Genomic DNA, 141,864 nt, shown 5'->3' with positions numbered 1-141,864 from the left:
GATGCACACATTCATTCGATACTCAATTGATCATTTGTACCTTAAATATTTATTGGGATGTCTAGTTACCAGGACACGGAAGGAAACGAGCAAAAGCTTGTCCTTGTGCTCACGAAGCTTACATTTTAGTAGGCAGGAGTTGGGAGAGGAAGGCAGAAAGAGGGTAAAATGAACAAATAAATTATGAATCTAAAATGTATCTTTTAGATTAGCTTTAAAATGTAAAGATGTCGGCATGTAGGTATGAATTCTAAGGCATATTGATGCAGATAAATTAGAGAAAAATAAAGCAAAATAGGGAAGCTGTATAAAAGGTTTGCAAATGAATTAATTGCTTATTATGTGCCAGACAATAGTAATCCTACCACTCCATAACCCCATACAGTTTATAAACACTGCGGCTCGCATCATAATTGGAAGGATGTAAGTCTGGGCAGATGAGTTTGTTCAGCTGGCTTGTTGACTAAGCACCTAATTAAAGAAAATTAGGCTAAAATTTAGTATTTTCCTTTTCTTTCTTTCTTGTTTTTTTTTTTTTTTTTTTGGAGACAGGGTTTCTCTGTCGCTTTGGAGCCTGCCTGGAACTCCATCTTTAGACCAAGTTGGTCTCAAACTCACAGAGATCTACCTGTCTCTGCCTCTCAAGTTCTGGGATTAAAAGTGTGTGCCCCTACCACCAGGCTAAAATTTAGTATTTTCAAAAGCAACTGGTTGTAAACCTGGAGAGTTTGTAAAATTATGTTACATACTTTAATACTCAATTCAGCTAATATGTTGCTTCTCTTACTCACTGCTAGGCTTCTAGTTCTTGCTAAAATCAGATCATCACATCATTTTCTAATTATTCATCCTTGAGATTTAATTCCATCATTGTACGGATGCCGGTTCTGGGGGCATTTGATGACTAGAATGGTGCCACGTTGTCATTCCTTGTGTGCTCTAAAAAGCAGTTAGTTAATGCATGTTAAATAGCCCCATCTTGGAAGCCAGGCTTGGTGGTCCATGCCTTGAATCCTAGCACTCAGGGACAGGGGCAGGTGGGTAGATCTGTGAGTTTGAGACCAGCCAAGGCAACATAGTGAGACCTTGTCTCAACAAACGAATAAAACCAGAACAACAACAACCCTCCCCCTCTTTAAAAAACTCAGTCTTGTGGCTTGTATGATGGCTCGGAGGTTAAGAGCATTTGCTCTTGGAGGGCAGGAGTTGGTTCTCAGGACCCACATAGTGTCTTCTCAGCGTATGTAACCCTAGTTCCAGGAACTCTAACGTCCACTTCTAACCTCCTCAGGCCCCAAGCCTGCACATGGTGTAATACATTCATGCAGGCAAGACAGTCACAAACGTAAAATAAAAAAAAAAATCTCTAAAAAAAAAATCAATCTTAGCTTGGTTTGGTGGCGCATGCCTTTAATCCCAGCATTCCAGGGGCAAAGGCAGCCAAATCTTTCTAAGTCTGAGGCCAGCCTGGTCTACATAGAGAGTTCCAGGCTAGCAAGGGCTACATAACTGAGATCAAACAAGCAAACACAAGATTCAGTCTTATTAAATTTAATCTCTTTTGTCTTTTAGAAAATAGTGTGTCTTAGTTAGGGTTTTATCGCTGTGAAGAGACACCATGACCATGCAATTCTTTTCTTTTTCATTTTTTAAAAAATATTTATTTGGGGGGCTGGAGAGATGGCTCAGTGGTTAAGAGCATTGCCTGCTCTTCCAAAGGTCCTGAGTTCAATTCCCAGCAACCACATGGTGGCTCACAACCATCTGTAAAGAGGTCTGGTGCCCTCTTCTGGCCTTCAGGCATACACACAGACAGAATATTGGATAATAATAAATTGAACTCAGGACCTTTGGAAGAGCAGGCAATGCTCTTAACCTCTGAGCCATCTCTCCAGCCCTTTTTTTTTCATTTTTGAAGATTTATTTATTATGTATACTGAGTGCTGCCTGCATGTATATCCACACACCAGAAGAGGGCATCATATCTCATTACAGATGGTTATGAACCATCATGTAGTTGCTGGGAATTGAACTCAGGACCTCTGGAAGAGCAGCCTGGATGTCTGTAAAGTCCTACACAAACGCTTGATGCTCTGTCTGCTAAGTCCATGAACAAATATTTGTGTACAAATGAATTTATTGTTCCTTCTATCTGCTTGTTTTCATGCTATAGCCTTGCATGCCCTTCTAGCATTGTGGAGCCAGCAGTGTCCCTGGAACGATATAAAAGAAACAGTAAAACTGTCTCTGAAACTGGGAGTGGTGGCCCACACCTTTAATCCTAGCACTTGAGAGGCAGAGGCAGTCAGTTCTCTGTGAGTTCGAGGCACACTGCCTATAGTGAGCTTCAGGACAGCCAGGGCTACATAGTGAGATCTTGCCCTAAATGAAACAACACAACACAGCACAACTGTCTGTGTCCCTCAGAATATCTTGTAACTATTCCTAGTTTGTATGCAGTACAGATATACCCACGATTCTTTTTTTTTTTTTTTTTAACACAATCTAATGTCGCTTGGGCTGAGGATGACTCTTAGCTTCTGATCCCCTGCTTCCACCTCTGGAGGGCTTAGTTACAGGCACAGGCAACCAGATCCGGTTTCAGTCAGTGCTGGACACTGAGCTCAGGACTTTGTGCGTGTTAGATAAATAAACACTTTTGTAATTGAGCTATATTCCTAGCCCCAAGATTTTTTTTAAAGATTTATTTATTCATTATGTATACAGTGTTCTGCAGGTCAGAAGAGGGCACCAGATCTTACTATAGATGGTTGTGAGCCACCAGGTGGTTGCTGGAAATTGAACTCAAGACCTCTGGAACAGCAGGCAGTGTTCTTAACCTCTGAGCCATCTCTCCAGCCCTAGCCCCAAGATTTTTAAAAATATGATATTGTGATTAATTCTTCAGTAGTTTCATATGTGCATTCAGTGTAGAGACTGGGTGAAGTCCTGAGTGAATGTGTATTATTTGCCCCATGGGAGTGGCACGGCCTTTCCCAGGGAGAAAGATGACAGAGAGATGACAAAGCCTTCCATGGGTCTGAATGTGAGTGCTGACAATTTGTGCAGAAAATGTTCACTATCGCTTTCTTCTCCCGCTGTTTATGTCCTGCAGACTCCTCTCTGCTCCTACTGAGATTAGCTAAACCTGTCCCTTTGTTCAACTGTACCTAAAAACTCTACTCAACTTCATATGGAAAAGCAAAAAATCCAGGATAGCCAAAGCAATCCAGTACAATAAAAAACTTCTGGAGGTCTATTTTTATTTTTCTACATGTTCATATTCAGTTATGCCAGCACCACTTGTTAAATATGCTCTCTTTTTTTCCATTTGATATTTTTTTTCTTTTTCTTTCTTTTTTTTTTTTTATCAAAAATCAGGTGTTCGAAGATGTATGGATTGCTATCCGGGTCTTCTATTCGGTTCCATTGGTCCTCCTGTCTGTTCTTATGCCAATACCAGGCTGTTTTTAGTACTGTAGCTCTGTAGTAGAGTTTGAAGTCAGGGATTGTTTTTCTCCTTCTTCTATACCTATTATTCTAAGATTTGGCCTTTTCATGGTGTCCCATATTTTTCTGGATATTTTGGGTTAAGCTTGTGTTAGATTTAATGTTTTCTTTAACTGATGAGTCTATTTCCTCTATTATATCATCAGCACTTGAGATTCTCTCTTCCATCTCTTGCATTCTGCTGTTCATGCTTGTATTTGTGGTTCCTGATCATTTTCTCATGATTTCTATTTCTATAATTCTCTCAGTTTGTGTTTTCTTTATTGCATCGATTTCAGTTTACAAGTCCTGAATAGTTTCTTTCATATGTTGGATTTCTTTTTCTTGGTTTTCTTTTTTTTTTTTTTTTTTGTGGTTTTTCGAGACAGGGTTTCTCTGTGGTTTTGGGACCTGTCCTGGAACTAGCTCTTGTAGACCAGGCTGGTCTCGAACTCACAGAGATCCGCCTGCCTCTGCCTCCCGAGTGCTGGGATTAAAGGCGTGCGCCACCACCGCCCGGCTTCTTGGTTTTCTTTAAGTGATTTGCTGATGTCTTCCAATTTTTTTGTTTGTCTTTTCCTCCATTTCTTATTTTTTTAATAAAGATTTATTTATTTATTATGTACACAGTGTTCAGCCTCCATGTATGCCTGAAGGCCAGAAGAGGGTACCAGATCTCATTACAGATGGTTGTTAGCCACCATGTGGTTGCTGGAAATTGAACTCAGGACCTCTGGAAGTGCTCTTAACCTCTGGGCCATCTCTCCAGCCCTTTTCCTCCATTTCTTTAAAGGAATTTCTCAATTCCTCATTCAGAGTTTCAAACATTCTCTTGAAGCTATTTTTTAGGCCATTTTCTTCTTGTTCATCCATATTTGGTTGTTCAGGTCTTGCTGTTGTAGGGTCTTTAGGTTTTATTGGTGTTGTGTTGCTCTTTGCGGTGTTGCATGTGTTCTTACCTTTTCTATTCATCTTTTCCTCTAATAGGTGTGGTTGGGACTGTCTGAGATTCTGTTGAATAATCTTCTAGGTGCCAGAGAATCCAAAGCTCAGATGGTTGTTCCTCGTGATACAGTCAGTGTCACAGTTCTAGTTACCCTGTTGGTTACTCTGTGTTCCTGGAGATAGCTCAGCGCTCCTGTGCCTTGCTCTGTGCCCTTGGAGTTTGCTGTCTCAGGCTTTCTTTAGCCTAGGTTGCCAGCTTTGCCCTGTTTCTGTAATCCTGGTCTGGAACCCCTTCTGCAGAAGTCCCTGGGTTGGAGTTGGACCTGGAAAGGTTTCTGGCTCCAGTCTACTGCCTCAGAGGTCCCAGGCTCGGGTGCGCTTGGACCTACAGAGAACCTGCTTACTCCCTCAGAAGTCCCAGACTCACGCTTGGACCCGCAGAGGTTCCAGGTTCCTGTCTATTCCCTTTGATGTTCCAGACCAATGTCCAGACCCATAGAGGTCCTGGTTCAGGCCTACTCCCTCTGAGGACCCAGACTCATTCCTGGCCCCATTGAGATCTCTGGTTCCTGTCTATTCCCTCGGAGGTCCCAGGTTCAGTCACACCCAGATTGGCAGAGGTCCTGGCTCAGGTCTAGTTCCTGGGAGGTCCTAGGCTCATGCCCAGACCCACCAGGGTCCTGGCTTAAGGGTCTATTCCCTTGAAGGTCCCAGATTCACATCTGGACCCTCAGTGGTCTCTGGCTCACTTGCTCAGCGGTTATTCCCCTGTACCTGTTCCAGTGGAGATCGCTGACTCAATCCTGATCCACCAGTGTCCTGGGACTGGGTTGGCTCCCGGGACTGGATTTGCTCCTGGTTTCTGCTCCTGGTGGAGCTTGATCGCTCTCTGTCCTAGGTAGCTGGTTCTGTCCCACTCCAGTTCCGGTGGAGATCACTGACTCTGAGTGAGTCAGAAAGCTGCCTCAGTCCTGGTCCACCAGTGTCCCTTGACTGGGTTGGCTTCCGGGACTGGATTTGCTCCTGGCTTCTGCCCCCTGTAGAGCTTGTTTCCACAGTAACTGGTGGTCTTATCTAATCTTATCTAATGGTTGGAATGTCAGGCGTTTCTCTTTAGAAGTTGGCCCTCCCTGGGTAGTGTCAGCTTCTGGTGCGGCCTGGGCCCCATGTGTGGCCAGGCTGCCCTGGGCCTCCACACTGCACCTCCTAACAGTGTTACTCTCTTCGGGGGCCATTTTCTTTCAAACTGCCACAGTGAGTCACTGAAGAATATGGAATGCTGGTGCAGGATGCCGAGAAGCAACCAGAAGCCCTGAACCCAGGCCATTCTCATTAGGGTGACCAGCATTTTAATCGGTTACAGCAGTTGTTCATATCTAGTTACTAATAGATTGCCTTTGATTTTCAACAGTACATGAGTTTGGATGCTAAGTTACAGCTACTAGGTCAGGTTCCCTAAAATCAGAGCCTAAGTGATTGTGGGGGAAGGGAATCTTTTTAAGAAGAAGGGAATGATGGTAGCAAGAGACAAAAGACTTGGTGAACAAGAAGTGGTGGTACGTGCCTACAACCCTAGTATTCAGTGTGGGGGCCGGAGGGTCAGAAGCTCAAGGTCATCCTCAGCTACACAGACTGGTTGAGGTTAGCCTGAGCTAAGTAGCCTGAGCTCAGGCCAGTCTCAGCCATGGAGGGAGACACTGCTTCAAAAACCAAGATAAACTACCAAACAAACCAGACCCTGAAGGGTGTTGTAAGCTACACGTTGGGGTTCAGTCACAACGGGTTCGTATATTCCTGAGTAGGGCATGTGGATTAGAAATGTTGGACAGAATAGACAGAGACACAAAAGGAACACAGAGACATAGGATAGTACTGGGAGGGCAACTCTGTGAGTACTGAATACTGAATCCACATGCACCGATTTCCCGAATGCTTATATACCTCAAAAGACTGCTTTAACATGCCACAAAGGACAAGAACAGTTATTGTTTCAATACTTGAGACAGCAAGTCTCAATTTCCTGAGTTAAGCATTTGATGTTTTGGGTAGGATATGTAGCAAAAACACTCTCGACCAAGTATCCTGTAGGCAGTTACTGCCTGTGTTAAACCTCCCATTTTAAAATGAAGGCGCAGGAATAGGCTTACATTCTCTGACCTCTGGTCAGAGATCCACACTCCATGGGCCATCTTAATGTCCCAAACCCCAAGTACCACACCCTAGGTCAGGATATCTTGTTTGTAGCTACACCTTGGTGTAAGAGGTCCTTCTCTGTATATGTTGCTTTTATTGGTTAATGAATAAAGAAGCTGGCTTGGCATGTGATAGGACAGAGTAGAGCTATGTGGGGAGGGGAACTAAACTGAATGCTGGGAGGAAGAAGGTGGAATCAATGAGATGCCACGGAGCCGCCAGAGGGAAAAGACGCGAGCTGTCAGTTGGAACCTTGCTGGTAGACCACGAGCCTTGTGGTAAATATAAAATAATAGAAATGGGTTAATTCTAGATGTAAGGGCTAGCTAGCAATATGTTCAAGCTATTGACCAAGCAGTGATTTAAATAATATAGTTTCTGTGTGATTATTTTTGGGAGTCGGTGCAGCCGGGAAATGAACAAGCAGCCTTCCCCAACAACACCTGCTGCCAACAACTTTGAAAGAGTAAAAATAAGCTCAATCTCTTTGATCTTCAGTCAAGGTGGAACAGGACTCACATATTTGGCTCTCCCAGAAGGGCTCTCTAACAGGTCCAATCGTGGCAAAAATGGCTGGTGGGTTTGCCCTTTTCCCTTTCTTCTTCCTTGCCAAACCCTTAGATTGTATGCATAAAGCTACCATAAAGTCTATTGCCTTATTTGGCCACTGACTCATTCCTAAGACTAAGTCCCAAGGTGCAGCAATCAAAATTCATTATTTGGCTACACTGGCTAACCTGTCCAATCAGGATTTAACAACTCACCCTAGCACAGGCTTCCTCTTTTCTTCTTAAAAACGCATTCCTGTAAAACAAACAACCAAACAAATAAACACCCCACCTCCTGCCTTTGTCTGATCCAGAGGCAGCCTTTTTTCCCCCTTCCTCCCACACTTGTCCCTCTGGGGTAATTAATCTTTGTGCTGAGAACTTGGTGTCTGGTGTGTCCTGTACACCTTCCAAGGGGTCCCCTTATAAATCCAAACCAAAAATTTTCCAGAATTTGAACAGAAATAAAATATAGTGGGGGGCTTTATGGAAAATGGTGACAAGACTCCACAACTTAGAAATGAGTTGAGTGTGGTGATATGGTGAGTGTGGTGCATGCTTTGGCTTCTCTGAGTTTGAGGCTGGCCTGGTCTACATAGTAAGTTTCGGGCCAGCCAAAGCTACACAGTGAGACCCTGTCTCCAAAAGAAAAGAATCATGAACTCTTCTCTCTGCTCCTGACAATTCAGAAAAGGAAATAAAAGACATTTGAAGACTGTAAAGAGAAAGTTGTCATTTTGGAGTTCCTTTTTATATTTCCTTCCTTTCTTCCTTCTTTCCTTCCTTCCTTTCTTTTATGTTTTGACAAAATACCTGACAGGAAGCAATTTAGGGACGGGTGTGTCTGTTTCTTCTCACAGTCACAGGTAAGACATCATGCTGGGGAAGGCAGGACAGCTGGAGTGGAGACTGCTGGTCACATTTTGTCCTTAGGAGTCAAGAGAGATGCAGGCCCACTTCTTCCCTTTAGTTACCCTGGGTCTGACCATGAAGAGGCGCCACTCACATTCAGGGTGGGTCTTCCCTTCTCAGCGGAACCTCTGGAAATGACCTCACAAACTTTTCCAGAAGGGTGTGCAGTTGGATTTTTTGGAGGTCTGCCAGCTCAAAATTAACAACATGGAGATTTATTATTAATTATAAAATATCAGCCTTAGCTTAGGCTTGTCCCACTAACTCTTTTTTTTAAATATTTATTTATTTATTATGTATACAATATTCTGTCTGTGTGAATGTCTGCAGGCCAGAAGAGGGCACCAGACCTCATTACAGATGGTTGTGAGCCACCATGTGGTTGCTGGGAATTGAACTCCCAGCAGGGAGTTCTTTGGAAGAGCAGGCAATGCTCTTAACCTCTGAGCCATCTCTCCAGCCCCCACTAACTCTTATAAATTAAATTAACCCATTATTTTAATCTATGTTCTGTCGTGCGGCTTGTTACCTCATCTCTGTGTACTGCCCATGTTGCTGGTGACTCTGCCTTCTTCCTAGAGCTTGCTCTGTCAGGAAGTCTCATCTATACCTCCTGCCTAACTATTGGCTATTCAGGTTTTTATTTCATCAATCACAATATTACATTTTCACACAGTACAAATATTCCATGACAATGTTTTTCCTTTTTGTCTAAATAAAAAGGAAAAATTTTAACTCTAATATAGTAAAACTATATAAAATAAGAACAACTGTCAGGTAACAATGATATTTACAATATCCAGTCTACTTATATGTGGCATATTTGGCAAAAAAATATTCTATTATCTATCATATTGTGATGAATTTAAAGCCTTTTATTTGAGACAGGGCTTCTCTGTAACTTTGAAGCCTGTCCTGGAACTTGCTCTGTAGACCAAGCTGGCCTTGAACTCGCTGAAATTCTCCTGCCTCTGTCTCTCAAATGCTGAGATAGAAGGTGTGTGCCACCACTGCCCAGCGAAACCGTCATTTCTATACTATGTCCCCCCTTTTTCCCTTTAGAAAGAGATGCCTGAATCTGATTTCCTTTGTTTAGCTTTTTTTCTGACCATGAACAATAACAACTTGTAACCAGCCCCTGTAAATGATGACAAACATCCACAAGCCGCTGAATGACCAAAAGCCCACCTACCCCATCTCTTCAGAATTTGGTGTCATATTCTCTAGACTTCTTCCTATTGTCTGCCGGTGATGTCATCTTTAGGGGATCCCGAGAAAACTGGAATAACAGTCAAGTCCTGGGAGAACTATTGCATTATTTTTGTTTAGTCTCTGTGTGATGGGAACGTGTAGAGCTTATCTTCAGTCTTGGCTGGGTAGCCTGTGAGGCTGAACCATCGCAACCAGAAGCTTTGAAGTTGTTTTAGATGCAGAGTTTTGAGGCAATTCTGAGAGTCTGGATCACTTGTCTTTATTGGTGTCTGGTCCTTTTGTTCTGAAAACGCATAAACTTTTTAATAACATTTTTCTATATTAATACAAGAATGGAATGTGCAGTTTGTACAAGTAGTTAAATATGACGAAAGGCATCTATCAACTTTATAAGTTAATTTGAACTGCATAACCAAACTGTAACATAAATCTCTTTTCATGCCATATGAAGGGATGGTATGTAATAGTAAACCACGGGGACTCTGTAGTCAACAAGACTTATCATGTCTCATTCTGTCTCAGAGCTGTTCCCAAGTTGCGGGATCGGCATGTACGTCACCGGTCCTGTAGTCTTTCTTGGTTTCTTTCTTCATATCTGTAGCCAAGATTTTCAAGAGGTCTCCTTTAATCAAATCTGATCTTCATTAATTTTGAAGAGAACCACAAGTTTTTATTTTCTGTGGAAACAAAGGCATAAACTTTCCCCCAAAACAACATAATTTTTTACTTGTATTTTTTTAAAATATTTTATTTATTTATTAATTATACAACATTCTGTCAGTGTGTATGTCTGCAGGCCAGAAGAGGGCACCAGGCCCCATTACAGATGGTTGTGAGACACCATGTGGTCGCTGGGAATTGAACTCAGGACCTTTGGAAGAGCAGGCAATGCTCTTAACCTCTGAGCTATCTCTCCAGCCCTTTTACTTGTATTTTGAAGTTAAGACATTCTTAAAGTATATTGATTGGTTTGATTTAGCAGTTTTTATAGTCTTATGTCTCTCAGCAGTTATTGTTTTTTACATTAGCATTTAAAAATTTAAAATTAAAATTAACAAAGCACTATACAGGATCCAGATGTCCTATGCATTTCACATCTTTGTGTGCCTTATTTTTTTTCTTTAAATACTTTATTACTTTTAAACTTTTTTTTTGTTTTTTTCTAGACAGGGCTTCTCTGCGGCTTTGGAGAGCCTGGAACTAGCTCTTGTAAACCAGGCTAGCCTTGAATTCACAGAGATCGGCCTGCCTCTGCCTCCTGAGTGCTGGGATTAAAGGCGTGCACCACCACCACCACCCAGCTAATACTGTACCTTTTTAGAGGTTTTCTGTGTCTGGATTTGGCTTTACCAAGCAACTGCAGCATTCTCTGATTACGTGAGACAAGCCTTAAATTGCATGTCAGCTGCTGTACAACTCAGCCACATGGTGCTGGTGACTGGCACCAGCCTGCAGACAGCAGTAGCTGAGCATCTGTATGTCGAGTCCTGGCTTGCCTGAGAGACTTAGGACTAGGAAGCCACATCTGGCTCCTGTCCAGAACTTTTCCTGGCTTTCTCAGGCCCTACATTTAAATATTTGGATGCAATATGAAGACGAATTTTTCTTTGGGCTGCCAGGTCACAAGAAAATGACACAGAGACTTATTAATTATAAATAGCTAGGCTTGTTTTTAACCAGCTCTTACAAGTTAAATGAACCCATTTATATTAATCTACATTACATCACGTGGTGTCACCTCTCTTCTGTCTTGCACATCCTGTTTCCTCTGCCTGTCTTCTGAGGTCTCTGCCCTTCCTCTTCTCAGAGTCCTCTCTGTCCCCAGAAGTCCAGCCTAACATCTTTCTAGCTATTGGCTGTTCAGATTTTTATTTCACCAATCACAGTTGCTGTGGGATGATCTTTCTGCATGCTATGAATATGTATTTCTATCACTGGTTAATAATAAAAACTGTTTGACCAATAGCCAGGCAGGATAAGGTTAGGTTGGACAATCAAACTGAGAACTCAGATGAGGAAGAGCAGAGTGGAGAGAGATGCCAGCCAGCTGCCTAACAAAACAGGACATGTTGAAAATGAGGTAAAAAGCTTTGAGCCCCATGGCAAAACATAGATAGAAACATGGGTTGATTTAAATATAAGAGTTAGTAATAAATCTGAGCTATTGGTCTGTAGTAGGAGGCCACTTGTTTGTTCCCAACTGCCCAGACCACGAAATAATCACTTAGAAACTATATTATTTAAATCACTGCTCGGCCAATCACTTAAGTGTATTGCTAGCTAGCTCTTATATCTTTGGTTAACCCATTTCTATTATTTTATATTTTACAACAAGGGTCATGGCCTACTGGCAAGGTTCCAGCTGGAAGCTTGCTTCTTTCTCCTCTGGCGGCTCCATGGGATCTCCCTGACTCTGCCTACTCTCTGTACATATCTTTTCCAGCTTGGCTATATTCTGTTAAGCCATTGGCCAAAAGCAACTTCTTTATTTATTAACCAATAAAAGCAACACATATACAGAGGACTTCCCACACCATTGGTCAAGGGTTAATAATATTAGCCTCTGAGTGATTATTTGGAAGCAGCTACAGGACAGAGTGGGATAGAGAAACCTCCATTTACACACAACAATTCATTTTTATACCATGTACAAATATCCAACAACAGGGATATTGTCATGGTGATTTTAAATCCAATCAAATCCATAGAGAAAACTAACCAACACACCTTGTTCTCTGAGAGGCTAGGAATGGCCAGTGTGGAGCAGGGACTTTGGTTTTTCAAGGGCTAGAAGCTGAGAGTGAAACATTTTATCTGAGGAGGGTGCACATTTACACTTAAATTTGTTTGTTTTTTGGCCTTTAAAAATTTTATTATATGATTATATTTTAAATATTTCCTTATAACTTAAAAATCCAGACATCTACAAAGACATATTCTATGTGTGTTACACTTGAGTTCTCTCTGAGACTGGTAACAGAACAGGCAGCCATTTTAATAGTCACATTTGAAGAAGGGCATAAATACTAATTGTACATAACATCTGATTATGAGATAAGTTTCATAAAGAATTCTAAAATCAAAGCAAACAAAAATATCTACAAATACAAACACCAGGATTTTTAAATCCTAAAATTGTAATACCTTAATTTAAAAGTCACTGGATTGGCTCCCAAGGCCGTGGACAAAGAATAAATTTATAACAAATATCTGTTTTTGTCTGCCTATTTAACTAAACATTTTTAGGTGTTTGACAGGAAAAGATAAAGATTTCTAGTGGTTTTAGAATTAACTTTTGGAAATACTTGATTAACTTCCTAAAATTCAGATATTAAGACACCTATCTTTTTTTCAAATTGTTAGTAATGTTCTCAGCACATTCTCCAGTTTTTAGTCCTGTCCCATGAGTCACAATACAGTCCTCTTCATGGTAGCTCTGAAATGGACGGCCTGGGAGAGCTTCCAGGTGGCACTGAGACAGCTATTCACGTCCTGGTTCATCGGCTTTTGTTGTGGGCTCTTGCACCGGCTGCAGCCTTTTCCCCCAAAACCAACTAGGAGATGGAGCAGCATATGGAAAAGCAATGAGCCGTTATTCTAACTCAAGTTCAAACTTGGACTCTCCAGTGCATTGGTGTGATTGGAGAGCCCCGCGCTCAGTTGGAATGGGGTTTTTATAATAGCAAAGGTTAGGGTGAGGGATTTCTAAGGTTTAGGACCCCTGATTGGCTGACATTTGTCTAGGGGTGTGCAGGGAGCTGGACAGAATTGCCATTACAAGATGGCACTGACATCCTGTCCCGTAGGAAATAAACAACTCCATATATGGCTATGCCTTTGGGAGCTGTGTGTCCCCTGCTTCCCGCAAGCATGGTGGATAAGGGCCCTTGGGCCTATCCTGATGCAGTCTGGTGTCAGCTGATGGTGGCAACCAATCACAGGGCGACCCATGTGCCTACTCCCTATATAAGCAGCTGCTTTCGTGTTCTCGGGATCCCTCGCTTCCTGCTCTCCCTCAACCAAGAGGCACTCCATTAAAGCATGATCTGAGAAGAATCCTCATGTGGTGGTCGTTCTTCCTCGCTGGTCGAGAAGTTTGCCGCAGGGGTGTCCTGAAAAGCAATGGGTGTGTGCTGGCAAATGAGCCTATCTACAATGGTTGGAACATGAAGAATTTCCTTTGGGTGGTCTCTTCCTGGGTAGTCTCAGTTTGTGGTCTTTCTTGGACCCAAGTATTGCCCACTCAGGCCTCTATTGAGCTTGTCATGACTGGGTCCTACAGCCAGCCTTCCCAGAAAATGTTAATTGCTTGAGAACTCTTGCTTCTCGGCGTCACCAGCTTTTGGAGTGACGGACTATTTTCCTTTATTATTAGTTTTTTAAAATACCATCTTTCTATCCTGCCTCAGAATGACAGCTTGTGAGTCATAGACTGTTAGCCTCACACACAGCAGGTTGGAAACGTTCTCCTGGCACTGGTGTTTTTCCTAGGGAGGGAATTGTGTATGGGATGATTCCTTGGTAACTTGCTGTGGGGAGGGGAGACCCTGAGGGCTTTGTCTTGCAGGGCTGAAATGGCAACAGAAATTTGTAGGAAAGAGGAAACAGAGGGGCAGAAAATACCAAGGGTGCTCGAGCAGAGCAGAACCTGCCCTGAGGCAGGAACTCCACTGAGAGAGGGGCATTTCGGTGTGTGTGTGTGTGTGTGTGTGTGTGTGTGTGTGTGTGTGTGTGTGTGTAGAGGGGTGGGAAGACACCTTTTCGTGACATCCTGATTGTTATTTTCTTACAGCTTCCCCCACACCTCCAGTGCCCTGGTGGGAGGCGCCTGAACATCAGAGAGCTTCCTCTCTCCAACACTGAGTGGTGTGAGGAGCTAGCACAGAGAAGGGATTTTGGAATGAGAGGGGACCATGTGTGTTCTGCCCAGTAGGAAATGCATTGGCTGGGACCAGAGTGAATGTGAACGAATAAATGAAAGAAAGAAAGCTGTGGTGGCAGGACCAGAATAAAACAGAATGAACACAAGATACAGGCAGGAAAAAAAAAAGATGTAGGTGACATTTTCTGTTAGAATTCTACTTAGAAAGTAGGACGAGAGATGGCTCAACAGTTAAGAGCATTACTGCTTACGCAGGGTTGGTGCCGAGTACTCACATGGTGGTTCACAGCTGCCTGTAACTCTAGTTCTAGGTTTTCTGATGTCCTCTTCTGGTATCTGCAGTCACTTCACACATGAAATACACATAAACTCATGCCGGCACACATACATACATGTAAATAAAAAAATGTTGGAGCTGGAGAGATGGCTCAGCAGTAGGGTACTGGCTGCTCTTACTGGGGACCTGGGTTCAATTTCTTGCACTCACATGAAAGCTCACAACTTTCTTCAACTCCAGTTCTAGAGATCTGACTTCTTCTGGGTCTTTGGGCACTGGCCATCCATGTAGGACACATTCATACATGTAGGCAAAGTATTTATACATAAAATAAAATAAATAAATCTTTTTTAAAAGTATAAGAAAAAAATGGAATGAAAAGAGTTCCCTAAGGGGGTGTCAGGGAGAATGGAATGCGTTGGCAGTCTCCCTCCCCAGTTTCTAGGTCTTGCTATGTTAGCTCCAGCTAGCCCTGAACCCTTCATCCTTTTGCTTCAGCCTCTTGAGTGTTGGAATTGAGGTGCATGCCATCACACCTGGCTGGGCTTCGGGCTACTAAAGTGATGTATTGGACAATTAACTAGGTAAGACTGAGGTGGGGACTCCTTCTCAAGGTCTGTCTGCTGTTCTTTCTCTTGGAGGCAGTCTCCCTTTGTTTAGTGTCCTCTCCTGCCAGCAGAGGGCAGTCTAGGCCAGTTAACAGATTTGCCCCTATCCCCCCCCCCCCCCCCCAGGGGAAGCTGTTTGCAACAGAGACCCTAGGGAAGGCCACACTTGGCTATGAAGCAGCCACGGGCCAGCTCTAAGACTGAGGTTCAGCCTTTTGACTCTAGGCTGAATCTAGCCAGAGAAATCTGGACCCCATCAAGTCCAATGCTGCTGGCAAACCCAAGCCACACAATCTCTCTTAGAGTATTTCAACAGCTTCCTAATTCCTCTCCCATCGTGCCTGATATGCCGTGAGAAACCCTTTGGAGATCCTGAATCCTGTATTTGGAGATCAAGATGGCTTTCTCTGTCTCACCATCGCCTTCAGGTGTTGATTTGCTTGTCCAGCAGGACCAGGGTGCAAATGTGAACATTTAACTTCTCTTGAGCTTTTCAAAGACCTAGCAATCTGGGCTCAGCCTTTTGGGCTGTGTCTAATAGTTTGTTTTTGTTCATTTGTTTAAAAAGATTTATTTGATTTTATGTGTTTGCCTGCATGGATGTGTGTGCACCATGTTCATGCCAGGTGTCCGAGGAGATCAGAAGAGGGCATCAAATCCCCTAGATCTGTGAATGCCTGTTGTGTGGGTGCTGGGAACTGAATGTAGGTCCTCTGCAAGAGCACCCCCTGTTCTTAACCCCTGAAATATCTTTCTATCTCCAAATAATTATTAAATAAAATGATGAATGATGAATTGCCAGGAGTGTACTGTGGTCTCTGTATCCCACCTCCCACTCATGCTACATGGCTGTGTTTCAGGGTACAGAATCACACAGGCTAGAGGTGGTAAGAGTCTTTTGGTGAGTCTCTGAGGTTCACAGGACAATGTCCTCATCTTTTGGACTGGTAATTGATCCTTTTATGTAACTTCTGGTTGCTCCCTGTAGCCTGATCTCTCTTATCTCCAGACTTTAAGTTTGCAAAAACTACACACAGGTTCCCTAGTTAATTAAATTTATTTATTTATTCATTTATTTGTGTATGTGGGTCATGTATATCGTGGTGCAGGAAAACTCTGTAGAGTTGTTTTCTACGTGTGGTGATGCCTACTCTTGGCTGCCGACCTGCCTACATCTGGAATTAACTGTAACCCAAGTGGCTGGGTACATATGTGAGAGATTTTTTTTCTTAATTAAAGCATTTGGAGTGGGAAGACCCATTTTTAATCCAGACCTTTTGAGGTGGTAAGAGCCACCTTTAATCTCATCCCCACCTTCTGCCAGCCGCTCTCATTTGCAAGTTCATTCCTTCATTGGCATTAGAACTTACTTCTTCAGGATTTCTGGCACATACTGAGGACCGTGGGAGATATCTAGCTTTGTGGACTGAGTAACTACTGGACCGTTGGTTTTTATTGGTAGACAATCATTGTTGGATTCACTTGGCTGTACTGGAACTCGCTTTGTAGACCAGGCTGGCCTCAAACTCAGAGATCCACCTGCCTCTGCCTCCTGAGTGCTGGGATTAAAGGTGTGTGCCATCACCACCTGGCAAAATTTTCTTTCTATATATACATTCATTCTGTAAATGCTGGTCCTCTAGAGAACCTTGGCTAATGTACATAGGTTCTGGATTGAACATAGGTGTCTATACCTACATGGTGAGGACCTTTAGATGTTGAGCCATCTTGCCACATCATCACCCATGGTTTTTAAAGATTTACTTATTTTTTAAAATATTTAATATTATTTTAAAGATTGATTTTATTTTATGTATATGAGTGTTCTGCCTGCAAATATGTTTGTGCATCACATGTGTGCCTGGTGCCTGTGGATGTCAGAAGAGGGCATCATGTGTCCTGGGGCTGGACATAAGCCTGGAGTTACAGATAGCTGTGATCCATCATGTGGGCCCTGGGAACAGAACCTGGATCTTCTGGAAGAGCAGACAGTGCTCTTAACTGCTAAGCCACCTCTCCAGTTTTACACAGGAGCATTAATTTTTTTCCTGTTGTTTATTTTTGAGGCAGAATCTATTTATGTAGGCCTGGCTGTCCTGGAACTCGATATATAGACCAGGCTGGCCTCAAAGCCACAAAGATCCCCTTGTCTCTGCCTCAAGAGGTCTGGGATCAGATGGGTGTGCCACTATGCCTGGCAAGATTTTTTTATTAACCTGTCTATGTGTGCCCACATGTATTCTTTAGCACCATGTATATGCAGGTGCCTGTAAAAGCCAGAGGAGGGTATCGGACCTCCTGGAGCTAGCGTTACAGGTAAGCTGTGTGATGTTGGTACTAGGAAACAAACTCAGGTCCTCTGAAAGAGCAGTATGTGCTTATAATGGCTGAGTTATCTCTCCAGTCCCATTTACTTACTATTTTTAATTTTAAAGATAGGAGCTTGCTATGTAGCCCAGGCTGGCCTTAAACTCATGACCCTTCTGCATCCACAGTGCTGAGATTACCGGCATACACCAGACAGTAGGAGTAGTTTTATTATTCTAAAAGAGCCCAGGACGGCAGGTCAGCTCTTTAAACCACTCCCATTTCTTGTTTAATAGTACTGACGTGGGTGAGATTGCACCCGGTCCACTGTGGTCCTCTCCTCTAGCTTTCTGGTGGGGAGATGGAGTACCAGAGAGAAGGGACTTGGTAAAAGCCAAACAAGAGATCAGGTTCAGAGAAGGGTAGACTCTCAGCCTTTGGCCTTCCAGCACGCAGTTCTTCCCATAACCATCCAGAGGTTCTGCCAGGCACAGACTACAGTATACAGGGCCTGACCACCCCGAATAGCTTCCTGGTTCTGAGCACTTGGAAGTCTAGCACTGGAAGCTGTTCCCTTTGGAGGGCAAGGGGAATTGAAGGCCTCTTGGTCTTCAGGGAGCCCCAGCTCATGTTGAAAACTCCTGTGATGAGTCCTCTGATGAGCTCACGTCAGCCCGTTCCCAGGAGGATGAGCTGGCTGACCAGCAGCCAAGGGCGAGATGCCGAGATGCCGTGGGAAGGAGATCCTGCCTGACTGGGGGCCTGAGGAATGTGGGAAGCACCAGGCAGGCGAAGGAACGACTGGGAGGGGAGGGTGTGTTAGTCTCACAAGGTCAGGCAGCTGTGAGAGCCTGGGCTTGAGGAGGATGTAGGAAGCCTGACTTTCCCCCCAACTGACTCTAGGTCAATGCTACAGTGCTGACTTGCTTCTGGGTTTAGCTAGAGGATTTTGCACGCCAGGAAGTTGCCATCCTGGGTGGTGGTTACCATGGCAACCATCTCTGCGCTATAGCAACCAAGGAGACTGTTGCCATGACTATGGCTACCAGGTACAAGAGACAAGTGATTGGCTATCAGTTCTGCCTGGAGACAGCTCCTTCCTCCCTTCCTCCTCCTTCTGCCACCAACTGCTAAAATTCAGTGTGTGTGTTGTGCGTGTGTGTGTGTGTGTGTGCGTGTGTGTGTGTGTGTGGCAGATATGGTGATGTTCAATGGTGGCGTCAGACACCAGAGACCTAGTATACTGCCACCTGTGCATAGGCTGACGTTCCGTGTAACGGGATAAATTTCTGCTTTTGTCTGTGTTTTAGTTTTTCTCTCGGGATAATTCAAAGCTTGTACAAGGTCTCTTTGGTTTTAAATTGATGTTGCCATTAATTGGGAAACAAATTGGAAACCAAAGGGTTGTTTCAAAAGTAACAGGTGTCAACAACTGTCCTAAGGACCATTACTGATAGTCCTTACTGCTCGATGGCACTGATGTATCAGGTATTGTCCTGTTGGCGGCTGTGAGGAGGCCTGCAGGCTGCTTTCAAAGAGTCTGTGTTTCAGGGGGGAGTGGTACTAGGTACTCTATATGGAGCCATTAAAACTTATCAGGACTACATATAATTTTTCTTTTGGATAGCCTCTAAGTATAATAGACACGGCGGGCCTCTAACTCACGATCCTTCTGCTTTGGCTTCCCCGGTATAGGTGTATGTCACCACACCCCGTTTATGTGGTTCTAGGACTTGAACCAGGACTCTACCAACTAAGCCACATACGCTTGCATCTGAGCACCGGGTTAACAATAGCCCTGCTTGTGGTCTGCTGTGGTGGAGTGTACAGGCACTGCCCTTCCTGATATCAGAGAGATCAGGCTGCAGCTGACATAGCTGGTGCTTCTCAAGGCCAGCCTTGGTACAGATGCCAGTGTAAGCACATCTGTCTCTCTGGTCCCTGCCTCCCTGGGTTTGCCAGCCTGGGTTCCAAGAATGGCTGATAGTTTGAGAAACAAGCGGGAATTGCATGAAATGACAGGGCCCAGGAACTCAAGGAAGAAGCAAGGAGCATGGATCTGTAGCCTCCAGGATCTGCCCTTCCCCCTGCAAGCCCGCCAGTCCCGCCCCTTGTCTTTCATAGCAGGACTCTGCAAACAGTCTCTCCGGATGGACACTGGACACGGCTGCGCCTCCTCCCTGCACACTTTCCATTCCCAGACTGAGCCTCAGCCAGGGCTCCTCAGGAAAATTGGCTGAAAGAGACATTTTCCATGCTCTTGACTCCTCCGGTTGTGCCGGCGCTCTCCAGCCTCTTCTGCCCGTAGTGACCCACACCCAGAAAGCTGCTGTCATTCAGCCACCACTCAGTTTGAAGTCACTTTGTCTCTCTGAGCCGTAGGGCTCTAGTCTCTGAAACAAGCTCCTCAGGCTGCATGTGGTGTTGCAGGCTCTGTGAATCCAGTACGGGAGAGAAGGCAGGAGAAGAGCAAGTTGAGGCTAGCCCGGGTGTGTGGTGAGACTTTGCTTCAAAATCAAACCCAGGAGGCTGAGACGATGTCTCCATTGGGAAAGAGCTTGCTGTGCAGATATGGGGACCAGGCTTGGACCTCCATCACTGACAGGTCGCCATGACAACACACCAGGATCCCAGCGCTCAAGGATGTGGAGACAGGATCCCTGGGGCAAGCTGGTGAGCTGCACTAGGCTAATTGGTGAGTTCTGGGTTCAAGTAAGAGACCCTGTCTCAACAAATAAGGTGGAGAGAGATTTCAGAAGACAGCTGCTGTCAACCTCTGGCCTTTACAAGCTTCACGCATCTGTACCCATGTATGTGAAGACGTGTACAAGCAGGTACAACACATGAACGGACACATGAAAAAAAGAACCCATCAAATCCAACCAAACAACATAAAATACCACACACACACACATGCACACACACGTGGGCACACACACACAGGGAAAAGGGGGCTGGGAGACAGCTTAGTTGATAGAGTATCTGCCATATAGGTGAAAGGGACTGAGTTCAGATCTTCAAAATCCGCATAAAAAGCTAGGGACAAAGAAACAGGCCTTTAAGCCCTAGCCTTGGGGATAAGAGGCGGAGACAAAGAGATCCCTGAAGCTCACTGACTGACCAATTTAGCCAAACCAATAAACTGCAGGTTCAGTGAGAGACCCTGTCTCAAAGAATAAAGGTGAAACCAGGTGTGGTGGCGCAGACCTTTAATCCCAGCACTCTGGAGGCAGAGGCAGGTGGATCTCTGTGAGTTTGAAGCCAGCCTGGTCTACAAAGTGAATCCAAGATAGTCAGGTAGAGATACCCTGTCTCAAACAAACAAACAAACAAACAAACAAACAAACACTAAAGGTAGAGAGTGACTGCGGAAGGACACCTGATAGAGACTTTGGGCCAGTACATGCCTGTGCACCCATGTTCATGTACACACCCACAGACAGGTTTCTCAGTGTAACAGTTCTGATTGTCTTTAAACTCCCTTTGTGGACCAGGCTAGCCTCAAGCTCACGGTGATCTACTTGTCTCTGCTTCCTGAGTGCTAGAATTAAAGGTGTGTGCCACCGCTACCTGGCTGGCTTTTTTTCTTTTGTCTCTCGTATCGTATATTGCCTGTGACTTTGCACAAGGTTTGAATCTCTACTCTCCTCTTCGGTTGTTGCACGTTCGGGGCTCGGTGACATCTACTTCAACCTGGTGTTGTGGGACAGGGTCTTATTATATAACCAAGCCAGACTTTGAACTTGGGATCTTCCTGCCTTCTGGGTACTGGGCTACAGGGATGTCTTCCTGCACACTTCATTGACCTGAACTAGATTCCCTTTAGATCAGTCTCTCGCTCAATGTAATCAGGATTTCTTCTTGATCCCACAAAGAAGAACAACATTGCATTTTTGGTAATGTGGAAGAAATGGAGGAAAATGCCAGATATTTTCTATAGGATATATGGAGGTGGGACGAAAGGATAAGCATCACTTTTAGTGATGGACACCTCCAGGGGGATGTGGGGCCTAGGGAGGAGTTCTATGGCAGATACTGTAGTTCTGCCCAATGGCCCTCACTTCGTTACAGAAACTATCTTGTTTGGAAAAGTGAGGGAATGAAGCAGGATTGGCCCAAAGCAGGTGTGGTAACCTCGTTCTCATTCCCTTCTGCCCTATAGTGGCTTTCCAGCTTCCCTTGCAATCAGAGGGAGTAAGATTCATTGTGGCCAGTGAACTATAAAGAAAAGTCTCTTGGCAAACAATTTACCCTTTGATGGAAAGAAAGAAGAGAGAAGAGGGAAGCGAGAGAGAGAGAGTGAGAGAGAGCAAGAGAAAGAGAGAAAAGGGGAGAGGGAGGGAGGGAAAGAGAGAAAGAAGAGAGAGAAAGGAGAGAGACATTTCTTTCTGGCCTTGTTCTTTCTGACTAGTTGTTTGGGATACCAGTCTAAGGATGGAATGCTGGGAATTGTGGTAGTCATATTACAGACATGAGGAAAAACCTGACAGAATTACAAAGTTGCAGACCAGGATCCTCATCTTTTAGGGCTGATGAATCAACCTGAAATTGCCCACCTCTAGACATCTTGGTAGAAAACATTCTTAGAAGGATTCCCTTTATGCATAGCTACAGGCAGCGTCATAGATAAAGGCATCTTTGAAATTTCACACCACACATTCGCCATTGTTTTGATTTATCATTCGGATGAGAATGTATTATTGCTGTAATTCTAAGCTCTATTTGAAATATACGGCACCTGGCACTGGGCATCCTTGGTATTCCAACTGGCAGGGAGCGGCACTGTTGGAAAGAGAAAGAGAGATAGTGAGGAATGAATAAAGGAACACACAGTTCCTTGTAATCAGGTCCTAATGGCGAGGAGTGGCCTTGTAGACTGGGCGTGGGGGTGATAATCCATTTCTCATCTCTGTTCAGGCTTTCGTCAGAGGTTGTAAAATGTTAGCCTCTGGATGTACTTTAGATGAGGGATGTGTACAACTGGGGACCGGTAGACAGTCTCGCCTGGTTTTTATTCTTTTTAAATTTTATTTTATGTGTATGAGTGTTTTGCCTGAGTATATGTCTGTGCACCATGTGTGTGCCGGGTGCCCTCAGAGGCATGGTGATTGTCTTAGTTAGGGTTCCTATTTCTGTGGAGAGACACCATGACAAAGGCAGCTCTTATAAAGGAAAACATTTAATTGGGTGACTTATAGTTCAGAGGTTTAGTCCATTATCATCATGGTGGGACATGGTGGTGTGCAGGCAGACATGGTGTTGGAGAGGGAGCTGAGAGTTCTGTGTCTTGTGCAGTCAACAGGAAGTGGTCTGTCTCACTGGGTGTGGCCTGAGCATATATGAGACCTCAAAGCCTGCCTTTATAGTAACACACTTCCCCCTATAGACAACACCTATTCCAACAAGGCCACACCTTCTAATAGTCCCATTCCCTTTGGGAGCCATTTTCTTTAAAACCACCATATTCCACTCCCTGGTCCCCAAAGGCTTGTAGCCATATCATAATGCAAAAATGCATTCAGTCCAACTTCAATAGTTCCCATAGTCTATGAGTCTCAAACTTATTTAAAACCTAAAGTTCAAAGTCTCTTTTGAGACTCATGCAGTCACTTAACTGTAATACCCCAACAAATCAAAATCAAAGGGCAAATCACATACTTCCCACTTATAATGGCACAGCTGATACATTACCATCCCAAAACTTAGGGAGGGAAGCACAGTGAGGAAAAATACTGGACCAAAACAAGACAGAAAACCAGCTGGACAAACCCCAAACCCTGCATCTCCATGCTTGATATCAAAATGCTCTTCAAATCTCCCGTCTCATTTCAGTTTTGTTGACAGCAACACATTTTTCTCTTGGGATGGTTCCATCCTTGTTAGCAGCTTTCATCGGCAGGTATCCCATGGCTCTGGCACTGCCAATGTCTTGGGTTCTCTAAGACAATCCCAGGCTTCAACTTTATAGCTTCATACAATGGCCTCTTTAGGCCTCCATTCAGGGACACTCCTGACACAGGCCTGGCCTCAGTAGCTTTCCTTAGTAGCAGAGGCAAATCTCATAGGCCCTTTCTTCTATCCTTAACTCCAGAACCAAAGCAGTCAAGCTTTGCTGCTTACTGGGGCTGGAACATGTTCCCTCATTCAATTACATCTCCACTAACTCTCTGTTTTCAATGGTTTCCTTCACTGCCTAAGCTTGACTGTCTTGGAACTTGCTCTGTAGACCAGGCAGGCTTGTTGCAAGGAGAGTCAGGCTGCTTGTTCGACCTGGCCACTCGGCTGGCATAGCCCCGAAATAACCACACAGAAACTGTATTAAGTAAATCACTTGCTTGGTCCATTAGCTCTAGTTTCTTACGGGCTAATTCTTACATCTTAATTTATCCCATTTCTATTAATCTGTGTATCACCACGTGGCAGTGGCTCACTGGGTAAAATTCTAGCATTTGTCTCTGGCAGATCCATGGCATATCTCTGACTCTGCTCTTCTTTCTCCCAACATTCAGTTCTATCTTCCCTGCTTGCTTAAGTTCTGCCCTATCAACAGGCCCAACGCAGTTTCTTTATTAACCAATGAAAGCAACACAAAGAAGGACCTCCTACACCATTTCCCCTTTTCTGTTTAAACAAAAAGGAAGGCTTTAACTTTAACATAGTAAATTTTATATAACAGAGCACTCTCCTTGAAACAATTGGAGCTCCAACGTGGTCAACTATATCCATATAAAACCTGAGAGGGTTTGAAAAGGAATTCTAGACAAAAAAAAAAGTACAGAGTTTAACATAGCTTCTTGCTATTTGCTGGCTGCTTGCTGCAGCTCCTTTAAGAGAGATTTTCCTGACTCAGCTGCAGCAGAGAAAAAGGAGTGGTTTTGAAATGCTGGCTGTGCTGCCAGTGCAACCTCTGGCTCTGGAGACAGAGCATTTGGATGGAGTTTGTGAGCAGAAGCAAAGTGCTAAGGTTTGCTTGGTGGCAAAGTGGACCGGCTGAGTGCCTGGAAGTGTGGCAGTATGCTGGCAGCTCAGAGGCACAAGTGGCCCCACCATGCTTGGCTGGGTGGAGCAAGAACTGAGCAAGAACTGATTTACCATATTTGACCTAGTAATAGGGCAGCTTAAGTTTTAGACTGGGCAGGCAAACAGGGGATGCCGTATTACCCCTAACAATAGCGCAGCTTAAGTTTTAAGAAGTGCTTAGCATTGTAAGAAGTGTTCCTGAACAGTAAACAATTACAGATTCACAACAGGACAGATTCAGACATAAAAGACCTATAAATCGGTCACAGTGTTGGATAAATGTACGTAGGCTTGGAAGAGAAAAGAAAAAGAGTATAAAGAACCATAAAATAAAGTTAATGCTTTTTTTTTTTTAAAAAAAGAGGGCAAAGTTTTTAAAGAAAAAGAGTACAGATAGTCATAGATTAAAAGGAGTAAAGAAAAATAAGCCACATAAAAATGTAAAATTCACAGAGAGTCTGGATTATGTGTATTATTGTGTTTTCTTTGAATTTTTTTGACTGTGAAGGAACTAAGTACATAGAAACATTTCATTGTATGGGCTGCTAAGCTAAACCAGCATATATGTTCTGAAAGTATCTTGATTCCAAAATTTGAGTCTAAGGATATGCTGCTTTGAAAAAGAGGTTTTTCTTTTGTTTTCACAGAAGATGAGAACCTGTGGATTGCTTCTAGACCATTATGGCTTGATAGACCATGCCCCCCTGAAAGATCACCGTGAACACCTTCAAAAAATTATTTCACCCAAATGCTGACTGAGATGAACCTAGCACACAGGATATACTGTGAAAGACCTGATTAACAGCGCCCCCAAACAGCAGGAAGCAGTAGGAACAAAATTACACCCATATTCCCAAATAGTGTTTATAAATGTTCTTTTACATTTAAAGGGGGATATGATACAGATATGAATAACTCGGATTGGTACGGATCTTGGTTTATTGATACAAATTTAAGGTCAATTTTGTTATATATTTCTGTTCTTAGTTAAGGTATTGTGATTGTATAGTTCATTAAAAAAATGTAATGTTTGAGGCCAGCCTGGTCTACAAGAGCTAGTTCCAAGACAGGCTCCAAAGCTACAGAGAAATCCTGTTTTGAAAAAAAAATGTAATGTATAATTAAGAAATATGGGTTAATAAATAATTATCTATAATAGTCAAGCTTGTAGTCATGTTAGTAAGATTTTCTACATGTGCATAAATATATTTCAGATTGATAGGCATTCTTCATATCTTTCAAAGACTACAGAATATGGCATTAAATATTATATCCTTCTGGAGTCTTTGATGGAGTTGAAGAATTTATAGTTATAGTTTTCTTTAGTTATGATAAAAAATAAAGTAAATAGAAATATTGTAACTATAATTCTTGCTTGATACCTGTTTTGTTATATGTAGTTTTGCTGTGTTAAAATTAAAGCCTTCCTTTTTGTTTAAACAGAAAAGGGGAAATGAAGCCGGGCCGTGGTGGCACACGCCTTTAATCCCAGCACTCGGGAGGCAGAGGCAGGTGGATCTCTGTGAGTTCGAGACCAGCCTGGTCTACAAGAGCTAGTTCCAGGACAGGCTCCAAAACTGCAGAGAAACCCTGTCTCAAAAAAAAAAAAAAAAAACCAAAAAAAAGGGGGGGGGGAATGGTGTAGGAGGTCCTTCTGTCTTTGTGTTGCTTTCATTGGTTAATAAAGAAACTGTGTTGGGCCTGTTGATAGGGCAGAACTTAGGTAGGTGGGGAAAATTAAATGGAATGCTGGGAGGAAGAAGGCAGAGTCAGAGAGAAACGCCATGGATCTGTTGATGCTGTATTTGTTTAATGATGTATAGATGTGTTACCTTGCCTGCCTAAAGCACCTGACTGGTCTAATAAGAAGCTGAATGGCCAACAACGAAGCAGTAGAGGGAGAGGCAGGGCTGGCAGGGAGAGACAATAAAGAGAAGGAGGAATCTAGGCTCAAGGCAAGAGGAGGATGTTATCAAGGGGACAACGTTTTCCAGACATCACAGGGCGGATGCACAGATGAGCTCCCAGCCTATGACAACATGTACGAGACCCACACAGGTCAAGTCCCAGAGAAGAGGGAGTGACCCAGAGCCTCACAGCTAGTCAAGAGGCTATTTGTGATCACTTGCCTTTAGAAAAGGAAAAAAAAAATCACTTTTCCTCTTGGAGTGACACTGGGCCAACCATACTCCAGGGCATACTCCCTGCTCAGTAGTTAGCCAACACAGACCAGATTCCATCTTTTTATTTTATGTGTATGAGTGTTTTGGCTGCATGTGTGTCTGTACACCACGTGCCTGACTGGAAGAGGGCATCGGATCCCCTGGGACCGGAGTTACTGATGGTTGTGAATCATCTTGTATATGTGGGGAATTGAACTTGAGTCCTCTGTTCGAGCAACAAGTGGTCTTCGCCACTGAGCTAACTCTCCAGTCCCCCTTTTTCCTTTTCAAGAGAGGAAGAACATAAAGATGGGTGGGTAGGGAGGGGTCCTGGGAGGAGGTGGGGTAAGAGAAAGAATATAATCAAAATATATTGTATGAAATTTTAGAAAAATAAATAAAAACATAAAAACAAAGAAAATACCCCACAGACACACCCATGGGCCAATCTGATGGAGGCAATTCCCCATCTGAGGTCCCTTCTTCCCAAGTGATTATAGTTTGTGTCAAACTGACAAAAATACTAACCAGTACAATGTCCTTGTTAGTCGTAAAACTGAATAAACCTCCTCATCCACCCAAAAAAAGAGAGGAAGAAGGACGGCAGTACCCTCATTTTCAGATGAAAAAACTGAGTTCTGAGAGATGAAGGAAATTTGTGCTTCCAAATACTGAAAGCTTATTTCATTTTTTTTTAATTAAAAAAAAATTTTTTTTTTGAGACAGGCTTTCTCATTGTAGTCTCGGCTGTCCTGGAACTCACTCTGTAGACCAAGCTAGACTTATATTCACAGAGATCCTCCTACCTCTGCCTCCTGAGTGCTGGGATTAAAGGTGTGCACCACTATTACACCCAGCACCCTGAAATTCATTTCATTTTATGGATTGGAATTATCACTTCCAGAAGGTGGAGGGGCTGGGTGAGGCCTGGGGGTGCACAGAGGTCAAGACAAGACCAGCAAGATGGGACCAAATGCTGATGTCTTCCAGTTCTAAGGCCTGTGTTTTCTACCAACTGGTCTCATCCATGAAGCATGGGAACATCTCTACACACACATGCACACACACATGCACACACACATGCACACACACACACGCATGCACACATGCACACACACACTTTGGTGAACCCAAAGCTTCCAGCCCATCACTAGTGTTATTTTTAACTGAATCCTGAACTGAAGGGGGGCAGTGCTCAAATTGAGATGAAACTTGTATATTTTTTCAAACTCTTAAATCTGAATGTTCAAGTAGTTCTTGAGACAGAAACCACCATGTGACAAATTCCACCATAATCTCTCCCTTTTGTATATTTTGATTTGTCTAAGGTCACATGAGTGGCCAGAGTCTAGAGACACTTAATTGCTCTGAAGGAACCGCACAAAGTTGTTTCTTCCCACATCCCCCCTTCCCTTCTCCTCCTGAGCCAGACCCATTTCCATCTCCACCAGCGATACCCTCTGTGCTCCAGGTCTCGTTTCTCTGCACAGATGCTTGGCCATGTTTGCTGAGTGAAGGCAGGGGCCAGCTGGGCCCTGTAAGACCCTGTATTTCCCACCACCCAAGGACAGGAAGCCGTGGTTGGAACTTGATCTCTTTGGGAGGCTCCCGACAGAAGCCTCACAGTTTGGGTAGAGAAACCCAACCGTTTTTACCAACAGGGAGCCTCTGTCTTCTGAGCAGCGGCTGGGTTGGCTCAGGAGCCAGGTGGCCTTCATCTCTTCTGGCTCAGGCCAGCAGAGTGCATGACCCTCCTCCACAGCAAGATGGGGACTCAGAGGAGCCTTGGGGCCCCTGGGGAGACATTCATCTTCCCGGCCTTTATCATATTTTTCCATGACAGTGCTCTCCTTTTGAGATGCAGTGGCCCAGCTGGAGGCTGAGGGCTTTCAAGGCACTTTTGCTTGTGCCCTGTCCCCAGTCCAGGAAACTAGGCGCAGGGCAAAGACTCCTTGCTTTCCATGACAGTCTTCTCTGGGCTTGCAGTGCCAACCAACGGTGGGTGTGGTGAGCCCTGGCCACTGTGGGACTAGACGACGCTAGTTAGGATTCTGGCACTATTGGTAACTGTATAATCTTGATCGTGGATGAACTTCTCCGTGCTATAATTTCTCCGCCTTAAAACTGGCACGGTGAGCACATAGCCTGAGGATTTACTCAGTGTCCTCTGGAAAGCCCCGAGAGCAATGTCTTGCACACAGCAAGAGTGGTGTTTGCTGTTCTCACACTGCCCTCCCCTCTCTCTGTCCTCAGTGTCTTCAGCCATACAGTTGAGGCTGCTCCTCTGGGATGCCTCCTGATAGCGGCTGAGCTGAACTGGCGCAGGGCCCATTTCTTAGATTCTCTTAATCGCATCACGCTCCTCTAAAAACGTGCCTTTTGTGGAGGGGGTGGGGGCAGCGATGAAATGAGAGAACAGGTACCAAAGCACAGGGCTTGACGCTGACCTCGGAAAGGCTTCAGAGTTAGCTATCACGTTTGTTTTAGTGAGGAAGACCTTTCTAAGTCAGGGTAGGTTGTGCACTGTGGTTTTCTCGTGTGCTGCCCCAGCTTTGCCTTAGCCATGGACACCTACAGTCTGGAGCAGAAGGGCATTTTACAGTTGGTGAAGTAATCCCGTCAGCATTCACAGAGCACCCATACAGCCAGCCATTGTGAGAGCCTCTGGAGCTGGAGACAGAACAGCGCGTAACCTCTGCTTTGTGAGCTTCCATTTCCTAGGCTGGGGCAGCAGACAGCTAAACATGGGAGTACGTAAATACAATACGTGCTTGGACTCAATCCCTTCCTTTTGAAGATGGGGAAACTGAGGCCCAAGGAAGAAAGAAACTTTTCTAACTTCCTCCAGTGGCATATCCAGGCAGAAACTTGCAGGCAAAGCCTCCACAGTTTAGGCTGACTTACCCTCAAGCCTGGACTTCTCCGAGGTTTTAAATGCAATAGCATATGCGTGCAGAGGCTGCAGGTCAGCCTCAGTATCGTGTCTCATATGGCATCCATTTGCCTTTTCTTGTTTTATTTTTCAAGACAGGGTTTCTCTGTGTAGCCCTGGCTATCCTGGAACTTGCTCTGTAGACCAGGCTGGCCTCGAACTGAAATCATCCTGCCTCTGCCTCCCTAGCACTGGGACTAAAGGCATGTGCCACTTCAGGTCACCTTGTAAATTTGAGACAGGGTTCCTCAGTGGGACCTAAAGCTCATAGAAGAAGCTAGGATGGTGGTGCCATGAAGGTCAGCGGTCTGTATGTCTGTCTCCTCGGTGTTGGGGTCACAAGCCTGTGTCATGGTACCTGTTTTTTTGCATGGGTTCCGAGGATGGAACTTGGGTCCTTGAGCCCTGTACAGCACCGAGCCACCCCTAGCCCCATTTTATGCATCTTAAAACACTTACTCCTAGAGTCAAGTTTGGGACAGATAAATAATTGTCATACATCTTTTTTGTTTATTTTTATTTTTATTTTTTTTTATTTTTCGAGACAGGGTTTCTCTGTAGCATTTTTGGTTCCTGTCCTGGAACTAGCTTTTTTGAAGACAGAGTTTCTCTGTGTAACACTCCTGACTGTCCTGGAATTTGCTTTGTAGATCAGGCTGGCTTCAAACTCACAGAGATCCACCTGTCTTTGCCTCCCAAGTCTGGGATTAAAGGCCTGTGCCACCACTGCCCCATATACACAAAGGGAGAAGGAAAGGAGTTCAGATGTAGACCCCTGCCTTGCACACACCCTTCACTCATCCTGGCTTCCCTTCTCTTTCTGGCTTCATTTTCCTCACCGTCTTCCTTGATGGCCACCTTTCCCCGTGACTCCTCTATCCAGTAGGTTGTTCTCTCGCGCAGCGCGTACCTTCCCACCATGCAGGGTGAGCTCTAGCAGCCAGCAGGGTCTCCTGAGGGACTGGCTCTCTGCCTTGGCACATAGTAGACCCTCAGTAAATACCAGTGGAGCAAGAACAGAGGGAAGGAGAGCGCTTGTCCACGTCCTGAGGCCTGCTGGGAAACTCCATGAGCCTTCCCTCTGGGTTCTCAGTCCAGGCAGCTGTCTTCCCCTCCTCCCGCCCTCGCACCCGGCCCTCCATCCGGCCTGCATTTTTCCGGGTTTGATATCATTTTTTCCACTCTCCCGGCTGCTGCCGGCAGCCTCTGCCAACTTTCCACAGCTACAGCCTCCCACCCCCATTCTCGACCGCAGGCCGGAGACAACTTCGGGTGGGGAGACCCTCCTCCACTTCCTGGGCATGACTGGTGACCAGTGAGCTAGTGAGCCTGGGGGAACTGGACACCCCAGGGCACCTTTTTTTCTTTCTGCACCTCGTTCCTCTGGACTGGGCCATGAGTGACCTCCGTGCAGGGTCCAGGAGTCTGGCTAGGGGCGGCATTTGGTTGGAGGCAGAGGTGTCAGGAGTCAGAGGCAGAATGATCCAAACAGTTTGCATCTTGTTCTCTTCTCAAAGTCGTGACAGTCCCGCCTCCCCCATCCCACCGACGTGGAAACTCCTGACCTCACCCCTACACCCAGCTGGGTCCCCAGGCAAGCGGGAAGCCTCACTGTGTCCTGGGGGCCTGGAACTCACTGACTGGTGACCCTGGAGTGCTCTCTGCTCCTCTCAGGGCTCCACTTTCCACATTTGGAAAACGAATGCACTGGACTAAATTAGTGTCTATCCTGGGATTAATGGGCTGAGTTCCATGGAATTCCTGCCAGCCCCCTTAAATTATACGCAAAATTGTGTTAGAAAAAAAACTTTGCCCTTCCATTGTTTTGAGCTAGCGCCAGGCCTGGAACTTGCTTTGTAGACCAGGATGGCTTTGAAGTTTCGGGGGATCCTCCTGCCTCTGCATGCATTGAGTAGTAATGTTCCAGGTATGTACCTAATTTCCCTGTCCCTTCCCTGGAAGGCTAGATTGGCTTTGATTCTTTTGCTCAACCTCCTGAGTTCTGTGGTTATGGGTGTGTGCCGCTATTCCCACCTCCCCTATAGAATTTTAACACTCCCCCGCTTTTGTTTTTCACTGTTTGGGTGGGATCAAACCAATCACCCCACTGTTCCAAGAAGCTTGAATCTTTAATCACACCTGTATCTCCTTTCCCTCTGTGTGTGTGTGTGTGTGTGTGTGTGTGTGTGTGTGTGTGTGTGTGTAGGGCAGCGGAGATCTGCCCATCTCATTTTCAGAGACAATGCCTCTGAGGGCTCACCAAATAAGGCAGGGTGGCTGGCCTGTGAGTTCCAGGATCCACTAGTCTCTGCCTCCAAGGTGCTGGGGTTAAAGGGTTGTAACACCAGGCTTGCTCTTTGCCTGGGTTTTGGGTATGGAACTCAGGACCTCATCTGAGTTGTTGACTGAGCTATTCACCCTATCCCCTTGTCAAGAGAACTGTGGTAGGGGGCTGATAGCACCGGGGATCTCAGTGGTCTCCCTTAGAGCACCTGCATGTTTCTGGGCTCCTTCCTTCCCGCTCTGAACCTCCTTTTCCTAAGTGGCCAGAGGAGGTTAGCAGTCTTAGGCAGCATGCAAACGGAACACACGCATGCACAATAATAACAGGGTGGGTGTGCAGCTCCATGCCAGAGCTTCCTAGCATGTGTGACAGAGTGACAGCTTGGCACAAGCTGGCACCACCCTCAGTGCCAGGATGAATTCTAGGGAAAGGAGCAAATGGCAGGTCATTTGGAACTGTGGTAGTCACGTGGTCCACAGTGCGTGTATCTCCTGGGCCTGGGGAAGAAACTAAATACAGCAGGGAGGAGGAGGCCCGAGCACATAATTAATTCATTGACTTTATTGATTGTCCAAGACAACAAGGCCAGTAGGCCAGACCAGTCTTTAGTCAAGTTAGATGTTTGGAGAGGAGGAGGAGATGCCTAGAAGAGCCCAAGAAGTGAGATCCATGCATCAGACAGGACATCCTGGACTGGCTCAATGTGGAATGTTCTGAGCGTTGGTCACAGCCCAGGGACAAGAGTTTTACAAAAAGACACCCACTCTGTAAAAAACTACTTGTGTCCAGCTTGGGTTTACAGCCCCATAGTCCACCCGTCACTTCCCCAGGGAAGAAGGTTCGGTTCTCAAAGCCCTGGCTCCTGGCGATGCTCTCTGGCCATCCTGGAAACAGGCAAAGTCCACTACTCAGACTCGAGGCGACACACCTTCGGCCCTTAGTGGCACCACAGTGTCTCATCACCCCAGAGAGGTGCTCGCCTCAGAGCACAGCTAGATTGTGGCAGGACTTGGAGCGGGCCTTGAGTGCCCGGCGTTGTGCGCTGCGTGCTGTCAGGCGTGCCAGGAAGCGTCGGGCGCGCTGGCCCAGGCTGGCCCGTCGTCGCGGTGAAGGTGGCTCCGGGGCCATGCTCTCCTGGCGGCGCAGGCGCAGTTGACGCACTACGCCTTCAAAGAGCTCCATCACGTTGTGTTGCAGAGTGGCTGAAGTCTCGATGAACTTGCAATCAAACACCACTGCGCAGGCGCGGCCCTCTAAGGGGGGGGCGGAGCCAAGATAGAAGGAGTAGTTAAAGGTGGAAAGAGGTGTGTTCAGACTCTCAGGAAGCATCGCCCCACACACTCCCACCCCAGGATCGGGTTTCTATAGTGGCTTTGGCTGTCCTAGAACTAGCTCTTTAGACCAGGATGGCCTTGAACTCACAGAGAACCTCCTGCCTCGGCTCCCCACCCCCACCCCCAGGACAAGGATTAAAGGCACGTGAGCAATTTCCCTGGTGCCTACTTAATTCAGGTGTCGGGGGACCCAGAGGCAAATGATAAGGAGCTTTGAGATGTCAGCTTGGTCTGGGGGACTGGCTGATACTCAGCAGAACAAGACTGAGAAGATTCGATCTCACGACTAGGGCCGTTTTAAGATCTTACGGGCCCCACTAGAAATATGGAACTTATTAAACTATTCTTCTCCCACTATAAATACAATTTATACCTACCTTTAAAAGTTTCGGGTTGTAATTATTGGCCAATACACTGTTTCATCCAAAGCTTGAATTTATAATCTCCCTAATTTATACTGGGGCCACTAGAGGCCATTTTCAGCTGGTAGACATTTAGTCTCTGATTACCAGGGGAGTTTACAGGGGGAATTTTAAGCAAAAGTCACAAGGTAAGCTGTAGTTCTGGACATTTCTGTCAGCGTCAAGGAGGAATGATTGAATAGGGCTAGAGAAATATAGGGACTGGGACACTGGGGATAGCAAGACAGGACAGAGACTTGGAGTGTGGCGCAAGGGGACTGTAGAACTCGGGTACAGATTTGGGAGGTGAGAGGATGAGGCCTGGTAGGTAGTTGCAGGAATGCGCCAGGTGGAGGGTACAGACCTTCTCTGAGGTGAGCACCTGAGGAGGAGGAGTAAGGCTGAAGGAGAGAGGAGCAGTGGGCAGAGAACTCACCTTCTACGGAGACCTCCCTGCAGCGGGCCAGGTCTGCCTTGTTGCCCACCAGGATGATGGGCACGTGGTCTGCCTGATGCGTGCGCCTCAGCTGGATCCGGAGCTCCGAGGCGCTCTCGAAGCTGCAGCGATCTGCGACGGAGTACACGATGATGTAGGCGCTGCCCGCCTGCAGGCACGACTCCTGGCTCCAGCTTTCATCCTGCGGGGGAGGGACCCCAGGCCCAGCCTCAGAGGGTGCCTAGCCCTGGCTGACAAAGAGGCTTCCTTGGTCTAAAGGGTGGAGTAGGTACAGGTTCCATTCTGGGTAGTCTTGGGGAACAAATTCTATCATAATGCCCCGTGCCACCTTGGGAAAACTGCTGATTCTCTGAGCCTCGGTTTTTTGCTTGGGAAATCTGAAGTAGGCTACCTAGCATTCTTCCCTCTTCCCTTGACTTTGGACGGAAACTGAGTGGGAAATCCTCTCCTGCAAGAGGCATCTTGCTTTGCCCGTTGAGTCTTGTCTTCCTCCTCCTCTTCCCCCCTCCTCCTTTCCTTCTTTTGACAAGGTCTGACCCTGCAGACCAGAGTGGTTTTGATCTTGAGGCAATTCTCCTGCTTCAGCCCCTGGACCTATATGTGTGCCCCGGCAGGCCTGATTCATTTAGCTCTATCTAGTTTGTGAGGAGAGTTTGGGCTTGGGACACGGCACTTTAGTCTTTCTGCAATCCAGAATTCAAAGAACAAAGGAAGAGAGGGCCACTGAGAAGGCCCAGTGCGTAAAAGAGCTTGCAGTGAAAGCATGGATATGATTCCTGAATCCCACAGTGGGAGGAGAGAACCAGCTCCAAAAGCTGTCCTCTGACCTTCACGCCTGCACATGGAAAGTGTGTACCTGCCCTCATACACACATCACCACACACATACAACATACACACTCACTCAAATTATAATAAAATAAAGTGTGTGTGTGTGTGAGAGAGAGAGAGAGAGAGAGAGAGAGAGAGAGAGAGAAAAGAGAGAGAGAGAGAGAGAGAGAGAGAGAAGAAGAGAAGAGAGAGAGAAGAGAAGATAGAGAGAGAAAGAAGAGAAGAGAAGAGAGAGAGAGAAGAGAAGAGAGAGAGAGAGAAGAAGAGAGAGAGAAGAGAGAGAGAGAAAGAAGAGAAGAGAAGAGAGAGAGAGAGAGAAGAGAAGAGAGAGAGAGAAGAAGAGAGAGAAGAGAGAGAGAAAGAAGAGAAGAGAAGAGAAGAGAAGAGAGAGAGAGAGAGAGAGAGAGAGAGAGAGAGAGAGAAGAGAAGACTGAATTTGGGGAGGCCTTTCTCAGTACAGTTTTGGAGAGAGAGCTGAAAGGTCACCGTGGGGTGTAAGGACAGAGAGGGATGGAAGTGGAAAGGGACACGTAAGTCTCAGAGCTCTTTCTAGTCATTTGACCAAGGAAAGGAGAACCAGAATAACGGAGACAGTGCTTCGGGAGTGAAGATTTCAAAGACTCTAATGAGGAATGGTTCCTGTCCTCAAGGCTCATGTTCTGGAAGGCGAGCTATGGGAAGGGGCGGGGAGGGCCGTTAGGAGGGACCTCAAAAGTGCCGGAGGAGGGAGATGTGGTGTGAGGGGGCAGGTAAAGCCTGGCCAGTTTGGGAGGGCTCCCAGTGAGTCAGTGGGCAGGGCTTGGAAGGAGGAGCAGGCCCAATGGCAGGAGGTGGTGCAGAGGAAGGGATGAGTCTGTCAGGCTAGGATGGGAAAGGCTGACTGGGAAGGACTGTGAGTGAGAAGAAGCTGGACCGTGGGACAGGTGAACAGAGAAGTGTCAGGTCCTCGCTCGGTAGGGGTGCCTGTGCCCGCTCAACCGCTGTGTTGATCATTTCCAGGCCAAGTAGCCTTTGGGTAGAATCAGACAGATGCAGCGTCTCGGGGCCTAGAGGTAGGTCATGGGGTAAAGGCTTGCTGCACACACACGAGGATCTGAGCTTAACTGAATTTGATTCCCAGAACCCACATCACAAAAAGTACCAAAACCCAAAAGTTTGGATGTAGTGGTGAGGTCAGAGGACAGCTTTTAGGAGTGGTTCTCTCCTTCCACAGTGTGGGGTAAATCCCTAGCTGTCCAGCTTGGTGACAGGCACCTCTGTCTGGGTTTTGTCATTTTGCAGGTCCCATGCCTGGCTTTTGATTGGTCTGCCCAACTCACTGACTACCCCACAGTATTCTACTGTATCCAGAAAACAGCTCTTCCCCATACTGGCCCTCGAGTTCCATGAGACTAGCATTTTGTCTGACTCATTTACTCCATGGTCTTCAGCATCCTGGTCCACTATAGACACCTAACAAGCATTTCTTTCCTTTCCTTTTTTTCCAAGACAGGGTTTTTCTGTGTAGCTTTGGTGCCTGTTCTGGAACTAGCTCTTGTAGACCAGGCTGGCCTCAAACTCACAGAGATCCGCCTGCCTCTGTCTCCCGGGTGCTGGGATTAAAGGTGTGCGCCACCACTGCCCAGCCTCTAACAAGCATTTCTTTCTTTTTTTTTTTTTTTTTTTTTTGGTTTTTCGAGACAGGGTTTCTCTGTGGCTTTGGAGCCTGTCCTGGAACTAGCTCTGTAGACCAGGCTGGTCTCGAACTCACAGAGATCCGCCTGCCTCTGCCTCCCGAGTGCTGGGATTAAAGGCGTGCGCCACCATCGCCCGGCCCTCTAACAAGCATTTCTAATGAACGAGCGGGTGAAGAAGTGAAACTCAAGCTGAAGAAGGTTCAGAAAGTGATACTCCCAGGCAGACGGGGACACAGTACCAGTATAAGCGGTGGATTCTGTAGATCTGGGCATGAGTGTGCCTTGTAGATCTGGGCAGGAGTGTGCCTGCTCTCTGAGAACTTTGGACACATTAACCCCTCTGAACACCTGTTTCCTTGTTGACAGAAAGGGAAGTAGAAGATCAACTGTATGTACCATTTTAACTGCACATCACAGTGTATGCCAGGGCTTCCCAGTGTCGGAGGCAGGGGTGGGGGTGGGGAGGGTGCGCCATAAACCCCAGCTCCTGTTTTAGAAACACCATCACGGTCATCCCTACCCAGACTTCCTTTTATACTTGTTGAAAGTTATTGGCCATACCAGACATGGTGATGCATGCCTGTAGTTGTGGCACTGGGGAGGCCAATGCAGGAGGATCAAGAATTTGATGCCAGGGCTGGTGAGATAGCACCAGACCCACATGGTAAGAATAGAAAACTGATTTTAGCAGACTGCCTTCTGACATCTGCATGTGTCACACACAAAATAAAAAAGTACACAATAAAAAATCTTAAAAAATGGACAAACATTTACCTAATGAAAAGGAACTGCCCACACGGCCCCTTCATTCTCTCTTTTGGTTCTATCAGCGGTGCTGTCCGCCACTCAAAACTGCCCACTTGTTTGTTTGTTTGTTTATTTATGAAACAAGGTCTCTCTACACAGCACCAGATGTCCTGGAACTCACTATGTAGTCCAGGCTGGTCTCAGACTCATTGCGTGGCCCAACACTGTATGCTTAGCTTCCTTTATGGGCTTACGTTTAGGGAAAAGGTGAAACAACCAGTCACTCCATGTTCTTTTCTGGTGCTCAAAAAGCTCCCTTAGGTGTCATGTTTCCTTATCTGTGACTATAGTACTTGGCACATGGTGGGCAGGTGCAAGGTTTTGTCAGCTGAATCCCTGGAGAGAGAGGATATCCCTGCTGATGTCTTGTCTCCTTCTATTCTCCCCCTCCCCCTTTTGAGACACAATCTCATGCAAGCTCAGGCTAGCCTTGAACTCACCATGTAGTCAACAATGGCTTCAAACTTCTGCATCCTCTGCCTCTAGCTACTGGGATTACAGGCATGCACCATCATACCTAATTTGTGCAGTGCTGGGGACTGAACTCAGAGCCTTGTAATTCAGTGTGCCAACAGGCACTCTACAATTAGGCTACATCCCCAGGTCATCTTCAACTAATTTCTCAAAGCCCTACCATAAGCGTATGTTATGTAGCAAGAGGAAAGTAAACCATCGCATTTCTGTTCTGGCAGAAGGAAGGGGATGGTAACCTTTGGTTTTCCATTTTCACGACCTCCCTAGCACCACACATCCCCCAGACAATTCTTCACTCCTGCTTAGCGCTCTTTTCATGCTCCACACTGGGCTCACCACTGCGGAACTGCATCAGAATTAAAGACAAGACAAAACAAAACCAGCTGATGATGTGGCTAAGATACAACCTGCTCACTGGGAAGACACGTGCAGAGCTGCTGGTTCTAGGTCCTGGGTTTGATCCCTAGAACTTTTTGTAAGCAAATAGCAGTAGCAACAATTAAAAAAGAAAATGCTTGACCCATTTATCGGATGAGAAGATCGAAATTCAGGGAAAGTCTATTGATTGCACAAAGCTGTACAACTAGTAGGAAGAAGGAAGGTGTGTGCGTGTCACCCTTAGGCATTTTGGGGTCAAATCCAGTGGTTTTTGCTTTCGCAAATGTGGGAGTGTCATAAGGATGAGGAGGCATGCAAATGGAGAGGTGCATTCTGGGATGTCTGCTGGGAGGGCGTTTGGTGAAGTGAGGAAAGAGGGTAAGGCTACGAGGTTCTCCTGCCTTAGGAAAAGGTGTAGGTTTGGGGAAGGGGCCAGACAGGTCCCTGTCCTAAGCCCTGCTCTATATACCCCAGGAGACAGGCATCTACTATTAGGTTTAGCATCCCTCATCTTCCCAGGCTTACAGTGTCGTACCAGTTTCTCGGCCTCCCAGGTGTCCATGACCACCAGTGTGGTGTCCTCTCCGTCCACCGAGAGGGTTCTCTCGTACACATCTGCAATCAAGCGGGAGAGTACAATCTCAGGGTGGAGTGGGCCACTGCAGACACGGTGTTCCCTTACTGCCCGTTCTTGTCAGTCACTCCGTCACATTTCCTTGGGGTAGGGAGTTCTGTCTTTCCTGGTGGTCAAAAGTCCCTGTTAGGTGTCCATGTGTCCCCAGTTATGAACATAGTATATGGTACATGGCAGGCAGGCGCAAGAAGCTGGCTCTTGTCAGTTGAATGAACATGGACTGGTGGGGTTAACCTGGGAATCCTCCCCAGCCTGCTCTGGACTCTAGCTCAGGCTAGATCATATTATCTCAGGCCTCAGTCTCCCCATCTGTAACACACGTGTGAGCATATGTACATGATTCTCACGAAGGTCGAGACTGGAGAAGGGAACTGGTCAGATGGTCCCCATCCTCTCTCTGTGTTTAGCCACTCCTTCCCTTCAACCCTGTGCCCTCGAAGCCTGCCCGGCAGAGGCCTATCTTCCTGTCATCTGACCGACTCTGATTGCCCTGCAGCTCCTGACCTGTGTGTTCAATGCACTTCAGGGGAGTAGAACAATCTATAGCTCAGAACTGGAGATCTGGAAGCCTCTATTTGGGAAGAACATTAGTTTTGTTGGGGGCTGAGGGATGGGAGGGGAGAGAGGTTGAGGACTTGGGGCTGGGAGTTTCTGAGCTGGGTGGAAGCCTGTCATTTCTTGACACACATAGTTTCAGAGTTTCTCCCCTTATGACATGGAGACAAATCATGTACTTTTCACCCAGTTTCCCTCCTCTAGGCCCTGTCCAGGTCGTGTCCTGCCCAGCCCTAGATGAGCATCATATACTTCTTAGCATGCTTGACTGCTCCTAAACTCTCTCTTCTCTGTAATCCAGGGCCCCTAGTGACAGGCTTTTCTGTCCTGTTCCCTGCCTGACTCACCCCACAGGGCTCTTACCTCCCAGCTGTTCATGAAGGTCCCGCTCTTGCTTCCCTGCGAAGAGACTGGCCAGACTGGTCTTCCCGACGCCGGGGTCTCCAAGCAGCACTACCCGGTAGAGGGCTTCCCAAGAGCCTTCAGAGTCGCTGGATTCAGAGGACCACCCATCCTGGGCTGGGGAAGGTTTTCGAATGGGAGGGTTGAGAGAGGCCGACTGACCCAGTCGGGGATGCTGGGATTGAGTAGGGGGTGCCGTGCACAGGCGGCCAGGCTGGTGGCCCCGGGATGACAGGGGTAGCGGAGTGCTGGCTCGGCGGCGCAGGGTGGTCTTTGCTTCCTGTTGGGTGTTAAGTGTCATCCTCAGTCTTTTCCCTGGCTCCTTCCCACCTTCTAAAAGAAGGTGGCTGGGCAGTAAGTGCCTTCTTCTCCGGGTCTTGATAAACTGTGCAAACGACTTCCTCCAGAGTCCTCTCTGGTTCAACGGGGGAGGGGGGAGAGCTCTTCAGCTCCTTGGGGTTGGGGGCTGCTGGTTTCAGGCCTAGAGTCCACTGGGGTTCGCCTAGAAGGGGTGAGGGCAAGGCTGTAAACACACGAGGCTGACACACCCCGAAGCAGATCTCCAAATTCCGAGGATGACCCTTTCCCCGTGACACAGACCGGAGAGTGGCTGCAGCGAGCTGAGACACCTAAAACATCCATAGCACATGCTGCCTACCCGGACCGGTCCTTCCCCTTCAGGATCTGAGACCCTCCCTACAGGAAACATCGGACCGCCCCATTCCCCCTTCCCCACCAGTCTCCTTCACTTGTTCAGGGTTGGGGGATGCTGAGGAGGATTGAGGCCTCTGGGAAGTTTATTCCCGCTGCCTGATACCCCCAGGCAGAGTTTGAAGAGGAAGGGAGGGGCGCGTTGGTGCCCCACAAGGGCGAGGGGCTCCAGGGATCTCTCTGGCTGTAACCTGAGTGCCCTGGTGCCATGGGAACGGCGTGCCCGGTCCGCCCCTGCGTGAAAAATTCAGGAGCCGCTGGCGCCATGGCCTCCAGCTTTTGTTGGGGGACAGAAGCCGCGAGGGACCCAGCAACTGGTTTGGTGACAGAACAGGGTGCAGGAAGGGAGCCTACCGGGCTCAGGACTCAAGTGTTTTTTCGGGGAGTCTGAGCTGGAACTTTCCCAACTCCCGGTCCTGGATGTGAGTCCCAAGTCCTGGGGCGGTCGGGCGTGATGGATGGTGGCGTTCCTTGTGCCAGGCTCCCCTAGCTCTGCCATCCCGCACCCTCCGGGACGCGGGTTCGAGGCTCCCAGTCCTCGGACCACACTGTAAGCAGGCGACCGGAGAACTCCGCCCGGACAGGCAAGTTTACCTTGATGCGTGGAGGCTCCGAGTTCCCGCTGCTGCAGCTCCTGAGTACTCCGTTATTCCCCGGCCTCGGTACGCAGCCCCTCGGGCCTGTCCCGTCCCGCCCGGTCCAGAGCCACCCCGCCCCGTGCGGCCCCGCCCTGTCAAGGCAGCCCGGGTCCCCGCCCTGCAGACCTCCGCCTCCAGTCCTCCCCTTAGGGGTGGCAGTGTAGGAATGGAGTGCCAGGAGAGGGAGTTTATTCCTGGGTCTGTAAGTCCCTCTGTGTCCATCTACCGAGTACACCAACTTCAGCCCTGGACGGAAGCCTCTGATGGAGCTTGGTCGATGTTCAGAGCCCCAGGTTCCACCTTTCAAGGGAGGCCATGCGGGAGAACTGGGCTCGGAGTTCAGAAGTCTGCATTTTAAACAAACGTCCAAGTGATAACAGATGCAGATAATTCCCAGAGCACCCTTTGAGAAGCGCTGGGTGGAGGGTTAGTTTTGAAAAGCGGTCTTGGAGGAAGAGCCCATGTACTCTGTTGGGGAGACTTCGGAATGTCTGATTCAGATACCATTAATTCACTCATCGTTCACTTGCTGCTGATTCACAGGGACAAAAGAATCTGTCTTTTAGTTTACTGTCCCCTTTTAAAAAATACTTTAAAAAACCTTTATTTTTGCGGGGTGGGTGGGCAGGGAGAGGTTGCCAAGGCACCTGTGCAGATGGCAGAGGACAGCTTGGAGGAGTTGGTTCTCTCCGTCTATGGATATTGGGGATTGAACTCAGGTTGCCCGGCTTGGCAGCAGTGCCTTCGCCTACTGAGCATTGCACTGGCCCTATCTATCCATCAGTTTTAACCTTTGTAGGCACAGGGAACAGGAGAGATTCTGATCTTGGCAAAGGAGAAAAAAAGCTGACTACAAGGCCAGGACTCGAGCTCTTTGGGGTAGGAGCCCCTTTAGCTCTTGAGAGGGTTTAGAGGTGTGTGTGTGTGTTGTGTGTGGTGTGTGTGTGCTGTGGAGGCCACACTGTACCTGTGGGTGGGGCTCCTGGTCATGGTTGAGGGACTCCAGGTGCCTGGTTTGGAACAGATCCACACGGCAGGGTATGTTGGCTCAGCCCCCTCAGAAACAAACTCCCTCAGGTCTGACTCCCTTCCGCAGCCTGGAGGTCAGGCTCTGCTCTGTTCCAAGTTTCAGTAGAACAGTGGCTTTCAGGTTGTGCCTCGCCCTGGCTGACCCCATTTTACGAAGTGGCCGTTGGCTTTATTTTGACTGCACCTGCAGAGCGGCCTGTAGACACTACCACCCGTCTGGCACCACCAACGAGGTGGAGACCAATAGACAATTCTATTAGCGTATCCGTTCACACTGGTCCCATCCAGGCTCGTTGGTGTATGGAGCCTGCAGCATACATACAGAGCACCAGACTAGGAAAGGGCACAGCGCCCTCTCTGGACCTCACAGAAAGGACAAGTGATGCAGCCATGGTACCATCCTGACAGACCTGTCATGTGACCACCTGCTCTGTGTGTGTGTGTGTGTGTGTGTGAAAAGGGACCAACAGATCTCCCAATTATCCAAAGCTTCAGCTCAGCAGAGTCTCCACCAATTAACATGCCCTTATTGTTACCATTCTTCCATCCATTGTCCATCTACTTATGTGGCCAGACTGGTCCTGGCTGCCTCTCTGGCTGCAGCTCAACCCTGTGTCCGGGCTCTGTGAACCTCCGGAAGCTCTCCACTTGTATTGTTAGTATGTTGTCTAACCACTGGCAGTGACTTCTCTGGTCCTACATGCCCTCTGCTTCCACTAACACCCCTTGACCTCTGTGGCTGCTCTATAACACAAACACACAATACATACACACACATACACACACAGCTATAGACCTGTGTAGACATGTACATACTTGGAACTGTGTGAAGTATAATGTTAATAATTGAGATCAGAATAAAGACCCTGAGAATGCCATGGGCCAGTTATCAAATTGGGACTGCCTGGTAACTTGCATCCAATGAAAAGGACTTAGCCTGTAGATTTGTTGTTATTAATAAATTCTGCCACTGGGGAAAGACATAAATGTGATTGTGCTTCTAACAGGTAGCCTTGCTGCCTCAGCCTACCTGCAGGCTGTGCTGGACTAGCACCTTTCACAGTCTGAGAGTGCAGTGATCTGGTTTCCAGTCCTCGTTCTGTTAGCTCTGTCACTGTGGGAGCTTATGAGCGTCAACTCCCCTCTTTGGGTTTCGGTCTCTTCATTTAAAATTGTAATCTGCCGGCCTCAGTGGTGCACATCTGAATTCCAGCACTTGAGAGCTGAGGCAGGAGGATTGTGAGTTCCAGTCAGCCTGGGATACATAGTAAGTTCTAGGCCAGCCTGGCTGCATCGCATGGCCCTGAGTGTCCCCCCACCCCCCGCCAATTTAAGCAAGCTTTTATTAAAATTTTAAATACTGACCAAGAAAAAATTTGTCAGGACCACCACCTGGAAACTTTCTGGCTGTGTGGCCTCGAGGCATGTGTTGGTGGGGCTTCTATGGAGAAAACCCAAAGGGCCTGGCCCTGTTTTAACTCCCAAGGAAAAAGTAACCGGAGGTAACCTTGCTAAGACAGACAAACAAATGAACATGTTTTTGTCTATGACATGGAAGTCTGAACTCAGCATTTAAGCCATCGTGGTGTGTAGTCATCCCGGCCTCTTTTAAGTAGGTCTCGCTGCTGTGACCTGCACTTTCAGGCCTGTTCTGCTCCCTATGCCGGGGATGCCCTTCCCCTTCTCATCTTTCCTTGCTGTAACCTAGACGATAAGGAACCAGACTCAGTACCATTAAGTACTGTGCATGTATTATCCCGATGGCTCGGTCTGGAGTGGTGTCTTAGAATAGCCTGGAAGACTTGCATGGCTCTTTGATTCAGAAATTTGGGGTACAGCTAGGGAGCTCTCATTTCTCTCAGGTGGGGTTTGCTGCTCCGGGCACTATGGCTTTGAGAACCTCGTTTCATTCAAGGCTTCAAAGGTAGTTATTGCTCTCTGTGAGTGATAACTTCCATTTTCAGAGTAGATCAGAGGCTGGAGAGATGGCTCAGTTGTTAAAAGCACTGGCTGCTCTTGCAGAGAACCCAGGTTCGGTTCTAAGCACCCATATGGTGGCTCACAACCATCCCTAACTCCAGTTCCAGGGAATCTATTCCCACTTCTGACCTCTGCGGGCGCCATGCATGCACATGGTGCACATGCATACACGCAGACAAAACACATAAAATAAAAGGAATAAATCTAATAGAAAATTAAAAATAAGGTAATCAATTTGAAAAGAAAGAAAAGGACTCTTATTATGTTGTAGGTGGCAGCCTGGGTCTCTTCCAGGTTGGGTGATTTGTTTAAGGTCTCCCAGTGGTTAGGGAGTGGATTAATTACTTCTGTCCTTGTTGAGAAGCAATGCCTTTCTCAAGTGTTTTCTTACTCTCTCAGCTGGGAAGATTCATCTCTTCTTCCTCCCCTCAATGGACCCAAGGGCCTTGCAGCCTCTGGAGGATGTGGCTGACTAGTCCATGCAGAGCTAGCCATGAGATAGCTAAACAGCCTTGGGACCACGTGGCTGCACCCTCCCACCTGGGCTTGCTGCCCATGACTCTGCAGCCCATAAAAGCTGGAAATGCAGCAAGACTTTATGCTGGATTCTTCTCTGACCTGGTCCCAGCGGCCTCCCCAGGAGTTTGGTGGCCATGGCACAGTGGATTCTGCTCATTGTAGCTTTCCTGGTCCTGGGTCATGTGCCACCAGGTAATCATATGTGTGTGTGTGTGTGTGTGTGTGTGTGTGTGTGTGTGTGTGTGTAAATGAATACTAGGCTCCCAGGTCCAGAAGGCCAGACTAGTGTTTAAGTTCTGGTTCCACTAATTTGTGGGACAGCGTATAGCCAGTTGTTAAATCAGCCTGCACCTCAGTTCCCTAATCTGTAAAATGGGATTCACTCCACAGAAACTCATTTGAAAACTGTGCACTATTATGATTGCTGGAGGCTTGCAGGAAGAGAAAGTAGGCAGACAGATAACCTGTCCGGTGGCTACAGATATAAGAACAATAGAGGCAAATTGTTAGTAGCATGTGGGGTTGGATGGATGGTGCTGGAAGGCTCTGATCAGCTCTTTGAAACGTTTGAAGATTTATTTTATTTCCCTGTGTAAAATGGTGTGTGTATGTGTGTGTATGTGTGTTTGTGCAAGTGAGTGTTGAGGTCCAAAGAGGCCAGGAGTGAGCATCACACTCCGTGGGGCTGGTGTTATTTGCCCTTGTGTGAACTCTCCGATGTGGGTGCTGGGATCCGAACTCTGGTCCTATGATAGAGCAGTAAGTGTGCCTAACCACTGAGCAATCCTCCCAGCTTCTAGAACCCCTTTTATTTTGATCGGAGCATGATAGTTCACACCTGTAATTCCAGGTCTTGGGAGAGAGGATTGAGAGTTCAAGGCCGGCTTGGACCTCCTTAGTGAGTTTGAGACTCTGGCTTGAAAAATAACAAAATATAAACTAAAAAATGAGAGAAAAATTTTCAAAACTTCTGTTTTGAAAAAAGGGTAAAATATGCATAGACAGAGAATGGTGTAGCGAGCAGGTAAGGTTGTCTTTTCCTTCCTCTGTTTTGCTTGATGGTACTGGAGATGGGACCCAGGACTTCATTCCGCTTAAATACGTGTTTAAGCACTGACCTATGCCCCTGCCCACAAGGCGAGTTTATTACAGACACATTTAACATGTGAAAAAAAAATAGAGAGTAACATAGTGAGATGAGACTTGAAAACATTCATTGTAAGACATTTTAAGCAGAGGTAGGAAACGGTCTGAAGAGCCCGGATGAGCCCATCATACAGCCATAGTGCTGTTTCGTTTCTCCTTGCCCTACCTCACACTATATATAATTTTGTAGAAGGCAGGTTTGAGCAGAACTCTGTGTGAACAGAGGATCCAAGGAAGGCTGTCTCAGACCATGGGAATGGCAAGCAGCAAACAGCAGAGGAGGCCAATGTTGCGGGAGTGGGGCACATACAGGAGGGAGACAGCCCTAAGCCGCAGATACAGAACTGGGTAGTGGAAACCCCAACTCTGAGCCCTCGGGAAGGTCAAACGTAGGTGAGAGTTCTGTTTCTAAACCCATCCTAGCTCAGTGGGTTAGGGGCAAGACCCTTTCTCTATCTGGAAAGTGAGGGAAATTCCCTAGACTGGATGCTGGTAGCCTTGACCATCTGAATTTCACCCTGATAACCTCGGTTCCTGCTTACTGACCGTTTGCAATGTGCCTGGTTCCCATGACTACCCTCTGAAGGAGAGTGCTATAGATGAAGAATCCAAGGCCAAGGTCACTCGCCTGGGAAATGACAGCCAGGGTCACACGGCCTTGTTCACCATTAGTCACACACATCTAGGCTGTGACGCCTAGAGATTGTGAGACCGTTTCTGGGTCTGTCTGAGAGGCTCTGCTGGGCTGGAAGGCAGGGTTATAGGGCTAGTAAACCTGTACACAGGTCTGGCAGCATCCTCTGAGGTCTTGGAGGGATCTCTCAGTCTAGGAAGACGGAGGGAAGCCTTCCCTTCCTGCCTCCCACTCCTGGTTCTCTTCTTGCTTGAGGTCACATGTCTGGAATGCACTGTCCCAGGCAAACCTGAGTGCTCTTGTTCTCCCCTCTTACCCAGTTCTGCTCCAACTGGCCACCGCAGTATGCTGGTTCCACGGGGCGCTAATACTGGTTCTATGGGGCATTTACCACAAGCTCTAAGTATTTGTTTCATTTTTGATTGCCCTGTCTGCACTTTCTTTCATTTTAAACTGTGGTATCCCTGCTGCTCCATAGTTGCTGAGTGAATAAATGAGAGGCTCCATCCATGCCAAGGCCCCCAAATATAAGAAAGACCAAGTTCCCCAAAGCCTTCGCCTTTCTGTGAATGGAAACTCTCACACGAAAGCCTGGGACGAAAGAGGTCCCTTTGTGCCAGGGAAAGTTTGTATAATGGAGGCTTTTTTGGCTTTCACTCTGATTTTGCCATGTGGCTATGATGGTTTCATTAAGGTTATTGACCTCTGTGAGTCTTCATCTCTCCACCGTTATAAAAGGGATTGGAATGAGACCAGCTGCACAATGGTATAGTGCTGTTAAGAGAAGAACAAGGGTGTACATGGTAGGAGCTTTTACCTGGACAAGAAGCTATTCTTTTAACCTGTGGTCTAACCTGTGACTTACGGGCTTAACCTAGAATGAGATCTGTAACCTCCATGGTAACCCAGTGCTCTCATTTATGACTTGTGGTCTAACATCTGACCAGAGAGCTAACCTATCACCAGCATAGCCCAATCTGTAGTCCAACTTGTGACCAGCGGTCTAACCTGTGACCCACAGGCTGCTCTATGATCTGTGGTCTTCCTCCACACAGGAAGCAGTGAATTCAAACGGTGCTGGAATGGCCAAGGGGCCTGCCGAACTTACTGCACGAGGCAGGAAACCTACATGCACCTGTGTCCCGACGCGTCCCTGTGTTGCCTTTCCTACACGTACCGGCCTCCACCGGCCTCCAAGACGGGAGAGGACTAACCTTCTCTAGCGCTGGCACCCTTGCTCCACAATAAAGCTGCTGGCTCGCTCTGTATTCTGCATGCATGACTGTGTCCCTTTCTCCATGGGAAGGGGATGAAGTCGAAGGTGTGGGAGGGATGGCTGGAGGAAACGGTGCTGGGGAGAGTGGGCGCTCATGATCAATCTAACTGTTCCTGTTTTGACTAACTCCGAAAAAATGATTTGTCCCTCTTGGCCTCCTTGGGATCGTCATCCGCACAGCAGGGAGAAGGATGCTGGCTGGCGGTTAGGACTGTGGAAGGAATGCCAAAGCAAGGCAGAATGGTGAATAAGGGTTAATGATAACTTGTCAACAACAGGCTTCTGCCATCCAAGATGGTGAGTTTGGCTTGAAAGGCAGGCAGCCTGGCTGGGAGGGGAAACATCTTCCTCTTTCTTCATCTACTCATTACTCAGACTTCAGGGGTCTGCCTAGGTAGGTAGGGCCCTAAGGACTGGAGTAAGCAGTTTTCCTATGAGTAGGAAGAGAACACAGAGGAAAGTCCATCCTTTCTGGGATGAGGACCGATGACGCAGGAAGGTGGGAAAAACACTCCCTGCCCCCCGCAGAATCAGACAGGTACATAGAGAGGCACAGGGTTCAGTTCCCATCTACCCATCAAGGCTGTGTTTGGGTGGAAAAACAGGAAGCTCACCTTTTGGCAGCGGATCCCTCCTCTTGATGAAGGATTCTGGAGGCGTGGGGATGTGGTTTTGTGGTGTAGTGCTTGTCTAGTGTATGTGCAGATCTGTGTGCAATCCCCAGTACCCCAGTAATACACACACACACACACACACACACACACACACACACACACACCTGTAGCACGATTAATAAAAATCCAGAGACAGATATTGGGGTTCAACTTGAAGGTCAGAAAAGCAAAACAGCCAGCCACTGGCTCTTACCTCTACCTCAGTCTGAAATGGTGATCCTGCCTCCACAAATCCTCAGAATGGGACTGCCCTTGAAACCTGTCTCCTCCTGTCTTATATTCCTCTCTAGTGCTAGGTTTGAAGGCATGCACCACTAATGCCCAGTTTCTATGGCAAACTAGTAGGGCTACTGGGATTAAAGGTGTGTGTCACCATGGCCTTGTCTGTAAGGCTGACCAGGGCAGCTATTTTATTCTCTGATCTTCAGGCAAGCTTTATTTACTAAGATACAAATGAAATATCACTACACTACACACACCACAGCCACTGTCACCACCGCTACCACCACCAACACCGTTCTATAATCCCATTTTCTTGGGCCACTATACAATCACCAAGACTTCAGGGCTCATGTCCTGTTTAGAGCAGGCATGGGGGACTGGTTGGTGGGGAGAAAGTTGGTAATAAGAACTAATAATAGCCACAGCTCTTACCAATAACATAGCACCAGGATCTATCAGTAAGAGCAACATTGGCGATGTAAAAGTAAAATCCAGAAAGCAAAAACTTTTTCTGGAACCTTCTTGGTTGACTTCTGCTTGCATTTGCTGAGCCATTGTGCTGTCTTGTGGACACTTCTGTCTTGAGAAAGCCTGGAAAAGAAGAAGTCTGCTGGGACTGATCCCATGGAGAGACGGGGTGTATGATGACCTAAAGGAATGTCAAGGGAAGAGGTCCCCGAGATTTCAGAGAAGGGGGATGCTCTGGGTGGTGGCGGTCCAGGAAGTGGGTGAACGCCACAAATGGATTTGTGATGGTCAGGTTAAGAGAGGTTTGTGGGGGTTACAGGTGCTGTTGTGACAGGGGCAGTCTTGGAGGACACCTGGCTGGCTGGGTGTTAACCCTTTAGCTCCTGATCCCTGCAGTGCCAATGCAGATGGAGAGGAAGACAGACACACTCGCGGAGCTCAGGAACAACCCTCCAATGCTGGGTCATTCCTGCCACAAAGTGAATTGTGTGGAGGCCTGGGCCCCGGCTTCTGCTCTGTTCCTGTGTGGTCCCCGTGAGGAACTGAGCAGCAAGCTGTTGAAGGGTAGAGTCAAGGGAGATGAACTCAGAAACAGGAGTGATAAGAACTCCAGGAGGCCATCTGAGCCTCAGCGTGGGATAGCCATGAGGAGTCAGAGGGAGACCACACCGCACTGTCCTGAGCGGCGGGCACACACCACCCGTTCCTTGGCGGCCTCTTCTCTGCCCTTGACGGCGGATATGATGTGACCAGCCGCTTGAGTTCCTGCCTCAGCTTCTTCATGATGGGCTGTAGCCTGGAACTGTAAGCCAAACCAATGCTGAATTCTCTGAATTGCTTCCCTATGTTGGAGCTTCCCATACTGGAGCCACAGAAATGATGCTAGAACAGACGCTGGATTAAGGACTTAAGCCAGTGGCTTTAGGCGAGGCCGGACCTGACTAAGTTTGGTCCTGCACCCCGACCTCATTCCCCCAGTGTTCCAGAAAGCACAGAGCAGCCCCTGCTTCACGCGCAGCCTCAGATGAAGCATGTGTGGCTTTGGGACACCCGTGAAGGGTCACTGAGAGTGGAGGTCGCAGAGGCTCACGTTCTTCTCCCAGCCACGCCACAGATCTCAGACTGTGCGACCCAGGGTAATTCACTTCCTCAGCCTGTTCATCAGTCTCTTTGCTGCCAAGAGGAAATCACCACAGCCTGGACTGGGGAGGCCGGCAGAGGGTGTCGGGGTCAGAGAAGGTGGCCCAATGCTTTGAAAGCGCCCAGTAACATAAGCCACTGCAATCTGTTACTGCGACCGAGCCCTGGCCAACTTGTCTGCAGAGTTTTCTCACAGAAAAGCCTCCGGGATAGTGCAGTCTCCATGGTTTCCCAGATGCTGGCCGTGCTACATAGTTTTATGTCAGCTCGACACATCTGAGAGAAAGGAGCCTCAAATGAGAAAACGCTTCCTTGAGACTGGTCTGTAGGCAAGCCTGTAGAGCGTTTTCTTAATTAGTGCTTGCCTGGGAGGGCTCAGCCCATTGTGGGTGGGGTCATCCCTAGACTGGTAGTCTTGGGCAGGCCGAGCAAGCCGTGGAGAGCAAGCAGTAAGTAGCGCTCCTCCATGGCCTCTGCATCAGCTCCTGCCTCCAGGTTCCTGCCCTGTTTGAGTTCCTGTCCTGACTTCCTTCAGTGATGGGCAGTGATGTGAAAGTGTAAGCCAAATAAACCCTTTCTTCCCCAACTTGCTTCTGGTCATGGCGTGTCATTGCAGCAACAGAAATCCCATCTAAGACAAGTTGTTCCCAGGACTGGGGTATTTCTGTGACAGTCCTGACTGTGTTGTCAGGTGGGGAGCGTGAATGGACTTTGGATGTTTGGGTTAGAAAAGCCACTGAGTGCTGAGAGCTCAGTGAACCGTTCTGTAGGAGCTTGGAAGACACGGGTGTCGCGAGTAGTGACCGTTATCGCCCCAGTGTGCTGAGGGATATAGCATCTCCTGGAAACGTTGAAAAGCCAAACCCTTGCACGGAACTTGAGTAATCACTTAACTTTAGTTCCCTGAAAAACTAATGAGCAGACTTCTAAGTGCCACAGACCCCAAAGTGGTTATCATGAGATGTGCTCGTGTGACCGGGCACTGAAGTTTTAGATTCAGCTATTCCTATCAGAAGATGTATGTGACACTGTTCACTTATATGAAGCACTAGGCAAGAGGAAAATGAAAGGCTCAGTGGTCATAACATATCTTAAATGGAGAAGAACAGGGAACAAAGAAGGGAAACCACTCAAGACCGCAGATGACAAAGGTGCATTCATATTTTAAAAGTATGACCTTTCAGGCGGTTCTTACTTATTATTTATTCATTCATTTAAAATAAATAAATTTACTTATTTAAATCCTGGCTGAAGTTTTCCCTCCATCCTCTCCTCCCATCCCTCTTCCCTACCTCTCTCTGTTTCCACCCCTCAATCCATTCCTCCTGTTTCTGTTTAGGAAAGGGCAGGTCTCCCATGAGTATCAGCAAATCATAGAGCATAAAACAAAAGTATACAGGCAATTTTTTTGGATGTACTAATGTCTGTTTGTTTCTTCTGGGCCTGATATAAAAAATTACTTGTGGGGAAATAGGTTTTTATAAGCTAAATTAAAAGCAGGGGGAAAGCCCAGGGATTAATAACAAAGCAATATTGACGATGAAGGCAAGAGCAGTTTGAGTGATTATGACGGACTAAACACAGCTGTGCTAAGTGGAGAAAAAAAAGACTGTTGAGAGCAGGTGCAGACGACGGAGGCCTGGCTTGCGGAGTCTCAGAGGGAGGCTAAGACTCTACCAGACCTTTCATGTAAAGACAGCTCTGTGACTGGTCAGCTGGAGGCGAAGAATCGGCTGTGATTAACCAGAGACCAAAACATTTACTTTGCTGGGACAATGGATGCTGATTAGTTGGGGCTGAGGAAGCACCTGTGATTTGGGAGAGCCGCGTCTCTGAGGTGAAATCTTTTGGGAAGTGTTTCCCGAGAGAGTAAGCACACAGTCGAGGACGGATGCTGTGGGCCAGAGGCTGCCACCGTCGGACCCCGTGCTGTCACCTGAACAAGTAAGAGTCACTCATGTGGTCCTGGTTGTGAAGGCATGAAGGGTCATGGAGCTCAGCTGAGGCTTGGCACTGTGTGGTAGGGCTGGATGGAGTCCCGCAGAGAGCCCAGGGGGAGCTATGGGTGAAGGACAGCCAGGTGCACAGAGACCCCAGCAGTTTGCAGATGCCGGTGCCATAGGGTCACCACCAAGAGCAGCAGCAGCAGCGGTGGAGTGGAGCTGGCTGGGAGCCTGGGAGACAGTTGTGTGTGTGCTGCAGAGGGTGGGGACAGAGACGTCACCCAGAGCCCTTTGGAGGGGCCCAGAAGACAGCGAGTTAATGCCAGACGCTGGATTTTGACTTATTTACACATTAGAGTTTGGTTTTGCTTTGTTCAGACTGCAATTGTGCCCTGGCTCTTCCCTTTTGAAGAAAGAAATTATTTAACTAATTATTTTTATTTTATGGGAGCCCACAGCTGAGAGACTTTGTATTTTAAAGGTACTTTGGAGCTTTTAGTGTTTGAATTTTAAAAGTGTTTAAATTTGTTAGACGATGGGACTTTTCAGTTTGAAGATAGTTTCTATTGTGATGCCAATATTAATGTGTAATCTTGGGGCTGGAGAAGAAGGAAATGCTGCGGCTGAGCAGTGATTTGGGTGTCAAGTTGTAACACCCAAATTTTTTTGTGTCGGCTTGTAACAAGTTAAAGTCATCTGAGAGGAGGGAACTTCAATTAAGACAATTCTCCCATTTTCTACCTTTGCCTCTTGTGAGCTGTTGGCAGGTAAATTTCAGGTGTGGCGTCTTTTATTTCACCCTTTTGTTTGACTTAAACAAAGGTCTTTTCTTATGTAACCACAGAGAATGTGATTATAACCAACTTCTGGGCATGCTTACATATTCTCTCCCTTTTGATTTTTTAGAGACAGTCTCTCTATGTAGCCCTGCCTGTCCTGGAACTCACTGTGAAGACTAAACTGGCCTTGAACTCATAGAAATCCACCTGCCTCTGCCTGCTGAGTGCTGGGATTGAAGGCGTGCACCACCACACCCAGCAAAATTCTTTCAAAAATAGATGTTTACTGCTAAAATACCTCCCAAAGTTACTTTAAGGTATTTGCCTTTAGTATTTGGAAACATTTGTATTTAGTATTTGCCTATAGTATTTGGAAACATTTCAAGGGCAATGCAGCCTGCACCTGTGAGCTCAGCCCCTCGAAGGCTGGTGCAGAAAGATTGTGAGTTCAAGGCCAGCGTGGGCAGGTTCGTCTGGGAGGCTATTTTAGACTTCATGCAATGGCCAGATTGAGTCTCATGGGAAGATACTGCCCTCTTGTGGTTGTTTGAGGAATCTACTAGGCTCATTTTGAATGCAAGGAGGCATGCAATGTGTGTCCAGGAGAATGAAATAATGGTTTATTTCCCAGACTTGTAGGTGAGGAATTCAAACGCAAGTATTTCTTGACAACTGAACTTTCCTGGAACAAAACTACTGTTCAAATCACAGGATTATTATCCTTTGTTCTGGGAGATTCTTTTTTAAATGTTTATTAATTTTTGTTATTTATATGTTTGAGTGTTTGCTTGCATGAATGTCTATGCACTGCATGAATATCGGCACCCACAGAGGCTATAAGAGTGGCACTGGATTTCCTGAACTGGCATTACAGGCCATTGTAGGCTGTAAGGAAACCAACTCGGGCCCTTTGTAAGAGCAGCCAGTGTTCTTCATCACTGGGCCGTTCCTCCAGTCCCTGGGAGATTCTTCGTCACTACTACTCACTGCTTAAAACCTTTTTATTTATTTTATTTGATGAACATGAGTGTTTCCCCCATGTGTGTCTGGTTCCTGCAGAGATTGGAAGAGAGTGTCATACCTCTGGAGTTGGAGTTACAGACGGATATGAGCTGCCATGTGGGGGCTGGAAACTGAACCTGGGTCCTCTAGCACGTGGCCTTAACCACTGAGCCATCTCTCTAGCTCTCGCTGCTGCTGCTTCCTCTTCCTCCTCCTCTTCCTCCTTTCCTTTCCTGTGCCCCTGGAGATATGATATCCAGAGCTGTGTACGTTAGGCAAGCTCTCACCATTGAGACATCACCTCGGCCCTCATTGCTTCTTCTAAATAGTTTAGGTTGTTTGTATCATCTTGACTTATTTATTTATTTATTTATTTCTGTAGCTTTGAAGCCTGTCCTGGAACTAGCTCTTGTAGACCAGGGTGGCTTCGAACTCACAGAGATTCTCCTGCCTCAGCCTCCTGAATGTTGGGATTAAAGGCAGGTGCCATCACCACCTGACTTTGACTTAATTTTTTACAGATAATATGTGTCTAGAAATTTATTTTGTCCCAGCTTTAAAATTTATTGGTATATAAAATTTCTAATTGTTGAAACATTTCACCCCCTCCGTGTGTGTGTGTGTGTGTGTGTGCTTGTGCCCATGCATGCCTATGGCATGATTGTCAGGATGTGGAGTCAGAGGACAACTTTAGGAAGTTGGTTCTCTTTCCAGAACCATGTAGGGTCTGAGGATTGAACTCAGATCATCAAACTTGGCAACAAGTGTCCTTAGCTTCTAAACCATCTTCCTGGCACCTAACACTATCTCTTAAAGACCCTCCAGATTTCACTGGTATCTGCTATAATGTCTCTGTTTTAATCTTCAATTATATTTTTAATAAAATAACTTACTTATTATTGTGTTCAGGATGAGCCATGGCATGCTTGTGGAGGTCGCAGGACAATGTCTCCTTTAACCTTCACGTGGGTTCCTGGATTAAACTCAGGTCACCCTGTTTCTACGGCAAGTGTCTCCACCTGCCGAGGCATCTCAATGGCCCTCTAATCAGAGCCTCCTCTTTCTCTCTCTTGGCTAACTTGGCAGTCTGTCAACCTTGTTTATCTTTTCTTTTTATGTGTGTGCACATTTGTGTCTGTAAACACCGTGGTGTGTGTGTGTCGAGGTCAGAGGGCAACTTTGTGAGTTTCACCTTTCACCTCGTTTGAGACAGGATGTCTGTTGTTTTTCTACTGCGTACACTAGAGGAGGTGGCCCCCAGTTTCTGGGGTTCCCGTCTGCCTCCCATCTCTGTAGGACTACTGCGTACACTAGAGAAGGTGGCCCCCAGTTTCTGGGGTTCCCGTCTGCCTCCCATCTCTGTAGGACTACTGCATACACTAGAGAAGGTGGCCCCCAGTTTCTGGGGTTCCCGTCTGCCTCCCATCTCTCTGCAGGAGTGCTGGGGGTATGGAGGCCAAAGCTATGCATTCAGCATTTACATGGGTTCTCGGGATTTGAACTCAGGTCCTCACACTTGTGTGGCAAGTGAACCCCTCCCCAGCCCTCTTGTTTATCTTTTCAAAGAACCAACTCTGTGTCTGAATTAATTTTTTGTCTTGTTCTTTAAGTTTCTTTATAATTTTTTCCGTCAATTTGAGTTTGGCTGATTCTCATGTTTCTTAGACCCTGCCACACATCATTAGGTTATTCCTTCGGAACCACTCTGATTTGTGAATGTAGGCTCTCTAAATGATGACCATCTCTCTTAGAACTACCTTAACTGTCTTACAAAGGCTCTGCTAAGGTACATTTTCATTTGATTCTAGGGTTAAAACTTGTTCTTCCTTGATTTCTCCAATGACCAGCTGACCATCGAAGAGTGCACTGTTCCCTTCTCATGTGTAGGATGATGTCTCTTGCTGTTGACTGTAGGGATCCTGGGAAGCCCTGAGTGGGTGAAGTCCTGAGTGAACGCACATTGTCGGCATGGACACAGCTATACCAAGGACCGAGGCTTCAGACCCATGGGAAACTGGCAAAGCCTTTCCCCATATTGGCAAGGCTCAGAATTGGCAAAGCCTACTTCCTCTGGTCCAAGTGCAAGTGTTTAAATTGATCAATGTGTGCAAAAACTAGCAAATGCAGCTCCTTTCTGCTGGATGTTTACAGCCTGAGCCTGCAGGCTCTCAGAGAAGAGCTCTCTAGCAAGCCCCTGCCTGGTGCGTACCCCAAACACAATGGTAGTTGTGGTTCCATTAGAGCACACACCTCACTTGACCCCAGCTTTTCTGTCTGTGTGTCTGCTCCTTCTTCGTTCCCTTCACATCGTAGTCAGGGTCCAGGACAAAGCTGCACGGGACATGGGAATTGATTGCTACTTTTATTTTCATTTTCTGTGTTTGTGTGTGTGTGTGAGCACAGGTGTTTACAGGGGCATGAGTGTGTACATGCCTGTGGAGGTCAGAGGTCACCCTCTGGTGTCTCAGGGGTTGGCTCTAGATGGTCTGAGACAGTCTGAAGCTTGTGTTGGGTTTTCACAGTCTTGCTGCTTTGTAGTTCACTGAACTTCCAGATCAGTCCGTAGGTTGACAGCTTCCTTTCAGTTATCATCTTTTCAAAACATCTTTCTTTCCCTGTCATATCTCCTGGGACTGCGCTCAAGTGTGTGCTTGCTCGGTTATGTTTACTTCCACTCCCTTTCTCCCTGTGCCTGTTGATCTGTCACTGACCCTCCTGTTGCATATCCCGTGTGCTCCTGAGCATGTCTACGGCAGCCCTTTATTGCAGACACTGTGATCTGGTCTAGAATGTCTCGTTTATCTTTAGGAGTTCCATTTGAGGGGGATACATGTATTGATGATACATGGCAATTCTCAGGGAATCATAGTTCCCGCTATTCATGTCCTGTGGTCCTTTCCCACAACGATCTTGGATCATCTGCCTTGCTGGGGCCAACAGGACTTTAGCAAATGCAGCAGATCTGATAAATGCAATCTATTGGGGCATAGTCTCTTGGACCCAGCCACTGTGGGAAGAGGCAAAGGAAGAGGATGCAGTCACGTGGGAGACTCACGTGGGAATACCAGAAGAACTGTTCCACCATGAGTAAGTGCACGCAGTGGCTATTTTATTATACTAAATGAGTGGCCCCTTTAAAACGTGTTAGATTATTATGATTATTAAGGAAAGGTCTTACTCTGTAGCCCAGGCTTGTCTCAGACTGGCCTCCAATTCTTGGTGATCCTCCACCCTTTCTATCTCCCAAGTGCTGGAATTGCAGTCATGAGCCTCTACTCTCAACTATTTGGATTTTGAAATAGGTTGCTGTATAGTCTAGGCTGGCCTGGACCTCCCGACTCTCTTGCGAACACTCCCCAGCTGCTGACTGCAGATGTGCACCCTGTGCCTGGTTTGGTGCATTAGCTTAGACTCTCTCCTTTCACCCATCCTATCAATATTATTCTCATTTCCTAAATACACTTACAGCAGCGCCTTTGACGTTGTCTGCTACTTCCAGAAAGTGTGCCTGAAATCCACGTCTGTTTAGTTATTTATATTATTATTATGGATCACTTTTCCTTCCTTTGTGCCTGTCTTCTAAATGTCTGTATTCACACAATATAATTTTTATGCTGTGCCGGGGGGCTTATGCTAGGCAATTGCTCTTACACTAAACTGTATCCCCACATCTTATAATTTTTAGGTTGTGCGTGTGTTATAAACGGCACCCGTGCTGGTTCGTTTTATGTCAGTTTGACACAGCTTGAGTCCTCTGGGACCTCAACTGAGAAAATGCTTTCATAAGATCTGTCTGTAGGGCATTTTCTCAATTAGTGATCAATGGGGGAGAGCCCAGCCCATCATGGGTGGCGCCATCCCTGGCCTGGTGGCCTTGGGATGTATAAGAAACAGGGTGAACAAGCCAGTAAGCAGTACCCCTCTATGGCCTCTGCATCAGCTCCTACTTCTAGGTCCCTTCCCTGCCTGAGTTCTTGTCCCGACTTCCTTTGGGGATGAACTGTGATGTGGAAGTATAATGGAATAAACCCTTTCTTCCCCAACTTGCTTTTTGGTCAAGGTGTCTCATCACAGCAATAGACAGCATTTAGAATGCTGTACAGACAGACACATCTTCCCTCCGTTGATGGTTGTACAGACACATCTTCCCTTCGCTGATGGCTGTTAGTTTCTCCTATTAGGCAGCTGAAATGCTTGTTAATACACCTCTGCATATCAAGGTGATGGAGTACTCTTGTGTCTTATGCAAGGAAGGTCTCAGAATTTCAAATTAATGATTTTGAGGTCACAGAGGTTAACAATATCAAAGGTCATTTGTATGAGGGCAGTGGGATTACTGAGAACGGATGGAGTCAACCTCTGAAAATGATCGCACCTTCTGCCTTCTGCCTAAATAGTTCTAGAAATAACAAATGCACACAAGCACATCTCTGTTAGCTGCCTAGTGGCTGTGTGATCCTATGCCTCATGGATTTGAAAACATTCCACCATTCACCCATGAGAGACAGAGATGCCACATTTTTATTATGATGGCGGTTATTATAGTTTTGACTTCCCAAACCTGAAAATCGCTAGTCTAGGCGAGCAGGCTACACAGGGGTGGCCGGATGCATTTATTGACTGAGCACAAGAACCCATGAGCTCAACCTGGGACAACTTTGCGAACTGCATTCTCCAGTCTTCAGGGTACTTAAAACATCCACGGCTTTGGCTTCGGCTGGTACTTGGGCTTCACACAGCACATCCTCCCGTTTGTGCAGTAGACGTAGACACTCTCCTTCCTGGAGCACCGATGGCGACACTTGCCACGGAGGTTCCAGCATCTCTGAGCATCACCTGGTAGAAAGAGGAGTGAAAGGAGGTCATGGAAGGCTCTGGACTGGAGGAGCTGACACAGGTGGGAAAAGACCCTCCGCTTTCCCTTTGACCCCTCCTACCTACTGTTGTTTTTCTGACCCCATTTCCCCCCTACCTTCTTTGACTGTGAATCTGGACTAAATGACAAAGGATGGAACTTTGAAAATCTGCTTTTAAAGTACTGTTGTAGTCAGCCTGGGTTACACAAAACTCTGTCTGAAAAAAAAAACACAAACCAAGAAAGAAACAGAGTTCTGATAGTCACAAGAGGAGACAGCTACACCGGTTGGCCCAAAGAAGGGGAACAGATAGAAATGATGTCCAACCGCAGGCTGTGTGGGGTGACATTGCTTGCTGCCTGACACAACAAAGGCCCACACCCATTTCTCCATGAAGCGCCAGTTCCTCTTTGACCTACAGATGCCTTGGTGTCCCTGAGAGGAATGACATCTTTAAGGTCCATTTGAATCACGGGTTTCCTTCCGACAAGTCTGACTGAGGCCCAGACATGGAGAAGGGAAAGGGAAGCCTTTGGAGGGGAGGCTCGGAGTTCCAGCTCCTACATCCTCAGCAACAGCCTTGCCCTCTCTGGGTGTTTCCTTAGAGCACAGAAGGAGAGCAACATTTCCAGCTGTCACCAAGGGAAGAAGCAACAACAAATGCCTGCAGGAACGTGAGAGAAGAGGAACTCCTGCTCACGGCTGGTAGGAGGGAGAACCAGCGCAGCCACTATGGATATCAGTATAGAGGTTCCTCAGCAGGCTGAAACTAGCATGGCCATAGAACCCACATGTAACGTTCCTGAATATGCTCAGGGCCTTTACAGTAGTCTGTGCTATCAGAGATACTAGCACATCTGTGTCTATGGCTGCACCATTCACTATAGCCAAGATATGGAATCAGTCTAGATGTCCGCCCAAAGATGAATAAAGCAAATGAGGTCCATGTGCACAGGGGATTGGACTCAGCTATAAGTGGAATGAAATCATGATTATTTTTTAGGAAAATAGATGGAGCTGGAGATTATGATGTTATATAGCTTAGAAACATTGCCTCTTTCATGTATAGAATCCAGACTTAAATGTATATATGCACATATGCACACATGCACACTATAAAAGTATTAAAAGTAAACATGTACATATGCATGCTGTGGAAGTATTAAATGTGCACATGCATGTATGCACAAATGTATACATGCACACATGCATGCCATGAAGGTAGAAAGGGGACTGTGAAAGGAGAAGATGTCTAGAGATGGGAACGTGGAGCAGAGAGGGTAATATAGACACGAAAACAGAAGGAAGGACTGTGTGGGGAGGAAGGGGAGCAGCCAGAGGGCAGAGGGGAAAGTGGGGCATAAAGTGGAAGGAGAGACTCAAAATATGATATAGATGCATGGAAGTGCCGCAGTGAGACCCATGCATGGAAGTGCCGCAGTGAGACCCATGCATGGAAGTGCCGCAGTGAGACCCATGCATGGAAGTGCCACAGTGAGACCCATGCATGGAAGTGCCGCAGTGAGACCCATGCATGGAAGTGCCACAGTGAGACCCATGCACGGAAGTGCCGCAGTCAGACCCATTCACGGAAGTGCCGCAGTGAGACCCATTCACGGAAGTGCCACAGTGAGACCCATGCACAGAAGTGCCGCAGTGAGAGAGACCCATGCAGACCCATGCATGGAAGTGCCGCAGTGAAACCCATGCACGTGCCGCAGTGAGACCCATGCATGGAAGTGCCGCAGTGAGAAGGTTAATAAAAAATTTAAAAAGAGTAACAGCAGCTATTTTAATCAGCATTAAAAACTTCAGATGGGGACAAGAGGAGCGAGAAAAGAGGAGAGAAACAAAACAAACAAATCCACATGCCCACACTGCGCAGGTCTCCAGCAGGAACCCTCCTGTCTTTGAACGCTCATCTGAATACACACGTGAGGAAACTATCAAAGTCTGGGGAAGAATCCTCGAAGAGAGGCAGGAGGAACTGTCCTCAGGACAGTGAATGCCCTTTGTGTTCACCCACCAAAGCCAAAAGACTTTATAAACCCTGTAGCGTTTAAAGGACCAGAGGTTAAGAGCACTTGCTGCTCTGTCAGAGGACCCAGGTTCGGTTCCCAGCACCCACGTGACAGCTCACAGCAAGCTGTAACTTCAATTCCAGGGGATCCAACAGCCTCCTCAGGTCTCTGCAGACACAAAGGATGCATATGGTGCACAAACATATGTGAGAGTAAAATACACATAAGAGAAAAACAAATACAGAAACTTGGCCAGTCGGTGCAGTACACAGGTATAATTCCAGCACCCAGGAGGTGGAGACGGGAAGACTAGGAGGCAAGTCTCACTCTATCATGAGTTCTAAGGCAGCCTGGGCTATACAAGACTAAATAACTAAATATTAACTAACTAAATAAATCAGAAAAGTCTTTTTTTAAAAAAAAAGATAAGTGAACTTGAAGACACAAAACAAACTTTTCAAAATGAAATAGAGAAAGACTAAAGCCTTGCTGACCGTGGACTGCTAACAGCAGGTCAACTTGCCCGTGGTTGAACCACCAAAGGAATAAGAGGGGAGAGACAAGAAGAGTGTGTGAGGAAGAAATAGTGTCTGGAAAATCTCAAGCGTGATACAATCACAAGTAGCCAGAACCCTGCTTCCTGATCTGACTCCCAAAAGTTGTCCTTTGGTGTGCATACCTGCCGTGGTACATGCCTGCAGCTATGGAAGCCGATGGGGATTATCTGGGGAGTAGGAAGGAGACCAGGAGGGGTGGGGTCAGGGAGAGTAGCGGTGTGTGTGTGTGTGTGTATGTGTGTATGTGTGCACACACATGCATGTGTGGGAATATGGGGTGAGTGTGCTGTGGAATGCCGCTCTCTGAAAATACAGCTATTACTCTACTTTCTTCCTTAAGGAAAACAGATTTATTTACAATTTGGCTGAACTGGGCCAGCAAAGACGCCTCCTCTCTCCCTTTCCTGTCTTGATGTTACAATTTCATAGAAAAGGCGAAACAAGAATCTCGGCATCCCCAGTGCTCTGAGACAAGCAGTCAGAGCAGCGTGGGATTCTCCAGGGAGGCAACCAATAAGGATGAAGAAAACAATGAAAAGATGTGGGTGTGGGGTCATGTGATCTCTTCCGGGGGAGTTGTCCACTGGTGGCCCCAGGGCTTCAGCCCAGAGGTTTCTGAGGAAATTAGAATCTTTGGAGTTCGCTGTTGCAGTAGGATCACAGCTGAGGAGAGCCGCATCCTGACCCCCTCCACTCTCCTCTTACGAAAAGGGTGCTTGGCTTTTTATCTTCCCAGGAAATGTCCCTGATCTCTTCTTCAGGTCACGGACCCATGCCCCACAGCAAGAGCCAGCATGTGACAGGCCTGCCAATCATAGCATTCCATCTATCAGGCGGCATAAACAGACTGAGTCCCGGGAGGTCCAGGAACTGACCGTTGGCAAATCAGGTGTGTGTAAGTGACGTCACTGTGAACCTATGCCACCACCATACATACGATGCATTTATTTTATTCTACGTGTATGAGAGTTTTACCTGCACGTACATATGTGAACTACATGTGTTTAGTACTCAAGGAGGCCAGAAGAGGATGTAGGATTCCCTGAAACTGGAGTAACAAAAGATTGAGAGCTACCATGTGGGTGCTTGGAACCCAACCCAGGCCCTTTGGAAGAGTAGCAAGTGCTCTTAACCACAGAGTCTTTCTCCAGCCCTACCATGGCCAGCTTAGTCAGAGCAGCCATGACTTCCTGCAAGAGACCCTCCAGGCTGGGCCTACTGAAAGTCCCTCATAGAGGGAGGGAATGGGAAGGAAACCGGACTCTCACTTCTGCCTTGCATATTCTCCCAGCTATGTATAATTCTGCCCCATCTGCGTGTTGGCTCAGGAGCCACTGAGATTGAGCAGGAAGGCTAGCTGAGGCAGGGACTCCATCTATCCAGGTACAGGAATTTTGGGGTCACCTGTGTTCTTGTATGTAACCCTCACTCATGCTCCTATAACGGAAGTCCAGTAAACTGCTTAGCCCCCTAAGCTGGGCTCGGATGGAATCTAACTTTGGTGTGTCGCTGGTACCATGTGGAGCGAGTAGCCCCTTGTTTGCACCTCCTCGGGAAGTGTTCACACGGTGGGTGAATACAGGCCAAGTTCACCGATATACACGTGTGACGATGTCAGAACAAACCCTTTATTTTGTGCTCTAATTGAACAATTTAATTTAAAGAAAAAAATAGTTAGTAAGGGCTGGAGCTGCTGTCCTGAGGGACAGCACTGTTGAGGACCTAGGAGGCCCTGGATATGACCGCCCAGGCAGCAAAGGCAGCTGCCGTAAGACAGACAGTTAAAGGGACCTGAGAGCAATGCATTGTGGGTCGATAGCCTGTGTAGCTGTAAGGGCTGGGAGGGAATACCCACTGTTTTAAGATTCCTGTATCCTCTGTGGATTGGCCGCTTAGCATCAGAAGGCAGGCCAAGAAGGCATAACCTTAATGTCAACCTTGGAGCCTACTCAGGATAGATGCAGGGACTGGACAAGGGCAGTCTACAACTTCCTGTCACACGGGTATAAACTCACCAGACCCTTTTGTTGAACAAAGGGTCAGAATGCTGAGAAACCTGGTTTTCTGAAACAAAGACCCCACTGACACTTTGTATCTGAAATCCTGTTCCCGAGGAAGGAACATCCCATAGTTCCCCCAAGGAATCAGGTTTCCCAGCCCAGACAAACAGCTTTGATATCCATCAGGTGCCAAGGAGGTGCCGAGGGGCAGATGAGACAAATTCTCCCCCTTGCTCTCCCTTTCTCCTTTTCTCACGCTCTATTTTATTTTGGGGGAGGGGGAGGACAGGGATGCTGACCTGTACTGTCTCGCCTCCCAAGTGCTGGAATAGTGAGGCATGGGTCAGCCTGGGTCTGAATGTCAGCCCTTTACAAACCGCTTGTGGTCCAGCCTCGATTGGGAGCCTCCCCAGCATTGTTTATGCTACGCTTAAGCCCCACCCTTCTTCTCTTCCTGCATGCCCAGTGGTTTTCAACCTCCCTAATGCTGCCACGCCCTTTATACAGTTCCTCACGTTGTACATGAAATGCTTGTTCCACACGATTATTTCATTGCTACTTCATAACTGTGATTTTGCTCCTGCCGTAACAAATAATGTACGTGCCTGTGTGCGGCCCGAAGGAGTCAAGAACCTACAGGTTAAGAACGTTTGCCAACCCCACTGACACTGGGGATGCAGTGTCCTTCGCAGCAGGGTAGTGTGGTGAGATTGCAGGGCTGTGGGGGAGGGTCTTCTTAAAGACAGACTGACATCACACAAGTTACTAGGATATTTAGAATAAAGCTAACATATAAAAGAGCCCACCCCCAATGAGGATGGGACAATTTGAGGTCACTAAGAACAGTGTGGTGGCAGCCCTCAGGAGGCAGAGGCAGGCGGCTCTCTGTGAACCTGAGGGCAGCCTGGGGCTACTGAGTGAATCCCAGGGCTACACATCAGAGGGATACTGTGAATTCTACCCTGAGTGCATTGGCAAATCCTCACTGTGGGAGGAAACCGGCCAGTGACCGGCTATTTCAGGAGAACTTGTAAAGACAGAGCCATGAAGGTCAGGGAACTATTAAAAGGCATATTTTAAAAATAGATGCCTGCGAGCCGGGGCTACACAGCGAGATCCAGTCTCAACAATCAAAAACAAAAAAAAGGTGTCTCGGGATGTCACCTTGGCAATGAGTGTTTCATGAAGAAATGAAAAAAAATTGGTCGCTGTACAAGTCAGGACCCTTAGGGGAGGAAGGGAGCTATGGTAGGGTGTGCGGGAAGGGCTTGGGGGGCTCGGCTGACTGAGCTGTGCGGTGCCACAAGGACCTGTCCTTGGCGGCATTTGCTGGGCAGCGTGTTTGCTTTCTGTACCCGTGATTCTGCCTTGTTTCACAACAAAGATAAGGAAAACCCAGCATTTGAGCTCTCATTTTTAAAAAAGATTTGTTTTTATTTTATGTGTGTAAATGTTTTTGTCTGCATGTGTGTGTACCACATCTGTACAACAGCTGCGACGGCCAGAAGAGGTGTCGAACCTCGGGACCTGGAGCTGCAAATGGCTGTGAGCTGCCTCGAGACCTCAGTTTTTAATTCAAGCATGTCAAGATGAACCACCGTGTGTGTGTGTGTGTGTGTGTGTGTGTTTGTGTCTGCGTGCGCGCACATGCATGCGTGTGTTTCATGAACGCAGAGGCTGGAGGAGTACGTGGGGTGTTCTCTATCACTTCCCGCCTTGTGACATTGATGTGAGGTCTCTCTGAGTCGGAAATTCCCTCTTTGACTAGCCTGGCTGGCTAGTTAGTCCCTGGATCTGTCTGTCTCTACCTCCTAGCACTGGGGCTATGTGCAGCCCCGTCTGGCTCTTTATGTGGGAGCTGTGGATTCAAACTCAGGTCCCTTTGCTTGCACAGGAAGTGTTCTTCCTCACGGAAGCATCCCTTTAGCCCTTAAGCATTTAAAAATTACACTTATTTATTTATTTATTGCTCTCGCGCGCACACACAGAGGACAACTTGCGGGAGCCAGTTCTTTCCTACCACGAGGGGCTTGGCGCTGAAGCTCTCGTTGTCAATCTTGGCAGCAAGTGCCTTGACCCGATGAGTCATCTCACTGACTCTGTCTTATACACTTTTGAGTTATGTACATTTCAGCCCCCTTTCATCCCGAGACCCTTTGACTGTTACGAAGTGGAACTGAGTACAATCTCTGTCCTGTGGGGCACTGGGGAACAATGGTTAGGATGCCAGTTGTCAGCTTAAATGAGTTGTTTCAGGTCATAGCAAGGCCATACTTTCAAGAAGCAAAATTTACCAAGGAAATTCCAGGACTAGGTAAAGCCTGGTGGGTTTGCACAAAGTCACCTGACTGTGAGCTACCGGAGACGAAGGCCGAGGGCTACCAAAGTATGAGGCTTCCACGCAAGGCCTCTCACCCGCTGTGACTACACACACAATGTCATCATGGTCATTAGAGAAACACACAAACGGCCCTCTGAACACTGGTGAGGGTCACAGGCAAACAGTGGTGAGCCACTTGCCAACTTGGGCGCTTAGCTTTTCTTTCTCCCTTAGATGAAGGGTGTTTCAGGGTCACAGGAGGAAACTGAGGTCAGCTTGTTTAGAAAAATAGTATGCTCTGATTCTGGAAAGTTCGACAGTCCTGGGGTGAACAGAAGCTCTGGCAAGTGAATGGAGGGGGCAGGTAGCTGGTGCATGTGTATGTGTGTGTGTGTGTGTGGGGGGGGTTGGAAGGATAGGGGTGACCTTCTCCAGCTAAACTCTCCCATGATGCTCACCTGGCCTTCTAGGCAACTTCAGGCTGCTTTCTCTCCTGCTCCCATCACTCACCCCTGCCTTAGCACTGGGTCCCCACAGGCCGCATGCTCCCCCCACCCAGGGATGCTACTTATGCTTATCCCACACCTTTCCCTCTCCACCTCTTCCCCTCCCTCACCTAATTTCAAGTCACTTCCCAGGACTCTGCTGACCTCGGGCCCTACTCACGTGTACCCAGTTCCCTGGCTTCCCTTTGTCATAGCTTCGGGAACAATACTGTTTAACTGTGTCTGAGAGCCATGCCCTTTTCCTCCATAATCCTGGCTCCGGCATAAAGTATGGCACAGAGAGCGGGGAGCTGCACACACAAGCTTCTGGCCATGGCAGCGGCTTTTACTAAGCCTAGAACATTCGGGGACTGTTTTACAAGAGATCAGTTGTTGCCTTCTCTTTGGCTGCTTCTGCCCCCACACTAGCCCTTTGCCCCGCCTGGTAGAACCGAGTGAGCATCGCGTGGGTGATGAATGAGATACTCAGGATGTTGTTGCTGGTACCTAAGATCTGGCGCCTGGCAAGGGGGCTGGGAATGGTGATGGCTCCGAGACTCTAGGCAGCTGGTCCTCCTTGCCCCTGGGTGTTCGCTGACAAGGCCAGGCTCTCCCTGCCCGGCCCCTTCCCTGAGGAGATCTGCATTACCTGGAATGAGCTGGGACAGGAGCAGCAGGGTTGCCAAGGTCAGCAGCAGGAGCTTCATGGTGGTGAAGCTTCGAGTTCAAAGTGGTGGCAAAGTCAGTGGCCAGCTGGGAAGGTCGAGACTCTCTGGCGGAAGTCCCTCGGATCGCCAGAAGCAGCCCACAGGAACAGCCCTGTATCCCGGGTCTACAGTGTGGAGCCACACCCACAGAGTCCACAGCATCCCTTTGTCTTTTGGACCAGGAGGGTGGTGAGGGCAGCCAAGGTCCAAGGCCACACAGCACAAGCCTTCCCCGACCAGCTTTGCACCACCTTATCCAAGGCACCACAAGGGGGCGCCACGCACACGAATGCCATCAGTGGCTACCAAAGACACTGGCAGAGAACAGGAAATGGGGTTCCAGGCAGGGCAAAGTCTGGTCAAGGGTAGGTAGATACAAGAGGAACAAACACCGGAGAGTGAAGGAGGGAAGCCAATTCACCGACAGCACGTGAGGCCGCTCCGAGCAGCAGCCAAGCACAGGGTTGATCAGGGCTCAGGCCTAAACCCCTTCCCCGGGGATTCAGGAAGAGATGTTCCCTGTGGCCTGGTCATTCTAGTTTCTTTAGCTCCCTTAGCTGAAGCGAGGTGGCTGCCCCTGCAGTTAGTAATACTTTCTTCAGGGTCCTCATTTTTCAACCTTGCAGCAAAAGCAAACAATTCCCGCCATTAACTATCTCTCCCTATTGTTTATGCAAATTCTCCTTGACTGGACCCTCTTGATATAGAGGTCAAGAGAATCAAGGCACGCACAGAACTTACACGTAAGAGTGACTGAGCCATCCTGAGGGACAGGAAATGGTGGGATGCCAGAGATTTACACAAAGGCAAAAGAAAGCGTGTGTCAAGTAGTTCTTTCAGGAATGTTTACAAGGAAGAGAATAAGAGGGTCTAGGAAGGGACCCAGTGACCAGCCCTACAACTGGACCATGGTGGCCGGCTGCCTCTTACTTCCTGTGAAGTTTCAGTTGGAGGAGAGCCACTATCAGCTTCACAGAATAAAGAATCTATGGCAAAATTAGTTTCAGCTTAGTCATTCGAGGATCTGGGAAAGCAAGGACTTGATGAGGAACAGATGGTGTTAGTTTACTTCCAGGGTAAGGGGCCAAGACTTGAAGCACCTCCAGGACTGCAATGAGGCGGTGCAGGACTCTGGAGAGATTCTTGGCTCCCCTGCTACTGATGTCTGTTTGTGGCAGTCACTGAGAAGTGGTTAGTGGTTAGGAGACGAAGTTCAGCTCAAAAGCACAGAAAATATACTTAACAAAGTCATAGAAGAAAACTTTCCCAACCTAAATAAAGATATGCCTATGAAGATATAAGAAGCTTACAGAACACCAGACTGGATAAAAAAAAAAGTCCCCTTGCCACATAATAATCAAAACACTAAGCGTAACACTCCTGCATTGCTGGTGGGAATGCAAGCTGGTACAGCCCCTCTGGATATCAGTATGGCAATTTCTCCGAAAATTAGGAAACAACCTCCCTCAAGACCCAGCAATACCACTTTTGGGTATATATCCAAAGGATGCTCAACTGTGCCACAAGGACATGTGCTCAACTATGTTCACAGCAGCATTGTTTGTCATAGCCAGAACCTGGAAACAACCTAAATGCCCCTTGACCAAAGAATGGATAAGGAAAACAATGGAGTACTACATAGCAGAAAAAAATAACATCTTGAATTTTGCAGGTAAATGGATAGAGCTAGAAAACATCATTTTGAGTGAAGTAACCCAGACTCAGAAAGACAATTATCATATGTACTCACTCATAAGTGATTTTTAAACATAAAGCAAAGAAAACCAGCTTACAAATCACAATCCCAGAGAACCTAGACAACAATGAGGACCCTAAGAGAGACTTACATGGATCTAATCTACATGGGAAGTAGGAAAAGGCAAGATCTCCCAAGTAAATAGGAAGTATGGGGACCTTGGGAGAGGGTTGAAGAGGGAGGGGAGAAGCAGGAAGGGGAGCAGAGAAAAATGTAGAGATCAATAAAAATCAATAAAAAACCACAAAAAGGAAATAAAGAGCATTAGACAATTTAAAATTTGAAAGTGTCTGAAGGTAGCCCATTAAAGCCTAGTGTTCTCTCTCTTACAATGTTCCTTGTTTCTTGCTGAAAGGGAAGATCACTCTGAGAGGAGAGAAGACTATTTTCTCTTCCTCATCCATCTCCATTCCTGATGCACAGTGCAGAAGGTAGTGGCAACTCATTCATTTGAACAAACCTATGCACAGTATAAGGCGGTTAAGAGCTCTGGGCTCAACCTGCCATCCCTGCGCTCGATGAGTCTCTGGTTCAGCCACACCACTGTAGCCTTGGACTTGCAGGAGAATGTAACCATTTGTTATCTCCCCTAGTTCCTCAGGGGGAGCTGATGCAGCTTCTTTCCCAAGCTGTAATCTCAGAATTAACGTATAAAGATGTTTAGCTCTGTGCTTTCCTCCTGCCCTTTATCATGAGAGAGTTGATTGTCCAAGGTCATTGGAAGCCCCTGTGTGGCTCAGATATTGCTGGGATGTAACATCTCAGGCTTTTGCAGGACAAAGAAAAATCTTGTAAAAGAATTTAATAATATCCAAGCATCTATCCAGTCTACCCAACAGGAATAAACAGGACTTAGGGAGACAAAAGCCTTACAGTGTAGTTCCTGAAGGATTTCAGGACTCAGTTTCTAGAAGGGAGTATGTTGGTTAGTCAGGGCTTAGTGTCAGAAAAGACTAACAGTCCCCAACTCCCACCCTGGTTACTTCAGTTGGACCAGAAAGGTAGGTAGTGGTGGCTGATGAAATGAAATGTAGAGACAGGCAGTGACGGTCTCCAGCTGGGCCGGTTCAAGGCCCCAACAAGTTGCAAAGAACAATTGAAGATGGTGGGCTCTTTCTGGTCCAGCTCAATCCAGCTCCAGGGACTGCCTCACCAGAAGAGCAGGCCCAGACCGCAGTTACCCTTCTCCCTAGCAAACTTTGCAATTTTAGGGACCCCTTAAGTCTTGTCTATATTCTTGAATCATGTGTTTACTTATAACAGACTGATTTTTGGATAAAATGGGCTTCCAGGAAGAGCACACTGGTCTTCTGGAAGTTTCCACCCTGGAGGAGGCACAGAGGAGAGGGTGACAAAAGAGAGACGTAAGCCCCGAGTCTGCCAGGGACAGCACCATTGCTGTTTGGCTCAGCTGGCCTTTTTCCTATAGAGTGCATTGTGGCCTCCTCAGCTGAGTTCATGAAACCCCTAGCTGTTTGCTCTACTGCTGTATCCTGTCTGAATTCTTCTCTTTCGGGAGAACAGGGATGAAGACTGCTTCTGGGGTCTAGAGCAGAGGAAACTCAAGACTGCCTTGTCCTAGCTCTGCTATCATAAAAAAAATGACTGAAAGCAACTTAGGAAGCATTTATTTGGCTTTCAGGCTACAGTTCATTGTTGCAAGATATTTGATTACACTATAAAGTTATATTACTGTGATTGGTTTAATTAAAACCTGAACAGTCAATAGTTAGCTAGGCAGGATTTCCAGGCACAGGGGATGCTGGGAAGAAAGGTGGAGATGCCAGGAGATTCAGAGGAGATGAGTCATGTAGATGAGGTGACAGCCACGAGCCATGTGTCAGTACATAGATGAATGGAAATGGGTTCACTTAAATTAGAGAAGCTAGTTACAGACAAGCCTAAGCTATCAGCTGAGCTTTTATAATTGATAAGAAGTCTCTGTATGGTTATTTGGGAACTGGCAAGCAAAACAAAAAAAGACACATGGCATCCAATGTTCAAGCACATATTTCCACATAAAACCCAAGAAAGCTTTTAAAAAGATTCCAAATACACAGAAACAAAGCCAAATGTGGCTTTCTGGTGACTACAGCCTCTCAGACAGGCTCAGTGCTAGCGGCATACAGAGGCATGGCTCTTTTAAGAGGTCCTGCTCATGAGCACTTAGATGGGGTTTATGAGCAGTGGGCAGCAGGCTACTTGGTGGCGGGAGACTAGGTAGAAATGCCGACAGCGGCATGGGCCCAGAAACTTTCCAGAGCTGGGGCGATAAACGTACCTCCTCCATGAAGCTAGGTTCTCAGGGAACTGAGGGAGCAGAGCCAGCCGCCAGCACACCATGAGCTAAGCTGCACGGTGGCTTTAAGATTTTGCTCACGCAGACAGAAAAGGTTGCAGATATAGAGTAAAGCAGGGTCAGATGGAAAAAAAAACTCTAAACAGGTTACAGTGTGTTTAACAGCATGTATAGGCTTAAGGAAAAAGAGGATATGGGCAGTCATAAAAATAATTTAAAAATAATAGTAAAGTCTTTAAAGAGAGAAGTAAGGTAATGAACATAAACCACACAGACGGGAAATATACAGGAAGTCTGGCTCCTGTATTGCGTTGTATTGACTTTCAAGTTTTTGATTACTGATGAGTGAACAACAGTTGCTGAGAAACACTGGATTATGGAAACTGCTCAATTAAACCAACCTGTACATTTTAAACATGTCTCAACTTCAAAATGGAAATAAATAACGTATTGCTTTAGAAAAGAGATTATACCTTCATTTCCACAAAAAACAAAAGGCTGTGGATTTGTTCAAGGTTAAAAAGGATCAGGTTCGATCAAGAGAGACCCCCTGAAAATCATGGCTACAAACATAAAGAAATAAACCTGTATTAACTACAAGACAGGTGATGGATATTTCACTTGTTCAAACATAAAGTGAAAAATCATCTTTGGCTGGCTTGGATACCTGTATATATATGGACTGTATGTGTCCATATTTGTGTTAATGTAGATATATATGTTACCTTTGAAAGTTTATGTGTTTTCAGAGCAAGGGGACCAGACACCAAGGAAAATGGATGGCTCAGGTGATCCAGTCTCTCAGAGCGCCTCTGCTGCAGTTTCCTTAGAGTTCTGCATACAGAACAGCTTCAAGGCTGCTGGCTGAGGTTGTCCAGTCTCGCAGACTCTTCTAGCCAGACCATTATCCTAATTTTCTCATGGTCCCCCAAAGATGCTAGTGCCTGACAACAGAAAGCAGTCTAGAGAACTTGACACCCACATTTCCAAGAGATGGGATGGGTTTTGGCCATTTGGTCGGTTATGGTTGTTTGTCATTGTTTAGGGGGGTTGGTTACAAATTGTTATTGGTTATGATCAGAAAAAAGAAAACTGACCAAAGATTAGATTCAGGGATCTCTTTCTGAAGAGAAAAAGGGGGGATATAGTATAAAAATGGTGGGTAAAAGGACGTATTGTTGAGTCTACTTTTGAACAACCACTAGTTTCAAATATTTTACATTGGTATGAATTTTTGTATTGTTATACTGTATACATGTTTCTATTCTTAAGATATTGTATCTGTGCAGTTCATTTAACATTGTAATGTAAAGTTTTAGTCCTTGAAAGCTATTTAGGATAATAAATAAATGCAAGTTAGTAGTTAATAATCTGTAATAATCAAACTTGTAGTCATGTTAGATGTGTTTTCAAGGTATATCAGATAGGTATTTAGATAGATAAACAGACAGACAGATAGCCTTCAAGCACTTCAAAGGCCTACAGAATATAGCATTTAAGATGTTTAATAACCCAAGGCTTTTTATGATAGTGAGACATATCTGCTCCTGGCAGCTCCAATTTACTTCAGAAAGGATGATGGGCATTGAGGAACCTCCAAATGGAGTTTGCTTTCATTGTGACAAAACTATTCATTTGGGAAAAAACTGTCCTTGCCTTGATTACTGACAGAATGCTGTACAAACTGAATAAGCAGGACACAAAGGAAAAAACTGGCAAGCTTTGCCAAGACTAGGCAGGACAGTCCTTCAAAATTCCTGCTTTATAGAAAAGTCTGCCAGATATTCTAAGCTTGCAGGCCAAACGATTGAATGCCCCACTGTTGTAGAGGAACCTTGGGTGACTGTTCAGGTATTCAGATATCTCTGTTACTTCTATATTTTTGGAAGTTTTTTGCAATGTACTTCCTGTTTCCTAAAATAATATTTCATTCTTCTGGGGTCTCTAATAAAGTTGAAGACTAGATAGTAATAGTTATACATTTTCTTAGTTATGATGGAAAGTAAATTAGGTACAAAACTTTGGACTCACCAAGACAGGATAAATAATGGAATATTTTCTTTGAATCTGTCAAATACAAATAGATTGGATATTGTAAATGTAACTCCTATCTAATATTTTTTCTTATTGTATATAGTTCCACTATGTTAGAGTTAAAACCTTTTCTTTTTATTTAGACAAAAGGGAGAAATTTCGTGAGCTATTTGATTATACTGTGTAAAAATATGTCACTGTGAATGGTTTAATAAAAAGTTAAACAACTAATAGCTAGGCAGAATTTTCAGGCAAAGAGGATGCTGGGAAGAAGAAGGGTAGAGTTGCTAGGAGACTCGGAGGAAGCAGGTCATGTAGAAGATGAGGCGACAGGCCATGAACCACAGGGCAGCACACAGATTGATGGAAATGAGTTAGTTTAGGCTTCAGGAGCTAGCTAAGAGCAAGCCTGACTTATCAACTGAGCTTTCGTAATTGATAGGAAGTCTCTGTGTGGTTATTTGGAAGCAGGCAGGCCGGACAGAAAAGGACTCCTTACAGTTCATCATTGAGGGAAACCAAGGAAGGAATTCAAGGCGGGGATATGGAGGCAGGAGCTGAGGCAGAGACCATGGAGAATGCTAATTACTGGCTTCTCTCTCTCCCTCTCCCTCTGTCTCTCTCTCTCTCCTTAGCTAGCTTACTTATACAGCCTAGGGATGGTATTGCCCAATGTGGGCTGGGTCCTTCTATGTCAATTAACATTCAAGAACATAACTGGGCAGTGGTGGCACATGCCTTTAATCCCAGCACTTGGGAGGCAGAGGCAGGTGGATCTCTGTGAGTTCAAGGCCAGCCTGGTCTACAAGAGCTAGTCCTGGGACAGGCACCAAGGCTACAGAGAAACCTTGTCTCAAAAAAAAAAAAAGAAAGAAAGAAAGAAAGAAAAGAAAAAGAAAAAAAAACCATTCAAGAACATGACCTACAGACAGGTTCATAGGCCAGTCAGATGGTGGCAATTCCTTAATTGAGGTTTTCTCTTCTCAACTGTGTTGAGTTAGCCACACACACACCTTGTAACAGGAAGTTCTAAGGCTGAGTGGGGACATCATTAAGATTCTGTGATGCCAACTCCAGGATGAGATTCAAGGTTGCTATCAGCAGTGGCAATGAGGGGCAGTCTGTAATTAAGAAGATTGTAAAGAGATTGAAGATTGGTGATTATGGCCGTGGGATTCTGTAGGCTCTGTAGGTGAAAGCCCAATTAGTTTGCTCCACATTGGTGGCAAAGCCTTAGATTCCTATAGTCTTTCATTTTCTGTGTATTTTGAATGTTCAGGGAGCCAGACTACTGAGGGTCGGGTTGAGTTTTACAGGCCCTGGGCTCTAATCTGCTCACCAATGAGGCTGAATTGTAGAGAGAGAATGTGATTCATTCTAAGGCCACACAACTAAGTGGCACATCTGGGGCAGTGAGCTGGATAATTTCAGCTCTAGCTTTCTTGGCTTCAATGCCAAAGTTCTTGTGAAAACTGGGCATTTTAGGCAGCGGGAGCCCATTTCTTTGATAGAGAATATCTTGCCACACATTGGTGTCAAACACCTTTAATCCTAGCACTCGAAGACAGTGGCAGACCAATCTCTGTGAGAGATTAAATGACCAGCTAAAATCTCTTAAAGTGTTTTAAACTAGCTCATCCAAGTTATGTTAGAATTCCGATAGCCGTGGATAGCTACACTCCATGATGTAGGACTCCAAAGTGTGTGTGTGTTTACATGTGTTTGGATTTGTGTGATTGTGTGTATGAAGCCATTCACCTTGTGTTTTGAGACAGGGGCTCTCATGGCTGGCCAGTGGCAGTGAGCACCAGGGTTCCTGAGTGCCTGCCTCTATTTCCCCAGCACAAGGGTAGTAAGTATGTATCATCCTTTTTTTCGTTTTTTTTTTGGGGGGGGGGACAGCTGTGTCACTATGAAGCCTTGGCTGTTCTGGAGCTCCCTAAGTAGACCAGGCTGGCCTCAAGCTCACAGAGATCCACTTGCTTCTGCCTCCTGAGTGCTGGGGTTAAAGGCATGCACCACCACACCCTGCTTCTGCCTCTTTTATGTAGACTCTGGTAATCATACCCGGGGCCTCATGCTTGCGTGGCAAGCGCTTTACCAGAAGAGCTACCAATGTAGGGCTTTGTAGAGCGTGGCAAGAAGTGTGGAGTGTCGAGGATTTTTAAATGTATTAACATTTTAAATATAATATTTTAATTGATTATTTAAAAAATTTATACACGCATATTTGATTGTATTTGATTGTACCCACCCCTACCTCCCCTGGTTTCTCTCAGATCCATTTCCCACCTCCCTTCCATTTTTCTAGTTTCATGTCCTTCCTTTGTTTAAAATATATACATTTTTTTATTGTATGTCCGTGGGTGTTTTGGTTGCACCTATGCCTGTGTGCCATGTGCATACAGTGCTCACAGAGACAAAAGAAGGCGTGGGATCTGCTGCACCTGGACGGTTGTGGACTGTGATGTGGATTCTAGGAACCCAGGTGGGTTCCTCTGGAAGAGCAGTCAGTGTTCTTAACCACTGAGCCATCTCTCCAGCCCCACCTTTTAAAAAACAACCCCATGAATCCAATTTGTGCCGCCCATAGACTCCTGGATGTGCAGCCGTTCACCGGAACACAGTCAGTCTAGCAGGTACCACACTCTGAAAGACAAATGATTGCCCCTTCCTCCTGCCCCAGCTGCTATCAACCGGGAACAGCTTCTCATCTAGGGGGAGGGGCTCATAAGTTCCTTTCCCTCCAGAGTAGAGGATTCTGGGTGGAACTGACAGAGACTGACAAATACTTATACCCTGACCAGAGGATTTAATCTTGCTGGTTACTGAGCGGATAAAGGGAGTGTCTGCGTAGGAGTGTGTGGTCAGCACTGTGGGTGTAGAGGCCTAGCGACAGGGAAGGCAGCTGGCTCAGGGCAGACTGTGCACACAGGTCTCTGAGGACACGAGTGCCAGCTGGTTACAAGGATCCAGAACTTTCTCCCACTGCCCGGTACCTTTCCAGACAGCCAACACCTCGGGATTCCCGAAGCCATGAGGACTGCAGTGCTAGCTATGGCTCTGTTGCTGCTATCCCAGGTCATTCCAGGTAACCTAGAGCCCTTCAGAAGGACCGAGCTGGAGAATGGGTCTGGCCAGGGTATTTAGGGCCTGAGTGGGTGGCCGGATGTCTGGGGCAGTGGGAAGAGTCTCAGATCTTGGGATTAGAACCTGCGAGTCAGGTCGCTCCTCTGTATTTATCTTTTCTCATTTTTGATTTTTACGTGATAAATTTGACTAAAAGGTTAAGACTGGACACACTGAAATTTTGGTGTGCAACAAAAGCAGCTTCTTCATTTCCTGTAATTCATCTGAGAGTCCCCAGGAACTTCCACTCTGCTAGTAGAAGTTGGGAGTTAGACGTCCAGGGATTACATATAAACCTGGAAGCCAATTTCATCTGTCTCTTATGATTTGTGATACAATTCTGCCTTGGAGAAATGACTAGGCCGCCAGGACTTCTTCAATCCCCCCTTTATTCTGCCCACAATAGCAGATGGATTCAGGAGACACTGTATGCATCAAGACTCAGTTAAATATGATTTGTTTGTTTGTTTATTTATTTATTTTGGTTTTTCAAGGCAAGGTTTCTCTGTGTAATTGCCTTGACTGTCCTGGGATTCACTTTGTAGACCAGGCTGGTCTTGAACCCACAGAGATTAGACTAATGGTTCTAAACCGCGTGCTAAATCTGTTGCTGCCATCCTTCCTATCACAGCCAAGCTCCTAGTCTCAGGCAGCGTGAGAGTCTTTGATCTTTCTGATAGAGCCCTACTTGTCCTCAATAGCGTCTTCTGTCTCTGGTGTCACAGAATGCTTGCTTCACGCTTGTTTTGTGATTTCCTGATCAACACTAGTTTCCATGCTTCCAATTTCCAAGAATTGGATACTAATTTCTACTGGCTGCTCAATGTCTCTAAGCTTTGCAGTGTCCATAAATGGGGGGAAATTTATTAAAAACAAACACCCATGAATTCCTACTGATATTTCAGATTCGGATTCAAATTTACAACCTACCTCTATATTCCTTTCTTTATTTTTCCCCCTGCAGTGGTGGGGATGGAACCCAGGGCCCCCTGGGTGGATGCATGCTGCCACTGAGTCACGCACCTGACCTGCTGGGAAAGAGGGACTATACCCTACTTCCTTATTTCACTCTCTCTTACCGCAAACACCTCTGCGGTAACATGTCCTCAAGCCATTGACAACTTCTGCTCATGTTCTCAGTAAACTTCCGACTTCTTATCCTGCTGTCTGGCTCTTCCATCAGAACACACAGCCCCTGAGTCTTTTATGCACTCATTTTATTTTATTTTTTTATTTTTTAAATATTTATTTATTTATTATGTACACAATATTCTGTCTGTGTTTATGCTTTCAGGCCAGAAGAGGGCAGCAGACCTCATTACAGATGGTTGTGAGCCACCATGTGGTTGCTGGGAATTGAACTCAGGACTCTTGGAAGAGCAGGCAATGCTCTTAACCTCTGAGCCATCTCTCCAGCCCCACTCATTTTATTTTTATATTTTTGTTGTTCATACTGGGTAGGCACTCTGCCACTGAGCTCCGGTGGCCTGACTTTAACTTGTCATTTGGTTTGCGTTTCTACAAGGCACGGCGTATTTAACAGTTAATCCTGTGTGTGATTTACTGGTCTGGAACTCTTGCCCCATCAGAGGCTGTAGGAAAGGCAATGTTTGTTCAGCTTCAGATGTGAACAGTTCCTTGCTGGCCTTTGTCCTTGGAAGGCACGAGTATCTTAAATACATGACACCAACCTTGATTCTAGCATAAAGCATTATCATCAATAAGTTTTAGTCTAGCCCTGCCCTCGCGTGCACAGGTGTATGTGTGTGTGTGCGTGCGCACACTGTGTGTGTGTGTGTGTGTGTGTGCGCGCAGCCCGATTGCCCAAAACATTTTTGTTTTCTTTTTGTGTCATGTCCAGTGATGTTGCAACAATCACCCTGTTTTGGTTCAACTCTCTCAGGCACACTCTACGCCCTTTTGGCATGCCTCTCAAGTACTTCTCCATTGGAGGAGATGTTATTGAACATTGTTTGATGTGTTTGTTGTGTCTCCTTCTTCGTTTTACTTAGTAAAATTCGACACACTTGGGTATGTTGAATCTCTTATCAATGGCTGGCCCTTTCCATTGATTCTTCTTACTCGATTTTCTTTCTAGTGTCTGGTGGTCTAGCGGTTAGGATCCATTCTTCCTTGTTTTTTATTAAAATACTTTATATTTTTTGAGAATTTCAGGCCCAAGTATTTTATGTAATTTCCACATCTTTTCTCCTCGTCCCAACTCCCACTGTGTCCCCAACACTCCATCTTGAATTTATGACCTCTTCATATGTATATATATACATATATATTCTACTGGATGTGGTCATTCATACAATACTGCTCATATGTATGCGCACTTAGAAATGACCATTTGGGGTAACTTACCAGGGAGCTCATCCCTGGAGAAAACCAATTGTCCCCCTCTCAGCGGCCATTGATTGCCTGTGGCTCTTCATCTAGAGGGTGGAGTCTGGTGAGCTTCTCTCCATCCACACTGCCATATCTATTGATGAGGTCATGCAGGGCTTGTATGCAGCCATATTGTTAGGGTTTCATGGGCATAGCATCTCAGCCATGCCTAGAAGGCAGTAGCAGCTAGTGTCCTGGTCCTCTGTCTCCTACTGTCTGCCCTCTTCTCTCCTGTAATATCCCCAAGTCTTAGGTGGATGGGTATTGTAGATATAGTAATTGGGCCAGACTCCCTATGGCCATTAATTCTCTGAGTTTTACCAGTCGTGGGCTTTTCTTCTTTATTTCAATATCCTTTCCACTTTGCATTTCTCTTATGCCATTAGCATTCACTTTTGGCTAATGTGTTATTTCTAGTGCAGTTTTTTCCTTGTAAAATAACTCAAACTGCTCAATCTTTGATGATGTCCTCTCATTTCACAACTGGATTTATTTAATACTAGTTTTTTTTTGCACAAATTACTTAATAATTAGTTTTATTTTACACTTTATTTTCATTTCTTTTGAGACAGGGTCTTATGTAGCTGGAGCTGGTCTCAAAAACTCACTGTGTGTTGTTGAAGATGCCCTTGAACTCCTGATTCTCCTGCCCCCAACTTCTGAGTGCCGAGATTACAAATGTGGCCATCATTCCCAGTCTATGCTATGCCAGGGCTGGAGCCCAGGGCTTCAAGCATGCTAGGCAAGCCCCAATGGAGCTACCCCCTCTATGCTACAGCAGAGGCATCTCCATTTCCTTTAGAAAAGAGGGAACAGATTCTTAAGAACGAAGCCACCACCTCAGAGTCTACCAACTGGTTTGAGAGACAGATTTCAAGTCCAGGGTACAGATTCTGACGTTCGTGTTAGTCTCATAAGCCACTGTGCTGTTAACTCTTGCAGTCCACGGCACTCCCAAGGGAGCGTTCACAAAGGCTGAGATTGGGATGCAGTGCCCGTAGAGAATGTGAGATGGTAGGACCTTCCTAAACCCCTAGAGGTGACAGCTCCTTCCATGGCTTTCTCTTTGGTCTCTACCTGGAACCGTGAGTCTGATTCAGGTGTCCTTGTTTTCACCCTGGATTAGGGAACCCTGAAAGGTGCTGGAAATCTCAGGGCGCCTGCCGCGAAGAATGCACCAAGAATGAAAAGTTCTACATCTTGTGCTGGAGTGGCAAAATATGCTGTGTGAAGCCCCAGAAGGTGCCGCAGCTGTCCCAGGATTTGGACTAGCCCTGTAAAGCCCGAGGTGACAAAAATGAAGGTGGACCCACCCAGAGCCTCACCTCAGCTGTTTCCCGAGCTTCATTAAAGCAGCGCTGTCTGACTTCCGTGTTTGCCTCTTTGTGTGTGTAGCCAGACGTCAGCAGAAGGCACGTGGTAAAAGGGTGCATTCGTGCGTTTAGTTCACCTTTCCTAGGAGCTCCGTGTCTGTGGGGCTAACTAACTGCGGGGAACGTATTCAGAGCGAGTGTCATCTTTACTGGTGCAGGCTACCTTTTCGCGTTGTTTGTAAATGATATATTCAAGAACTATATGCATGGCATTTACACTGTATTAGGAATTACAAGTAATCTAGACATGATGTAAGTATAGTCATTCCTCGACTATCTGCAATCCCTGAAAATGCCAAAATATGTGTACCCCCAATTCTCTCACATACAGTATTATACTGTTTGTGTGTAACCTATTCACACCCCAGGTGCTTACTTTCTTTCTTTCGTTTTTTTTTATTGTTTTTTTTTGAGACAGGGTTTCTCTAAGGCTTTGGAGCCTGTCCTGGAACTAGCTCTGTAGACCAGGCTGGTCTCGAACTCACAGCCTCTGCCTCCCGAATGCTGGGATTAAAGGCGTGCGCCACCATCGCCCGGCGGTGCTTAGTTTCTTTAGTGTATATTGATTGTGCAAGATTCTGGACTTTATTGTGACATTTTGACCTGGCATACAGTATGTTTTCACCCCCACTTATTTCTTACACTTTTCCCCATACCCCCTTTACTTCCCTAATAACCCTTTTTAATATATGTGTCGTTTTTATTTTCTTCTTATGATTCCACACACGAGAGAAAGCCTGTTTGTCTTCCCAAACCTAGCTTGTTTTCACTTAACAAGACAATCTCTCCTGCTTCCCATTCTCCTTTAAATGAAATGGTTTGATCCCTCACGATTGACAAACACTTCATTGTCTATGTAGTCCATAGACCACCCCCACTTCCTTACGTTTGGTTTCTGACATAAGATCTTACTCTGTAAGTGAGTTCAGGCTGCCCTGGAACTCACTCTACAATTCAAGGTGCCTTGAACTTACGGCACGCCTCCCGTTTCAGCCTCTGAGGTGTGGCGATTGCCAGTATGAGTCACTAGATGTGACGGGTCCACAGGCTCTTCCTCCATTCCTACGACGTCTTTGTGACTGAGCTACCGTGTGCAGGACTGTGATAACCACAGATACGCAGGTGGCAGAAGCAATTGCTGATCTATCTTCCTTCGGACTGTGCTCAGGACTAGGATGTTGTTTCAGCTCTATTTAATAATTCTTTGCAGAAGTTTCATATGTATTTCAGTGAAAATGTAATTCATATTCTCAGAAGCAGGATTTAAGAATTCTGTTTCCCTTCCATCCTCTCCAGGATTTTATTTTTCTTCAATGATTGCATTTTCTTTTGTGGGAGGCAGTGTTCAAGACAGGGTTTCTCTGTGTAACAGCCCTAGCTGTCCTGGAACTCACTTTGTGGACCGGGCTGGCCTTGAACTCACAGAGATCTGCCTGCCTCTGCTCCTTTAGTATTGCGCCACCACCATCTGGCTGATTGCCATTTTTAACACAGAATGGAGAGATGTCCACATGTTATTCATCTGACAGAGGATTTATATCCAGAATATATAAAGAACTCAAAAAGAACAAAAGTAACCAATAATTACATGGAAAAATGACCAACATCTTTAGCCATCAGGGAAGTGCAAACTCAAGTCCCTCGTGTGTTCTGTCATTTCTGTTACTTGTCAAGCCCCATGCAATGGAAACACACATAAGCAGTGTATAAATGACCGTATACACAGCCGGGAAAGCTGGATCTACTACATATTAGGGGCAGCGCAAGCTTTTAATCTCAGCCATTCCCTAACATGTCTTTAAAGGGTTAATGAGGTCGAAAGGTCAAGTAAAGCCTAGAGTACTTAAGCTGTATGGTGATGACTGACAGATACCTGCGTTGTAAAGGATTAGATTAGCACAACTGGTTAGCACGCCCCTCCATCCGGTGCTTCTGTGACCAAGGGCTTGACGAGAAGCAACTTAAGGGGAAAGGGTTTAGGAGACAGTCAGTCATGGAGAGGAAGACATCACTGGTCAAACGGCAGCTATAGCCCACAAGCAATGTGAGGTGAGTGTTGATATCCACTTCCTTCTCCTCGAGGCAGCAGCCTCGTTTTTAGAGTGGGACACGGCGGAATGACGCCACTCACATGCAGGATGAGCCTTTCCTCCTCAGTTAAGGCTCTCTGGAGACTCCCTTAGAGACGCATCCATTATTCCTCCTCAATGCCCTATGCTTCCTTAATCCAGTAAAGTTGGCACTCAAAATTAACCCTCACAGTGAGTGCTCATCCACCTGACATCCATACCCACAGCTTTTAGCCATTACAACCCTTCTCGGGTCGTCAAAGCCTCATGACCATGTCATAAAGCAATACGCGTTCAGTTTATCTGTAAGAGTCCCTGAATCCGAACCCTGGTGTGCTTGCCAAGCCTGCTGACCTGTGTTTGGTCCCCAGGATCCACACGATAGGAGGCAAGGAACAACTTCCCCTGGCGGGCCTTGGGCTTTTGTGCTCGAACTTAGCCCAGGCATGCACATAAACAACAACAAAGAAATAAATGTAAATTAACTTTTGAGCAGACTTTTCTGTTCTGCTCTGTATCCATTTGCAGCTCAGCTGGGGCTGTGGCTCCATGTTGTCTCGCCTGTAAAATCCTGACCCAAGAGTTTTGCTGTTTGGTGCTGATGCTGTAGTAGAAGCGCGAGCTCTGGAGAGCTCCCTGTCAGCCGCCTGGTCTGACCTTGGTGTTAACACAGCTTACTAGCAACAACAGTGTCACGGCCACATCCAACCATGAGAGGACCAGAGTGCCACCCTGCACTAGGCTTTGGAGCTCAGAATTACCATATAACGAAAGCCTGAGAGTGGCTGAAATCCCAGCTCTGTCTGCCTGTACACGGGAGAGAACTCTGGAGGCCATCTTTTGTTGGTATTTATTTAACAGCCATTTCTTGAGTATTTTTCAAAGGTTATGGAGCTTGTTTTAAAACGCTTGTTTTGCTGGATGTGGTGGTAGCCCTTGGGAGGTAGAGGCAGGAAGATCAGGAATTTGAGGCCCACAGGGCTATTGAGACATTGTCACAAAACAACCAGACCCAAGAAACGGCAAACACGGGAACTCTCAAGTCCTCCCCCTTCCCAGCATCTTTGTCCTTGGCCCACCGGCAACTGGATATAAGTTGATTGTCTGCTTCTCTATTTTTTCTATTTGCTTTTACAGTGGCTGGGCAGTTTTTATGGGTCTAAGTTAGAAAAGTCCACACCTAGAAGAGGAAAAGCATTATCTGCCCCGGGAGGTCAGTGGCTGCTTCTGCGGGAAGAAGACAAAGGAAGTATTCAGGAGTGAAGTCTCCGGTTGGGGAGGCTGACGTGATAGGAAGACAGAGGAGGACGGTCAGAGGGCCAGGGAGTGTAAGAAAGTGATAATCTCCGGAATGTGCCCAGATAAAATGTTAGCGTCTTTGTCTCCCATCTTCCACAGGGCCCCAACAATTACTCTGTGTCCACTCCAGACACAAAAAAGGGTGGGGTGGCCTTGAATTCAATTCTGGGTAAGCAATCTGAGCCTTAGACTTTCAATGCTTTTCAATGTCCAAATTGAATTTGAAGATGTGCAGTTAGGAGTCTGTGTCTCTGACACTGGGTCTGAACTACACTGACAAGGGACGTAAGCCAGGGGGACACTAGGGAAGGAGAGGGACCAGCAGCAGAGAGGCCGAGGAGTGAGGAAGGTGAACTCTGATTGTTAGTGGTGGCGGTGGTTAGCTTCCAGGGCCCTGGCTGTCCTAGAAGGTTGGTCTTGAACTCACGAAGACCCACCTGCTTCAGCCTCCCGTGTGCTGGGATTAAAATGGGGGGCAGTCAGGTCAGAGTCTTTAGCACCTTCTATAGTGGGATACAATTGTCTTTTCCACAAACACACAAAAGGCAGATGACTCCCAGATGGAAAGGACGCCAGAAGCCGAGTTTGAAAGGGAGCCCATGGCCACTGAGCCAACAGTGCTACCAGCTTTGCCCGAGCCAGGCCTAGCATAGCTGCCTTGGACACAGCAACAAAGGCTGACTATCAGGGTACCGTTACTCTTGGGGAACTTTCAGGCTAATGCTTTCTAAAATGTCATCCCTTGGCCACATGTCTCATTGTACCCTAGTCCTAGCCAAGGGTGACTCCCCCCTCCTTTTGCCATGCTGGGTATGAAACCCAGGACCCTTGGCCTACCTCACACTAGGCCCTACTATAAACTATGACTTGGGCCCCAGACAGCAGCTTCTCTCACTAAAGACAGGTGTTCTTGTCTTTAGACCAAGACTGGTGTGTATTTTTTCTTACTTTCTTTTTATCTGTTCTTTGTGTCTTTCACATCATGCATCTCAATCCCATTCATTTCCCCGTCCCTTCGCATCTGCCCTCTGCCCTTGCAAGCCCTCTCCCCGATAAAGTAAAATTTAAGAGGAAAAAAAAGAAAAGAGGAAAAGCCTCGCCATGGAAGCAGTGTGACACAGTGAGTCACGCAGTTAACACTTTTGTCCCCGTACCTTCACTTGCAAGTGTTACTGGTCTGCTCCAGGCCTCTGGTTTCTGCTACACTATTGATGCTGGGTGCTAGCTGAGACTCCTCTTGGGTATCCTGTTGTTGCCCTGTGTCATGGAGATCCTGCAGCTTTGGATCTCCGGGACCAGTCCCTTCATATGCTTCAGCAGCTACAGACGGGGTGGGCCAACTCATAACCCTGGTTCTGGTCCTGGATAGCTGCAGGGTTGGATCCCACCAGCTCTCCCTTGACCTCACCACCAGGGTGAGCTCTCCAGCATTGCCCCAGCTAGTTCACCCTTCCCCGCTTTCACACCCTCAGGGTTAGCTCCTACACCTGGGCTGTCAGGGTCAGCTCTGCTGTGTTGCCCAGGGGAGGTGTAGGGGCCAGTCTCCTGAGTGCTGCAGCTGCTCTTAAGACTTCAGGGGCCGGGCGGTGGTGGCGCACGCCTTTAATCCCAGCACTCGGGAGGCAGAGGCAGGCGGATCTCTGTGAGTTCGAGGTCAGCCTGGTCTACAAGAGCTAGTTCCAGGACAGGAACCAAAAGCTACGGAGAAACCCTGTCTCGAAAAACCAAAAAAAAAAAAAAAAAAAAAAAAAAAAAAAAAAAAAGACTTCAGGGTCAGCTCTTCCACGTCCACAGGCAGCGAAGAATAGGAATGGGGGAGGACATCTCTCCCCTGCCCACACCACCACTTGGCAGATGAGGGGTGGGGCCGGATTTCTCACGCTCACGTTCTCAGGGCTGGTTCACCCTGTCAATAGTGTCAGCTCTACTGTGCTGCCCAGGTGAGGGCTGCAGCTGGTAAGGGGGAGAGTCAACTCCCTCACCCACCACAGGCGGAAGGGGCAAGGAAGTAGGGCGTCGTTCCCTTGCCCTCTCCACCAAGTGGCACACGCAGGGGGTGTGGTCAGGGCCAGCTCACTGGAGCCTCTGCCAGCTGGGTCAACTCCACCATGCTGCCCAGGCGAGCAGCAGGGCCCACTTTCCCGAGAGCTGCAGGTGGCAAGGGGCAAGGGGGAGGAGGGCGTCTTTCCCTCACCCGTGCCACCACATGACACACGAGAGGGGCACGACCTGCTCTTAAGATTGGTGTGTATTAATAAGACTATAAACATGTGTTTACTGTATTTTTTTTAAAAAAATAGTGCAGAAAAGGGACAAACTAAGAATTTAGCAGAGGGGCGGAAGATAGCTTAGTGGTGTTCACGGCACTTGCTGCTCTTGCCGACGTCCTGGATTCCAATCCCAGCCTTCACATGCGAGCTCACAACCCTCTGGAACTCCAGCTCCAGGGGTTCAGACACCCTCTTCTGGCCTCTTCTGGTGCCGGGCAAGCACACAGTGCACTTACATATATTCAGGCAAAACACACACATAAAATAAACACAAACAGATCCTTACAAGACTGTTATGTAGCATTTGCCTGGGATTTTTCTCTATTTTGTTTGAGTGGGCATCGTGAAAACATCATTCTTTCCTGCTCTGTCTGAAGGAGAAGTCAGACCTTGTGTTCTGAGTGGCCTTCCTTTTTTAAATGGAAAACTGAAAATGTGTGTATGTGTGTGTATGCGCGTGTGTGGTGCGTGTATGTGCGTGTGTGTATGTGTGTGTGCACACGCGTGCACATGTTCCAGGAGCAGCCAAGAAGACTGTTCCTTGCCTGCCCACTGTCTTCGTTAGGAAGACCTAAGCACAAGGAAGCCAACTCAGGTGGATGTCCTCTCAGGCATGACCGCCTGATCAGGGATTCTCAAAGAGGAATTGTCTGCTTTAGGTTGTCCTGTGGGCTGTGGCTGCATCTGTGGGGGATGCCCTTGACTGATGTGGGAAGACCCATCCCAAATCTGGATGGCATGGTCTGGTAACAACCCAGATTGAAAAAAGGAAGGGAGAAGGAAGGTTGTTTGCTGTTTGCTTTCCTGGCCTTCCCTCTCTCCACCAAGTTAATTTGCCCATCGCTGCTGCTGACTCCCTTGCTGACATTGGAGACAGCTTCTTCTGCCTCCAACACGGACTGAAGACCAATGACTCTCCAGAAACCCACGAGGCCTTTGGTACAGTGGTCACCCAGCCTTGTGGGCCAAGCAACTACTGGCTTCTCACCCTCTCAGCTGCAAGGCAACTACTGTTGGATCCTTGCTACCTTTTTGTTGTTGTTGTTGTTGTTTTGTTTTGGTTTTTTGTAATTCAATATAATAAATCCACAAATAAAAGACAAACTTGCGTATTTTCCCTCTTCTTTGGTTTCTAGAGCACCCCAGTTAAGACATGGAGCCTGGGTCTCCTTGGGATGAGCGAGGGGATGGGTTTGACCTTGGGCGGTGGTGCTGTGGTGAGAGGGAGCAGCCTGTGCTTTGGTGGAACTTCATGGGCAACAGCAATCCTGCAGCCTCTTAGAACCAGCCAGGGAGCAGTCAGAGGGCCTTCGTCATACCCTGATTCTGAGAAGCAAAGAGACAAACACCAAAGTTGCTGCATCCCAAAAGACTTGGTTCTGGAAGCTGACGGGTGGCAGCAAGGGAGTGGAGAAAGGACGACTACACAGACAGGTACGGAATCGCTGGGGCAGGCGGGCCTTGAGCACTTGGATGGAGTGGCATCAGCTACCTCAGCAACCTGCAATCTCAGCACATTCATTACCCTTAGCACAGGGGGGCAGGCTTAGCGAGGCTTGGTGGGAGGTCTCTGTAGGCGAGCAGTCTCAGAATGCAAACCTCCAGGAGGAAGCTGCAGTTGCTAGTCTTGCCATGTACTGGTCAATTTTGTAAACACGTCTGCGTGGACCAGAGGAAGACTTGGCCTTTCCAAGTTTCTGGGGGTCAGAGGTCTTGGTCCTCTGACCAAGCCCGTGTCCAATAGGGAATGTGTATCCACTCAGGCCTTCATCCCACCTTTCCCCATTCACTCAAGGCATTCTTGACTCCCTACACACGGTCATGGCTAAGGACTGGGATCCTCGTTCTAGACAGGGGAGGCCCTGGGAGATCAAACTGAGAACAGGATGACAAAAACCCAATAATAATGGACAATAAACATCTTACCGGGTTAAAGTAAATAAAATCAATATAGCATTTCCTAAGAACTGAGGGTGATGGGTTACTCTTAGTGTTTTTCTTACTGTTTTGAAGAATTATTAAAAAAAAAGGCCTAGAAGTGTAGCCTGATTGGTAGAACACCTGTAAACTATGTACCAGACCCTGGCTTCAACTCTCAATACCACACAAACACACAAATTTGTAGACAAAATACTTTGCCCTGGCATGTGTCTCTCATGGAGAGGGGCTGATGGAGGATTGGTTCAGATCCTGGCCTCTCCATGATACTCTTGCCATGCTTTTTGAAACCTTGGCCATCCATGTTGCCTCCCCCTGGGCCACAGGCCCCACAGGCCCTCGGACAGATAGAATGTACATGCACAGAGGGGAAAGGTCTTTATCAGAGACTTCAGTTGTTGGGGGTCTCATCTCTTTGACATTATTGTTGACTTAAGGGCTTTAGTGAGAGGAGCCCGTGAAATCAGGCTAAAGTCCTTTGCAGGCCTGTGTGTAGGACCTTGATAGCCAGTGTCCCCTCTCCTCCTCCACGTGGAACTCATAGCTGCCCAGATTGGAGGGGTGGAGGGAGGGGAGGCATTCAGAGCCAGCCAGGCCAGGCTGTTCCTGTGTGGGAGACTTTTAAAGTTGGACACTGCACTCTGTTCTCATCTTGTCTCCCACAGACACAATGCAGCAATCACTATCAAGTTGGTTCTCTGGCCAAAATTCGCCTCCTCCATTATCGCCCCAGGTCTTCATCCGGTGGCAGCCCCTGCTCCCCACATTTTATCTGCTCCTCCTAACTTTGTCCCACATCTCCAGCTCAGTAAGAGAATTCCCAAGCCCCTGTCACGTTTCAGAGTCACAGGGTATAGGGGGACCGAGGTAGTGGACACCATGTGTAAAGGTTTGAGAACAGAGGTGTTTGCAAACACCTACTCAGTCACGGGCTGTGTGTCTCCACACAAATCACTTGGCAGCATAAATGCACATAGATCACACACAAGATAGTCCTAAATATGTACCATTTGAACACACACAAGCACACACACACACACACACACACACACACACACACTAGAATGCGTGCAAGCACGCAGACAAAATGTAATTTAAAAATTTAAAAAGAACACAGCAAACCAGGAGGCAGACTTTACTATCCCCAAATCTAGCGAACTGCTTGGCCCTTGGAAGGGCTCTGCGATCACACTCATGGCACCACCCAATGCAAGCTATTGATTTTCTATGATCATTTACTCAGTGGAGTAATAGTTACATTTATTAGGCTTGCCAATGTTTATTAAATACTATTCTGTTTATAAAGCCAGGTTCTAAATATCTCTAGTTCTCCTCAGTGTTGGTCCTTTTAATAAGTCAGACCCTGACTTTTAGCAAGCTTTCAATGCCCAGACTAAAGAAAAATATTCCCAGCGTATCCCAGAGCTGGCTTTGGTGGGAATGGGTTCTGGCCAATGGACTGAAAACAGTGTGTGCCACTTCTGAAGGTTTCCTTCAAAGAAATAGCATCACACTTCACCACACTCCTCGATGGTAGGAACTGGAGCTGCTCCTGCAGGTAAAACTGTCTGAGAATATGTAGAAGGATTCAAGGTCCCTGCTTTCTGTAACACTTCTGCATTTAACTGCACACAAAAATGGAAAAAACAAAATCAATGTATATGTTTTGGAATCATTGTTTGGGAGCAATGCCTATTAAAATAGCTGGATTAATATCTGAATATGGCAGGTAAAATCCCATGCTAGGGTTAGAAACTGTAAAAGTCTGTTCTCTGCTTCTCTTACAAAATATCAAACTCTGGAAAGCAAATTCATTAAAACTACCATTTGGGAGACAGAAACTCTTTTATTAGGCAGCCACACCTGTCCTATCTCACTAAGGGCCTTGTGGTGGGTGACATCCCAGCGCTGAAGACCACATGGCAAAGCGGGAATCCAGAGATGACCAGTGGTCAAGTTCATTCTTGTTATAACAACCCACTCTTTTGGGATCTAAGCATAGTCCTGTTGATGGGGGCTGTTTGTTTATCCCCACTGCCCAGATCCAAAATAATCACACAGAAACTATATTAATTGCAATACTGTTTGGCCAATAGCTTGCTCTTACATCTTAAATCAACCCATTTCTATTATTTTATATTTTACCATGAGATTTGTGGTTTACTGGTAAGGATCATTGGTGTTTGTCTCCTCTGGCAGCTACATGGCGTCTCAGACTCTGCCTACTTTCTCCCAGCATTCAGTTTAGTTTTCCCCCAACCTAGGTCTATTCTGGTCTGCTGTAGGCCCAAGCAACTTCTTTATTCATTAACCAATAAAAGCAACACATATACAGTAAAACTTTCCCCTTTTCTGTCTAAATAAAAAAGGTTTTAACTTTAACATAGTAAAATTACATATGAAAACAGGTATAAAGCAAGAATTAAGTTTACAATATTTATATCTATTTTGTCTTTTATCATAACTAAAGAAAACTATAACTATAAATTCTTTAACTCTACCAAAGACCACAGAAAGACATAATATTACCTAAGTTAGCAGGCAGTGCATTGTAAGCAACTTTCAAAACTCTAGAATTGACAGAGACATCTTACTGCCTGGAAAATTACCCAAAGTTCTTCTGTACCATTGGGGCACCCATCTTCAGCCTACAGGCCTATAGTATCTGGCAGACTTTTCCCCGAAGCAGGAAATTTCAAAGAGAGTTTCACCTATATTGACAGTTTGTCAGTCACTTTCTTCTGTGTCCTGCAGAATGTCTAGCAGACTCTTTCATGAAGCAGGAACCACGGAGTATTGTTTCACCTTTAGGCAAATCCAGCAATCATTTCTCTGTGGGTCCTGCATGTCCAGTTTATACAGAAAAACATTAAGAAGCTCAGGCAAAGCAGTTTCTTGCCCAAATAGCTGACCAACTTCATAAGGAGCCTCTTTGATACCCATCATCTTCTTGAAGTAGATTGGTGTTGCCAAAAACAGATGTGTCTCATTGTCATGTAAAGTTCTAAGTTTTTTTTTAAAAAAAACATTTTAAATACCATATTCTGTTAGTCTTTGAAAAGTTTGAAGAATACCTATCTAATTGAAATATATTTCTATGTATCTAGAAAACCTAACCAACATGACTATAAGATTAACTATTATACATGACTATTAAACCTGTGTTTCTTAATTATATATTACATTTTTAAATGAGCTGCATAAACACAACACCTTAATCAAGAGCAGAAATATACATATAACAAAATTGACCTTAAGTTTGTATCAATAAACCAAGATCCATACCAATGCAAAGCATTCATCTCTATAGCATTTCCCCCTTTAAATGTAAACAAACATTTATAAACAATATTTGAGAATTTGGGAATAGTTCTTTCCAAACTGCTTCCTGATTTTTGTTGGGCAAAGTGTTTTTGAGTGTTCATGGTGACCTTTCAGGGGTTCTTGGTCCATGAAATCACATTAGTCTGGAAGGAACCCACAGATTCTCATCTTCTGTGGAAACAAAAGCAGAACCTTTTTTTTCAAAGCAAGATATCCTTAGACCCAAATTTTGAAGTCAAAATACCTTTAAAATATATATGTTGGCTTAACTTAGCTGCCTGTCTAATGAAATGTCTCTCTGTACTTAGCTCATTCACAGTTAAAAAAATCAAAGAAGACATAATAATATACATAATCCAGACTCTCTGTGTATATTCCATCTTTATGTGGCTTAATTTTCTTACTCTATTACTTTTTCTACAAGCTTAATATTTATTTTATTATCTTTATTCCTTTGATCTATGACTGTCTGTACTCTTTTATATTACATTTACTGTCTCTTTACTCTTTTCCCTCTCTCTCCCAAGCCTGTGGACATTTATTTAACACTGTGACCCATTTAGAGATCTTTTCCATTGGAATTTATCTTTATTGTGTATGTAAAATCCTTTTCTGACAAAATGCATTTTAAAATGGTAAGCAGGGTGGTCGTCTCAGCCCTGGATACTGGCTCTGCCTCTCTCGGCCTTTTAACATGGCAGAGGTAATTCACTGTCAGCTCTGGGATCACTGGGAGGCAGCTGCATTCACCACCCCAACTCTGGTAAGCAATTGGCTCATGCTGCCACCAAGTAACTTGCAGCATTCTGCCTACAAACCCCATTTAGGTGCTCTGCCTCCTGAAAGAGCCAAAATCACTATTTCTTATGCTGAGTCAGTAAGCCTTCTCTTAAAGGAGCCATGGTGCTCCTGCCCACTGCCAACAAACAGAGACCATCCAAAAAAATGTGGCTATCAAGAAACTGCTTAACTCTGTTCTTATGTGTCTAGAATTCCTTTCAAAGATCTCTCAGATTTTATGTGGATGTACTCAGCCCCATGCTGGGTGCCAATCTGTTGACAGAGGCTGTTTGTTCATTCTTCACTGCCCAGACCCCAAATAATCACACAGAAACTGCATTAATAACAATACTGTTTGGCCAATAGCTTAAGTATATTTCTAGAAAGCTCTTACATCTTAAATTAACCCATTCTGTTATTTTATATTTTACCATAAGGCTCATGGTTTACTGGTAAGGTTCTCCAGAGTCTGCCTCCTCCTGCAGCATTTCAGACTCTGCCTGCTTTCTCCCAGCATTCAGTTTAGTTTTCCCCACTAACTCTATTCTGCCCTGCTGTAGGTCCAAGAAGTTTCTTTATTTATTAACCTAAAAGCAACATATATACAGAAGGACTTCCCACATCAGAGTCCCCCACATCTTCTAGCTGTGAAATCCTGTGACCTAATTACCTTGCACTAAGCCTTGCCTTGGTGTGTGTGTGTGTGTGTGTGTGTGTGTGTGTGTATGTAAGAGGTCAATGACAGGGGTCTTTCCCAATTGTTCTCCACCTTTTTTTTTTTTTAGTCTCTTACTGAACCTGGAGTCATTGATTTGCCTAGACTGGCTGGCCAGCCAGCCCTAGGGTCATTCGCCATGGCTTCCCCAGCTCTAGGATTACAGATGTGTGCTACTGAGTCTGGCTTTTATATGAGTGTTGGAGATCTGAACTCACGTCTTCATGTTTACGCAACAAATACTTTACCCACTGAGGCCCCACCTGTTACAGGCTCTACCATCTCCCTATGCTGAGAGATTTCCAGCCCATGACCTTTTGAAGGGCACAATTCAAGCCAAGTTCCTGGCAGTTCCATGAGAGAATCGAAGATGAAACATGTACAATAAATATGAAAATCCCACAGGACTTGATGAAGGCCACAAGAGAATGGATTCCATTTCAGAGCAGCCATGTCTGGAAGGCCTAGCACCTGTGAGAGACACCCACAATGACAGGAAGTGACAGCAGCCATTCAGGGAAGCTTGGAGTCCTGCAGAGGGAGATGCAGGCTGAGGCCTTGATATAGAACATATGGGAAGGTTTAAGATTTCATGAGACAAAAATCTGTGGTGGAGGGAAGAGAAGAGAAGAAAGCTAAGAATGAAGAACTCTTTTTTTTTCTTTTTTTTTGTATTTTGAGACAGGGTTTCTCTGTGTAGCTCTGGCTGTCCTGAAACTAACTTTGTTGATCAGATTGGCCTCAAATTTATGGAGCTCCGCCTGCCTCTGCCTCCTGAGTGCTAGGATTAAAGGTGTGCACCACGACCGGCCGGCTACTGAAGAACTCTTAAAACTTAAATGTTTCTTGACACATGTTCATCTGGTAATTAGTGAACTAATTGTGGGTCTCAAAAGTCCAAACAACTTACTTCACTCTTGTCCTTCCTAGAAGAGAAGTCATGTCTGGCATAGGTGCCAGTCACTTTCCCACACTCTCTTCTTATGCTGAGGCATTTGCTACACACTGTCTTTGGTCTGGCTGACCTTGGACAAATCCCTCCTGTTCTCATCACTGCCCACGGCCCTTGATAAAAGGAGGTTCATCCTTGCCCCAGGGAACGCTGTTCCTGTCCTGCAGCTCAGCTGCCTCCTTCACCCGGGTACTGCCACCATGAAGCTGTTGTTCCTGCTTCTTGCCATATTTGTGGCAACAGAACTGGTGATGTCAGGTAACGTGGGTTCTTTTAGGGTCTGGGGTCCTGTCTCTGGGTTTCTCTCTCTCCTTCACTCTCACAGGGTCAACGTTTAAGTCTTTTCCCATTTCACACAGCTTCAAAGGGTAACCCAAGTGCTTGTGCATGTTGCACTCTCTCTCTCTCTCTCTCTCTCTCTCTCTCTCTCTCTCTCTCTCTCTCATTCTGCTTTACTAAGTAGCTGCATGAGAGATGTTTGCCAGGGTCTGGTACCTTGAGGGCAAGAGTAGAATTCTGGTGGGAACTTAGGAGATGGATAAGGGGCGAAGGATTGGGTTCAGGTTGGGGACTTGGTTAGGGGTAATTCCTCCTGTGGGAACACTCAGGGGCTAGGGTGACAGAAAGTGTCAACATGGGCTGGAGGTGAGGATCTGGATTTCCAGGTGCCCTGGAATAAGATGGAGAGGGGAGGTTTGGCTTCAGTGGAGCTGCTGCTGGCCTTGGACTAGACTTGGGCTGAAGGTGGGGTAGTCGTCTGGTGTGCTGGGTGCTTGGGTGCAGCTTGGTGGCAGGGAGCTGGCTGGTGACTTGATTAGATTTGCGTTTGGCTTAGAGTGAGGCCTCAGGGAGCACTGAGCTGGGCAAGGCAGGAAGTTGACTAGGGCTTGAGTCTTAAGTAGATGAGTATGACTCAAGGGGACGGGACCCTGGGCTGAGGTCAGAGCTGAGGTCTGCTGACTTCTGTCACCAGCTGTTAAGGAGCTGACTCTGTTGTGATGTAACTGAGTCTCCTCTGTCCACTAGCACATAGATGGGCATTGTCCCTTTCCCATCATTCCCAGGTTCCTCTAGGTGGAACCCTCATTCACACACACTGATTCTGGAGGAAGGACTAGGAAGTTGGGGGGGAGGCAGGATGATCGATGGGGAGAAACTTTGAAGAAAGCTTTCCCTTGGCTGGATGTGGTGGAGCACGCCTTTAATCCAAGCTTTTGTTGTAATATTAGCGGCGGGCTACGTTCTTGGCACCCGGCCGCCCGCACGGCTAGCTTTATACCCGAAATAATAACACACAAATTGTATTCTTTTAAACGCTGCTTGGCCCATTAGTTTTAACCTCTTATTGGCTAGCTCTTACATATTGATGTAACCCATATTTGATATTCTGTGTAGCACCACGAGCTGGCTTACCAGGAAAGATCTTAACCTGCATCTGTCTGGAGTGGAAGAATCATGGCGACTGCCTGACTCAGCTTCTTTCTCCCAGCATTCTGTTCCGTCTATTCTGCCTACCTAATTTTCTGTCCTATTAAAAGGCCAAGGCAGTCTCTTTATTTAACCAATGAAATCAACACAAAACAAAAGACTCTCCCCCATCAAGCATTAGAGGCAGAGGCAGGTGAATCTCTGTGTTTGAGGCCAGCCTGGTCTACAGGAGCAAGTTTCAGGCCAGGAGCTGAGAGCCTGTTTCAAAAATAAAAAAGAATTTTCCAGAAAGCTTTCTCTCCCTCTCAAGGCCCGCTCGCCTTTCCTGGGCCTGTGCATCTCTGTTTCTCCCCTGCTCCCCTGTCATCCGCTGCTTCTTGTCTGTCATTCGAGCAATACTAACACACGCCTAACAATTGTTCCTGTGCCCCAAAGATGCATGCTGGAAGGACGGACACTGCCGGGTGATGTGCAAGGACGGGGAAGACAGTGTCATACGCTGCCAAAATCGCAAACGCTGCTGCGTCCCTTTGCGTTACCTAACCCTCCCTACCATGGTCATTGATGGAGTCCTTGGCTGGACCACTCCTACGACGTCCTCAAAACTCCATAGAAAGAAGAGACGCTCCTACTATTGGTAGAAAGGATGTTGCTTCTCATCCTTTAGTCTCTACACCACATTAAAACTCACAGAATTGACTTTGGTGTCTGTCAGTCATAATGGATTGGGGTGGGGAGATGGAAGGCCAGAGTTCAGAGGCAGTGGAGAGAAACCATCAGGACTGGACCTTGGTAATGGGGTGAGAAGCACAGTGTTGAAGATGGTGTCACCTACCAGCCCCAGGAGCGGCTATGGAGACATATATAAACTGAGGGAGCACGGGGTGGGTGGAACCACAGACTTAAAGGGGCCTTAGATGCCTAGAGTATTGGTTCATCTTGGGAGGGAATAGGTCAAAAGTGGCTGAGTGGAACCTAAATCTTTGGATTTCCCCCGAAAGACCTTGTAATGCTCAAGAACTCGCATTCCAAATACAGACAGCACCTGCAGCTTGTCCACTCAGGGTGAGCGTGTCCATTCTTAGCATTCTCTCACTCATTCATCTCGGCTCTGCCTCTTACCACTAACGGATCCTGTTTCCAACCCTGTCAGAGCTCCAGCATCTTGTTTTTGGGAAAGTCGAACAACAACATCATTTAGCTTAGGGTTACAATAAGCAAGGTGATGGCGGCATGAGCCTGTAATCCCAGCACTCGGGAGGCAGAGGCAGGGGGATCTCTGTGAGTTTGAGGCCAGCCTGGTCTACAAGAGCTAGTTCCAGGACAGGAACCAAAGCTACAGAGAAACCCTGTCTCAAAACAAAACAAAAGAAAAATAGAATTAAATAGGCAGGGTCCGAGGGCTCGGTAAACACATCTGTGGCCAATCTTGTCAGTTTCTGCAGGCCCTTGCAGAGCAGGCACTGTTGGTCTTCCTTGGCTCTGGCAGGGGGTGGCAAGGGACAGAAGTCTACACCATTTGGCTGGATTAACACGGGTGAGACTAGAAATGGGGAATTTAAAGATCCTGATGGGGCGTCTGTGGGACTGGATGTCTTCAAATCCTGGTCTCGGGCGTCATTTACACAATTGTTCACCCCTGAGCTATGCTGTTGATGAGGTCAAGGATGGGGGGTGGGTTTGAAGCATGACACGCGCCATTGAGACCGATAGGAGTTCTTTGATACGGGACGAGAATGTTCTAGGAACATAGCCCCTCCCCCATCCTGCCTTTCCTTTAGGCTTCCTGTAAGCGCCTCCCCACTGGGAGGTGGGCCAGTGATGCCCACCCTGCCTTCAGGCTTGCACTTTGATCAGTGGGGCCTGGCGCAGTCTGTCCAAAGACTCTGAGGCTTCTTCCTGAAGCTGTGAGGTCTGTTCCCTAGGTGCACCCACAGGACCTTCTGGGAAGTGCCACTAGGCACGGGGAGAAATGCCAGCTACATTCTGTTTCAGGGGCCATGGCCAAGCTTGGGCCACAAGTTCTCATGAGCTACTTCTTGGTGGATGCAGATCTGAGGATGTGGGGGATGAACGCTGGGTTGAGGGTGGGCAGCTGCCCCAAGGCTGCCATGTTTCTACAGGAACTCTGAGGAGCCCAAGAGTTATGAATCCCAATGGGGTCATCCCAGAGTGTTGTTTCCCTGAAGAACATAGAATAGATTTTGCTTACATATTTCTCTTGCTGACTTGATTCATCACTTTTAAGAATCCAGACATATGGTATAAGGGCTTTTATTTGTATTCTTTTCCAAGATTTTGATCTGATCTTTGTGTGTGTGTGTGTGTGTATGCATATGGCAAATGCATATATGTGCATATGTGTGAGTGTCCGTTTGTGTGAGTATATATGGTGAGTGCATATGTGTGCAAATGTGTGAATTTGTGTTTGTGTGTGTTTGTGTGCACATAATGAATGCATGTGTGTTGTACATATGTGTGAGTGTACCTTTGTGTGTGTGTGCGCATAGTGAATGCATATGTATGCATGTGTGTGTTTCTGTGTGTGCACATAGTGAATGCAGAAGTGTGCCTGTGTAAGTATGCATTTGTGTGTGTGCATGTGGTGAATGTACGTGTGTGTGTTTCTGTGTGGTGCACATGTGTGTGAATGCACATTTGTGTGTGTACGCATGGTGAATGCACATGTATGCATGTGTGTGAGTCTGCATTTGTGTGAATGTAAATTTGTGTGTGTGCACATGGTGAATGCACATGTGTACATGTGTGTGTTTTTGTGTGGTGCACATGGTGAATTCAGATGTGTGCATTGTGTAAGTGCACATTTGTGTGTGTACACATGGTGAATGCACATATGTGCATTGCATGAGTGTACATTTGTGTGTGTGCACATGGTGAATGCACATGTGTGCATGCATGTGTGTATTTGTGTGTGCATGTGGTGAATGCACATGTGTGCATGTGTGTGAACTCACCCAGAGGTTGACATGTCAGGTGTCTTACTCTATCAGTGTCCACATATTTTTGCTAAATTATTTTTAGATTTTTAAATTTTATTTTGTGTGTCTGTGCACCACAAGCATGACAGGTATCCTCAGAAGTCAGAAGAGGGCATTGGATCCCCTGGAAGTAACAGATGATTGTAAGGCAGCATTGTGGGTTTGAACCTGGGTTCCTTGCAGGAGCAGCAAGTGCTCTAACCACTGGGATGTCTCTCCAGTCTCTGAGCTCATATTTTAACCAGAGCATTGTAATAACCTCAGTTTGCGGGTTAGAGAGGTGGCTCAGTGTACAAAGTGCTTGCTGTGCAAGCTCGAGTTTGGATCCCCGGGAGCACACAAAGCTGAACTCGTCTGACCGAGTCTGTTGTCTCAGCGTCAGGAGGCCAGAAACAGGAGGATTCCAGCCAAAACCACCGAGGTCAGGTTCCGCTGAGAGACCCTGTCCCAAAACACAAGGTAGACAGTGGCTGAGGATAACACCCGAGGCGGACGTCTGACTTCCGTATATGCACCTACACATACATAAACACTCACACACACAGACATATACATACTAAAGAGACTGCTACGTGCTTCTGTGGGGTGCAGTTCAGGATGAACAGGAACAAACCATTGGTGCTCTGAACATGGAGGGATCACAGGTTTGGCTGGTTATCTTTTTTTTTTTTTTAATTTGACGTGTGATCATCCTGGTTCTGATGAGTGAGTTTTAATCGAGACCTGGTTATTTTGTGTAGGATAAGATCTGGGCAATGCCTTGACATGGAGGCAGGAGCAGGGGGTGGCTTCTCACTGCCACAGCATGCTTGGAGGTTCCAGTTCTAAAGTCTGTGTCCTTTGGTGCCAGCCTAGCTGGGAGGGGCATTCTCTCTTCTGTGTGTTCTTCAGGGGCACTGAGTGGCCTGGTAGCCCTGGAAGGTGCTGCATGACCCTTTGGGTATACGCCAGGTATATATCTGGGTCACGTGACAGCTCTATTTTTAGCTGTTCGAGAAACCTCCAGCTGGTTTCCACAGTGGCTGTACCCATTTCATTCTTACCAGCGGTGGGTGAGGGTCCCTTTTCTCACATTTCCTTGATGGCTGTGGATATCCAATGCTTTCAAAAAGACTCAGCCATTTATGTTTCTTCTTTTGATAACTGTCAGTTTTCAAAAGTTCATTGGCCTATTTATTGATTGACAGTTTTGCTTTTTGGTGCCTGAGGGTTTTTTTTTTTAAGATTTATTTTAGGTTTGTGGGTGTTTTGCCCACATATATATCTGTGCAGCACATACATGCCCAGTGCCCATGCAGGCCAGAAGAGGGTGTCGGACTCTCTGGAACTGGAGTTACAGACAGTTGTGAACTCTCATGTGGGTGCTGGAAATCAAGCCTGGGTCCCCTAGAAGAGCAGCCAGTGCTCTTGACCACTGAGCCATTTCCCAAAAAGCGGTTTTTCCCACTCTGTATATTCTAGATAGTATTCCTCCATTCACGGTTTAGCTGACGAAGATGGTCCTCCCGTTCTGTTGTCTGCTCTGCTGACAGTTTATTTTGTTGCACAGGAGACTTTTAATTTAACCCCATTTGTCAATTCTTGGGGTTATTTCCTGAGCTGTTTGGGTCCTACTGAGGAAATTCCTGGGTCTATATCCTCAGGCGTTTTCTCCTAACACTTGTAAGGGTCTCTAGCTTTAAATCAAGGTCCCTGTTCTGCTTGGAAAGGACTTGGGTGCAGACTGAGGGATTCAGATGTAATCTCCTTCGGTGCAGCTCCACACTCAGGGCCACCAGCACCAGTTACTGAACAAGCCTCCTCCTCCCAGCGAATGTTTGGGGCCTCTTTGCCAAAGCTGGGTGTGTCTAGCTGTGTGGGTTTTCTTCTGGGTCCTCTGTTCTGTTCTGTCCCCCTTGCCCCTATCTCTTTCTGCATTGTCTTCCTCACTCTAATGTCCAGAGCCTTGGCCTGAGAGTAGCAGGACAAGTGGAGGAAAGGACACTGATGCTGTCTCTCTTGACTGTGACGCTCGCTGTCACCTTTTAGGTCTTTTCTGTGCTCCTGATGCCCCGTTTGTCACAGGTGAGCAGAAATTAATTATCATCATTTTTTTTTTTGTTTGTTGGCCAGGCAAAAATCCTGTCCTTCAATGCATGGGTAACAGAGGCTTCTGTAGGTCTACCTGCAAGAAGGACGAGCAGCCCTACTTCTACTGCCGAACTTATCAGACATGCTGCCTCCAGCCCTACGTGCGGATCAGCCTTGCCGGTGTAGATGACACCAACTGGTCCTATGAGAAACACTGGCCAAAAATACCGTGAATGCTGGCGAACGCCACGCACAAGCTTCCAGGGACTCCCTCTCTGCTCTCCCCCTCCTTATTAAAGTTCATGCACTTGCCATTGCTTGCCTGTCTTTCCTCTACTGGAGAGAGATTGGGTTTGGTGTGGGCAGATGTCTGTCCTGTCCTGGAAGCAACCTTGTGGGAGAGGGGTCCAGGTCCCTGAATGACTTTCAGAGAGGAGCCTGAGCCGGGCGGTGGTGGCGCACACCTTTACTCCCAGCACTCGGGAGGCAGAGGCAGGTGGATCTCTGTGAGTTCGAGACCAGCCTGGTCTACAAGAGCTAGTTCCAGGACAGGCTCCAAAGCCACAGAGAAACCCTGTCTTGAAAAACATAAACAAAAACAGAAACAAAAAAAAAAAGAGGAGCCTGAGCAGCCACCAGAAGTGGTAGTGGGAGAGTGCATTGGAGACCAGGGAGGGAAGGATTTGGGATGAGCCAGCGCAATATATGCCATGTAGGACTCACAGGCAGGATGGGCTAGGTGTGTAGTCTTGCGGACACAGTCAGTTAAGCCTAGAAGAACGTCTAAGCAGAGCTGTTGGATTTGGAGTAAGCTGTCTGGTCGTGGCCTCAGGTTGTGAGGCTGGGATGGGTTTGGTGGTTACTATAGAAGGAATTTGAACAATACATGCCCTTTTCCATGATTGTTAAGGTCTTTTAATTCCTAAATTTCTAGAGGGCTTTTAAAAAACTATATTTCTAAACAACTCATTCTTATTGTGTGTGAACATGATGTGTGTCCTTGTAAGGGTGTCCCGTCATGCTCATGGAGTGGGTGGATGACAACTCTGTATAACTGTCTGCATAATTGGTTCTTTCCTTCCACCTTCATGTGGGTCCCAGGGATTGAACTCGGGTCATCAGGCTTGCAGTGAAAGTCCCTTTACCCACTGAGCCACCTCGCTGGCCATAATACTTACTTTTTATGTCTTACTTTCCACTGATATCTTGTTGCTCTTTCTTTAATTCTAATTACTGTCAATAGGAGAGTAGCCACCCAAGGCCACATCTTTCTCTACTTCTCTGACTGTGGCCTACACCAGTATGCAGCTGGCTTTGGTATAGCTTCTTTTCGGGAGCTGGCTATGATCCAACCTCTATTAGACTGCCTCTTTGAAAGGTCCAGAAGTGTGCCTCTAGGTAGCCCTTCTGCCATTACTGCCTTCCTAGGAAGGCTAAGCTTGCTTGCTCTTTGTGATACCCCTTTTACCTTTGTTTACTCCTGAGTTTAGAGCCTTCCCCCCACCCCTGTTATCTAGGGAGCTTCATTTTCTCTTAGCTGGTCCTTGCAGTCCTCTGGGATTATTTCTCTTTTCAGAGGGTTAAAACCTCTCACCTCTGAAAGCAAGTAGTCCCTGCTGGCATTGTGCTTTGCAATTTCATCCCAGCAGGCTCTGTTTACCGGTGGAAACACTTGAATGCTTTACACAGTGGATTTTTTTATTTTTATTTTTTAGAATCACACAATCAGGAGGGGGTGGTAGCTCATGGATGCTTCAATGTTTTATAGACTCCGGAGATAGAGCTCTCCAGCCACCTCTCTCGGTTGTTTTTTTGTTTTGTCTCCACTCTAGTCTCTCACACCTAAGTATTATGAATTTTTCCCTGTATGTATTTTGAATTCCGAGTTAAAATCGAAGTCCATTGCATAGGCTGCAGAGGTTGCCTCAGTGGTCCCGGTGGTCCAGCCGACAGTGACGGAGACCTTTTGCTTGCGCTCCCTAGTGTCTGGAACGCAGCAGACTCTGTGATGTTTACACGTGTCCCGAAACATTTCTCCATCTTTGCATTTTTTCCTGCAGCTTCCCCATAGGTTCAAGCATTTTTTCTCACCACCATAGGCTAAATAATCAAAGGAGAGACCGGTCATTTGAAATTATTGTTGCTTCGTGGCTATAGATCTGGCATTCCACAAATTGGGCTGTGGCAGGGCTAGGCTCCTCCCCGCAACTCGGTAGTGCTGTGTTTCCAGGTCCTGTTTAGCTTTCCTCGGAGTGCGATTATCACTCAACAATGAAAAGAAACTTGCTGATTACAAGGCAATGGGGATAGCCATTACAAAGCTCCCCAGACCTGTTTCAAGCTACCCATATCAAGAAACTCACTTGATATGGGGTTGCTGAGATGACGTCACAGCCCTTGCTGCTAAGCCTGGTGACCCTGAGTTTGGCCCTCAGACCCCATCCAAGAGGACTGACTGGTTCCCACAGTTTTTTTCCCCCCTCTGACCTCCATGAATACACCGTGGCGCACATACTGGTTTATGGAAATTTGCATGTGTAATTCTGCCTCCAACTAATTATAAGGCTAGGACCAAACCTTTTGTTGTTTTATGTGCTCTTCTCCGCCCCCCATTAAAAATAAGTAAATAAGCCGGGCGGTGGTGGCGCACGCCTTTAATCCCAGCACCCGGGAGGCAGAGGCAGGCGGATCTCTGTGAGTTCGAGGCCAGCCTGGTCTACAAGAACTAGTTCCAGGACAGGAACCAAAAAGCTACAGAGAAACCCTGTCTCAAAAAAAAAAAAAAGTAAATAAATACACATGAACAATTACATTAAAAATTTCACCTCATGACTACGATTGAGTTATTTGCACTAGCCTAATTTCTCCGAACACATTAAGACACTGTGAAACCACGCTCACGTGCACATAGCAAACATTTGCGTTTTTAGAGATAATGCAAAGCATCCCTGCACAGCTACACTGGGGCTGACAAACAGAGCGTTCACTGGAAGCTTGGATCGGCGCAAGGATTTGACTAGCGAGAATTAGACTAGTCAGGAGGCTTTGCTCCCTGGGACCCTCAGGCTGGGGCTCTAAAACTCCCAGATGCGCTCGAGAGAGCCCAAACCCCACAAGCAGGCAGAGTAGTTGCTGAAAGGCAGGTTCTGACCCAGTAGGTGGGGCAGAACACGTATGTTCTTTGTCTGACAAAACCCTAGAGGCTGTCAATACTTCTAATCCATTGGCCATGCCTGTAGCAAGGTCTTAGGGCATTGGAAACAAACTTTGAAAAGTTTCATGGACTCAGCACCCCAATTCTGTTTTCTGGTCAAATGTAATAAAATTAGGTATAAAAATCCCCACAGAAGGCTCCCATGCTACTTTGTGTAAAATGTTCCAGAAACTAAAAAACAAACCGGCATATAAAAAGAAAGCTATATGGCTTATTTTATGAGACTTGTGTCGTCTTTGTTCTAAAATGAGAAAGGTGTAGATCTACTTTCTTAATACAGATTTAAAATTTTTTAAATGAAATATGAGCCAATGTTCATTGAAAATAAATTAATATAGCACCATCGACTAGGATTCAACCCCAGATGCAAAGAATGTTAATGTTAGGAAATCCACTAAAGAAACAACTCTTGAAGAATGAAGGAGGTCGTCACTTAATTATCTAGATGCAGGAAAACAAGGTAGATTTTTCTTAATTTTTTTTTTTTGAGACAGGCCCTCACTATGCAGTTCTGATTGGCCTAGAACTTGCTAAGTAGACCAAACTGGCCTCAAACTCACAGAGATCCCATTTGCCTCTGCTTCCCAAATGCTGGGATTAAAGACGTGCACCACAACCAGCTGGATTTTCCTCAGTTTGGTGATGTTTGTACATCAAATCCCAGAGCTAGTGTTGTCTGATGGAGAAACTTCCATTTCTATCGAGAAGAGGAAAACGAAACAAGCTCTTTTATCACTATTTGACACACACACACCATTGCCAAAAGGGTAAATAGCCCAGGCAGACAGAATAGCACACTCTGACACACACAGTAAGGAGTCCCCGGAAGAGGGGGAGACAGTGTAAACTCTCCACATGCTGTGGAGAGCCGGGAGAGCTAGCCCATTCTTTGGGGGAAAATAAAACAGATTGTCCACCACATCTGGTACTAACGGTCGAAGTGTGGAAAAAGAGTTAAACCATTAGAGAATGACAGAGGACCCTTTGGGTGAGAATCAGGAGGCGCCTTTTACAAAATCCCAGGCACTGCGTATGAGACACTGTGTAGTTGAACTTGTAAGACCAGAGTTGAGTGGTTTTCTCTCTTGTCGAGGACTTATACTGGGCAAAGTCCATGTACTGAGAGGCGACAGATTGCAGACGCGCCTAGGGCATTTAATCACAAATACGTAAAGAACGCCTGCCTGCATCTGCATCAGGCACACATGTTAAGCAGTCGGCTACTAGAGGGAGGAGAAGCTGCTTTTGTTGACTTTGCACATCTATTGAAACACTGAACCGTTGTTTGCTGAGTGCCTACTGTGTGCCAGGCACACTGCTCAAGATGAAAGAGCTGGCAACTGCTAAAGACAAAACAGATCAGACATGCCCTTCTCGTGAGTAGTTCGGATTTTTTATGGACCTTAAATATGATAATAGGAGCAGAATGTTAAAAAGACTTCATGCTTAATAGTTAGCTGTAGATACACATTGTGGAAAGAAGGCGAGCAGATTGTGGGGGCGGGATATAAGTGATTAGCAGGGAAGTGGGGAGACTTCTCTTGAGAGGATGTGAGAGAGGGAGTGTGATTAGGGGAAGAGCATGTAAGGCAGGGGAACCCCAAATACAAAGACCCAGAGGCAGGCTGACCTTGAAGTTTTCCAATCAGCAAGGAAGCTGTGGTGATTGCAAAGTCAGTTAGGTGGGGAAGTAATAAGACTGAAATCACAAGGGGACTGAAGGTCTTGAGAGGAAGCCGTTTGCAGGGGTTGATTCCTGGGGAATACACATGGGTTGAAATAACAGTGTGAGACACTTTTATCCATCAGACCAGTAGAAATAACGCCAAGTGCGGTGGCGACTGTGATGATAGGTCCTGATGATGGGCCTCACGCCCTGCCCTTGAGAGGCTCAGGAGGTCCTCCTGTCACCAGTGACTGATTTTTGTCATTTCTGAAGTAGGGGGGTGTCCAGGACAAAGAAGGCTTTATACTCCTTCCTCGTCCCAACTCTTGCCTTCAAGGGTCTGGCTAGAGACAGCCCAAAGTGTGTCATACAAAGTTCCTTCTCTTATTCGTGCCCCGAGTTTCTGGGGCCATGGGCTGCCTTCCCAGACTCTTCCACGCCCCTTCCCTTCTCTCCTTATCCCCATCAGAATGCAGGGCAGACACAGCTGAGTCTCCTAGAGATCCCAGAGAATTCTCCCTGATTCTGCCCTCTGCTGCAGCTGAAAGTAACTCAAGGCTCCGAAAGGCAGCGGCTCCTACTGGTGGGTCCTGACAGGTATAGAAGTGAGGAATTCTTGAAGTGAAAGAAAAAGTCAACCTACCTTTAGCATGACCAGTTCTTTTTTAGGAACTTATCTTAGGTGAATCCTTATCTATACCCACACAGGGAAGTATAGCATACACTCCTTCTCATGGGTGGCTAAAGAAGTTCTAAAGGACTTCATATAAGTTTATAGTTTTTTGATTTTAGGTTTTGTTTGTTTGTTGTTTTGTTTGTTTGGTTGGTTTTTAGATATAGGTCTCACTCTGTAGCTTTGGCTGTCCTGGAACTCATTGTGATGTAGACCAAGCTGGTCTGGAACTCACAGAGATCCTCCTGCCTCTGACTCTGCCTCCCAAATGCTGGGAGTAAAGGCGAGCACTGCCATGCCCAGCCATGGTTTTTATTACGATAGACTTTTTTAAATTTGTAAAGGATGAGGCAGAACTCTAGGAAGCCACAAAATATGAAATGAAACAAGAACGTTGTATAGTCATGGGGATAGTATATTTAGTTTTTTGAAACAAACATGCTGGTCACTTTAACGAGTTTCCCATGTTCTGAAATCTGCCTTGGGAGATTTGTGCAGGAGCAGAGGATGGGGTTTCCAGAGTGATAGAATCAGGGTTCCAGCCGTGCCTTTGGGTAACCTTTTAAAAACAGTGGTTATCACGCTCTCGACTTTCAGGGTACAAGGGAGAAGAAAGCCAGCTCTGCCATCCATGTAACAGCTCTGCAGACGTTTCGAAGAACACGAGAAGACAAAGAGTCTCCTGGAAAAGCGATAGCAAGACTTTTAGAAGACCAAGATGCCATAAGGCTGTGGATTTGGGAGGTGTTTTCTAGAGTTCCACAGGCCAGGAAGAGAACGGAGGAGGATGAAAGTCTAACCTTGTTCTTTAGGTGGGCACATGGCACATGGAGGAACTCTGGCTGTGGAGGCTGCCCTGAGGATTGCCTGACCGACCTCCATCCCACCCTTGCCAGATACCATTTCAGCGAGGAATGTGGTGCGGGCTGTGTTAGGGAGAGCAGCCACACACTGTCCCCCAGAGGCCAGGGCCCATTAGACCATCACTTTGGTCACTTCCCTGGCTTCTGTTACCTGGGATCACTTGGGGTAGAAGAGCAAGGACAGGAAGAGCCAACAGCAGAAGTCTCATGGTTCTTGGGAAGTAGTAGGTGGGAGATGCAGGCACCCAGAACACTGGGTACAGTGTGAATCTGATCAAGACTTTTATTGGGTTTTCTGGAGTGGGGGCAGAGGGATGAGCACTGAGCCAGAGAGAGATGTAAAAGCGTATCCAAGCAAAACATCAGCCCCTTGGCTGGCATGTGGACTGAGCATCTGTAACAGGCCCTGAGAGCATGTGCAAATCCCATAAGTCCCAGACCTTGAGCTGTTCAGGAGTCAGGAGAGGGAGAACTCACACTAGGACTCTATCCTCAGCATCTCCAGCCCTCTTGGTGGCCCACTCCTTGTCCACAGTCGCCCTCACTCAAGAGCTCTCTCCTGCAGCCAGGTGTGGTGGCACACATCTTTAGTTCTAGCACTTAAGAGGCAGAGGCAGGCAGATCTCTGAGTTAGGGGCCAGCCCAGTCTACAGAGAAAATCCTAGGACAGCCAAAGCGACACAGAGAAACCCATCTCAAACCCCTCTTCATTCCTGCCCCCAAAAGACCTCTCCTTCTCAGTGTCTGTCTACATTAGACTGGGAGGTTGTTATGGATGGGACAAAGCCCCTGACACACAAAGCACACGCTCAGTGGAGGTTCATGGAAACCAGAGATAATGGACACGAGCTCGCATAGAAACTGAAGAGCTCACCTCACCTACATTCTGTCGGGGAAAGGCACTTGGTAGTAGAGTGGGCGTGCAATAACAGGTGGAGAATTCAATGTATACTGTGACTCCAACAGGGCCATACAAAGTTTCCCACTGCTGCCAAGAATACTCCTTGTCAAAGGCGCTCATAGTAACTTTAGGTGTTATTGCTGACAAGGGTACCCTGGGGGCACTGGGGTTCTGGGCATTATCTGCAAAGGCCCCGACATCTAGATATGCCTTTAGGATACAGAAGACTGGTCTAGCCTTCAAGGTAGCCTAGTCCCATAGCCCTACAGCCACTTCCACCATGGCTTTGTGTTTACCACAGGGCTGTGGAGGTGGAGGCTGGGCTCGTGTTGCTCTTGGTTTTGAAGACAGTGTTGAACTTCCTGCCAATGGAAGAGTGGTAAGTGGGTAGTTCATTGACATTATAATTAATTCAGCTGTGACCTTGGTGGCTTGAGATTGAATTACAGAAGAAACACCCTCAAGTACAAACTGAATATGGCCACCTCAGTGGTGGTGGTAGAAAAAATGACCACAGAGATTATGGAGTAAGATGGTTTTTGAATTCAATGTAGCCCTCAGAAAACCCTGGCACACTCAGGCCTTGGATCTTCCAGAAGGAGTAGTCAGAGGATCATGAAGACCACCCTTGTTAAAACTCAGACTCAGATTTAATAAAAAAAAAAGAGAGAGAGTTTTAATTTTTATTTACTACCTGTATTTGTGGGCATTTGGGTTTGTACACAAGGGTGCAGTGCCCAAGGAATCCAGAAGAGGGCGTCAGGTCTAGAGCTGGAATTACAGGCAGGGTGACCACCTGACACAGGTTCTGGGAACTGCGGTCTGTTTGAAGAGCTGTAAGTGCTAACCGCTGAGCCATCTCTCCAGCCCCCAGACTTCAGATTTAATTGTGCAGCTTGGTGGGACTTGGTCTAGCTCATTCCACAAAGTGTGAGACTCCTAATTCTGTGGTTTGTAGAACTTTAGTGTAAGCGTAACATCCCAACACAATTTTATTATGGGAAAACCAAAGCTTTGATGAAGGATGAGGCCCTGCCACACAACAGGTGGGAGGAGTCACATGAAATGGAGAATTTGGAATCTTTGCGGTCTAGAAATCAGTCAGTTTGTCTGGGAGCTTTTCTCATGACAGCCGGGTCAGAGCTCAGCGTGCTTACCCGTGTGGGTGACAAGGTCTGGCCTCTGAAGATCAACTTCTGTGTGAGAAGAGCTGAGACTGCTAATTTCTTTAAGTATAACTTGCAGGAATATGTACGGGGCCAAATTCTACAGTCTGCTGTCTATTTCTTTTTTGTATAGCTTAAAATATTTATTAATTTACATTATTATTATTATTATTATTATTATTATTATTATTATTATTGTGTGTATGCATGAAGCAGAGACAGAGAGAGAGAAAGGTGGGTGTGTGGGCACATGTGTCTCTGTGCACGTGTGACGGTTTGAGTCCACTTTGTGGAGTCAATTCTCTCTTTCTCTCTTTCCATCTTTATTTGGGATCCAGGGATCAAACTTAGATTCTTAGCCTGGCCAGGAAGCACCTTTACCCATTGAGCCATCCCACCAGTATGAGTCTACTGGTTACCACCCTGCCCCCAATTAAACAACAACCACCACATGGGCTTTGGAATCAAGACCCACAAGAGTGAAACCCGGAATAAATCGAGGCTTTGTCCTTCGTTCTGGTTCATGTTTCACTGGATCTGTTCAGGCGCCTGGCATGGTGTTTGGGTGGACATGTCCCTCCTGAAGTCACTGCCTTCTGTTCTGCCACACCTCAGTAGCTGCTTAGAGAATTCGTCAGCAGGGGCGATGGTGTTTCCACGGAGACAGTTTTAGCACTGGATGGGATCGAACTTGACAATTGTTAGGTCGTTTCATCTCTGAAAGTCCCCCAGCCACTGCACAGCTGTGGCGGGGACTACATGCCGGCCCACGGCACCATCCCCGCCCCCTTTTATGTGCACAGATTTTGAAAGGGTGGCTCCAGCCCTCTCCCTCCCTCTTCTGCTCATCTTACTAAAATGTGGCCTGAATGATCAGCCCGTCACTATATGGCTACGGTCACTCTCAAATCCTTCATGGTTGTGTTTTTCCAGCATCCTCTTTTGCAGTTTGAGGGTGGCATGGTGGCTGATTTCACAGCATTGTTCACTCCCTCCTCAAGTCCTGCCTGTCTCCCTCGAGTTTATAGCTGCTCTCTCCTGACTTTTTGCTCGCTTTGGGATGTTCCTTTTCAGGCATCTTCTGGGGAGATGTCCTTGACATCCAGCTACAGCCTCTTTTCCCACCCGAAGTACCCAACTTGTATTATTGCAGGTCCAGTTCGGGAGGGAAAGTCAAGTTTGCTTTTAGTGGTTTTCTAAAAGCCAGGCTCTTAGTGGAGTGCACAGACGCTAAATCCCTGGATAAATACTTAGAAGTTGGGCTGTTGAATCACTCCGTAGTTTGATTTTTAGCCTTAGTTTTGCTTTTTGCTCCTCCCCCAACATCTATCTGGCTGTTTTCTGTAAGGGCCACCCTAATTTAGATTCCCAGCTGCAGTGTGAAGATTTGCCATCCCCCGGGTTCTTTTGAGTTTATTTTTGTCTTATTTATGACATTAGTCATTTCAACAGGTGCCAGTGACAGCTCAGAGTGGTTTAACTCTCATTTCTCTGCTGATTTGGGGGCATATTTTTTGTACGCCTGTTGGCCAGTGTGTGTGTTCTTTAGAGGAATGTCTGTTGAGACCCCTTTCCTGTTTAAAACCCACATTCATTGTTTCCTTTCTATACAGAGTTCAGGCTTTTATAGTCTGAGAATCAATCTCTTCTTATGTGGTACATAGATGCAAACACCTTCTCCCAGTCTGTAGCCTGTCACCGCAGGCTTCCAGTTGTTGCCTTGACTCTACAGAGGCTCTTAGTTTGATGTAATCCCCTCTGTCTATTTACGCTTCTGTTTCCTGATATTTTGAGTAAAGTTTAAAGCATCATGGCTTAGACTAGGGGCTGTGTTTCTTTCTACCATGCTTCCTTGCAGTCATTTTGTAATGTCTCTGTGAGGGATGGTGAGGCAATCGGATTTCAGTCTTAGGCATCTATCTATATCATCTGTAACTCATTCTGTATTTACTTGTATCTATCTCCAGCTTTCCTGCATCATTTATTAAAGAAACTGAAGGACATTTTGTATTATCTTCCAGCATGTTCTCTGTCTGTCTGTCTGTCTCCCTCTCTCTCACAAATGCACACACACACACACACACACACACACGACTGAATAGAAAGTCTCATACAGGACAGGTAAGAGTTCTGTCACGGAGACATTCCCAGCTCATTTTGCTTCAGCCCAGTGGGCAGAAGGACTCCCAGGCCCATTTCACTCAGGCAGGACATAAGACAGAAGTCTAGGGTGGAAGACAATCTAGCGATGCCTGGGATGGACTAATTATAGGTATTTTCCATGTTATGTAAAGAACCCTTTGTGTCCTGGTAGTTGTGGGTAACAACAACCAAACACCAAGAAATTTTTCACATCAAACTAGAAAACAAGGGTAACACAAGAGTGTCCTTAGTGGCTTCCCCATCACCCCTTGAAAGGCAGACACTCAGATGGGGAACATGGAGCCACAGATATGGGGCACAAACAAGGAGGCCCAGAAGAAATGGCTTGCCTTGGGCGAAACAATTTGGTATTTATGTTTGAGGAAGAGTGCCCGAAGTTTTCTGTTTCCATCTAACTCTTTGAATGTTCAGCACCGGTTTGTTCCGTGCATTGGCACCTCAAGGTCTGCCACCAGCCCCGTGAGAGCAGAGAAGGAAGACAGCAGAGAGGAGGTCACACATTTAATGGGCCCATGGGAGAGGCTGGAGCTGGCAACCCCTGCTCTGCAGAGGACCAAATTCTTTTCAGCTTAACACTATTTCACCATTGTCCATAAAGGCCATGACCGACATGGTTTTGGGATAGCCCTTGAAATTCTGCCTGACCGTTTTTGCGGGGGCCTGTGGCAAGGACTCCACCTTGCTTGACGTGCAGCAGTAGTCCCCGTTGATGCATGGTTTCTTCACCTGCTCCCCAGATCTGCAGTACTTCCTGCAGTGTCCTCTGATGACCCAGCAAGCTTTGCGGCACCTGCAGACTGACAAGAGCGGAGAGAGGCTGTTAGCCGAAGCTACGGGGGCTCATCCAGAAGATCCACGGGGTCACTCTCTCAGCTATCGCCACCACAGCCCTGGACTCATTAAAGAAGATCATGCAAGCATCGCAAAGAAAGGGTGGGTTACGCCATAGTCTCCACGATCTTACCACCAATGCCAAAGGGGCTCACTAGCTAGTGGGAACTGGGGTTACTCAGTAAGAAGCTGTGGGATCCTGTAACTTATGTGCACAATAGGGTACCGTCACTCTGTACCAGCTGAGTTATTTCCACAGATACATATTGCTCCCTCATATCAATCATAGCTTGATAAAGTGACTTCAAAAATGAGGTGGCAATCTAATTAAATCAGATGGGGTACCCCAGAAATACAGCTGTAGAAAATCATGCATTGATCCCCACTTTAAGGCTTGCTAAATCATACATTGCTGGGAGCACCCCTAGAGAGCTTTGGATTCAGCCAATCAGAAATGGTCTTGCAAATTAGGACTTCTGATGAGTCCACAGATGATGGGGGCTGGGGGAATCTGTGTGCTGTAAATGAAAAAGATGCTTTGGCATCTGTGGAAGACTTCCCAACAGTAAATTCTAATAGACGGCACCCTTTTTAAAGAGCCCAAGGTTGAAACATCACCACAGATAGAAACAGGTCTGTGAAAGGCTTGTTGGTAACCTCACAGGAAACACCTGGGTGGTTCCAAGTGCCCCCAGATCTCATGGACGTTGTTATCAGCGTCCCATCTGTCAAAAATCTGTCTGTTGCTGCCCCAGAGAGATGACTGAGCAGTTAGAAGCACTAGTTCCCAGCATCCACGTGGTGACTCACGACTGACTATCAATCTAGTTCCAGGGGATCTGACGCTCTCTTCTGGCCTTCCATACACACACTCAGGCAGAACAACCATCTACATAAAATAAAATAAACAAATCAAAATTTTCTTTTTAAAATCTGGCTGTTGATTGTCAAGTGAACCTAGATGGATTTTTTAATGAAACACATTTTAATTAAGAAAAATGAAATAAATGAATCAGAAAACACATACAACGTCATTGTGCATTTGCAGCATCTGAATGTTGTATCCTCAGCCACAAAGTTTTCCCAGAGTCACAGAGGTTTCTCATCAATGTCTGTCCACTGGCTTCGCACAGGAGACGTCTTTCACAGTGATCATGGACTCTGAGTTTAGCAGCCTTATTCCCGCTCCTTAGTTCCCTCCCTCCTTTCGCTCTCCCCAGACTCTCCTCCCTTCTCTTGGTCTCCCTTCGGCTTTCATAGCATCTAACAGATAGAAACAGTTTATGCAATTATAAAAAGTTCTAAGACCCACAAATGGGACAAAACGTGTGATACTGGTCTATTTTGTGTATGACTTCACAAGATTCCAGTCATTTTTTTCTGGAAAACGATGTAATTTGATCCCTTGTAATGGTTGTAGACTAAAGCTCCATGGGTTTATCTGCTGCACTTTACTTACCTTTGGACAGAGATCCAAGCTGATTCTGCAACCTGGCTGCTCTGAGCGACTGCATTAAAACACCCGAGTATGGATATCTCTGGTGTGCTGCTTTAGCGTCCTGCAGGTATGTATCCAGAAGTGGTACAGCTGGGCCATGTGCTAGGTCAGGTTTTAGTGTTTGGAGGGCCCCTCATATTGATTTCCATACTGGCAGCATGAACTTATCTTCTTCCTCCAACAGTGTACACGGTCCCCTCCCCACACCCCTACAACATCACAACAACTCATCTTCCCTCCAACAGTGTACACGGTCCCCTCCCCACATCCCTACGACATCGCAACAACTCATCTTCCCTCCAACAGTGTACACGGTCCCCTCCCCACATCCCTACGACATCGCAACAACTCATCTTCCCTCCAACAGTGTACATGGTCCCCTCCCCACATCCCTACGACATCGCAACAACTCATCTTCCCTCCAACAGTGTACACGGTCCCCTCCCCACATCCCTATGACACTGGTTGTTATCTGTTGTCCTATTCTAAGATGAGGTGAAATCCTGGACTGTTTTGTTTTCCTTGTGGCTAAGGATATACAGGGTTTAGAAAACTGACCTCTTAGAAAGCTGTACTTAACCAGCAGTGGTTTCTAATCAGCCAGGTACTTAATCAGCAGGTATGGTGGGTGAGCACCTCTAATCCCAGACTCAGAAGGCCACAACAGAGGCATTTAGACCTTGGGATGAGCCTGCTGGGCTACACCCATTTACTGTTTTTAAAAGGAGGACACAGAGCTGGGTGGGCAAGGAAAGGGGATCTGGGAAGTTAGGGGAAGGGGAATGAATACAATCAAAATAGACCATGAAAATCCTAGAGGAACTAATAAAAAATTACCTCCCTCCAAATTTACTGCCTTTTGTAATCTAAGAGGAAACATATATAATTTTAATTAAAAATGTCATTTAAATGTTAGGATGAAAATAGGTGAAAGGGGGCAGCTAGAGAAAAATCTATATAATTATGTTAAGTGCATAATTGTGTATATTAGCAGATACAAGAACCTGTGCCAGGGGGAGCCACATACTTTTCCCCCAGTATTTAGGAGGCAGAGGCAGATGGACCTCTGTGAGGCCAGCCTGGGCTACATAGAGAAACACTGTCTCAGGAATAGAAAGAAAGAAGAAAGAAAGAAAGGAAGAAAGAAAGAAAGAAAGAAAGAAAGAAAGAAAGGAAGGAAGGAAGGACGGAGAAAGGAAGAGAAAGGGAGGGAGGGAGGGAGAGAGGAAAAGAGAGAAAAAAACAAAACAAAGCAAAAAGAAATAAAATTTGTATCGAACTTTGAAAGCTGATTAAAATTATAATATTTTATTACACTTTGGAATGCAGCAGGCTGGATCACCAGAATACCAATGAAAGCCAAAATTTGACTTTGAATGGAAGCATAACAGACTTCCAGAATTTTACATGCGAGATGAATACCTTCTCAGATCTCCTAAAACACTAGGGAGGGAATGACTTCTTCCAGATATGTAGGGCTCAAAGGAGACTCTGAAAAAGTACTCATAAAAACTTAAATCAGAGGCTGGAGAGGTGGTTAAGAGCACTGACTGCTCTTCCAGAGGACCCAGGTTCAATTCCCAGCACCCACATGGCAGCTCACAACTGTCTGAAAATGCAGTTCCACAAGATCTGACACCTTCACACCAATGCACATAAAATAAAGTTAAAAAAAAACTTAAATCATAAAGTTACTCTTGACCTAGCAAGTTGACCTCTAGAGAATTATTTAGAAAATTTCATCCAAGTTTGCAAAACTCATTGTTAGTTTTTGCTTGCTTTATGAAAGATCTGGAAATACTTAATTTTACTCACAATAAGGAATAGATGTATACACTTCCAGTTATCTGTATGAGGGAATAACATATGACTTCTAGAAGCATCAAGGCAGATATGCATGTGCCAACCAAAATGTTGAGTATGTATTGCCAAGGTAAATATTTTTAAAGCAATGGACTTACATTTTTACCAAAAGGAACTCCATTCCCATGCATATTTATATGGATTTATGTGCACACTGAGAATGGGTTTTCATATATGAGAAGAGGGGTGTCATCTCTTTTCAGAAAACCATATAGCCTGTACAAACAGTAATTCCAAAACTCTGACCATTTCCTTATAAAACTGTATTGTAAATCATTAACCAAACATCAGACTTCTGTGGCTGAAAAGATGCAGTGTGGTCTACATTCTCTTCCACATGATCGCTCTGTGGACACTTTCATCCCAGAACAGAACGGGGGCTTCATGGGAAGTAATAATAGAACCCGGCATCTAAGGAAGGCTTCAGGGCTCGCCATCAGGGGAAACCGGGAAAATTGCTGAAGTAAGACAGCCCTCTGGCTGGATCATAGGAACATTGATTGAAACAAAGTAGCAGGGGAAAGAGCCGGATATGAAAGGGATTTCTTAAAAGACACTCTGCCCAATCCCACAGCTCCAGAGATGCTGGTCAGACACACTCCCAAAGCATTCTGCTCAGCTCAAGTAGTCCAGCAGATTTCAGCCACACCAGAGAACCATGCCCACAATGGATGGAAGGACAGCAAACATCCCACCAGCAACTCCACCAACCTAACTCTCTCATCCTTTTCCTTGGTTCTGTTTACCTGGAAACAGCTGGAACAGGATAAAAAATACCATAAGAGTCAGGAGCAAGTATTTCATGATATTTGAGAAGGATGTGACACATCCAAGAGTCCAGAACATTCTGTGATGGGGCTCTGGACTCGGGTTTTATTTACTTCCATGGGGTGGAGTCCAGAAGGTGAGCCATGAGTGATGAATGATGTAGAAGTATTAAGAGCATTGGCTCTTGGCAAACAGCAGTAAGCGGTTGTTCACTGCTCCACACAGTTTTCTAAGAACTCGGAGGGAAGGCAGAGAAGGGAAGAGACGTTCAAACACATCATGGACATATACACAGAGAGGCCATGCACACTAGAAAGTCTTCCTTGCATGTGTGGGCGTGTCATTGTATATCAACATGTGTGCCATTGCATGGAGGCCAGCTGAAGATTCCTTGTGGGCAGAAATTGTCCTATTGCTGTGTTTCTAAGGATGGAGATGTCAATATAGGTACCTCATGAAAGAATATTTTAACAACATGAATGAATGTATTTTTACATAGTGTTGGGCAACAGAAGCCCAGAGTGCACTCTTCCTGTAACAGTAGCTGAATCTCCTGTGGCCAGCCCTTCTCCAGCCCCTCCTGCTCCTGCTCTTCATAATTTCCGGAGACTAGCCTACTCTCCACGCCATGAGGTCAGCTTCTTATACTCCGCATGCCACTTCTCATCATAGTTGGCTGGAGACCAACTTCTCCACATAGTCTGAGGGGTTTGAATACTTGGTGCTAGTTGGTGGAGCTGTTTGGGGGGGGGGGCTAGGAGGTGTGGTCTTGCCAGAGGAAGTGCATCACTGGGGAAGGGCAGTGAGGTTTAAAGTCACACGATGCCATTCCCAGTTCATTCTCAGCTCTATCTTTTGGATCAAGGTGTGAACTCTCAGCTTCCAGCTCTGCCACCATGTTTGCCTGCTGCTCCACTTCCCTGCCATACTAGTGATGGAGTCAATCTCCCTGGAACCACAAGCCCCAAACAAAGCCTTCATTCCATAACCTGCCTTGGTTATGGTATCTTACCACAACAACAGGAAAGTGACTAAAAACTGCACCTTTTACCTCTTCAGTTTAAATGAGTGGAAGATCCTGAGGTTGTAACTTAAAGGAGGGGTGGGGAGAGAGATGGCTCAGTGGTTAAGAGCACTGACTGCTTTTTCAGAGGACCGGGGTTCAATTCCTAGCACCCTTGTGGCAATTCACACCTATCTATCACTCCAAGATCTGACAGCCTCATACCGACATGCACATAAAATAAAAATTCTTTATTAAGAAAGAATTTGTGTCATATCCGTGCTTATTCCTTCCATGTACCTGGGATTTGGTGAACCCTTGCCATATAAACATTGACACTTCTCTTCAGTTGTGGAAATCAGTTTTGCTGGCCACCGTGAGCCTTCTCTCCCACTTGCTTTATCCATCAACGGTTTGGTTATCGTTAGCACCCCTTGTCCTTCCACTCACTGGGAGTTTCAACTGGCTGTACTGTTTTGAGTTCTAGATCTTTTGTCTGCTCTACCTGTACTTTCTTGAAAGTCATTGTCGCGCCAACATCTAAACTTTCATCTGGTTACTCTATTAGTCTTGCTTCATTGAGGATACAGTAGGTGTGAATGGCTTTGTCGGCACTCCCTGACCCTTTGGGGAGCCGATAATCACAGGACAATCGCTTCTGAAAATACCAGGCAGGTTCAGGCACTGTGATGGGTGAGTTGATCCTGGAATTTTGCATCTTGAGCAGGAAAGCAGAGACAGGTGGTCACACATTCTCATCCTAGAGAGCCAGAGGGACAGAGCTATGGCCTCCTCATCTTTGGTCTCACTCTTCATCTCATGATAATCACTCTGATACAAATCCGGGTGAACTGGGCATCTAAAACAGATGACCGTCACTACTTCCCCTGGGCTAAGGGCTAGGATTCAGACCCACACCATCTGCCATCAGAGGTTTAGGACACTGACACACTTTCTGTGACACACACCTTTTAGAAGAGAATGCCAGTCCCTTCCAGGGCATCATGTCCCCCCAGCAGCCCCAGGCCTTTGTATCATGAATCATTCCCTCCCCCCCTTTTCCAGTTTCGGCTTCTCTCTATGGTTTCTCTCCCTTTCTCGGAGAGGTTTCCTTCTCTGCTCTTCATCTCGGGAGCCCAGAGTTCTTGTGCCCTTCAGCACTTTGTGACAGGTTTCAATAATCTCCTTGATGAGCATTAGCATCCTCTTCAGTTAACCAAATAACGATCTCATTGTGTTGTTCACACAAGTTACAAGATACTGCTCTTTATCTAGCAGATCACGGTGGCAAGTTCACAAACACAGAAGTGGACCTCCATCTTGTGCAGAGACGCCAGAGATTGCTCCTCTTTGCTGAATTTCTCTCTCAGTTAGGGGAGTGAATAGCCAGGTGGTGCCTTCACCTGTGCTATGACTTACCAAGCCGAGGCTTCTGATACCTGGGACGCAGCAAGCATATTGAGCATCTACTGCTGTTTTGTTGAATTTAATTAACCATTTAGCTTATTTCTTTATCGTGTGTGTGTGTGTGTGTGTGTGTGTGTGTGTGTGTGTGTGTGTGTGTTGTGGCCAGAGGCCAACCTCAGGTGTCATTTCTCAGGATTACTATCCGCCTCGCTTTTTGAGACCGTGTCTCTCACTGGTCTGGGGCTTATCAATTTGGTTATCTTAGCTGACCAGTGTACCCCAGGGCCTCTCCAGAACTAGAATTAGAAATGTATGCCATGACATCTGGCTTTTTTGTGTGTGTTCTGGAGACCCAACTCAGGTCCCCCCACTTGTACCACAAGCACCTTCCCAGCTGAGCTATCTTCCTGTCCTCTCTACTGTAGTCTTGCCACCAATACCCATATCTTAGTGACCGAAGGCGGCAGTGGACACATCTCTCCCAGTATCTGCGGCTCAGGGTGAGGTATGATTGGGACGGTTGTTTCTGGCTGTGGCCTTTCATGAGGTGGCAGTTAAGAAATCATCAGGGCAACAGTGACCTTAAACCTCCGGGGGAACGGGAAATTGCTCTTTCATATGGCTGCTGGTGGTTGGCCTCTCCTCTCTACCCGAGAATAAGGTAACAGATTTCCAGGGAGTGGAGAGCTTTAGAGACTTTGGGATGGGAAGGGATTTTAATGGGTTGCGGGGATGGGAGCATGGCTAGTACAGGAGATGGGTAATCTTGTCAGCATGAATGGATCTAAAAATCACCTAGCAGATTTGTAGGGCTTGTCTCTGCAAGGACATTTCTAGAGAGGATTAATTGAGCAGGAAGACCTAACCTGAATGTGGGCAGCACGGTCCCATGGGTTGGAGACCCAGCTGTAATAAGAGGAGACTATAGAAGAATCCAGTGATGTACCAGCCTTCCCCCTTCCTCTCTGCTTCCTGTCCGACAGGTGAGAGCCTTTCTCCCCCATCGCCCAATACCATGAGTGTCTTCCTGAGTACTTAGGGCCAAGAAACCATGGACTGAGCCCTCTGAAGTTGTGAGTCAGATTAAACTTATCTTCCTTTAAGGGTTCATGCCAGGTATTTTGGTCAGAGTTTTGAAAAGCTAAGTGATACTTTATCCATATCTATCTCCTTTTTAACTGAGTGGACTTCCATTGGCTCCATCAGACGAATGCAAATTAAGACTGCTTTGAGATCCATCTGGCCCTAGTCAGAATGGCCATGATCAGGAAATCGAATGATAGCCAGGCATGGTGGTGCATTGTGAGTTCAAGGCCACCCAGAGCTACATGAGAATTACTCTGCCATAAAGAAAAGTTAAATCATAACATACACAGGAAACATAAAACATAACAGGAAAGCAGGTGGTACTGGAAATTATGATGTTAAATGAAACAAGCCAGGCTCACATATACACCACTTGAGGAACCCAGCCCCTGCTCCAGTGTGTGTGTGTGTGTGTGTGTGTGTGTGTGTGTGTGTGTGTGTGTGTAGAAAGAGAGAGAGATGAAACTAGAAAGGGAATCATGGGAGTGGGGGAAAAGCACCTTAAGGGTTGGGAATGAGAGGTAGTGAAATGCTCGTGACAGCGAAGTAGAAGAGGACACAATGGGGAGAAAGGGAGCCAGCTAGAGGGGCAGGTGACACACGGGAGGGCAGTGGCGGGGAGCAATCAACTAGAACAAAGCAGATAAACACAGAATGGACCCAATCAGTTTGCAGATCAACTTCAAACATTAATAAAGGAGGGCGCAGAGATGGCCCCATGATTAAGAGCACTGACTGCTCCTGCAGAGGTCCTGGGTTGGAGTCCCAGCAGCCACATGAGTTGGCAGGGGAGATTATAGGGCGTGTAGAAGGTGCATGCATGTATATGAGCGGTAGACATCTACACGAACGCACATGTATGTGGACATCAGAGTTCATGGTGGGATTTCATCTGTTGCCCTCCACACAGTCTCTCACTGAGCCTGGAACACAGTGATTCGGCTAGACTGGCTGGCCAGTGAGCTTCAGGAAATCCTCCTGTCTCAGTCTCTCTAGCACCAGGATTGGAAGTGTGCACCGCCACACCAGGCTTCTTATGTGGGTGATATGGATCTGAACTTGGGTCTCAGGCTTGCGTTGGAAGTATTTGCCAGTGGAGTCATGCCCCAGCCTCTCACCGGCTGCTTTAACCCTTCAGCTTCCTCATACAGTTGCTTCTTGTCTAGGGCCAAATATTTTAACCCACAGAAGAGAGAGGCCACAATGATTGATACTTGAAGTAACAATGTTCTTTCTGATGCTCAACTTGTTTTGGTTTGAACTCAAATTGATGCCTAGATTGCTTGGGATAGCAATTCCTTTCAATCTGCTCCCTGTTTCCATTTACCCTGACTCACATATATTCTAGAAGGTTCCATCTTAATGACAATTCTGCTTCATCAATATCATGAATAGGGTGGTTTGTCTTCATTATACTCAAAAGCAGTTATTGATTGGTATTTTCTTACTTTCTCCATGAATGCAGAGAACACAATAGCCCCCCCCCATTTTTTTTCCAACAAAGTTTTGAGAGCTTCTAACCACCTAACAAATGAATCCATTCAACAGGCTAAACCAAGCAAGCAATACAGAGCTGAGCTCAGGGAGTCGTCAAAAGAGGGCAAGAGTAATTCCTCTGGGGATCTGAAAACACTAACAGAGCACTTTCTCCAGGAACTTGTGAAGTTACTGGGGATTTTAAAACGGTGTAACTGTTGTCGTTTGATGGCTTTGGTCTGATGTACGTTCTGGGGTGTTTGTATTTGAGCATCATAGTGGCAGAAGGGAACCCTGTTTTTTGTCTTCCTGCAGTAACCCCTCTAGGTGTAGGTGATGGTTGGGGTGGGATTTTATCTGCTCCCAGGTAAATGAGTCCTCTTAGTCTAGGGTTAGTGAGCAAAATCCACAGGTGCGCTGCCTCGTCCAGTGTGTGAAGCTGCTGCCCCCTGGAGGTCGGTTTCGGAATCACAGGACACTCAGGTTAAAGTGCTGCCTCTTGGAGTTCTCCTTGGTCTCAGAAAGGAATTGCTATGCGATTTTGAACTTCTCTGAGAGTTTATGTTTCCTTCTGTTGTTTGACTGTGAGTCTTTCCTCTGTGTTTAAACCTGAGAATCGAAAGACTGAATGGAGGACGCGCGAGGAGTACGTAAACCAGGTCTCTGTCTCCTTGAGGCTGCCTGGGCACCGGACATCGCAGAAGCCTTTTCTCTTTGACGGCTGCACAGAAATGATAACTCCGCGCCCAGAACTTCCTTTCCAGACTGTCTCTGGGTTACCAGAAAGGGGATAAAGGTTTGATTGACTCAGAAAACACACTAATGCATTCCTGATGTTATAAGTTCATGGGAAAATTCTCCTGCCCAGGAAGGTGGTAAGCAATTGAGTTGAGCGACCAGATAAGCTTTTTAACACGCAAATACAGCAAGTCAATGAAAGAACTAAGTCTTCAGAGACAGTCAGGTGTCTGCTTGGAAAAGCTCTTTGCAAGTAAAGAAATCGAATAATTGTTTAAAATCATATAATCCTTTACTATATCAAAGCATCACAGCACTAAAGTAAACACTTTATAAAAACTCTGTTTAGTATGCACAAGTGTTTTGCTTGCCTGTACGTCTGTGTACCACAGTATACCTGGTGCTTGTGGAGGTCAGAAGAGAGTGTCAGATCCCCTGGAATAAGAGTTACAAGTGACCGGCATGTGGGCGCTGGGAGTCCGGCCTCTACAAGAGCAGCCAGCGCTCCTAATGGCCGAGCGTGTCTCCAGTCCTTAAATATATATACGTAAAACTCAAAGTGCTTTAAAAAAAAGAAAAAGAGGATGTGGTAGGTTAAACTGACACCACAAAAGGTCGGGAAAATGATTCAATTTTATTTTTCATGGAGAGCTTTCTTCTGCTAGAAATGAAGACATTTTATGATCTTTCAGAAGTAAAATAGCAAATATATAAATAACGAACAAGTGCCGACCTGATCAAAATCTCCAAGATCTTCACAGCCATTTTAATGGCGTCTACTTGAAAGAGATTTCAGATGAGAGAGAAAACTCTAATATTAGTTAATAACCTCACTGTGTTCCTCTGAGGAGACACGAGGAACACAGACGAGCCATGGCTAGGTTTATGAGTAACTGGAAATGCCATCACGATATCCCTTGTGAGAATACATGGCTGAGAGATTGTTAGAGCGATAGTGAGTTCCCATTAATCCTCCCAAGCAGGGGAAGTGTTTTTACTTTTATTGTTTGATGAAGTGTGGGTTAAAAGAAGTCTATATTTATTCTCTTTGAATTTGTCTCGTGGGAAAGAGAAATGCAAATAAGAGATTTTCACTTTGCCAGAGACTTTTAGGTTGTTTATCATTTTGCAAACTGGTTGAAGTAAATCCCCAGATGCCTCACAGTTGGCTTGTAGATCGGACAGGGTTTTGTCTGTTATAATAAATTATCAGAGTACAGGAATATAAATACAAACATAAACGGGTCTTTGAGTACACTGCATCATGATGTCAGTATATGGCATTTATGAACTTGGTTCTCATAACCTGTAGGCAGTATTTCATCCATACGCATGTTATTAATTTGGGTATTTATGCCACTGGGTAGAGGTAGGCTGTCCCATTGTTTCTCTGTTTGTTGAGGTTTGTTTTTCTCTTTTTTCTTGCTCTGCAGCCCCAGCTGTCCTCGAGTTTGCATCTGTCATCCTCATTATACCTGCTGAGTGCTGATTCCATACATGAGCCACCAGCCAGCTCCGGGTGCAGATTTATGGTGTCCTTTTTTGCTCTGCCAAATTATTGTTATGAACAGGCATGGCTTGACAGAGATCACAGTGCTCGGGCAACTTGGACTGACCCTCCACTTTCCTTGGTGGAATTTGCTGCACAGCTCTTGCCCGTGTCTTTGACACATCTAATGTTTGAACTCCTTGCTGTTAAGGGCCCCTCACCGAAGGCTAGAACTGAGCCAATGTAACAATTCTTATGAAGGCTGATGTTATAAGAATAAAGCTTACAGTGATTCCCTGGGAGAGTTGGCTGTACAAGAAATTGAGTCTTCTAAGAATTTATTAATTTAGTGGTCCTAGTAAACATAAGAATACGACCTGGCACAAATCATTCAAGAAGAAGATCTTAGGAAAATTTTGAAGCTGAAAAACTATAACTGAATCATTAGGTTTTTGGGTTTTGCCTCAGAAACACAGAAATAGCACGGACAGGAAAGGATTCTTGATTATAAAATTAATGACAGGCCTTGGTACCCTCCTGGAGATAAAGGAAGAAGATTTAGGAATCTTGACGTTCATTTACCTTTTGCAGGATTATAATAAAGGCAGAGACTAGGTTGAAACAGGAGTTGATGCTAGAGACACAGAGAAACATTTGGCTCAGCTGGCTGCCTGGCTGCCTGGGCAGTCTTGTCAGATCAGACTTCTCTGATTGCAGGAGGACTAAAGAGCAGAACACAGTCGTTCAGACATAAAAGAAAGAATTTCAACAAGGGGCTGAGCAATTAGGTTTCCATGGAAAGGTCAAATATTCATTGTAATAGATCAATAGAATAATATAGAAAAAGTTTGCTATAACAGGTAGTAGGAAATAACTTCTGATCAATAAACTTAGTCAAACTTAAATAAAGACATCCTGTCTAGTATTTCTGTAACTGCAGGGCTTTAAGATAAAGAGAAATAAAGATAAATAAATAAAGAGAAAAGATACTTTTAAAAGAATTGGTTTTATCATAATGTTAGATTTTAGTTCTCATGAACTTTGTTGGTTGCTCATATTGTTTCTTTTACTTTGAATATGCTTATGCACTCACGGAAGACTTCAGGAAAAGTATGGACCGTGAAAAGACTTTGTAATCAGTGATTAAAGTATACAAGGAAATGAGTTTGTGTGTAAGTAAAGCCTGTGAGATACAGGTTGTCAGAGTCGGTAAAGCCATACTGAGATGTGCTTCCTCTCTGTCCATCTCTCGCAAAACAAAACTCAGAGGTGCCCATGTCTGATTTCTCCGTTGCTGCTCTTGCATCCACCCATCCTCAGACCCTGTCCTTATCCCGAGCTGGACTCGAGCAACCAGTGCCCGACATAGGATCTAAAGATAGGGTAAGATCCCGCCTCGCTGTTTCAATGCAAGAAGGACCTCACTAAGGTCCTCCATCCCAGCCCCGTATAAGAAAAGGCTGAGTGAGAAGACTGTGAAGTAAATACTATAAAATGGGACAGACTAACTCCTCTGAGAGACAAACGTGTACTGATATCCTTAAAAGTTTCCAAAAAAAGAAAGATATTAAAGTTCAGGAACACAGCTTGCCAAAATTTTCAGTTTGTGCAAAAGACTAGACCTTGGTTTTCAAACCGATCTGTGAGCCACCTTGCCAGCTCCAGGTACAGTTTTATGGTGTCCTTTTTTTTTTCCTCTGCCAAATTTATTATTATGAACTTTGATTTCATTGTCTTTTAGAATTAACTTAAAGATATCTTCTAAAATCTGTCATTGATTTAAGATCTTCAGAAGAATCGGGTGTTTTGACAATGGGGTCAAACTCTGCCTTGATAATTTTATTTTATTTTAAATATTTATTTGTTTATTATGCATACAATATTCTGTCTGTGTGTATGCCTGCAGGCCAGAAGAGGGCACCAGACCTCATTACAGATGGTTGTGAGTCACCATGTGGTTGCCGGGAATTGAACTCGGGACCTTTGGAAGAGCAGGCAATGCTCCTAACCATTGAACCATCTCTCCAGCCCCTGCCTTGATAATTTTAAAGCGATGTAAATGTAGAGAAACAGATACAGTAACATCTGCAGTGGCTGCATAGACTCATAGGCTTTGGAAGATTACGTATTCTCACTGAAATACTTTTATCTTATTAGCCAATTAGCTTTCTCTTTCTTTTTTCTTTTTTTTGTTTTTTGAGATAGGGTTTCTCTGTAGCTTTGGAACCTGTGGATTCTTGTAGATCAGGAAGCCTCAAACTCGCAGAGATCCACCTGCCTCTGCCTCCCAAGTGCTGGGATTAAAGGCGTGCACCACCACCACCTGGCTCCAAGTTATCAAAATTTTAACAATTAAAGATAATCAAGTTATCAAATTATATTTAAATGTGTTTGACAAAGCATTGGTTTCAAATATAATTTTTCAACTTAAGTGATGTTCATTCATAGTTGATTAATTATATATAGTATATGTATATATAAAAGATATTAAAACTATTGATAAAATTTGAGTTAATTGAAGAAAAAGAACTGATAGAGAGCAAAAATAAAGTTGTGTCTGGGGCAGTTAAGAACACTGGCTGCTCTTCCAGAGGATCCAGGTTCAATTCCCAGCACCCACATGGTGGCCGCAGCATTTGTAGCTCCATTCTCAGGGGATCTGACACCCTTTTCTGTCCCCCTGGGAATGGAGCGTGCATGTGGTGCACTGACATAGGTTAAAATCCAACACCCAAACACATAAAAAACAAAAACATCTTTAAAGAGAAACACTGAACCTATGAAGTCCTCATCGCGAGCAGGGGAATGTCCCACGATGCACTGGGCTTTGTACAGGCCAACAGACTTCCCCCTCCACAAGTGTATGTCCCAGAGCAACAGTGATGGCTCTCATCAAACATACAAAGCATTTTGCAATGGCTAATCGCAGTGCGGGTACCCTAGAGTCCCTGATGGAATCTCCATCTCTCAGATTTCCCTCAGCTGAATTGTGGAGGCAGCTTTGTCCCATTCTTTGAGAAGCACTGGCTCCAGGGTTCATTCAGGATCAAGGTTGAGACAAGAGGTGGCAGCCATTTTTCTTTTTTCTTTCTTTCTTTTTTCTTTTTCTTTCTTTCTTTTTTTTTTCTTTTTAGCACAAGGGGAGTTTCCTAGAAACCGTGAGTGCTGTGGCAGCCAAGGGAGTAGATGCTTCAGTCCTTCTGGGGACTCTAGAAGGCACGCCATGCCAGAGTCTAAGAATCCTCTCTGTGCTGACCTCTTAAACCTGGTGGATAATCTGAAGAAACCGTGACTAGCTACCATGACCAAGATGTGCACTGTCCGACTGGAAGAACAAGTCTCCTGCTCCATCTCTTTTATTTTTTATAAGGCTTATTTATTTCTATTTTCTGTGATGCCTGCATGTATGTCTGGGCACCATGTGCATACCTGGTGTCCCAAAAAGGCATTGGGTCTCCTAGGCTTGGAGTTACAGATGGTTGCCAGCCACCATGTGGGTACTGGGACTCGAACCCAAGTCCTCTGCAAGAACAGCCAGTGCTCTTAACTATTGAGCCATCTCTCCAGCCCTCCACAATATTCTTTTGGAATCCACATAATGTGCTGTTAATTCATGGCATACAGACCAGACGGGTTTTGGTTTTGCAGCTGGTATTGACTTTTAACCCACAATTTCCAAATTCTCACCTCAAATGAGCATCCCGAGGGAAAAGCAACGTGACGTTAATGATGAGACTGATCTCTAGGACGGATTCGCTTATGAAAGCGAGAGGAGCAATGAGGATGACGAAGACAGGACTTTAGGAAGTCTCGAACGTGGAAAAAGGAGAGTGGGGGACGAAGTGTCTGTGGGCTCTGGAGGGGTGCTCTGGGTCAAAGGAAAAGTTCCGAACAACTGAAGACGTTTTCAATAAAGAATAGAAAGAAGTGCAACTAGGTTGAGCTGATAGATTGCATGTTTCTCTTGCACGAAGCCAAGGTTTCATCGCCAGCAACACAAAAATCAGGTGTGGTGGTACATCCCTATAATCCACACAGCTGGAGGCAGGGAGATCAGGGGTTTAAAGTTATTCTCTACTACCGGTGAGTTCCTTGGAAGAGGAGAGAGCCAGAGGGGGAGAGAGAGAGGGCAATAGAGAATGTTAGCGTGTTTGCACGCACACCATGGACAACTTTGTTGATTGGTGCTCTCCAACTCTTAACGTGGGTTCTGAGGATCAAACTCAGGCTCAGTTCTGACAAGCGTTATACCATGTTGAAGAGTTTGCCCCCCCCCTCCCACGTAGTTTGTGCTTTCTTATCTTTAATATGTACAGTATTGTGAGGATGCTGAAAAGATAACTCCAGCAGCAATGCATACTCTGCAGCCTTGACTTAGAGACTACAAAACTCCACATCTGCTAGTTCCAGTGGAGCGCAGCATGTAGGGAAGGATTTAGAGAGGAAGCAAAGCCGCTACTGCAAACTGAAGTGTGAGATGCAGCGCTACCTAGTGGCCACAGAGAGGAACGTCGTCTCTCTGTGACCGGGTTTTTCTTTTGTTTTTTAATTTTTATTCATTTTACATACCAACCTCAGTTTCCCCTCCCTCTCCTCTTTCTGTTCCTTCCACGTTCCCCTAACCCATCCCCAATTCACTCCTCAGAAATGGTAAGGGATCTAGAGTCGGTAGGCTCCCACGAGCTCAGGTCAGCTCTTTCTGTGGGTTCCCCCCCCCCCATTTCATGATCTTGACCCCTCTTGCTCATATAATCCCTCCTCCCTCTCTTCTACTGGACTCCGGGAGCTCAGCCTGGTGCTTGGCTGTAGATCTCTGCATCTGCTTCCATCAGTTACTGGATGAAGGTTCTATGATGATAGTTAGGGTATTCACCAATCTGATTACAGGGAAGGTTAGTTCAGGTGCCCCCTCCACTATTGCTAGGAGTCTTAGCTGGGGTCTTCCTTGTAGATTCCTGGGAATTTCACTAACACCAGTTCTCTCATAACCCCACAACGGCTTCTTCTATCAAGATATCTCTATTACTGCTCTCCCACTCCGCCCCTCCCCCAACTCGACCATCTTGTTCCCTTATGTTCCCATCCCCTCGCTCCCTAGCCTGCCCCAGGTTTACCCAGAAGATTTTACCTATTTTGCCTTCCCAGGGTGATCCCTGCATCCCTCTTAGGTACTCCTTGTTACCTAACTTCTCTGGAGCTGTGAACTGTGGTCTGGTTATCCTTTGCTTTATATCTAATATCCACTTATGAGTGAGTTCATACCATGGTTGCCTTTCTGGGTCTGGGTTACCTCACTCAGGATGATTTTTTTTTCTAGATCCATCTATTTGCCTGCAAATTTCGTGATGTCATTGATTTTCTACAACTGAGTAATACTCCATTGTAGAAATGTACCACATTTTCTTTATCCTTTCTGCTGTTGAGGGGCATCTAGGTTGTTTCCAGGTTTTGACTATTACAAATAATGCTGCTATGAGCAAGGGTCCTTGTGATATGATTGAGCATCCTTTGGGTATGTGCCCAAGAGTGGTAATGCTGGAGGTAGACTGATTTCCAATTTTCTGAAAAATCACCATTCTGATTCCCAAAGTAGCTGTACAAGTTTACACTCCCTCCAGCAATGGAGGAGTGTTCCCCTTAGCCTTATCCTCTCCAGCGTAAGTTTGATGTTAGCCATTCTGACAAGTGTTAGATGGTATCTCAGAGTCGTTTTGATTTGCATTTCCCTGGTGACTAAGAATTGAGCATTTCCTTAAATGTTTTTTGGCCATTTGAGATTCTTCTGTTAAGAATTCTCTGTTTAGATATGCACCCCGTTTTTAAATTGGATTATTTGTTATTTTGATGTATAGTTCATCCACCAATATCAGGTAGACTTCATCCCAGAGATGCAAGGATAGTTCAACATATGAAAATCTGTCATTGTAATCCACCATATAAACAAACTGAAAGAAAAAAACCAAATGATCATCTCATTAGATGTTGAAAAAGTCTTTAACGAAATACAACACCCCTTCGTGATAAAGCTCTTGGGTAGATTAGGGATACAAGAATGTACCTAAATATAATAAAGACAATATACAGCAAGTCAACAGCCAGCATCAAATGGAGAAAAACTCAAAGCAATTCCACTAAAATCAGGAACAAGACAAGGTTTTCCACTCTCTCCCTATCTATTCAATATAGTCCTTGAAGTTATAGCTAGAGCAATAAGACAACAAAAGGAGATCAAGGAGATACAAATTGGAAAGAAAGAAGTCAAACTATGCAGATGATCTGATAGTATACATAAGTGACCCCAAAAATTCTGCCATGGAACTCCTACAGCTGCATTTTCCATTGTTAAAAAAATCACGTGTTTATTTCTATATTTCAAGTTTTTGTTGTTTTGGTTTTTCAGGACAGGGTTTCTCTGTGTAGCCCTGGCTGTCGCAGAACTTGCTCTGTAGACCAGGCTGCCTCAAACCCAGTGGTCCACCTCTGCCTCCCAAGTGCTGGGATTAAAGGCATGGACCTCCACCACTCAGCTATATTACAAGTTTTAAAGCCACATTTCCCTCCATTGAGGCAATCAAAAGATGTTGTCACACTGATAGCATCTGTGATATTTTATCTTTTCTGGAAGATGAAAAATCAGAGAGGTTCACTGGCTCTTCCAACTCCTCCCTACAACACAGAATAACCAAGAAAAACGACCCCAGAGGGGTCAAACCTAAGCCCAGTGCTAGGCACATTTAAACTCTGAATGATTATAAAGAATATGGGTACAACTGCATCATTTGATTCCTGTCTTAATGAGGAAAACGTACGTTGTTCAAGATAAAGCTAAATCCCCATGTGTGTTCTCTGGAGCTGTGGGGCCCTGGGGAAAGTCAACACGGTCTCCCTGAGCCCATCCCTCTGTATCTGTGACACTGGACACTCAGGCCCGTGTCTGGTCCTCCTGAGCCCAGCCTGTCCCCCTGCATCTGTGACTCTGGACACTCAGGCCCGTGCCTGGTCCTCCTGAGCCTGCCCCCTGCATCTGTGACACTGGACACTCAGGCCTGAGGAAGGCTCCAGAAAGGCTCTCACAGCTGAAGGGGGGCAGTTTTTCGTTTCCAACATTCTCCTCTAACAGTAAATATATGTTCTATTTCAAAAAGCTAGAAGGCAGCGTTCTGGGTGTTTTCACCACGAAAGAGATAGTGATTGCTTGAAAATGGATGGATTTGTTTCCCCTGGCTTAAATCCTGCACAGAGCACGGCAGCATCGGAACATCTCGTGGGCCCTATGAGACGTACTATCTATGTGCTTTTATGTATCAGTTAAAAATACACCGACTCACCCCCAAACTTTCCATGATTGCTTGTGCCTAGCTGGAAAGGACAAGTGCATTTTTTAAATGATTACACTATTTATTTTTTTCAGTTTGACAAATGCAAATTGGTACAGCCCTTATACGGAGTAGTTTTGGGGGCATTTAGAAAAACTCAGAACAGCTATTGTATGATTCAGGAGTCCATGTCCTGAGAATTTACACAGAGAAAATGCAGCCAGCATCTTCTAAAGACATTTATTCTCTCACGTCACAGTGGTCAAGGCATAACAAATATCCTGCGTGTCCACTGCAGGTGATCCAATAGCAAAAACCCCGGGAGCGTGCGGTGTGGAGCAACAGATACGATCAACTCGAGATTATCCAGCCATTAAGAAGAAAGAGAGCCTGAATCTGTGACAACACAGATAAACTCAGAAGACAGTGTGCTAAGTGAAGTAAGCCAGGCAGAGACAAAAACCTCCTGGGGTCACCTCTCTGTCAAGCAGACTGCACAGTTGCCAGGGAGTGGGGAGAGAGAAATGGGGAGATGCTGGTCAGGGGCACAAAGTTTCAGCTTTGCAAGATGAAAAAAGTTCTCAAAGTCTGGAGACAGAGCATGGGGACTATAAGCAAGATTGTGGGCCTGCAGTGTGCTGAATGTGAAGTAGTCTTGTCCCCCCCAAAATGGAAGAGGAAAAGAAGAAAGTGGGACCCGTGTGAGCCTTTAAGTGTGCTGTTGTCTGGATTGTGGGAAACATACGCAATGTATGTCAGCATCAAACTGTGTTGTTTTTTTTCAAATTTCATTTTATAGTCCAACTACAGTTCCCCCTCCTACCCCTCCTCCTACCCCCCCACTCTCCCCCAACCCACCCACTCCCATCCATTCCTCCCAAAGGGTAAGACCTCCCATGGGGAGTCAACAAAGTCCGCAGAATAAGTTAGGCAGTACCAAGCTCCTCCCCTCTGCATTAAGGTTGGGCAAGGCATCCATCTTACCACAGGGAATGGGCTCCAAAAACCTAGCTCATGCACCAGGGACAGATTCTGGTCCCACTGGCAGGGGCCCCTCAAACAGACCAAGCTGCAGAACGGTCTCTCATTTGCAGAGGGCCTAGCCGGGTCCCATGGAGGCTCCACAGCTGTCGGTCTAGAGTTCATGAACTCCCACGAGCTTGGTTCAGTTGTCTCTGTAGAGCATTAAACTTTGTAAAGCTGGAGGAGATGAAACCGTTCATTAAAGCAGTCTATATAGTAAGATTTCATTCCAGCAGAACTTATGCACCGGAAGAGATGCCTGGTGATACGTAACACGTGCTGGCTGGTGAGTCCAGATGATAGGAAGGGGTGCGTTCATTTGGGCTTGACTCTATTTTAATATATACATTGCATTTTAAACCACTGTTTTAAAACGACACGGGAATTAAATTTTAGACATCAGAAAAATAGCAATGAGATGTAATTAAGCTTAGACACAACTTCAACGCAACCAAGCCATTGAACAGAAGTTGTCTGCAAAACTACAGGCACCCAAGAAAAAGAGTAACAAAACCAGAGTGGTAACTCTTTCTAAATGTAAGTAAACTGGACAGATTCCTAACATTTCCCCAAGAGAAGAATGAAGACAAAGTTAAAAACAACAGAACGCTGAAAATAACTAGATAACAACCACAATAAAGAACTACCATCTCTATGATGAATAAATATGGGTAAGAGAAGAACAGGCTGCAAAGAGAAGCCGTCCACAAAGCATCACCCTGGAAGCGATGCAAACGGCCCCGAGAGGAGAGGCCTCGGCTCCCATCCAGCGCCACACCCGTCAAGGACTAGCACTGAGTTCTGGCTGATTTGGGGGAGAATAGTCTCTCTTGCTCATATTTTTGTTTTTTGCCCTAGTACAATTATTAATAATATTCATTTATTCTCTATTGCGTCCTGGTTACATAAACTGTAGATGAATTGTGTGATCACCTCAGACCTAGCAGTCTTGGAAGGAACGGCTAATTCCTGGGCTGAACAAACTGTCCCAGAACACGGGGAAAGTGCACAAGCTGCCCAAATGGGTGTAGGAGGTTAGTGTTCCTGCGATTTCTGAGACAGATAAAAACAGAGAGGCCCCAGGGCGGGACCTACCACCACTGGTCTGCTAAAATCTCGGTCAGAATACCTCCGTAGCTGCAACTGGTCAGAACGAAGAGAATCACCCACAGGGGAGTCTCAGACACAATGGGACTATGTCAGGGCCATCTGCAAGCCTCGGGAACCAGGAAGGGAGAGGGGTTAGAGAGGCTGAGGACGACTGAGTGCAACAGTGTCACACTCGAGCACGCAGTAGTGAGGCTGCTGCCCAAGATCAAGTAGATCAAGGTTTCAGTACTGGATGGGGAGGGGCTCCCAAGCCCCTAAGTGAGAAGTTATCGAGATTAGGTGGATTCTCCTGGGGGGGAGGGGGACAAGTCAGTTTTCTTAAGGTTGTGGTTCCCGGTGGGTTGACTACACACCATTGGGTGGCCCACACCCAGGAGTACATAGACAACATGGATTAGACTTGATGGGTTTTTGTTTTGTTTTGTTTTAAAGACACAAAGTTGGGGTGGGCAGCAAAACTGGGTAGAAGCGTTCATGGTGAATATGATCACAATGCATTGTATGAAACTTTCAAAGAATTAATAAAAATATTCGATTGAAAAAACAAGACGTAGAAAGCAGTGGGCCATATCTCCTCTAAAATTTAGCTAAAGCCGTGGGTAACACACTGACCAGAGGTTAATACACTACCACCAACTGGGATACAGATGGAACATGAGAGGATGGTATCATGCCAGAAAAATCCAGCAATGCACCTCTATGCCTCAGTAGACAAAGGATGAAGAAGCTTTGACAGACAATGCTGCTATGAACATAGTTGAGCACTTGTCCTTGTGGCACGGTTGAGCATCCTTTGGATATATACCCAAAAGTGGTATTGCTGGGTCTGAAGGAAGGTTGTTTCCTAATTTTCTGAGAAATCACCACACTGACATCCAAAGGGGTTGTACCAGCTTGCATTCCCACCAGCAATGAAGGAATGTTTCCTTTACCCCACAACCTCTCCAGCGTAAGTTGTTATCAGTGTTTTTGGTCTTGGCCATTCTTACTGGTGTAAGATGAAATCTCAGAGTTGATTTGATTTGCATTTCTCTGATGACTAAGGATGTTGAGCATTTCCTTAAGTGTCTTTCAGCCATTTTAGATTCCTCTGTTGAGAGTTCTCTGTTTAGGTCTGTACTCCATTTTTTTTTATTGGATTATGTGGTCTTTTGGTGTCCAATTTCTTGAGTTCTTTGAATATTTTGGAGATCAGACCTCTGTCTGATGTGGGGTTGGTAAAAATCTTTTCCCATTCTGTAGGCTATTGTTTTGTCTTGTTGACCATGTCCTTTGCTTTACAGAAGTTTTTCAGTTTCAGAAGGTCCCATGTATTAATTGTTTCAGTGTCTATGCTACTGGGGTTATATTTAGGAAGTGGTCTCCTGTGCCAGTGCATTCAAGTGTACTTCCTACTTTCTCTTCTCTGAGGTTCAGTGTGGCTGGATTTATATTGAAGTCTTTGATCCATTTGGACTTGAGTTTTGTGCATGGTGATAGATTTGGATCTATTTTCATTCTTCTACATGTTGATATCCAGTTATGCCAGCACCATTTGTTAAATATGCTTTCTTTTTTCCATTTGATATTTTTTTCTTCTTTGTCAAAAATTAGGTGCTTGAAAGTGTGTGGATTAATATACGGGTCTTTGATTTGGTTTCATTGGTCTTCCTGTCTGTTTTTATGCCAATATCAGACTGTTTTCAGTACTGTAGCTCTGTAGTAGAGTTTGAAGTCAGGGATTGTGATGCCTCCAGAAATTCTTTAATTGTACAGGATTGTTTTGGCTATCCTGGGTTTTTTTTTTTTTTTGCATTTCCATATAAAGTTGAGTACCATTCTTTTGAGGTCTGTGAAGAATTTTGCTGGGATTTTGATGGGCATTGTGTTGAATCTATAGATTGCTTTTGGTAAGATTGCCATTTTTACTATGTTAATTCTACCTACCCAAGAGCATGGGAGATCTTTCCACTTTCTGGTGTTTTCTTCAATTTCTTTCTTCAAAGATTTAAAGTTTTTGTCATACAAGTCTTCCACTTGTTTGATTAGAGCTATTCCAAGATATTTTATGCTATTTGTAGCTATTGTGAAGGGTGATGTTTCTCTGATTTCTTTCTCAGCCCATTTATCATCTGTGTACAGGAGAATTATTGATTTTTTTTGAGTTAATCTTGTATCCTGCTACATTCCTGAAAGTGTTTATGAATTGTAGAAGTTCCTTGGTAGAATTTTTGGGGTCACTTATGTAAACTATTATATCATCAGCAAATAGTGAGAGTTTGGCTTCTTCTTTTCCTGTTTGTATCCCCTTGATCTCCTTTTGTTGTCTTATTGCTCTAGCTAGGACCTCAAGAACTATATTGAATAGATATGGAGAGAGTGGACAACCTTGTCTTGTTCCTGATTTCAGTGTGATTGCTGTGAATGTCTCTCCATTTAGTTTGATGTTGGCTGTTGGCTTGCTGTATATCGCCTTTATTATTTGTATTATTTTTATTATGTTCCTTGTATCCCTGATTTCTCCAAGACCTTTGTCATGAAGGGATATTGTATTTTGTCGAAAGCTTTTTTAGCACCTAATGAGATGATCATGTGGTTTTTATTTTTCAGTTTGTTTATACGGTGGATTATGTTAACAGATTTTTGTATGTTGAACCATTCTTGCATCTCTGGGATGAAGCCACCTTGATCATGATGGGTGATGGTTTTGATGTGTTCTTGGATTTGATTTGCCAGTATTTTATTTAGTATTTTTGCATCAATGTTCATGAGTGAGATTAGTTTGTCATTCTCTTTCTTTGTTATGTCTTTATGTGGTTTGGGTATCAAGGTAATTGTAGCCTCATAAAAGGAGTTTGGCAATTACAATGTGAGTCTTAAAAGCATCTTGAGTTGGAGATCCAGGAAGAGGAAAACCCCACAGGGTCAGACTTGAGCGCAGAATGGCTAACTGAGAAAGGACTGTGTGTTGTTAGTTGCAAGACAAGGGCAAAGTCAAGGGCTCTCAGTTACAAAGACTTCTGTTTCTAGACCTGAGTGGAGACTCCACCGGTGTGCACAGAGCCGCTATGTGTGGTGACCCAGCTTCACCTGGGTACTTCCCAGGCTGCGTACTTCTGACTGGCGCATTTTACTAAGTATAGTTTATATATTTTTAATAAGATAGTTATGTTTAAAAGCTGTCAGTACAAGTACTGTGTCAATTAGCTGTTTTAAATTGTGACTATCGGTTATATAAAACAATAACGGGAGAGTTTGGTTATATAGCACTTGTCTAACATGCACAAGGACTTAATCTAATTCCCAGCTTTGCAAAAAATGGGAGGGAACAGCAACAAAGTCACGAGGTTTTAACACCACATGTACACACACGCATGAGGAAAAGAAGATATGATTTGTTTTGTTTTGTGTAGCCCCAACTGTCCTGGAACTTGTTTTGGAGACTAGGCTAGTCTCAAACTCTCAAACCCACCTGCCTTTGCCTCCTGACTAATGGCATGTATCAGTACATCTGAAGAAAAAAAAATGGTAGATTTGATTTAAGAGAAGGATTTATGGGTTAAGTTATTCTAACACCCTAAAAATGCTTTTAAAATGTACATGTGAGCGTATGTGCACATCTGTAAGTTCCCTCAGAGGCCAGAAGAAAAGCCTGGAGGTTCAGGTGCTAGGAACTGAACTCTGGTCCTCTGGGAGAACAACCCCTTTCCCAGTGTTTGTTTAAGGATTTGCAGTGATTGCCCTGGTTCGGATTCTTTCCAAAACTGTATATAATCTTCCCCGCTACCCCACTGCCCCCAGCCATGGCCCTAAGCTGAGCCTTTTGTAACGGTTTTCTGTGATAGAAAAGCCCACTGTGTGCAAATAAAATAGACTGGCTTAGTAGTTGTAACAGGAGATTTATCTCATTTAATTCTCCTAGGAGTGTAAAAACTAATGACTAGACTTAAACAGGACAAACACGTGTGTGCGTGTGTGTTGGTATGTGCATGCGTGTGCTGTATAGGCACACATACACATGTGTACATAGGCAAGAGGACAGTGTTGCTCTCTTTCTTCTCCTTAGTGTTTGAGGCAGGGTCTCTCACAGAACCCGGTGTTGGCCATTCGTCTGGACCAGCTGCCCAGCGAGCCCCGGGGATCCTCCTGGCTCTGCCTTCCCAGCACTGGCACTGCAGGCACACTTGGCCTTGATGTGGGAGATGGGGATTGAACTCAGGTCCTCACGCTTGGCCAGAAAGCACTTCACCAGCAAGCCGTCTCTCCATTCCCAAATCCACTTTAAAAATTATAACGCTTTGGCCTTTTGTAGAAACCAGTCCTACTGTTTGGGCCTAGATCATTTTCCTTATCTCCATATCTGTCTTCAGTTTTTGTTGAACTGAGAGGCTGCAGAGCTAGGAAACATTAACAGTCGGAGCCTCATGGGATCTAATTTGAGTATAATTATACTCGGTTTGGTTAATTAACAATTCCGTCCAACTGGTACATTCTTACATCCAATGTTAGATGATTTCGTGTATTATTTAGTATTCAAGCAATACTTATTTCTGCCTGTGGGAAAGGTTTGAAATGCTCTGTTGTCTTTAAATATTAGCCACAGACTCGGGTCTGAACATTACAGACAGGTGAAAAAATTTCATAATCAGAACAAAATTCTGTAGGATTGAAACACTTGACTTTTTCTTTTGTTTGTGATTTTGAGTCAGGACCTTGCTGTATAGTCCAGGCTGCCCTCAAAGTCTCAATCCTCCTGCCTCCTGCTGGAAAACGTTGCTGTTTTCTCTTCTATCAACCAGACACGTCCCCAGGAGTGTTATTCCACCGTTTGGCCACACGATGGTGTGGTGAGCCCATGGAATAACGAAGGTTTCCCTTCCAACTGGAATCTAGTGATAGGCTGCGCTAGGGGGAAACACCATGCTTGCTAAAGAGTCAATCTTAGTTTTTCATAGAATTAGCAATAAGACACTGGCTTGATTCAGCATAGTCAAATGATTGTTTAGGGTAAGAGTCTTTCACCCCCTCATTCAAAACGCTGGAGACAGGAAGCCACCGGATGTCACTGATGTTTGTGGGATTTTGTTGAACTCTTAGATTTACTGTAGAAACAAAGTCCCATTTACGCCGGGCAGTGGTGGCGCACGCCTTTAATCCCAGCACTCGGGAGGCAGAGGCAGGCGGATCTCTGTGAGTTCGAGACCAGTCTGGTCTACAGAGCTAGTTCCAGGACAGGCTCCAGGGAAACACTGTCTCAAAAACCAAAAAAAAAAAAAAAAAAAGGCCCATTTACTATTCCTGCTGTGCAAGAATTTCAAAGATTGACGTGATGGGAAGGGAGCAAGCAAAAGCCCGTGGCCTAAGTTCTGCCATTTTCCCTGCAGGGTGAGATAAAGTTCCCGTTTCCAAGTCCTAGGGGAGTGGAGAACTTTCCAATCGCTGAACAACCTCCTCCCTAAGCCATAGAAATAGCCGCTATGCATCTTTAGCTCTTTAGAAACATTATGGCTGTTCCCAACAACAGAGAGGACAAATGAATCTGATTGGTTGGACTGAAAAGCTTGCATTGCACGTCGGCTGACAATGGCGGAACACACAAGCAAAGTCCCTAATCTTTGATTTCTGATTAGTCAAAATTGCAACTGTAACTTGGCAACAAATGTTTGTGGTTTTTATTCTTATAAATCCCGTTTCTGCCCCACTTGGGGCTGGCCCTGATCAATCAGTGACCCGCTTATATGGTGATTTCTAAAATCTCTGGAACCCATAAGTATTGTGTCTCCTTCCTTGTAGCACATATGGGCTAGGTGTGACGGATGTAATTCTCTAAGGTCGAGATCGCCATCCATTTGAGAAAGTGACATAACATAAAGCAACCCTCCGGCATGCAGGAGCCCGACGGTGCTCCTTACCTTCTGATGCTAAACCTTAAGGGGGAAAATGCTCGTTTCTCTCCAGGTCCCAGGAGGCCTTGCCCAGGGGATCCCCTGACTTAGCTTGAGGAGTCCCACAGTGCTGCTGGCCTCTCTTTCTGCTATCCCTCAGCTCCTGAGTCCTTGAGACACATGGAGTATAGACTTGAAAGTGGATACAGTTTATTACAGGACATGAGGTCACCCGAGGGGTACCAGAAAGTAACAGAGAACGGGAGCAAGGAGGAGCAGAGGACTTCCACAGAGTGAGAGCTGACAGTGGCCAGAGAGACCATGAGCTAACCTCCATTTTTAGGCAGGTCTGTACTATCTCTGAAGTCTATAGAACAGACAGCTCTCTGGGGGAGCATTTTGCTATTTGGGTGATTGACAGGGACATTTGGATTGCACTCTGAGAGTGAGCAAAGACATATAAAACCTGGGGCTAGGTAGGAATTTTATGTTTAGATTCCTGGCACCGAGTTTAGCTAGTTACCAATTAACAACCTTCAGAGCAGCTCAGGACATCGAGTCTCTTCCCATGACCGGTGATAAGAATCGGATCCCATCCACTAACCAGTGAGAGTTTTGCTGTTGCTATTCTTGGTTTTACAAGTCAATGGTTCTGGCGGGGGGGAGGGGCGGGGGAGGTGAGAGGTTAGGGATGGGGGTGAGCAGTCTGGCCCTAATGCCTTCCAGCCTGCCGATATTTAGCTTGCTATCTAAAAATACCACCTATTTGCTTTATACCCTGAATTATTTGAGTCTTACTGTAGATGTGTTGAGATTCCAAATTTTCACTCCTCTTAAGTGACACTGTTGGTTCGACAGTGGGAGAAAGCCATCCAGCGGGGCTGGGGAGATGGTTCCGTGGATAAAGAACTTGCTGCACAAGTGTAAGAACCGAGTTCAGATCCCAGCACCCTTGTAAAAATCAGGAGGATGTGCAGCCACCTGCAGTCCTAGCTTGAGAGGCAAGGACAGGGGATAACTGCATCAAGCTGGCTGGCTAGACTAGCCAAGTTGGGGCACCAAGTCCAAGTGAGAGACCTCACTTCAACACAGGAAGTGGACAGTGGTTGAGAGGACTCCTGACATCGAGTGCTTGCTCCTGCACGCACATGGCGTCCATTCACACATGTGCACCCCAACACATACAACACATACATGCAGCCCCCCCCACGCTCTTTCAGATTCAAGAAGCAAAAAAAAAAAAAATCCATGCAAGCATTAAACTGAAGTTCAGGGATAGTCTTAGTGATTTACCATACGGTGGGGCCGCTTTTCCAATTTCGTCTATGTTTCTTCTTATAAAGATTTGTTTTTAGTTATGTGTATTGGATGTGCATTTGTGCATGCAACACCGTCAGAGACCAGAAGAGGGCAACAGTTCCCCCGAAGCTGGAATTAGGCAACTGTAAGTCACCTGACATGGACACTGGGAACCACACTGGAGCCCTCGCGAGTACCATACGCTTTCCTAACCACTGAACCAGCCCTCCAGCCCCATGAGCGTTGTATTTCTGAAACTCTGAGTCACAGTCCCTGGGCTGATGTCAAGGGACTTCCGTTTCCCTAGTCCAAACCCTAGCAACCCTTTGTTTGCCGTTCACCTAGATAGTCAAGCTCACATGGGGAGTTCTGCCACAGCTGGTATAGGCCTGCTGGGGAAATGGCAATCGTGACCTTAAACCAGCAGGTCATTTCCCACGGGTGTTTTCTTTCTTATTGATGTTAGAAAGTCTCTATTCTTCCAGACTTGACTTGTAGCACACTAGTCCCCAAATCCACGTTCACCATCTGTGTCAATATTTACTTTACTATGGGTAGCCAAGCTGAGCACCCACATAGCATGTGGTTTTGGCTTCTTGCTCATTTCATTCCTGTGAAGACGTGAGCCTCTAGAACCTCTGATGCCTATAGTTGCATAAAAAGCTTCGTATTCCCCTGTGTGTCCCTCATGCAAATTCCACCGGGTCACTCCTGGAGAGGTCGTGTTTATTTGGGAGAGGAAGAAAAGGATCTCAAATGGTTTTAGTGTAAAGAAATGATAAATGCTGAAAGACAAAGATTCACCTTGGTTTGAGCATTGTCCCATGTATAGAAATAGTCCATGTTGAAAGATCGTAATTCGAAAATGTGTACAACTTTTATGTATCAGTTTGATAACAGGAGGAGAAATGAGCTAGCAGATACAATAGACCCAGGCCCAGCGTCTTCAGACACTGCAAGACCCTACCTGCTCAGGAGCTGCTACCAGCAGCTTGGTTTTAAGTGCTCTGGCCCATTGAACACTGGCTTCCCAGTTTCCATCTCTATATATCTGTGAGACTCTAGGTATCTCAGTATGCTAACCCCACATGTCTGTGAGACTCTAGGTATCTCAGTATGCTAACCCCACATGTCTATGAGACTCTAGGTATCTCGGTATGCTGCCCCTGCATGTCTGTGAGACTCTAGGTATCTCAGTATGCTAACCCCACATGTCTGTGGGACTCTAGGTATCTCAGTATGCTACCCCTGCATGTCTGTGACTGAATTCTTTCACTTGCTTGTGTCTCTGAGGCTCGGTGATGTCAAAGCTCGTGTCAGAACAGGAGTCCCTTCCTTGACAGGCTGATGGGTATTCCACTGCACACCCGCACAACACCTTGTAAACCCCTCCAGCCGGCGCTGAGTGACAGGTCTGACCGCTGTCGATGATGGCACCGTGAACACGGGCTTTGAAACAGCTGTTCTTTGGGATATACCTGGAAGAGAAGCTTGGGGTGTAACTGAGTAATTACCACTCTGTGCACTGTCTTCCATAGTCCCTGCAACCACTTCCTGTTCCTATCAGTGGTGCAAAAGGCCCTGACTGGGTCCACTCTTGACATTAGTTACTCTTGTTTTGAAAGAGCATGAGTTCTCAGAAGTATGATATGATGGCTCGTTGTAGTTTGGAATCAAATATGCTGTCATAACCAATTTTCGTGTGGGTGCAGGGATCTGAACTCAGGTCCCCACACTTTCACAGCAAGCGTTTCACCTGTGGACCATCCTCCCAACCCAAGAGCATCTTCTTAGGTGCTCACTGGCCATTTGTATATTTCTTTGGTAACATGTCTATTCAAGCTCTTTGTTCTTTGCCCCATCCAGCCTTTTGTTCTTGTTCTTGTTGTTTTCTTTGGGGGGGGCTTGTTTATTTGTTTTCAAATATTGCTTTTGTATGATTTATTTGATGTTGTATGGATATTCTGCCTGCCTGCATATCTGTGCTCCATGTGTGTGCCTGGTGCTTAAGGAGGCCAGAGGATCCCCTGGAGTTACCAATGGTTGTAAGGTTGTGGGTCCCCTGGAAGAGCAGTCAGCGCTCTTAACCACTGAACCGTTTCTCCAGTCCCTCCGTCCAGTTTTACTGAGGTAAAAGACAATGACTGAGCATTCATGAAACCTTCTTGCATTTTTATGATGCTATTAGTTCACTTCTTTCTAGCAGAGAAATTTTTAGGCAAGACACATGTCTGGAGATTACTTTCAAAACTATTACTTTTCTCATGGAGTAAGTGACTCATTCATTGTCATCTGTCCCACACAAGGTGTCAACTGGCTAAACTTTGTCTTTGTTTCTTACAGAAAGGCAGGCCTGCTTTGCTGTGAGCATTGCTGAGCTACCCCCAGCCCTCACATAGTACCCCGAGCTGGGACTCCTGGGGCATGACATCTTTCTGCTTGGTTAACCTCAGCGTTTCACCATCCCTTTCAGGTCACTGCCCCTAGCCTGGCCCATTTCCAAAGCTGACAGAGGCTGGGCCCTGCTCTGCTGCAGTGATTCCTACCCAGTCACATGCAACACAGCCTCCATGCTCTTCAGCATGTCAGTCACAAAGCCACACTTCACCGCCATGGTCATTCTGCTGATCCTGGCTGACAAGACAGCAGGTAACTCAGGTCTCCCTCAGGTTCTGGGCTCTCACATGTACAACTGGTGTCTCAGTGACCTCTGAAAAGTCATGTATCGTAGGCCAGTATTTCAGGTAGGCTGTAGATGACACAGGACCAGCGGTGTCAATATCCCCCTTCATTCT

General features: G+C 46.0%; 7 protein-coding genes across 8 annotated transcripts; 3 read left to right on the top strand and 4 right to left on the bottom strand.

Annotated features, from left to right (window-relative positions):
• Positions 1 to 32,314: 32,314 nt before the first annotated feature.
• On the bottom strand, positions 32,315 to 41,129 carry Rem1 (RRAD and GEM like GTPase 1). Of its 2 annotated transcripts, none has more exons than XM_075962514.1 (5): positions 41,025 to 41,129; positions 39,681 to 40,221; positions 38,664 to 38,743; positions 33,943 to 34,144; positions 32,315 to 33,024 (listed from the first exon to the last, which is right to left on the bottom strand). In XM_075962514.1, the coding sequence occupies exons 2-5, from the start codon at positions 40,018 to 40,020 to the stop codon at positions 32,753 to 32,755; spliced, it is 894 nt and encodes a 297-aa protein (XP_075818629.1). In that variant the 5' UTR covers positions 40,021 to 40,221; positions 41,025 to 41,129; the 3' UTR covers positions 32,315 to 32,752. The 2 variants fall into 2 exon arrangements, with proteins under 2 accessions (XP_075818629.1, XP_075818630.1); XM_075962515.1 differs by lacking the exon at positions 41,025 to 41,129 and adding an exon at positions 40,785 to 41,011.
• Positions 41,130 to 44,730: 3,601 nt separating this feature from the next.
• Positions 44,731 to 47,589, top strand: Defb124 (defensin beta 124). The gene is made up of 2 exons (XM_075962826.1): positions 44,731 to 44,788; positions 47,432 to 47,589. The coding sequence occupies exons 1-2, from the start codon at positions 44,731 to 44,733 to the stop codon at positions 47,587 to 47,589; spliced, it is 216 nt and encodes a 71-aa protein (XP_075818941.1).
• Positions 47,590 to 58,559: 10,970 nt separating this feature from the next.
• Defb123 (defensin beta 123) lies at positions 58,560 to 66,869 on the bottom strand. The gene is made up of 2 exons (XM_075963882.1): positions 66,769 to 66,869; positions 58,560 to 58,716 (listed from the first exon to the last, which is right to left on the bottom strand). Exons 1-2 carry the CDS (start codon positions 66,824 to 66,826, stop codon positions 58,571 to 58,573), a joined length of 204 nt encoding a protein of 67 aa, XP_075819997.1. The 5' UTR covers positions 66,827 to 66,869; the 3' UTR covers positions 58,560 to 58,570.
• Positions 66,870 to 75,951: 9,082 nt separating this feature from the next.
• Positions 75,952 to 79,707, top strand: LOC142845122 (beta-defensin 122-like). The gene is made up of 2 exons (XM_075963880.1): positions 75,952 to 76,006; positions 79,562 to 79,707. The coding sequence occupies exons 1-2, from the start codon at positions 75,952 to 75,954 to the stop codon at positions 79,705 to 79,707; spliced, it is 201 nt and encodes a 66-aa protein (XP_075819995.1).
• Positions 79,708 to 93,355: 13,648 nt separating this feature from the next.
• Positions 93,356 to 99,885, top strand: LOC142845121 (beta-defensin 19-like). The gene is made up of 2 exons (XM_075963879.1): positions 93,356 to 93,413; positions 99,695 to 99,885. The coding sequence occupies exons 1-2, from the start codon at positions 93,356 to 93,358 to the stop codon at positions 99,883 to 99,885; spliced, it is 249 nt and encodes an 82-aa protein (XP_075819994.1).
• Positions 99,886 to 101,501: 1,616 nt separating this feature from the next.
• Positions 101,502 to 106,289, bottom strand: LOC142844403 (defensin beta 118-like). Its single transcript, XM_075962825.1, has 2 exons — positions 106,220 to 106,289; positions 101,502 to 101,752 (listed from the first exon to the last, which is right to left on the bottom strand). Exons 1-2 carry the CDS (start codon positions 106,275 to 106,277, stop codon positions 101,502 to 101,504), a joined length of 309 nt encoding a protein of 102 aa, XP_075818940.1. The 5' UTR covers positions 106,278 to 106,289.
• Positions 106,290 to 110,862: 4,573 nt separating this feature from the next.
• LOC142844402 (defensin beta 118-like) lies at positions 110,863 to 115,294 on the bottom strand. The gene is made up of 2 exons (XM_075962824.1): positions 115,237 to 115,294; positions 110,863 to 111,095 (listed from the first exon to the last, which is right to left on the bottom strand). Exons 1-2 carry the CDS (start codon positions 115,292 to 115,294, stop codon positions 110,863 to 110,865), a joined length of 291 nt encoding a protein of 96 aa, XP_075818939.1.
• Positions 115,295 to 141,864: the final 26,570 nt, after the last annotated feature.

The sequence above is a fragment of the Microtus pennsylvanicus genome, chromosome 2 (genome assembly GCF_037038515.1).
Source record: "Microtus pennsylvanicus isolate mMicPen1 chromosome 2, mMicPen1.hap1, whole genome shotgun sequence".
NCBI classification, from domain to species: Eukaryota; Metazoa; Chordata; class Mammalia; order Rodentia; family Cricetidae; genus Microtus; species Microtus pennsylvanicus.
The sequence above is the reverse complement of the archived record's forward strand: the minus strand, read 5'-3'. Positions and strand labels throughout refer to the sequence as shown.

Bases quoted from the DNA above. Each gene is read 5' to 3' on its own strand.
- Rem1 (XM_075962514.1), bottom strand. From the start codon at position 40,020: ATGACACTTAACACCCAACAGGAAGCAAAGACCACCCTGCGCCGCCGA. The intron at 34,145-38,663 runs GTACGACACTGT...CCTCCCCCGCAG, and splicing joins CCTGGGAGGCCGAGAAACTG to GATGAAAGCTGGAGCCAGGA. The intron at 33,025-33,942 runs GTGAGTTCTCTG...CCCCCCCCTTAG, and splicing joins CAGGGAGGTCTCCGTAGAAG to AGGGCCGCGCCTGCGCAGTG.
- Defb124 (XM_075962826.1), top strand. From the start codon at position 44,731: ATGGCACAGTGGATTCTGCTCATTGTAGCTTTCCTGGTCCTGGGTCAT. The intron at 44,789-47,431 runs GTAATCATATGT...TCCTCCACACAG, and splicing joins CCTGGGTCATGTGCCACCAG to GAAGCAGTGAATTCAAACGG.
- Defb123 (XM_075963882.1), bottom strand. From the start codon at position 66,826: ATGAAGCTCCTGCTGCTGACCTTGGCAACCCTGCTGCTCCTGTCCCAG. The intron at 58,717-66,768 runs GTAATGCAGATC...TCTTTCTACCAG, and splicing joins CCTGTCCCAGCTCATTCCAG to GTGATGCTCAGAGATGCTGG.
- LOC142845122 (XM_075963880.1), top strand. From the start codon at position 75,952: ATGAGGACTGCAGTGCTAGCTATGGCTCTGTTGCTGCTATCCCAGGTC. The intron at 76,007-79,561 runs GTAACCTAGAGC...ACCCTGGATTAG, and splicing joins GCTATCCCAGGTCATTCCAG to GGAACCCTGAAAGGTGCTGG.
- LOC142845121 (XM_075963879.1), top strand. From the start codon at position 93,356: ATGAAGCTGTTGTTCCTGCTTCTTGCCATATTTGTGGCAACAGAACTG. The intron at 93,414-99,694 runs GTAACGTGGGTT...TTTGTTGGCCAG, and splicing joins AACAGAACTGGTGATGTCAG to GCAAAAATCCTGTCCTTCAA.
- LOC142844403 (XM_075962825.1), bottom strand. From the start codon at position 106,277: ATGAGACTTCTGCTGTTGGCTCTTCCTGTCCTTGCTCTTCTACCCCAA. The intron at 101,753-106,219 runs GTAACAGAAGCC...TTGATTATTTAG, and splicing joins TCTACCCCAAGTGATCCCAG to CCTATGGTGGTGAGAAAAAA.
- LOC142844402 (XM_075962824.1), bottom strand. From the start codon at position 115,294: ATGAAATACTTGCTCCTGACTCTTATGGTATTTTTTATCCTGTTCCAG. The intron at 111,096-115,236 runs GTAAACAGAACC...CGCTCTTGTCAG, and splicing joins CCTGTTCCAGCTGTTTCCAG to TCTGCAGGTGCCGCAAAGCT.